Below are 112,948 nucleotides of genomic sequence, written 5' to 3'. Positions count from 1 at the left end.
TTCTAATTCATTTCGGTTAAATAAATGCAACATCTACATGTAACATCCCAACCTTGCACTATGAGTTGCAGCAGATTAACTTCACGCCGTAAGTTATCCAAAACGAGTTATTAAGAGAAATATAGCATACAAAATGAACACATCGACGGCCTTAATTAGAGCCAAATTAAAACAGCACGTCAGTGCATACTGAACCAGCAACAGAGAGACACAAATCAAATAAACTGTATGATGCTATAATTAAATAAAAGCGTATCCAATTTGGGCTTTTGTAAGTGTTGCAAGTTAAAGTTCCAATAAATAATTAACAATCAGATGCTATAATTAATGTAGAATGTTTTTAACAAAACCTATGATTTGGGACCAAAAAAATATGTCATAAGATCAAAACAAAGACACATACATTATTTATTTATTGAGAATATCAAAATTCAAAATTTTGTTAAATGTGCTTAGCAATCAGATAAAAAGCAAATGCAACAAAGACCATTAAAGCTTACTTGTACCACCTGCACAAAAAAAAAACAAAGAATTTAGATTTTAGTACAAAGCGATCCGGACTAAAATGTGCCTAATCAAACCAGATTCAACCAGTCAAATTGATTTCTTCGGTTCAGTTAACAGATTCAACCGGTTTTATTCGATTAAGGTCGGTTCAGTTATCTGAATTAGCAAGTTCGGTTCAGCCTTTTCCGGATATGGATGCAGTTAAGTTATTCGACTTTTCGGGTTTTTTGATCATGTTTATCTAAATGTGTGGGTTGTCATTGGGTTAAACGGGCTGACGGGTTGGACTTAAAAAGTAGGTTAGGTTGTTTTGTGTCAAGAATTACCACACTTAATGTGCATCATGAAGAAACAAACTAAGTACATGACAAACAGTAACTAACCTGATCCATATAAGAAAAATAAAAGGTTCCAGTGTCATCTTTAATAGCTTGCATTTAAAAGGAATACTAAAAATGAGGTTTTAACGGGACAAAGATCAACCTAAGTGTGTTTCGGTCCTTTTTTAAATCTTTAACAAGCCAAAGTTAACCCCGCCCTAAACAAATATGTCGAAAACTTGAACCCTAAGCAAAATCTATGTAACCCAATTATCTAAAATGAGTTTTAAACGCTTTAGTGGTTGGACAAGGATTGCTGAAATCAACTTTAACGTGACCCATTTACAAGCCACACCCAGTTAGTCCCAACTCTAACCCATTTATTTTGTTCAAATATTATTGAAATAAACCAATCAACTGTATAAAACCATCATACCTCACCAACAACGACTGACAGAGCGCCTGTTGGTAGAACCCGTTCAATTCGTTTGACAAGCATCTTAAGTCAGAACAATGGCAGTGCTGCAAATGCCATACTTAACAACATGAGTTAATTAACCTGTATAAATGTTAATTAACTGTAACATGTTAAAATATTTTCTTACTTAAACTTGTAACATTATAGGTAATTAGCATAAAAGTGAATGATATTGAAATTTGAAATTCTGATTAGAACTACTCTTCTTTAAGGAGTTTTGGATATTTCGTTGCTAGCTTTCTACTTTTTTTATTAGGGTGGTGAACTTGATAAACAAAATGAATGTGATCAACTCACTTTCTTTCCATCAGTAGTTTGGACATCAGTTTCCGTGCCACTCATTTTTGATACTTCTGCATCATCCAAGTTACTGATAAGTCTTCCACCCCTACGTGAGAAATACGTTTATTTTGCTCATAGTCTCCTGCATGCTGTTAAGAGAATTTTCAAAATCATATGACTTCTAAACTTAAAAAGTAGACACATGTATTAGAAAATAAATCATACTTTCAAAGTTAACCCACTAATGAAATCTAACATAAAATCATCCCAAATAGTCCATATCAACAAGTAAAGCATAACTTCAATGTTGTCTTATGAGAATCATCAATCATGTATGTACAATAATGAAAAATAAAACATGGAAAACGTAATATATAAGGTTTGGCATATGATCAAATTATTCGAATCCGGTATTCATGTCATAAGATAACATATAATAAAGTTCAAGCATATTGCTCACAAACACCATCAAAAGGACCATAACATTTGAAGCGAGTGTTGGAAGTTGAAGGGTTGCCTATATGTATTATAATGTAATATATATATTGTAGAAACCCCGATTGAAACCACTATTGATAGTGCGTGTTCGAGTGTGGTGTGTAAGTGTGTAATGATATGAGATTTTCCTTTGGAATCTCAGTGAGATGGCCATGAACAATATGGAGTAAAAGAGAGTTCTTTTATTATTTTTATCAGCCCTATTACAAAGATAACATGCACATATATAATGTCCTGGGGGAATCTTCCCTCAAGACTGTTGCTCCCTTGGGTCCTCTCTATTAACCACTGGTCCCTCTGACCCGGGCAGGAAGCTAGCTATTATCTATTGGACACTCTTTTCCCTCCAAGATTATGTCAACCTCCCTTCTGAGATGCTCTGATCAACAAGGACAGGTCAGTTGTTGACCTTGGACCTTGTTTGGAGTACTTGGGCTGCTGGTGGGCTGGACATCTTGGGCTCTGTTTGGGCTATTCGACCTAGTCTCTTCAAGTCCCCCAATCTATTATCGTTGTTATTTATGACAACGGTAATAGACTTGTTTCATGTCCCAACTTCCTTCTCATTCCTCAAGTCTTCTGGCCTGGGGCTGACGGTTTTTTGGGCTCCTTCATATGCCAGGCCCACTGAGTCCCGGAGGAATCTTTTCTAGGACCAATACCCTAGGGTCTCGCCTATTATCCACTGGTTATTTCCCTCCCTCTTTGACTTCCACGGGAGGCTTGCTTTTGTCCGCCGGGTATGTCCTTTGCTCCAGGAATACGTAAGCTCCAGCTCTGTCGGGTGCCAGACCAACATCGACTGGTCCCTCGTTGACCTCAGCCTTTGTCTTGGTGTGCATTGGGTATCCATGGGCTGGGCCTTTTATCTTGGGCTCGTCTGTCTTGATGGTGCCTTTTGGGCTTTATTGGGCCAACTCCGGGGTAGTCTCTTCAAGTCCCCAGTCTATTATTCTTGTTATTTATGACAAGGATAATGAACTTAGTCCAAGTCCGTCTTTCACTTCCTCTCCCGTACTCCCGTACTCCCTTATCTGCTGGATATTGTCTCGCCTCCTGGAGTATGCGTGCCTTGGGACCTCCCCCAAGTCAGGTGCACCGTAACTTTTGGCCCCTTTAACTTGGTCTTTTATCTTATTATACCCTTTGTCCTTGGGTCTCTTTTCTTGGGCTAGGTATCATGTTCCTCACTTAATGGGTTGTGACCCAGCTCACAGAGCCCAATTCCCAGGTAGGCTCTTTAAGTCTCTCCAGTCCATTGAGCTCGTTATTTATGACGAGTATAATGGACTCAAAACAAGTCTATATTCGACCTCTTGTAGGATCCCCACCTTAAACTTCGATTGCCTAGATGGTTGTGAGTATTTATTCTTTCATGTTGGAATGGGTGAGTACGAATGGAAGATCCCCACTTTTTATATAGCCCTGGGGCATCTTTGATATGAAAGGAATATCCATAGAACTATTACATGATGGTTATTGTCCTAGGAGCTTTCTCATGGGCATTGTTTTCTTTGACTTAAGCTTCATCCCTTCCAACAACATGGCATGTCACATGTGTTGTTCTAACCCTTCTTTTGGGCTGATTCAACTAATTTGTTCAGATCGATATGATAAGTCCTTAACCCCCTAGATCCTTTTATTTCGTTTATTTTCTTTGGAAGGTCTTTTAGATATTCTCTTTTAGACTTCCTTACTTTAGTGACCCTTAATTTGAGCTCGTGTTTGATACTGGACCTATTCATCTTATAATTTGGGGAACCCCTTTCAAGGGTGACTTCTTCAAGTCTTCTTCATCTACTATCCTTATAACTCATGATAAAGGTAATGGACTAAACTCCGCCCCGGCTCATCCTTACCTTTCTTTGTTTTATATTATCCAATCTCATTTCATCTTTTTAGCCCATTACTGGCCTACACTTGAACCGACAACATTTCTAAAAATGCCTCGCCTGCTTCCCGCAAGATGTCATGATACCTTCCGAGTCGTCTTCTTTTTTCTTAACTATTGCCTTCCTTTTCTCACTTTCAGATTTATATTTCCTAGCTTCTTCTTATCTGGTTGGTAGGATGTTTGGTTGGAGTATCTAATACTCTCCAAGTATCTTGGTTTCTCATGGGCTTTCCTGACTTGGTCTCTATCATGGGACGGAGACCCATTTTCATAGAATTCTCTTATCGCATACAGGATATGCTCATTCCTTTTACTCCTTTCAGACCCATTCCTTGGGCCTGTTTCGGTTGAGGTTTTTTTTTATATTTTTGTTGAGGTAGATGATATTTAGTTTCCAAAACTCTTCTTGACTTGATTCTCTTTACAATTTAAATCTACCACGATAGAGATATGCGGTCCTTTTTCTGCTTAAACTTATCAAATTTGGACCCAATAATGTTGAGATAGCTAAGTCATGGGATGAAATAAGGATCGAGCATATCTAAATTCATCACCATGTAATGGGCCTAGTCCTGGAACTATCTCTTCAAGTCCCCGAGTACCTTATGCCAATTATTTATGATTGGGATAAAGGACTTTAGGCCCCAGTTTCCTTAACATGACCAAGAAAAGGTTAACTTTTGTTTCTGGGGTAGCTATGTTGGTCGTACGTGATCTCTTTTTTCTTATTGAATAACCCTGCAAAGGTTGTCAGTAGCTAGTTAACAAGCTCTAACAATGATCATGTTGTTCTTGCTTTATTAGGATTGGACATAGAAACGATGATATAAACAATTTCAGCGTGATGATATCTGTTGTAAATAATCAAGTTGTCACACCACCATCTTAGGCCTAGGCGTGTGATCCAATAGTTGTTACCATAATTGTAAATAAATCAGAGTTGCGTTAGTTTGCGGAAGACTTATAAATCTTTAAGGATCAAAATGTAATATTCATATATTAAAAGACGGGATTATAAAATACCCGTTATAGTTGTTAACAAAACATTACTTGTTTTATATTTACAAACCACCACTTAGGTTTACAAAATAAATCCGAGCCATCGGATATCATAGTACTTCGTCATTTCCAAGCTCTAACATTGTTCACCTGCAAAATGTAATAAAATACGTCAGCAACGAATGCTGGTGAACACGCTGACGCAAAAATACTTTCTTTTACTTTATTACCCCTCGAGACTACGCCTGCCTCGGCCCAACGTGGCTTAGGAATAACAAAGTCAAATAACACATTATAAACACGAGCCTCTACTCTAGGTCACCTCAGCAAACACCGCAGCGTTCGACTTAGTTAAGTACCCATAAATATACACAACGGTCGTACTCCCTGCAGGAGAGCGTCCTACGACCAAGGGTGGTGCGATCATGCCCATTCATCGCATAGTACCACCTATGTAAGGATCCAGACATACGTATACCACAGCCTGAGGGCTAGGTTTATACCCTTATTCATAACGGTTTTAGGAACACATAGTTCCTTGTAAACAATTTCATATAACACATTGACTCATTTTAAAATAAGTTATAAAAATTTGTGGGCGTATTCACCTTTTCGCTTTAGGATCGGCTTCACTCACCGTCCAAGGGTCTTTCCCTACTTTATCTCGCACCTATAGTACGAGTATAAATATTTGTTAGTCGGATACATGATCCGGCTTAAGACCTTTAGTCTTATTTTATATCTCAACCTCGATGAACCTTTAGTTCATTTTCTTTTACTTGAAAACCTTTAGTTTAAAAGTAAATTATAAACCTTTAGTTTATATTAAAACTCGGCATTTCTTCTTCTCCAAGAAACGTATTCTTTTTCTTTTATTATTTAAGAATACTCATTATTCATTAAATAATATTTTCATAACAAAGACCATACATATATACTTACACACATATATACGTATCAATATTCAATATCTTTTCTTTCATTCATTTCTTTGTTATGTATATTTCTCTTTTATCGAGGTATCGAGTATAACCTCGACTTAAGGTTCAAGCCTATAATATAATATTATATTATATTCAATTGACATTACGCCTAACCTTATTAGCGTATTGGAAACCCTAGGTACTCGAGCATCATGATGTGCGAAACGCGGTCTATAAAAACTTAATCTAACCTAGACACTCTGGTTTTAAATTTATAAATCTAGACTATCCTAATGCTAGACCACTAGACATGCAAGTGTACCTATCAACTGTAGTAAAGCCTAATGAAGTCCGGATGTCGAACCCAAAGGACACTAGCGACACCTAAACTAGACTCTAACTTAACTAAACTTAATTAATTGATATTTATGTTTTTTTTATTAAATGTAAAATAAATAATACTTACTCTAAAACTAGACACGAACAAATTGGGGTAAAACTTAAATATGGGGAACAACTACCTAGGTAAAGAATCCTACTAGTTAACTCGTAAACTTTCGGAATTAGATTTATGATTGGTAACCGTATTCTAAAAAATGAAACTTAAGGAATAACTAATGTATGTTAGATCACCTCCCGGTCTCACCAACAATACCTAAGAACCCTAAATGTCATGTAAAGCTCCACGGTTTAATAGTTCGGATCACCTCCCGGTATCACCTTACCTAACTATGCTAAGGTACCCAAAGATTAAATTACCTCTCGGTCTCTCTAATCACAAAACACCCTAAGGCATAAAGGAGTATTTTTATTGAATTCGGTTATAATTCGGATCTGTAAGAATCTAAAGGAATCTAGGTAACTCACTCCCGTGCAATCACTACCCAAACCCGCAAAAGACCAAAACAGTCGACACTTAATTACCTCCCGGTCTCTCAAGTTACAGAACATAAGGTATCTCTAAACTCTCAATTATCGTTCCTATGGAATACGTTAACAATATACCATAAACTAGTTACAAACACACAGTAAGCAACCTAGTATGCATCCATACATGAAAGACATTCACAAAGACGCATATGGAACAAAAACTGATAATAAATTAATACCAAATACGCATATACATCACAACCAAATAAAATAAAAACTTTACCAAAGCATGAACCAATTAATATTAATCCAAGACCAAAAATAAAACTAGTCTAAAAAGTATTCATCCAAACCCAGACAGTATAAAAGTTTAGCTATTCATAATATTCGATGAAACAAATATATAATATATATTATAGTTCATCAAAAATAACAATAATAGATGAGCTACTAGCCTGGAAGCTTAAATTAATCCTCCCGTCTGTCTGCTTGCTTCTTTCTTTTTGGCCGTGGACTTTTTAAGATGCTAGGAAAGCTTGCTTCCCAACTAATTAACCAACCTTGTTGTTTTTAACTTTTCGTACTTCGAACAGTAGCTGACCAAAGGGGCGCCCCCCCCCCCCCCCCTCTTATTAGCCGACTCTCTTGTAAAAATCATATATAGACTGATTGTCCAAAAGCCATATCTTGCCTTTCAAGTTACAATTGCCAACTTCAATTTTCTTTGTGATCCAATGGGCCACCGTCAAACCCATCGGTGTAGAACCACCAAACAAAAATATTAATTATCATATGTTGTGCAACTCCATGTGCTCCTTAATTAACTTTGATGGCCCATCCATCAATTCCTCTTTGCATTCAACACAATTAATTATAACATAATCTGACTTCTTTTCCTGCGATGGAAATTCACAAACACACAAATAAAGCATTAAACTCATTATTTATGACTTTCCCATGTCTCATTTAATTTCTCTAACACATAAATATATTAGTTCATAACCAATTCATTAAACGAAACCAAATTATTTTGTGTGATCTAACTAGAATTCAGTTATTGTATTATTATTTACTCGTCGGCTCAAGTACCCTTAAAAACCCACATATGAAGCATTTATAATAATATTCAATGGAAACTTGGCTCAAATAAGTTAAAAGTGTATGAAATATTTATAATATTTGTATATAATTTAGCCCATATCACAGCACTCCAACGCCGCTTCACTTCTCGATCAACTTTGGTCGTCAAACGATAACGCCAAACTTCAATACTCGTCGACACACTTTGCGAGATTCATCGCCATGAAAACACCTTCTTGGTATGTGGGTGGAGGGTGGTACGTACTTCGAGGAAACGTCGACACGGAAATCGAGGGTCGGGATACGTTTTACGAGGAAATATATTGCACGCTTATCGAGGTGGATCGTTAATATGATTGTCGGGATTTTAGAGAGAGGTTAGAGAGAAGTAAGAGAGATGTTTGGGATGTGAAAATATGAAATCCCGGACCTGCTATTTATAGACATTTTCTGGGGTCTCATCTCGTACCGCGCCCGGTCCCTGGGCACCCGTCGCGTACCGCGACGTAGCCCAGGTGAGTCACCCAGTAGGTCTGCCACGTGTTGACACGTGGCATATGGTGTGCCACGTGTTAACACATGGCACACGTCATGCCACTTGTGGCCACGTGTCGGGACACGTGGCGACCGGTGTGCCACGTGTGGACATGTGGCATACCACGTGTCTCGCTGTCAGACACCCCAACGCGTACCGCGATGGGTTTTCCTTTTGACCCGGCGCGTACCGCTATGGGTCAAGAAAACAGAATTTTCATTTTTAAACCCTCAACTTTGGAATTTGGCCATTTTAGTCCCTATACTTTGGAAAGTTGATACTTTTAACTCGAAATTTTCACGTTGTTACACAAGTCCCCGACATTCACTTCTTTCTATATGTTTCTTCTGCAAGGTCTTGCCGGTTAACATAAGCGATTGAGTTAAAAATGTTGGGGGGGGGGGGGCGTATATGCATGGTGTCCCCTTTAGTGGGAAATATATAAGTCGTGAGCCCTCTATTAGGGGCCATATCCCACTCGAGGGAATGTAAATTCCGATTCTATTAGAATGAACCATTTTCCTCTGGGGAAATCATAAGGGTTGAGCCTCATGGATTGGGCTATTTTGTATATGGATCCAAGCCCCTCAGCCGGGCCTTCCTTTCACACCTGTGAAGGAGAATTAATGTCATTTTCCCATCTGGGGGAATTATAAATTCCGTGCCTCATAGAGAGGGCTTTATCCCACCTGAGGAAATATAAATGTTATGCCTCTTAAAGAGGGCTTTATCCCACCTGGGGAAATATAAGTGTTATGCCCCTTAAAGGGGGCTTTATCCCACATGGGGAAATATAAGTGTTATGCCCCTTAAAGGGGGCTTTATCCCATCTGGAGGCATTATAAGTATTGTGCCTCTTAGAGAGGGCTTTATCCCACCTGGGGAAATATAAGTGTTATGCCCCATAAAGGGGGCTTTATCCCATCTGGGGAAATATAAGTATTATGCCCCTTAAAGGGGGCTTTATCCCACACATGAAGGATGATGGAAAGAGCTAATGGAGGGGGTCCCTTCCCTTCTTATGAAAGAAAATACGGATATGTAAGTTTCTTCTTCATGGAAATTCTAGGAATGCAAAGTGTTGCTACATAAGGCTTTTTCCTTTCTTTATGGAATGGACCTTCTTAACCATCCTATCCCCGGGGAGGAGTTTCTTCTTCTTTGGATAAGCTCTTGCGATGTGATATTTGTGACCCTTGTTTCTTTAAAATCTCGCGGTTACGATACTAATAAAATAACACTTTTTGAAGTTGCTTTACATATCTGAAACCTTCTTCATTGTTCATGGGTCTTGTATTATGCCAAATAATTTTGTTCTTGTCCTGTTTACCCAAGTTGGTCGACGAAGAATAATGATGTGGCTTCCCTCTTTAGGGAATGGACTTTTCGTATCCATTGTCGTTTAGGTGGGGTTTATTCCCAACCCTAGGAGAAAAATCGTGGTCCCTCATGAGGATTCTTCTTTCTTGAAAAAATACATTCGCCTCTGTATAGGTTGTTTCTCAAATTCATATCAAGATTTCCTGCGCAACAAACTCAAGAATTGTCTCCCGTATGGGAAGGTTTGAGTATGCAATATAAGTCATATAACATGCAAAAGTTAGTACGACTTTATTTCATGACTTTCAAACAGAAAATGATTATTAATTCGACAACTGTTTCTAATCATTTCGTATCACTAGCTTGTATTATTTTAATATGTAAATGTATAATATTTTCCTTTAGCACCAACATTCTATTTATTTACCCTTTCTTTTAAGAAATTGCTATAAATCAAAAATGTTAAAGACTTGACATGTAAAGTGGGCATTAGGGGTTTGACCCTAGTTTTATTCCTATGGGTTATGTCACTTTCCTTATCATCTGGATACCCATGTGGTCATGCTTTTCAACCTTGTTATTATTATCATTTTTTTTTCTATTTTGCCATACATACTTTTAGAGTGCCACAATATATAACAAAGGAAATGACACTACCTCACATTGGGTTTATGTCACAAAAGCATGGTCCATACATGCTTTAAACACCCTTGACTTTCCAAACTTGTTAGGTGCATAAGGCATGTGACCACTTCATAAACATGTTTTTGTCTTTTATTAAGTGGAAACACTTTAATCCTACTTTTCAATTTTTCATTTCCTTTAACTTTTACTATTATTTTTAAAGGATCTAAATGGATATACTCCATTATTATTGTTATCACTTTTAAATGTCTAAATGGATCATTCAAAGAAATATGCTTTAGCATATTGTGATCGAGATATAGCTGTGAGATATGGAACCTGAACATGAGCAAATCTGGAAATCGGGTAGATTATATGAAGAAGACATATCCGGCTGCTTGTGTGAGGGAAGGAGAAATAACTGCACTCCTTGCTTGAAAGCTTGGGTTTCAAAAGAGAGTCGGTTTCACACGGTTGGTAGTTTTTCTTCTCACTCGTGTCCGGCATCTCCGGCGGGGTTTCTTCGACTTCAATATCATCTTATTCATCTTCATTCTTGATCAACACGAGTCCACTAATGTCTTTCATGCCTTCAGGGTAGGGATGTGTGCTTGTGGGCCTACCGGTCTTAGTGACGGTGCTAGTTCCGATGGAACATGGGCATGGTCACAATGGTGTTTGCGGTGGCGTGTCGCAGGAGTTTTTGAAATTAATAAAAGTAGGCGAGCATGTGTTTTACTGGTTGACAGCATTCGTCATGTATGACTTTTCAAGACTCGCCGGAGAATATTTCAAGGTTCTTGGCTTCATGAAGTATTCTGAAGAGTCAGAAAAAGATCCCGGTGACGGAAGAGTCAGAAAAAGAATATTTCAAGGTTCTTGGCTTCATGACGGAGAATATCTCAAGGTTCTTGGCTTCATGAAGTATTCTCAAGGTTCTTGGCTTCATGAAGTATTCAGAAAAAGTATTCTGAAGAGTCAGAAAAAGATCCCGGTGACGGAAAGGATGCCTGCGAACCTGAACCGGGTTGGAGCTTATTTATCGTAATAGTGGGTGAACAGCTCAAAGAACCTTTTGCCTCAAGGCACTGGTGGCGGCGGTGTTTTTGATGGTGGTCATCGAGTATTCTTTAGAGGTTGTGGGTGGAACCCTTTGTGCCGGAGCACAAGGTATCACGGATGGCGCCAATGTAGAAACCCTGATGAAACCACTATTGATAGTGCGTGTTCGAGTGTGGTGTGTAAGTGTGTGATGGTATGAGATTTTCCTTTGGAATCTCAGTTAGATGGCCATGAACAATATGGAGTAAAAGAGAGTTCTTTTATTATTTTTATCATGCCCTATTACAAAGATAACATGCACATATATAATGTCCTTGGGGAATCTTCCCTCTAGACTGTTGCTCCCTTGGGTCCTCTCTATTAACCACTAGTCCCTCTGACCCGGGCAGGAAGCTAGCTATTATCTATTGGACACTCTTTTCCCTCCAAGATTATGTCAACCTCCCTTCTGTGATGCTCTCATCAACAAAGACATGTCAGTTGTTGACATTGGACCTTGTTTGGAGTACTTGGGTTGCTGGTGGGCTGGACTTCTTGGGCTCTATTTGGGCTATTCGACCTAGTCTCTTTAGATATATATATATATATATATCAATGTTGTAAAAGTAGGTCTACAACGTATTGTGCCGAGGGGATTTCTTTAACTTCGTCTAGTTACTAAAATTGTTCATAGGTGATCAACATTAGCCAAAAATACATCTAGTTGATTAACTTGGGCCTATTTTGACTTAAATATACAACATAATTCGTATTTCTATAGTATTAAAGAACGAATATCATTTTTTTGAATTAATGATTAACAATTTGAAGAATAATTTAGTATTTAAAAATTTATTTCTCTTATTTATATTGATATTCACTTATTTTGTTATAAATACTAGTAAACTTATGATATTTGAAATATATATATATTACCCAAAAATTAATTTTCTTTATATTTATCATGTCCGAGTATTCTCCGAGTACTCCCCGAGTACTCCGAGTACTCCCTCCAAGGGGGTCGGCCGCCTAGGGACCGCCTAGCGACTTTTGCAACAATGATATGTTATAAAAATAAATAAAATTAAGTAAATAATATATATTATTTTATACAAAAATTTATAATCGAAAAAATATATGAAATTAATTATATTATTTAATAAATAACTTATAAAAGCTAAACGAGCCGAGCTCGAGCCTGATCGGGCTCGGCTCAGCTCAGCTCGTTTGCACCCTAATGTTAATTTGTAAGTCGTAACTAAATAAAAAGTTGTAGGTGCATATACAACGGATGGAGTCATCATATAAGCATCCTGGCATGTTAAAACTGATAGCAAACTTATACCTCGCCTGCAACATATATATTTAATTTAATTTAATTCACCGTTCACAAACATTAACGTACGGTGTGGTATTTTGATTCACCCAACGTAATATCCAAAATCAAACTTTGGAGCTCTGATTCTTCACCTGTGTTGGAATTCAAATGGCGTTCTCGCATCAACGATGACCAGTCACATGATTCCGGCTTGACGATGAAGAAGCTTCTAATCATCAGGTTCCTCACACACCCTATTTCTCTTAAAACCCTAATAAACCCTAATCCCCAAATCGCCTATTCTTCCTCAATTAAACCCCCAATTCACACATTTCGATCGTTCTCCATTAACCCCCAAATTAACCCACCAATTCCAACCCAATATGTTGTTTCCCCCAAATTAGTCTCTCAAATACTCAGTTTAATCAGACACACCAACGGCAACTGCCGATCTGAATTACATTCAGTTGACCCACGTCTCTCAAAGATCTCAATTTGTCAAATTATTCGGGCCTTGAGCTGCGAGAAGATACTCGCACTGCACTTTTTCGACTGGGTTCGCGATTGTAACCCGAGTGTTTACCGAAACGGCGACGTGTGCAGCTTAATGATCGATAACTGCGGTTGGGTAAACGATTACAACACCATGCGGGTCCTGTTACAGCGGTTTAAACATGAGGAGATTTGTTTGAACGATAACGCGTTTGGGTTCTTGCCGGTTCTTGGTTCGGGTAAAGCTCGGGCGATGGAGTCGATTTCGTCGGTGGTTAATGTTTTGGGTGAGGTTGGGGGTTCGGTTCGTAGCTCGGGTGTTCACGCGTTGATTAGTATGTTATGTGGTAGTGATTGTTTTGAATTAGCTAATTATGTGATTGAAATTACTGAAAAGAAGACTGGTTATTACGTGATTTTAGTTCGGGAAAAATTGAAGCGCGGGTGTATAGAGCAAGCGTGTGATGTAATCAAGCGTATGCGCGTGCAAGGATGTGAGCCCGATACGAAGATATACAACTACGTATTAGGTAGTTTATGCAAAAACAATAAGCTTAACGAGGCGTTGACGTTACTCGAAGAGATGAAACGAACCAACGTTGAACTGGATGAGATAACGTTTGAAATATTTATATCGAGCTCGTGTAGGCTCGGTAAGATGGAGGTTGCGAAAGAGAGTTTTGAACAGTTGGTCAACACGGGTCGGGTTCCTAGGCTTTCGACATATACTGCTATGGTACGAGGTTATTTTAATAGTGGAAGGTATGAGGAGGCATATGCGTTTGTGCGCAACGTTGAAGTGAAAAGGATGCCGCAAGTGCATAAGATGTTTGGTTTGCTTGCGAGGTTGCATCTGGTGAACGATAACGTTGATGTGGCGGCGAGGATTATTGGTGAGATGATGGAGAAGGGGTTGAAGCCCGAGTTTAAGAGCTATATGGAGACGGTTAAGGCGTTGGGGATTACTGGGAGTAAGGATTTAGCGAGTGATTTGAAAGCGAAATTTGCTAAATTTAGAGTTGAATGATTTTTTGTTCCTGCTGTAATATGATTTTGTTTATTTATCTGTTGTAGGACTTTTGATACTGCAACTGACAAAAAATCTTTTGCACTACTATTTACTTGATTGTTTTTCTTTTACATATTAGTATGTTTATTTCTTGGTCTAAAAAATAAAAGGCACGCGACTGCTGAGGAAAATGCATCAGAGACAAAAGGGGTGCCGCGCCTCTGGAAAAGATTATGAAATGTTTACTTGTTAGATAGTTTTAGGTTGTTATAAACAAAAGCATAGACAGCTGCTGCCGTACGTGATGCACGACTCGGGCTCTGCTTTTGGGAGCAAAACACTTCGGTTCCAGTTTCCATTTCAGTTTGGAAGGACCAAGTTGTTCTGAATATGTGAATGAATGTATTTGATATTATGGATACCCGATGCCAATTGGGATGCAAATATCTCCCGATTTCCAAGTGATGAGAAGGTACATATTTCACCAGTTAGACCATTCGTAGTGGGGCATCCCCCCCCCCCCCCTCAAAACTCCTCTGAAACGCCTGGAACACCGTCTCCGGGGGCGTTTTGGCGTTCAAAAACTCTCCAACGTTTGTACACAACGTAGGATGAAGAAATTGATGGGACCAAGGAGAAGAACTAGCCAATGGAGATGGGAGGTGGGGTCATTTTGACGTCCAAGACCCTTTTTTCATGTCCTAAGCCCTGGATTTTTTTTAAAGGTTTCCATAGCATTATTGTAAAACGTGACTTTTAAGTTTGTATAAAGAGGTAAAAATAAATAAGGAAAATTGTTTTTTATTGGTGTCAATTATTGCATTTTGGTCTTTGTCGGTTCTAACTAACGAATTGGTCATTGATGGTCCAAACTTTTAATGTATTTGTTCCTAACGGTCCACGGCTAACAGAATCCTAACGCCGTTAGTTTCAGGTCACCAGAAAAACGTTTTTGGCCGGGAAAGTCAGTTTTTTTTGTCGGAAAACACCACCTGAACACCGCCACCACCACCAATTGACTGACCGCCAACCAACCACCATCAACTGATTCCGACGATAGTTCTAGGGTTTCGGCGACCTCAATAATTTGGGGCTTTTACTAGAAAAAAGGTTCTTAGAGGTACGATACAAAGTTATCATGATGTCTGGGACAAAATTGTTGAGTTTTCGGCGAAAAATGTGTGTTTTCCGGCGACCTGAAACTAACGATGTTAGAATTCTGTTAGTCGCAGACCGTTAGAAACAAATACGATAAAAGTTGGGACCGTCACCAACCAATTCGTTAGTTGGGACCGACAGTGACAAAAAACGATAATTGAGACCAATCATTTTTCAATAAATAACAATAATAATTTTAATCAGACAAAAGAGGATGTATATGTATAAAACTAGGTTAGCGACCCGTGTATAACACGGGTTTAACAAATTTAATTTTATAAGTTCAATTATTTGAAATATCAATAATAAAAATTCATGATAAGAAAATTTGGGTATTAAATATAAAAAGTAGAAACATGCATTACTGTTACATAATATAATTTTTTTACTAATACATTGATCATAAGACAGGTAAACTATTATATTATCGAAGAACATATATAATATATAATACAAATTATTCATGTCATGAGTTAAAATAAAGAAAAAATACGTGAACTTATAATTCAATTTGTCTAGTTGAACAGAATGTGTATAGTATTTAGGTGATCTTAAAATTGAAATTGTGATAAATAATATGTAAATCTTTATTAATTATAAATATCTTGTGTTCATGGATCTAAATTGGAATATATAATCCATCACATGTGGCCTAGTGATAAGAAGGTTTGGGTTTTTCAGTGAATAGTCAAGTTCTATCTTTACTTGTGTTACTTTGGGTGGATATTGGCAATGAAGGATTTGAGGTAGGCCTTGTGAGATTGTCTGTTTGGATCCCAAGCCCACTCGGATTTTCGTCTCATCATGGGTTACGTTAGAGAGTTCTGCTCTTATGACGACACAACGACTGTCAAGTGGCATCTGATGGTATGATTTCCCGGGGGAATGCCCAAACCAAACTCTGAAGTCATCATAGACCCGGTTAAGACAACATAGTTTGTGAGAAGTGGGGCAATGGGGCTCTTCAAATTAGAGAGCACAATGACTTAAACACAAAAGTGAAAGTCACCGTTCAAAAAAATCCGAAAAATAATTATAGTATGTTTATATACTAATCCAAAATTTAAGGATTCTAAAGTTAAAATTTTTAATATATATTTGAATAACGCTCCTTTATTATTCACAATCCATAAATGTGTGTATGCATAAAAATTTTGTAAAGAAACATAATATAATATGAGCAAACAGTGAAAAATGATAATAAAAAAAGAAATTGTTTGTATAGATTAAAAACTTATATTTGGAATCAACCATTTGTTAATCCAGGTTGAATCGAACACATCCTTTGAGTGAATCTTCGTTTATTAAGTTGACGATAGAGCAAATGAGTCGTCAATGTTGAATACATCTTCAAAGTTATGCTTCATATCAACATTGATGCGTTCTAACAGTAATGTATGCTTCAATTAAATACGCTACATTGTATGTTTAAATTAGTTGACTATAACTAAGGTGTAGAATGATAAGATACTAAAAATAGTCAACATGATGATTAAGTGATTTTCAGAAGTGGTGAAAGTCATAGTAAGGTATCCACCGGATCACTATCTATCCTCTCTTTTTATTTTTATCTCCAAGTGTTGGAGATCATATAATGGTAATACCAATCTCTCCATGTATAAATTAGATATAATCAATTCCTGGTTCATGATCACCCAAATTAGTTGTAATAAATATGCATTTATTGATTTAAGAGTGATTTTTATCATTCATGTTGATAATAAAAATACTATGTGATAATTGTTCACATAAAAGTATAGATTTAAATAGGTGAAGTTAGATACCATATCTTTAACTATACATATTTTTACATTTAATTAGAAATTAGTTCAATTTACACTACCTGCTACTACCATATTCTATGACATAAAATAATAATAATAATAATAAACGATTTAAGTTACACTACATGCTCCTACTAATTACATATGACAATTAACAACTGTATTTAATATGTAACCAATTTTTAAATTTATAACTTATTTTAATTATTTTTACATTTTATTTCATTAATACATCTATCAATAATCAACAATTATAATAATTGGGTTCAAATTCGAATCCAAAATATACCATTTATAAATAGATATTTCCTTACGGGGTTTGTAAAAAGAATGCGGTGGGAGGCGGGAATTTAAGAGGAATGATGGGCTTAAAAGATAACATGTGGCGTAAGTAAACCTTTATTTATTAATTAGTATAGCATTTGCTACGCTAATTCGCTATCCTCCTCGTCATCTCACTTAGAGGTGGTCAAAAAAACCGGTTACGGAACCGGTTTGGCCGGTTTAACCGAAAACCGGTTTTTTAAAAACCGGTTTTTTTAAAAACCGGTTTGACCGGTTTACGTAACCGGTTTACGTATCGGTTATAAGTTTTGGACCCAAAACCGGTTTTATAACCGGTTATAAAAAAAACCGGTTTTTTTTAATAACCGGTTATTAAAAAACCGGTTAACCGGTTTTTAAAATAACCGGTTATTACCGTTATAAAAAAAACCGGTTAACCGGTTTTTTAATAACCGGTTAACCGGTTTAACCGGTTTTCGAACGTTACCAAACGGCCTTATAGCCGTTTTTTTGTGTTTTTGACCGTTTTTTAGCCGTTTTTTTTTGGTTTTTTTACCATTTTACCCCCACAAACATCTATATATAGTTTAGGTTGGGTATTGGTTAGATCACACTTGATTATACAACTCCAAAAGCTCTAAACGTTTATTTCATACGCGATTATACAACTCCAAACGCTCTTCTTTCGTAGTCGTTTATTTCATACTCGAGTATACCACTCTTAATTCGTAGTCGATTATCATGGCCTCCCAAAGTGCTGCTTCATCGGTCAACATGGGTGCCTCGAACACGGGAGAAACCGTCGTTCGGGTCATCCCCACGAAACGAAACCAAGATATTTGGCAACATTTCGACCTATGCGAAATGTCTAACGGAACCCAAAAAGCTAGATGCAAACATTGTTTGAAGTTTTATAACAAAGAAGCAAACTCCAGTTTAAGAGCTCATGTAGAAAAGCCCTCTTGCAAGGTCTTGAAGGACGAATCCGGAAGTAGTTCGCAGCCGGAGATGACGAATCAAGGAACGGTGTTTACGTACGACCTTGAAGCGGTACGTCAACAGTTTGGCAACTTTGTGATTCAACAATCACTTCCTTTCAACCACTTCGACAACCCTCAATTCACGCAGATGATGCAAACGTATGTTCAACCACGCTACCAACACGTAAGTCGTTCGACCCTTAGAAGAGATATGCTTAAAGCATGGAAAAACGCTAAATCCGAACTAATTTCATACTTTTCAAACTTACAAACTGGTGTGAACTTAACCACGGATGTGTGGTCGGTACCTAATGGTTCGCCCGACTCATACATTTGTGTGACGGCTCATTGGGTTGACCCCCGGTCGTGGCAAATGATGAAACGAACCGTTGCGTTTCAATTGTTTGATTACCCGCACACGGGTAGAAATATTTTTAAACTCTTGGATAAAGTCATTCGACAATACAAGATTGAAGATAAAATCTTTTCAATATCGTTTGATAACGCGTCCAACAATACGGCCGCGGTTGGCCATTTAAAATTAAAGTATAAACCTATCTGTGATGGAGCGTTTTTTCATAGCCGATGCATTGCACATATTATCAACTTGGCCGTGCAAGATGGGTTAAACGTGATCGAAACGCAAAGAAACAATTTTAAAAGAATGTTACGAGATGTTTTTAGCAACAATTCAACATTTTCAAGATACAAAAAATTTTGTGAAGAAGCTAACTGTCAATGGTTGGGGCCTAATTGGGATTGTCCAACAAGATGGAACTCGACTTGTGAAATGTTTGAGAAAGCCATCCAACAAAAACAATCGTTAATTGCGTTTCATCAAATTTTGTCAAATAGGGGTAAATGTGCACCGTACGATCCTAGAAACTGGTTATTGATTGAGATCGTTACGGAGGTTCTTCAAATTTTTAAATCTTGCACAAGTAGTTTATCCGGGGTTTACTATCCAACAAGCCCCATTGCTTTACCAAAAATTGCTGTCATGTGCACAAAGTTGAGTGACCTTCATTGTAGGGGTGCACCTTATTTTGATATGGGTGTAAAAATGAAAGAAAAATTTAAAAAATATTTTCAAGAACTACCCGCTGTTTTGACCTGTGCTGCTGCGTTAAACCCTTGCATCAATGTTGGTGGTGTTGAAGCTTTAATAGAAAAAATTTGTGATGAGCTAGGGTTAAACGACGATCAAAACCCCTATTATAGCCAAACTTTAAAGAATGATTTCAACACCACCTTGGCAAACATGTATGATGTTTACCTTACAAGATACGGGTCGTCTTCCCAAATTCATGACTCGTTAAGAGCTGTTGCCCAATCCCAATCCCAAACCGACCTTGAAATGGGGATGTACTACATGATTTGGGAAGACGCCGGTAAACGTCAAAGGGTAAACACCCCAAGCAGTGAACTTGGAAGGTATGGTGGTACCAACTTTGTGAAACACATGACTCCGGATGAATTTAGAAGTCTTGATTTGCTGGCTTGGTGGAGAGGTAAGGAGGATGAGTTTCCGATCCTCGCCGCCATGGCCAAAGATTTACTAACGGTCCAAGCTTCCACGGTAGCTTCGGAGTCTGCTTTTTCTGTTTCTGGCAGGGTTATATCGATTAGGAGGACTCGACTCACTCCACCAGCTGTAGAGATGTCGATTTGCTACAAGGATTACTTGGACTCTTTAGACAGGGCACAACATCAACGCTCACTCGAGGGGGAAATGGACTATGAGGCGGCCTTGTATGAAGACGAGGTCAATCAAGGACACACTCAACCAATGACCGATGAAGAAGCCGCGTACGACGATTACCTAAGGAATAGCTCGGGATCGGGTAGCGAAGAAAATGAGTAACAAACATCAACTTGTTAATGTAATCGTGTCTAAGCATTCTTTAATGTTTGTATTTTTGAGTTACGAATATGCGATAACGATTTAATGTTTGTATTTTTAATGTAAAAGCTATAAATGAAAGTTATGTGTTTTTAATCTTCCAAGCAAAGAATGCTAACAACGAAACCCTAAACCCTAAAGCAAAAAAAAAAAAAAAAAAAAAAAAAAAAAAAAAAAAAACCGGTTAACCGGTTAGACCGGTTTTTAAAAACCGGTTATAAAAAAACCGGTTTAATAACCGGTTCTAACCGGTTTCTAAACCGGTCCAAACCGGTTTGGCCGGTTTGAGTTTTCAGCAATAATAACCGGTTAATAACCGGTCCGGTTATTAACCGAACCGGTTTTTTTCTGGATAAAAAAAACCGGTCCGGTTAAAAACCGAACCGGTTTTTTCAAAAAAACCGATTTGTGCACCTCTATTCCTTCATTCTCATTATCTTCTTCATTACCAAACCAACCAACGACCAAACTGAAAATGTGAATAAAAATCCAGTGAAGTAAAAAATGGCGGCAACGATGATAATATCCTTCCTTACTACAACTACAAAAACCCCAATTCCTTCATTCTCATTATCTTCTTCATCATCTCCCTCTTTCAATCAATTGATAATCAGCAGCAGGAGAATCGATCAATTTCCACTGCGAAGTACCCCGACAGACAACAACAACCGCGTACTCTCATCGTCAAATATCTCACAAGACCAAGAGTTTGGTTCGTTGGATTCAGCTTCTGATGTTGTTAGAAGGTTCTACCAAGGAATAAACTCCCGCAACCTCTCCACGGTCGTTGATCTCATTGCCCACGACTGCGTTTATGAGGACCTTGTTTTCCCACAACCCGTTGTCGCTCGCAAGGTATATTTCATCTTTCAGTTTTGCAATGGATTTGGTTTTTTATAGCAAATTGATTGATATCATTTAGGCCTCAAATATCTTATAACATTATTAACCCCAAAAATTTCTATACCTAGCACGGGTTCACATAGTACGGCCCGAATGATGTCAAATCACGTCTGCACACAATACGGGCGTATGATAGGACGAGAAATGGCCATACAGACTGTATGACTTTGTCAGCATCGGTCACTTATGTCCGTCAAGCGGGTCGTATGGTTTGGCAAACACCACCTTAAACAACTCATATGCCCATTTATGAGAATTTTTTTGCGTGTCATGCGGCCATATAAACATATGGCAAGTATGGTTGTGTATGGATAGTGAGTCATTGGTGTATCTTTAGCCAAAGCCTAAATATGACAAACATATGTATCTTAATGAAGCAAGCAGTACCATTCATTAGGGGTGTAAACGAACAGAGCCCGAACTCGACTAGGCTCGAGCTTTGCTCTGTTTGATCTCTTTTTCTAAAGCTCGAGATTAACTCTTGAGTCATTTTTCCAAGATCGAGCTCGGCTCGTTTATTATTTATCAATTAATTTGTATACACTTTTAATTATTTTTATATGCTTTTTAGTTGTAGTTTTTATATATGACGTAATATAAATATTATTCAGTTATTTTTTATGCATAATAAATATTATTATATGAATATATTTAATACATTAAATAAAAATTACATACAATAGGCTCGTTTAGGTTTGCGAGCCAGGTTGAGCTTGATAAGTGAAGTTTAGGCTCGAGCTCATTTAATAAGCAATCTCATTTTATGGCTCGGGCTCGTTTAAACTCAGCTTGATTCAAGTTTTTAACGTGCCAATCTAGAGTAGCTCACAAGCTGGCTTGGCTCGTTTACACCACTGAGTACCATGTTGTTTCTTCAGAAGCCACACCCTAATGTAAAATGGCATTATATCTTTTTAAGTACACATAATGGAGTTTTCTTGTTTGGGATGTTGCAGTCTATACTGGAATTTTTTGAAAAATTCATATATACAATCAGCCAAGATCTACAGTTTGTTATTGATGATATATCTGGTGAAGATACATCAGCTGTTGGAGTCACGTGGCACTTAGGTATATTCATTCTTCCTGTAAAAGGTGTTTTGTTTGAATTTGACGGTTTAAATTACTGCAGAATGGAAAGGAAAACCATTTCCGTTTAGCAAAGGATGCAGTTTTTATCGGTTAAAAGTGGTGGATGGGCGTCGCCAAATAATGTACGTGCAAGTGTATTATTGCATGCTTTAATCGACAAGTTTTTTAATGTTTCTTGTACAAAAGATACTAAATTTTGGTTGTTGGATATGTTTATGAGCTGATGCCGTTTTTGTCTTTTTGAAATCAGTTACGGTAGAGACATCGTGGAGCCTGCAGTGAAGCCCGGAGACTTTGCATTGGTTTGTATTTTGTAATAATATATATTCATAAAGTTATATATGTTTATTTCATATCATGTGAAAACTTTTTAATAAGGATAAAAACATTTTTTTATTGACCCTTACAACTAATTAACTGTGGTAGTGCTATAGATAAATCAGTGATGCTATATCGACACCAGGTGACGTCATCATACGGGGTCGTATGACAAGGCGAAAAATGGTATACGGGCCCGTATGACTTTTTGAGGTTCACGCTACTTCACTTCTGTGTCAGAATACAAAATCAGATATGCCAAAAGATAGGGCGAAAAAGGTCATGAGGCCGTATGACTTTGGCACGAGTAATATCGTTGTCAGTCAGACACATCATACGGGCCATAAATGACCATTTTCGCGTTGTCAATTTGTCATGCAGCCCTATGAAACGTCAATGGTGCCTAAATAGCATGTAGTGGTGTTTGTTTAGCTCTATCCATTATTTACTATCAAAATAATAATCCTCTTTTATGAATAAACTTTAGGCGAGTTTTCGATTAAGTTTTACCCTTTTTACTTGTTCTTGATTTTTACTTTTTCTTGATTTGTGTCACTCTATGTGGTCATATTTTGACGTTAAGTTAATAATATGCATATCGTGCAGGTTGCCATTAGAGGTGTGACATGGCTGCTACAACAGTTTCCACAGCTAGCAGAGCGCTTCTAAGTTTCTACTGCTCGTGGCATACATGTAATTAAATTGGTAGTGAAAATTATGAATTGTTGATAAATGATATCACAAACGAACCACTTAAATAAATAAATTTTTGTTTGAATGTATGTGTTGTTCATTATATTATAGGGTAAACAAGTATAAAAGAAGTCGAGGTAAAAACATTAGACAATAGACTAATATGAAAGGCATCGATTTTAAAAATAAACAGATAAATAAGTTAAGGTAGCCTATGGTTTCTTATTACTAGCAAACATTGCTATCTTTCTTTTCTTTTTCTTTTTTTTAACCCTAATTAAACACCTATTTTATTTTTACCTCCTTTATTATTAGAAACCAATAATCTTTAAGAGTTGATCATTGTTGGCTAATAATGAAGATAAAATAGGCCAACCGAGCATTCGGGTATTAAAGAAACGATATCATATTGTTGCCCAAACGACACCTATACTACAAAAGAATAAAACAAAAAATTATATATATTTGCATGATATTACCTAATATGATATTAGTGGACTTGGGCAAATCTATTTGCCAAGATCGGTACAATGATGTCCAACTTTCGATCGTGCAACTAAACGCCGATGAAAAACCAGCTATTTTAATGAAGATATGATAACAGGACGAATGTTAAATCTTCAAACGGATTTGATAAAACATCTATGGTTGAATCGCGAGTCCAATGACGACGACTACTATAATTATTATAATTCTTTTTAGTATTTTGCCTTAATTTATTTAATAATAAATAATTATATATAAATTAAATTCGGAGATAATTAAAATTTACATCCTTCATTTGTGTCCTAATGGTAGGAAATTTTGGTTCTTCAGTAGAGATTCAAGTTTGATTCTCACTGGTGTCAATTTGGATGGATATTAGCAATGAATGATTTGAGTTAGGCTTTGTGAGGTTGTCGGTTTGGTTCCCGAGCTCACCCAGGTTTTCATCCCATCGTGTGTTACGTTAGAGACTGTCAAGTGGCAGCAGATGGTATAGTTTCCCGGGGAACACCTAAGCCAAACTATGAAGTCAGCTGACCTAGATAAAACAAAAGGAAAATTACCTAAATAACCATTTTGAAGAGAGAGAAACACAAAAATAGCCCGTAAGATTTCGTTTTCCAAAAATAGCCCTCGAAATCCAACTTTCATGTGACATTGGGATTTTCCCCGTCAGTTTTCGTGGACCAATCAAAATCTGCCATATGTCTAGCATTCTCACCTACCACACAAGTTTTCATCCCAAATCCGTCTTAAACGTTACTTTTCACATCAAATCTAACCTGATGAAAACCAACTTTAGCGTGATATTTCAAGCTGGTTCCGTCTCCAACGTTAGTTTTCAATATATATATATATATATTTGAGTTTTTTTGAAATTCATCTACAAAGATGAATTTAAAATGCATTTCAACTCCGGAGACAAATTTTGATTACAAGTCAACTGCCAAGATGAATTTCATTGGAATTTAAACTTATTTTATCATCTTCTCTTACTTTCTCACAATCTTACCAAAAACCATGTTTATGTTCTCCCACTTTTGATGGATGGTTTGTCTCTAGTTGATAAGGGACTTGATGATGATTCATTAAATTTGGGATAAACATATGTAGGGTTAGGTAAAGGCGAAAAATTTAGATTGATAACAAAGAATTCAAATTTTTTTAACTTTTACATGTTTTCTGGTAGGATTCCGGCGAGCTTGTTGCCGGAAAGTGTAACATCTTTAAGATTCGTTAATAAACAAACCCACTTGAGATTTCACCAGAAACATTACTTCCGGTGATCACCAACCGAATGGTATCACTCTCACAACCACCACCATTCGGTTTCGAGCATGGATTTAAGGGTGGTGAGAGAAGCGTAAGTGGTGGTGTCATGTGTGAGGTCTTGGTGGTGGTGGGTGGTTGTGGTGGGTGATCATGATGGGGTTTCATCATCGCCGTCCATCCAGACGGTGGTGGTGGTGGTGGTGTCCGGTAACATTAGGTGGTGGAGGAAATGGTGGAAGTTGGATGAAGAAGATGATGAAGATGATTGTAGATGAAATTCATTTGAAATTCACTTTGGAGATGAATTTCAAAAAAACTCAAAAATCATCTTTTTTGAAAACTCACGTTGGAGACAGAAACAACTTGAAACATCACGTTAAAGTTAGTTTTCATCAGGTTAGATTTGATGTGAAAAGTAAAGTTTAAGAGGGATTTGGGATGAAAACTTGCGTGGTAGGTGAGAATGTTTGACACATGGCAAATTTTGATTGGTCCACGAAACTCATGGGGAAAATCCCAATATCACGTGAAAGTTGGATTTCGAGGGCTATTTTTGAAAGACGAAATCTCACGGGCTATTTGTGTGCTTCTTTTTCTTCAAAGGGGCTATTTAAGTAATTTTCCCTAAAACAAAATAGTATGGGCAAGAGTAGGATAATTGGAGAGGGACGACTGACGACATGACTTAAAAAAAACAAAAACATAAAAAAACAGTTTTAAAAAAAAACATAGTGGAGTGTAGTCCTCCAACCCCTCTCTTTCAGTAATTCAAAAAAAGGTTGGAAATAGTTGTGCTGTTGCCTCCTTGGATCGGCGTTTATTGCCGGAATTGTTCAACGGCAAGCTTCCATCCACCTCGTCGTCACCGCCCAGTCACTTCCATTTGATAATAGGGTTAGTGTGTTTGCCCTAATTTATTCAATTGATACTACATACATACATACATTGATGAATAATCTCTCTCTGTTACGGTTTAATTGATTAGTTAATAATAATAATAATAATCTCTGTGTGTGTGTGTCTGTTGTTATATGCAGGTAGGCATAAAATGGTTTGTAAAAGGAGGAAACACACTCTCAGAAAACCACCAAATCCCAACATTTTCCAAAACCTAATCTCAGCCCTTGAATCTCAACCGGTACGTACGCTTTTCTTATTCTCTACTTATAACATCATTACTAATTCCTATGCGTGTTCGTTTGTTAAGAAAATGAATGTGTTCGTGTTCGTTCGGTAACAGTATAAGCGAGCAATGTGTTGGGCCTAACAGGTTATTAAAGGTGATTAAATTGTAATGGGCCTAAAAAGTTTAAAAATATATTAACGAGTGTAAGCGAACGAACTTGAACAAACGTAAACTAACAATGTAAAACACGAATGCTAACAAAAGTTTACGATCATAATTGCTTGAACGAGGTTTGTGTTTATGATCGTTCTATTTAACTAAACTGACAAAAACTTGTGGTCATGTTCATTCGTTTATCATTTATCAAATATCTACACATAAACTTACTTCCCGCCAAACTTTTCGCTGAACGTTCGGTTCGGTTCGATTCATTTACAGACCTAACACTATTATGAAACTGATTCCATCTTAACTTTCTATTTCTTTTATAACATTTGGTTCGTTTTCAGGATACCAGGACTCACCTTTTGAAAAATGTGTATTATTTACTCGTTAAGTTATCTTCAAAGAAACCAATTTGTACAAGTAAAGGATCTTAGTGTAACAGATTTGTCATTGAAACTACCGAAGGTGAAGTTAACGTGAGTTTAAGAGACGTATACACACTCTCGCGCACGCTTTTTAAAAATCTTAAAAATCAGTTGAAGCAGTTGCACTCTTCAAAACATGATGTCACTGCCACTCGTACTCTTGAATTGGAAGAATTGAATCTGTTGTTAAGATGTTGTATGGTAACATTGACATGCCATGTGCCACAAGAACATCTTTTGGAAAGTGGAAGATTTCTTCTTTTATTGTTCAAAATGCTGAGTTTACTTCAAGTAGCGGGTTTTAAGAAGTCGGGTTCCTGTCAATGTATGTGTAGTGGTGAAATAACCTCTGATTACTCTGCGGAGGTGGCATCGTTATCGTCTTTAGAGCTCTTTGACACCTGCCTTCCTTCTATCACAACATTACTTGAGGTAATTTAGATTAGGGGTGTAAACGAACAGAGCCTGGGCACAAGCTCGTCTAGGCTCCATCTCGGTTCGGATGGTTTATTGTTTATTAATTAATTTATGCATTTTAGTTGTTTTTGGATATACTCTAGTTATAATTTTAAATACAACATAATATTTATTGTTTACTTATTATTATCATAAATTTTTATAATAATAAAATATATAATAAATAAACTAGATAAAAGTTTTATACATAATAGGCTCGTTTAGGGTCACGCGCTAGCTTTTGCTTGATAAGTGAAGCTTGGGCTTGGGCTCGACTTGTTTTTCATTTATTAGTTAATTTATGTACATTTATATACACTTTTATAGACATTTAAAGTTTAATTATGATTTTTATATATAACATAATATGCATTATTTTGTTATTTCTATCACAAGCTTATAGGGCTGTAAACGAACCGAACGAACACGAACAAGGCCTTGTTCGTGTTTATTCGTTAAGGAAATAATGTGTTCACGAACACTTACCGAACGAGATTTTATGTTCGTGTTCGTTCATTAAGGAAATTAATGTGTTCATGAACGATTCACGAACACAAACGAACACAAATAAAATCGGCAGAGCCTAGAGATTAAGAACGATGTATTCATCAATGTGAATAATGAAAGCATGTAAACGAATTGAACGAACACGAACAAGGGCATATTCGTGTTCGTTCATTTAACTTTAAAGGAACACGAACACTTAATCGAACAAATATTTATGTTCATGTTCGTTTATTTAAAAAATGAAGATATGTGTTCGTTTCTAAATTAAAATATAACTGAACAAAGATAAATGAACATATATGAACACACACAAACATAAATGAAACACTTAAATGAACACAAATTAACAATTATAAAACTTTTAAGTATATGACTCATCCAAATAATATTTAATTATTTTTTATTAACACATAAACAAACACAAATAACCCGACAGAAACGAACATAAACGAACGCTCATGAACATAAATGAACGAACAGAACATGTGTTCATGTTCGTTCGTTTATTAAATAAACGAACTTCCCGTCGAACAATTCACGAACAGTTCACCAAACTTTCGGTTCGTTTACAGGCCTACAAGCTTATATATAATAATAATAGTTACTATAAAAGTATATATTAAGTATAATAAATAAAAGTTATATAAGAAAATGCTCGTTTAAGCTCGGTTGATTTGAGCTGTTAGCAAGCAGATATCGAGTAGCTCACAAATGACTTGGCTCGTTTAAATCCCTATTTCAGCTTTATATATTTTTAATCATGAAAATCGGAATATATGATGATAATTTATGTACAAATTTAAACAGGTGATCATGGATGAGCTTTTGGTACAGGGTCAGTTAAGAAAGTATCTGCAAATAATTGACTCCTATTCTCCTACAAACGAATGTTTATTTAACGTTAATGCCGATAGCGTTGACTTTGGATTAATAATGGACATCATATGCTCTCATTTTTCACTCTCAATCTCCGATGACATGGCGCTTAACGAATTTCTCAACCGGTTTACGTGGGCCCGTTCCAGTAATACCAAACCATCTTCACTCGGAATCATTTCCGCCAAAACATTGCTTCAAAACCCAATTTTCCTTTCTTCACCCAAATTATTGCAAGCTCGTATCGTATCGTTGGTTGCCGATGTCATCACTTTTGGCACAGAACATGAAACTTACACGCCAGATTGTTACCTCTCGGTATTTGAAAGCTCAGTTATACTCTACACACAACACATGTCCGTTTTGAAAACCGAGAGCAGTACAACCGATGATAGGGGTAACTTGATCGATAAAAGTCAGCACCCGTCGTTTGAATCGTGTATCAATCCAGACAAATTTGAGAAACTCTGTCAAATGATAACAAAATTGAATGATTCATGGAACTCAAATATGAGGGTGAAGCTTTTTGAGATAAAATCCGACCTTATATCCTCCTCGATGGATTACATACAACAGAATATATGCAACGTTGATGTTAAATATCAAGATATTATTTCATCCTTCTTAAAACACATGATATTAAAAGCTGCTGATGTTGTTAATGACATCGAACTCCCTCTTGGTTGTGAAGCTAGACTTCAAGATATAAGTCTTCTAGCATCATTGTTAATGCTAATGAGTAACTCACTCATTCAAGCTACAAAGGGGATGTCATCACGCAACAAGCATGATGCCATCACGAGAATCATAACTTGTTTCAAGGAGTTTAGTATTCGTCTTCCTATTCAAAAATCAATCCATGGCTTGTTGGAACAGAATCTGATAAGTTGTAACGAATCAAAACTGATGTTTTTGCATTTTCTTGGGTTGTTATCGTTGAGTTTTGATAGTGGGGTCGGGTTTTTGGTGAAGAGTTGTCTTTCGGTTATAATGGGTTTGTGTAATCTGATTGCTTTTGAAGAGGGTAATGTGGATGTTTTGAGGTTGTTAGTTGAAGGTGAGTGTGAATCGTTATTATCTGAAGGGTCGGTTACTGTTTATAAAGAGGTGAGTCTTTTGTTTGTTTTGTGTGTTTATTTTTTTAACGGATTTTTAATATTATTCTAATTTTGTTAACGAATGGTGTAGAGTTTTGTGGGCAAATATCGTAGTGTTGGAGTGGCTGCGAAGTTTCAGAAGACGAGGGCATCATATTTGAGGTAACAAACAATCAAACATACCGTATGATTTCATTCAATAGAGCGATGGGTGTAAATAGCCGAGCCCGAGCTCACCTAAGTTCGAGCTCAAGCTTGGCTAGGTTCAAACTTTATTTCAAATGCTCGAGCTTGGCTCATGAGTAGTTTTTTCAAGATCGAGCTCGGATTGGGCTCAGATCTTTATAGGGGTGTTCATTGGTTTGGATATCGGTTTATTTGGTTTTAATTTTTTCTTTTTGGCCCTGACCGAAACCGAACCAATCCGAATTAGAAATGTGTCTAACCACATTAAAATTATTCAATCAATCATACCCAGTGAAGTCCCACCAACAGCAAAGCTATAGGTACGGTCTGGGGAGGGTGGGATGTAGGCACACCGTACCTCTATCCAAAGGGATAAAGAGGTGGCTTCCAGAGAGACCCTCAGCTCTAAAATACATATGTATGAAGCAATACAAAGGAAATCAAAGTTAAACGGTAATATAATAATAATAATATATTGAAATAATATACTATTATGGTGTGTGACCTAAATAAGGTAAATAGAAGCCCTAAGGTATTCTTTTCTCCCTAAAAATCCTTAACTCTAATTCTACTTCTCCACGAATTCCTATCCTCAACCATGTCCTCAGAGAGGTTTAGGTCTATCAAATCATGCTTAATCCTCTCATCCCACGTCAATTTAGGCACTAAAATAGTTGGTTACCTTAAACAAGAGTTTGACCTTTTTTTACATATCTTTGACTTGACACTTGTTTTGTTACCTAGAAATGCTTGTGGTGCGAAGGAAGATATGACATCATCATCAAGAGAAACTTGTAATGGGGAGGTGTACCTGAAGACCCGAAATGTGTGTGGTGATGTCGATGATCTAGTCGACTTTATAGAGTGCCAAAATGACAAGGACTATGCGGATTGGTTAAAAGGTCGTGATAAGTTTCGAGGGTGGAAATCAGAAAAACGGGTTAAACAGAGGCAGGAGAAGAGGAAGCAAGCATGGAGGAGATCCATGATAGGGAAAACATAGATCATCAGATATTGGTTAGTAGGTATTATATGTAAAACTGTGAAAGTAATGTTGCCTGTTTTGTTAACATGGCTGGCTAGCTTAATTGTAGAGGTAAAGTCAAATATTATTCTTGGGGATGGGTAGATGGTTTTTGTTTGTTCATGAGTGACATTAATGAGCAAAGGACTATTAACGTGTGAAGTGTACCAAGGTACGTGGGAGATGCATAATTTCTTATGTGCTATAGTTACGCAACTAGACACGATAACAAATAATTGCGCACCGTACACAAGTAATTACGCATAATAATTGCACAACATAAATAATATACTACTGAAGAGGTAAAACCTGGAGTGATTTATAAATGATTAGATTCATTGATTTGATCTTTTGTAGTTTACAAGTATTTGGTCTGAAGCTCCCAAAGTTATTCACCAGATTACACCATGCATATATATATATGTCATAATATAGATACATGCCCAATAAGTTAATTACTTCCCTTTGGCAAGGAGGCCAATGGTGTAGGACACATGAACACCAAGTGCAACAATCACTAGAACACTCACACCCACATTCACTAGCGCCTTTCTATCCTCATCCACCTTATTATTATTCTTGGCTACTCCTGTGTTACTCGTTGCGGGTTTTAACGGCTTTTGTTTGATTGGCGTGGATGAAGAAGCTGGTTTTAACGGTTCTTGTTTGGTTTTAACGGTTTATTTGTTGTGGGTTTTAACGGTTCTTGTTTGGCCGGTAATATTTCTTCCTGCTTTGTTCTTCTAAAGGGCTGTTCATTTATTTTAGGTGGAAGTTGGGCATTGATGGTGTCCGTTGACCGTGGTAATGGTGATGGTGGTGGTGGTGGCGGTGGTGGAGGTGGAGGAGGTGGTGGTGGTGGAGGTGGAGGTGGTGGTGGTGGTGGAGGCGGTGGTGGAGGAGGTGGTGGTGGTGGCGGCGGCGGCGGCGGCGGTGGTGGTGGTAGGGTGCTGATCTTCCTAGGCATTGTAATTGTTAGTATGCCACCATCAAGTTTTGCACGAATACGGTTCATTTCACAGTTTTCAGGAACTCGATAATCTTCTTGAAACCGACTCCATTTGTTTTCTGCAATCAAACGCTCCCCGCGAACTCTAAGGGTATTCAAATCCTCAGTTGACACCTTAAGGTATTCTTTTTGGAAACCTTCAAAGATTATAATTTAGTTCAACATCATTCACACAAATGGGTTTGTTTCTTTGTACATGGCTAACAATTTTCTATTTCTTCTATGTTTCAATATAAGTTTTATTATAAACCGAGTTTTATTCAGTGTAACGTGTTTTTAATATTACGAGTCCAAAAGTATGTTATTTAAATAAAACTCGATTTCTAATAAAATATTATAGCAGAACATACAAAAAAAAAAAAAATGTATGTCTAGATTTTTAAAAGCCATTAGGTATTCCATGTTATTAAAGAAAAACTAAGATTAAATATGAAAATAAACTGAATTTTTTTTTAAATAAAATTGACAAATTTACCAGGAATATATAAAAGAAGAGTGTCATAACCATCTTCTTGTCTCCATTCAGACATGGGTTTAAAGTCTTCATAAACTCGACCGGTGATCAACTGTGGCGGACGGCTTGGATTAACCCTACCACCCCTTCCTCTCATTGCCATTATTGTTGTAAATCAAATTGTTGGTTTGAGTTTAATGGTTTTTTTTTTACAAAAGGAAAATGGGTTGTGTATATTATACGTGTCAACATGCATGCATGTGTATATATATATATGGTGTTAGTTGGCATATGAAAGATATTTTGTTGGTTAGGGTTTGAAGAGGTAGGTCCCAGCAGAGCCCAGTTGGACCCGCAAGACTCACCTTCAACAGGGACACCTTAAACAGGGACGTCTGCGCAGTTGGACCCGCAAGACTCACCTCGAAGAGGGACGTCTGCGCAGTTGAACTCGCAAGACTCCTTAAAAGAGACGTCTGCGCAAAGACCAACTGGATCCGCAGGACCAGCCATGCTCAGAGACGCGACGTCCTTACGCGCAGTACGCAAGCTGCTCCCGCAGGAAACGCCTCCCAATGGTCGACGTACTCCGCCTGTTCCCGCAGCTACGGATACTAGCCATCAGGGAAGGCTACCCGCACAGCAAGGCTACACGCACAAGGCACTAACTCTCAAATAATTCAGTAATGTCACCTGAAGAGGAAATGAGCAAGCCGGGAATACTCCCGCCCAAATGAGCCAGTCCGTACATTACTGGAGGATCTTTTGTACTGTACCTGCCAAGGTATGGACAAAAGATCTGACCAAAGCTGCGACAGCTCACTGTGATAAAGGAATAGTACACAGCCGGCCTGGTCACTATCAGCCGCTGCCTACTCACCAACCCCTGTCACTATCAGCCGCTGCCTACTCACCAACCCCTGTCGTAGCACGTGCATAGCCTGCAGTTGGTGGGAAAGGAATAGTACACAGCCGGCCTGGTCACTATCAGCCGCTGCCTACCCACCAACCACCAGCATCGCACGTGCGTAGCACACAGTTGGTAGAACAGGAATACTATTCAGCCGGCTGTACCTGCTTGGAAACCTACCTTCGGCTATAAATACTCCAACACCTTGGAACGGTATCATCTTATCTTATGATCTCATTTCATACCATCATATCTGCTCTAGTCATTTCTCTTAATATACACTTATATTCAAGAGCAATATAGTCTGATTCTCACGTCGGAGGGTGGTCACAAGGAGGTACCCCCCTTCTCAGTGACGAGTTCACGGTGTCTGTTTTGCAGGTCATCTGAAGAACAACCATCTTTGCCGGACCTAACCCCTCGTGGGAAACATCTATTTAACCCCCAGATTATCCGTAATCTGCCCGGGGTCCCTTAGTGTTTCTTCAGGGTTTATGTTTGCTTGTGGGTGAAGGTGTTCCAAAATGTTTGCTTGATGTTGGGGGAATGCATTCTTGCTTGGGAGTTTAATTAAATGCTTGTTGGTTCATATTTCCTACATGATTTCTTCATGGTTTATTGAAATGCATAAAGAATAAAAATTTGTACGACTCTTACAAATTGTGCAATCGAAAATAATAATCTACTAAAATAATTACTTTCACCAATGGTTACATATGTCGGTAAAAGTACATTGGAATCAGGTCATGAGCAATTTGATTTCCCGTAGATTACCGACAAACAACTGAAAAATTGATTGAGTATTTTATTTGTAATCTTATCCTTATGTTAGTGACGATATCAATGGGCATTACACCGACAGTAAGTTCCCATGGAAACCGACCAGCTTGACTACTTGTGTCGAGTGTCCATTAGTGATTGTGGGTTACCTGGAGTTATTCTATCCAGTGGTAATCATTGATGGATTGCCCGGTGGTCTTTTTAAATTATTATTTTTTTTTGTCATATTGGATTCTATCAATAATCACATACGGAAACAATACGTCAGTGATGTTTAGCTAGAACCTTTTATAGATCAAGCACCCCATGTGTGTCCCAACTTGTACAAACTCTGGGTATAAGACTATAAAAATGGGGTGTGAATATATAGTGATTAGTATTTAAAACAAAATTAAATTATTATGTTTGTAAAACTATAGATATAATCAATTCTATAAAGAAAATTAAAAGGCGAGTGACATTTTTGTAAAATGTTCTTCTTTGTTCCATTATCAAATAATAATGGGCAGACTGGAGCCTGCCACATCACCCAGTCCACCAATATATAGCCCAATCCAGCAACTTTTAACGACTAAACATTTATATTTTAATCATCTATTTTAAAAGTTAAATTGGGTCATACATAATCAACTTAGTTTTGTATTTATAACATACAATCTGTTAACAACTAGGTGATAAAAGTTGAAAATATAAAGTGGCCCCATAATCAAATTGTTATATGACTTAATTGCATACTTGTAAAAATAAAGAATTACAAGTAATTTCATATTTTAGAAATAGTACATCAATTTAACCAACAACAAATGGTTTTCAAACATACATACTTTGCTTATTTTGCAAATTATGAATTGTATATTTTTCTCAAACCATTTAATATTTGTAACATTAAGCATTTGAATTTAAAACTTATAACATGCAATCTTTTAACTCGACATATAAAAAGTACATTTATACTACAAAGTTTGTTTTTATGTTCAAATTCGTGAATTGTAGCTCCTTAATGAATTAGTCAAAATGATAGGTAGCAAGACCAATGATTTGGGTGATCTTGTGAGACGGGCCCTCAAAGTAGATTGGACTTTGGGATTGTCGACGTTGAGTTTCTACTTTATAAATATACATATGCATAGATGATATAAGAATCAAATAATGAAAAAAATACGAAAAGGGCTCAATTTTATTATAAAAGGGTTCAAAAAGTTTGAGCCACCTTACTTTAAAAGAAGATAAATACATGTAGCATGCGCTACGCATGACTTTAAATGATTAATATGTAGATCATCATCATCATTCATCAACGTACTCGGTAAATCTCCCCAATAGTAAAGTTATGGTAGGGTCTGAGTATGATAAGATGTAGACAACCTTAACTCTACCCCGTAGGAATAGAGAGATTGTTTCCAGTTAGAACCCCCCCCCACCCAGCTCAATAGTAGTTTTGCATAAAGCCTTGGACATAAGATACATAACACTCAACCATTTGAACATCCGCTGATTAGTGCATGTACCTTTATCTTTCGGCCATCAACGCCACCACATGATGCATAATTAACCTTCCGCCACTTTTACCGTTATTTTCACGAAATTAGTAAAATAACGTCAAAGTTAGTGCAATTTCACCTTTGCCCATCCGAGAGCCCACATATATTTACATTAGTAAAATAACGTCAAGTTAGTAAAATATGTAGATCAATTTTTGTAGTTATAACATGACTATCTAGTTGCAACTAGATTGCATATAAGGAAAGTGGACAAAGGTATAAAGCTCATGATAGATAATGGAAGTTAATGATAAGCCCAAAACAGGCAAACTTGACATCACTTCAATAAAGTACCCACAACGTTCCATGTGGTATGACTCATTCTAATGTAAGAAGTTTACACCCATGTTTATGCTTAAAATTGACCTTTGAACCACCTTGAATTTTGATTTTCTTAAAATCCAAATTACTTTATGAGCATTAAAGTAGTTAAATAACATTATATGTGTTATATATGAAAATTCAGCATTGTAAAGTAACTTATTATATTAATTACAATAAAAATATGAATATATAAATTCAAATGTTCATGTAAGACTGTTTAAAGATCAAACAACCATGAAATACTAGAAAGAAAACATGTTTGATAGAGGACTTGGTTGTAGATCGACTTTAGATTTTGATTGGCTCAACGAAAAACAAAGCCAAAAGCGTAAAGTTCAAGAAAAGAGAAGACACACTCGATGAGCGTATAGCTTGACTGTAGATCGATAATGTTAGAAGTTGATGATATTTGAAGAATCACTAACATAAACACCAAAGGTTGATGGAAAAAACTAATCTTACGTTTCTAGAGAAATTAACCAAGTTGAACTTTGATTTCACAAATAAACAATGAGCTTTTTATTTTATATAATTTTTTTAATTGTACATCATATATTTCTTTTCCTCATTTTACGTGAAATTGCCTTTAAATTAATTTATCGTATACTTTTTCTTTTTTTGTTCTTTTGTGTTTCTTCTTCCTTCTTTTTCCCACTTACTTTTCATTTAACCCCCCACACACGTTTATTCTTTTGACCAGAATTTTAGTATTGAATAAGTTTTCACTTTGTTCACCATCCTAAAATGTCAAACTTTATATGATAACTATTTTAATTTGATTTGAAACAGGTCTAGAGAAAAGTGTGACGAATAATGTAACTATTTAGTAAACCCTATATAAGGTTAAATAACAACCCTCTTATATATTCTAACATACATAAATGCAGAAGTAACAAAGATTATGTAATTTATTATCCTTTTACTTTATGCTTTATGACCTTTGATACATCATATGTCTTTTTAGAGATCAACATATCAAATGGTATGTTTGGTAAAATTGCTCTATTAGTGAAAAAGACGTTTAAATGTATATAATAAAATTGCCTAATCTTAATCACTTTATGTTTGGTTGGCCTATATACACCTATGTATATGTATATATGTATATGAATAAAATATAATAGGCCAGACATAGCAAAGTTCAAAACGAAAGGCTTTCTGTTGGCAAATGACATCTAGAACCAAAATGTATAGGTAACCATCTTGCGCAATTTATTTGACCACATATGAAAATTATTAATAGAAAATATAAACGGAGTAGCTTCCAAAGTAGAGGTGCACAAATCGGTTTTTTTAAAAAAACCGGTTCGGTTATTAACCGGACCGGTTTTTTTTGGACCGGAAAAAAACCGAACCGGTTAATAACCGGACCGGTTAATAACCGGTTTTTTCATCTCAAAACCCTAACCGGTCTAACCGGTTAGGACCGGTTTAGAAACCGGTTAGAACCGGTTAATAAACCGGTTTTTTTATTAACCGGTTTTTTAAAAACCGGTTTTTAACCGGTTAACCGGTTTTTTTTTTTTTTTTTTTTTTAATAACCATAAAAAACGGTCAAAAAACCAAAAAAACGGCTATATGCCCGTTATACAACGGTCAAAACCGGTTTAACCGGTTAACCGGTTATAAAAAAACCGGTTTATAAAAAAACCGGTTAACCGGTTTTTTTATAACCGGTTATTAAAAAAAACCGGTTTTTTTTATAACCGGTTTCAAAACCGGTTTTGGCTCTAAAACTTAAAACCGATATACAAACCGGCGGTTTGTAAACCGGTCAAACCGGTTTTTAAAAAACCGGTTTTTTTTAAAACCGGTTTCCGGTTTAAACCGCCAAACCGGTTCGGGAACCGGTTTTTTTGTGCACCTCTATTCCAAAGTAATGAAATAACATAGGTATTCTTTGTCACTAGGTGAATCAGCTGGTGATGAAATGATAAAGGAAAGACTTGATGTTTCATGTGACCTAGGTTTAATTAGGTACCGAGTGATGATGAGAGATTAGACGAGTAGGTGTCGCTCACCAGTTAGATCCTAGAATTGGACATATTTGATCTTACCGCAATGTCGTGCAATCATAGCGAGTGTTCACGAGCATTGACCTTAAGTGAAGGTTTTCCGCGGATAGAAATGCGAGTGTATCCTGATGTAATGAATTTAGCTAGCCTATTTGAATGATTTTTTGGCCATTCAAAACAATGAGAATACTAAAATTATATACATAGGGAAAAATTAAAATGCAAAGGGAGACAATGAAAAGTGTGAGAAAATTTATTTATTTTTTTATTATTATTTACTTTTTGAGAACGAGGAAGACAACTTTTTTTGTTCATGTTCATGTTCATGTTCATGTTCGCTCATTTAATTAAACGAACACAAATGTTTTGTTCATGTTCGTTTGTTTATTAAATAAGTGAACATAAATGAACATTTTGTCAAACGGTTCACGAACAATTCATCGAACGTTCGGTTCATTCACATGCATAAATCATTCTCATCTTTTAATCTTTGTCGCAATTTATAAAATAACCCGACCCTATATACATGTATCTTTTAACTTTGATAAAAGTGAGGTGTAAAAAAAGAAAAGTGAAATAAACTAGAGGGGGTGCAAAATGCAACTTAGATAAAACCATCCATCGTCATCGTGTTACAGAATCCAATAAAAATCGGATACCAATAATATCTTTCACATTCACATGCTGTAGTGCTCTACAGCTGCAGTAAGCAGTAACCAGCAGCAGCTATAAGTTAAAAAGCTTCTACTGCACCGGCAACTACAACTATATCACTCTCTCCATCTACAACTACGGGTATGTATGTGATCAATATTCTTCTTCATTTCAAATTCCTCTTTATTATTTATTGTCAATTAAGTTCGTTCTAGGGTTTATAATAATAATAATAATGTTTGTTTAATTTGTTGCAGTGTTTAATATGGTTAGGTCAATGTCGATGTGTTATTTGGGGATGAAATTATTGTTATTATGGTTGTTGGTTGTTGCAACGGATGCAGAGGACGACAATGTTGTTAAGTATAAAGACCCGAAGCAGCCGGTTGCTGCACGGGTCAAAGATCTCTTGGGGAGAATGACTCTGGACGAGAAAATTGGTCAAATGGTTCAAATTGAAAGGATTTCAGCTACTCCTCATAATATCACCCGCTACTTCATTGGTATATCTATATTATTATTATTATATAAACAGTTATTAACATTTGTTATTAAATTGTCACAGACTCGAAGCTAATGATAATGATAATAAGAAGACATATAGAGAAGAGTTCCTAAATGAAAACTAATAAATTTTTCAATGTTCAAAACAATAATTTCGCAGCTTTGCCAAGTTTTTGAAATTTACAAATAAGCTCTTAAATACTGAAATTACGACTAAAAATAAGCACGTATTGAAACACATTTGAAGATTGCGAAATTGGGGGAAAATCTTTATAAGTGAAACCGGAACCTTTAATGGTGAGTTTTGGGTCTGACGACGTTGCTTCATGGTCCGGCTTGTCAAGAGTCAAGACCTTTATGTCAACTGATAATGGGCTCTGTAATTCCGCTCATAGCCCAGGTTATGCCTTTCTTAAATTTGGGCCTTTTCTGCCTAGTTTTCCCTGCATGCTGGTCCACGTAACAGTCTGCTAACTATTGAATCAGCTTCTCATCAAATCTTGTCATTCTACATATTAGCAGACAACGCAATCGTCTTTTTCTTTCTTTTGCCTATAATTGGCACACACTAGAATAAGTTAGTGAAGAATTTGGTCTTGAAACGATTGTGGCACACACTAGAATAAGTTAGATGATCATGTGTTTAATTAATTGCAGGAAGCTTACTAAGTGGAGGAGGGAGTGTTCCAAATCCACATGCAACTGTCGTTGACTGGATTAATATGGTAAATGAGTTCCAAAACAGGTCACTTTCCACTCGTTTAGGAATTCCGATGATTTATGGAATTGATGCCGTTCATGGTCACAATAATGTTATTAATGCTACCATATTTCCACATAACATTGGCCTTGGAGCCACCAGGCAAGTGAAAACTTGTAAAACATACATGTTACTTTAACGTTGTATATATATACTTTTAGTTTTGACACAAAATATTTTCATAAATGTTAATTTCAGAGACACCGATCTTGTGAAGAGAATTGGCGCTGCAACTGCTACTGAAGTTAGAGCAACTGGAATTCCATATGCTTTTGCTCCTTGTATTGCTGTAAGTACACTAAGAAATCTTATGTATTGTTTCTAATAGGCTTGTAAATGGACACGAACGGAGCAAGTTTATGTTTGTTTATTTAACTTTAATCGAACAAACAATTGGCCACAAATAATTAAACAGACGAGTTTTCTTTTTTCTTTCATGAAGAAAATGAACATGTTCGTGTTTGTTTATCTTCATTCCATAACAGTATTAATGAACAGTTCACGAATGAACATAACTAAACATAGATGAACGAACATAACTGAGCTAAAACCAATTAAAACTAATTGTGAAGTTGTGAACAACAATGTGTTGGGCAATAGTTAATTAAACTTGACTAACAGTATAATGAGCCTATAAAATTTAAATGAATATATTAATGAACATAGACAAACGAACTTAAACCAATGTAAACTAACGAACATAAATCAATTATCGAGACATCTGCTCATGTTCGTTTGTTTAACTAAATTAACAATTAATTTATTCATGTTCGTTCGTTTATTAAATAAACAAACATAAACGAACTTCCTGCTAAACGGTTCACTGAATGTTTTACTCACTTATTGCAAATTTTTTTATAGGTTTGCAGAGATCCAAGATGGGGTCGATGTTATGAGAGTTACAGTGAGGATACCAAACTTGTTCAAAACATGACCGACATTATTTTAGGGTTACAGGGTGAAATTCCTAATGGATCGCGTCTCGGTGTTCCATATGTTGCTGGAAAGTATGTACCTACCTTCTGATTAATGTTTTCAGTTTTACTTTAATTTTTCTTATTTTAAATAGAGGTGCACACGGCTTCGAAACCCTAAACCAGTTCGGGTTGGAACCGAACAGGTTTCTGGTCAAAGCAGTCAAAACCGGTTTGTGATTGCAACTGGTTCGGTTTGGAACCGGTTTTCGAAGTGTAAAAACCTAAACCGATTGAACTGGTTAGGTTCGGTTCTGGACAAGTTTGTGTAGGAACCAGTTTAGGATGCATCAACACCAACGGATGATTGTGATTTCCCACTTTCGGTTGGCATAGTGGATAAAATCTTTGAGAGCGTATGTAAACAAGAGCATTTTTTGCGTATTTGAGTGTGTTTTTTGCGTTTTTGTGAGTGTTTTTGCATTTTTGAGTGTTGTGACTAACCAACACATTCAGTGGAATTAGTGCCTATTTATTTCGGTACTTATTTATACTAACATATGGGAAAAAACGGTCCAAAAAAGGTCCCAAAACTGGTAATGGTCATAAAATGGCTAGAAATCTGTTACCCAATGGTTAGTAATTTCAAATGGTCTGATTTGGTTTGTAAACCGGTTGCAAAATCGCCGGTTCCAGACCGGATTCTGTTCAAATCATAGAAACCTGTCCCAAACCGCTGGTTATTTTTGGTTCCAAAGTGGTTTGGTTTCAGTTCAGGCATTCGGTTAACCGGTTTCATATGCACATCTAATATTAAAATTACCAACTTGCCCACCATCAGGGACAAGGTAGCTGCATGTGCGAAGCATTTTGTGGGAGATGGTGGGACGACTCGTGGAATAGATGAAAATAACACTGTGGTGAATCGACATGAATTATTAAGTATCCACATGCCCCCTTATTATGACTCTATAATAAAGGGTGTATCTACTGTCATGGTTTCTTATTCTAGCTGGAATGGTATACGAATGCATGCCAATCGTGATCTTATAACTGGATACCTTAAAGACAAGCTTAATTTCAAGGTATGTAGTTATAACCAATATTTTTTTATTTCTTTAAACAAACATACCCAGTAATAGGGATGTGCATGTGTTGGTAATCGGTTTAGGTTGGTTTTGTACTCAACCGAGAATTCGGTTTTTGAAAACCGTTCGGTTTTGATTATTTTCGGTTTTTACAAATGTTTTGGGTTTTTCATTAGAGCTTGAAATTTTTTGGCCAAAAAAGATGGACAAAACTTTTTGGGCTTAAAACTTTGGGTCAATTATGTTTTGTCAATTAATAATTAGTTGACTTTTACACTTTTTGGCCTAATAATTTTGGGCTTAAAAATTTGTAATCCATAAAATCAATAGAAAAGGTTTTTTTTTTGATTTTTACAGGTTCGGTTTTTCCGATTTTCGGTACCCGCAGAAACAAACCGAATTTTCGGTTTTTGAAAAAATCTGAAAACAAACCCTCGGTTTTAGATTGGGTTTGATTATTTCAGCTCGGTTATTTCTGTTACAGTTTGGTATATTTCAGTTTTAAAATAAATTCTTATTATATTTTGAACAACAATAATTTTATTTTTCGTGTTTTGTGATTTCACATATTATCAGGGTTTTGTTATATCAGATTGGGAGGGAATTGATCGAATAACTTCCCCGCCTCACTCCAACTACACTTACTCTGTTTTGACTAGTATTACAGCGGGCATTGACATGGTTTGTAACTTTGTATTCTCACATTGTTGTATAAATGAAATTGTTTCATGAAACATGAATTTAAGTTTAAATTAACTTCTTAAAACAGGTTATGGTCCCAAATAATTATATTGAGTTCATTAACAACCTTAAATATTTGGTCAAAAACAAATTTATCTCAATGGACCGTATTGACGATGCTGTGAGCAGAATTTTACGAGTCAAATTTACCATGGGTTTGTTTGAGAACCCGATTGCTGATTTCAGTAAGGTTAACGAGGTTGGAAGCCAGGTCAGTTAATTGTTATTTGCTTTTTATAGGATTCGTTAATTTTTTATTTAATTATTTTTTTGTTGTTGGAAAATATAGGCACACAGAGATATAGCAAGGGAGGCAGTCAGGAAATCGTTAGTGTTGTTGAAAAACGGGAAACGGGCAGAAGAACCGATGCTGCCCCTGCCCAAAACGGCATCCAAGGTCTTGGTTGCAGGCAGTCATGCGGATAATTTGGGGTATCAATGTGGCGGGTGGACGATTGGATGGCAAGGGTTTAGTGGGAATGAAAATACAACTGGTATGTCCATCTTGTGGGCCCCACTCATGTGTTATGTATCTATATATAATTATTATTATTATTATTTCAATATAAATTTAGCATATTAATGAAAAATATACATAGCATGTTCAGTCGCTCACGAGCCTACTGTAGCTCAACAAGTAAAGCTCTGGCTCATTCAGTAAACAAGCTTTTATAGGCTCGAGCTCATTTAAGCTCGATTCAATGCGAGCTTTTAACAAGCTGAGCTCGATTAGCTCACGAGTAGCTTGGCTTGTATTGGAAAATAACATAATTAATAATTTATTGACAGATTCATACTTGAAGTTAAATAGCAGCAAACAAGTTATAATTCATGTTAGAATATAAACAATTTTGCTGCAAAATAAAGTTCCAAATTCATGTTTTGCATGGTAAATAATTGGTGATATTTTAATACCTACTCAAAAGTCAATGTAATTAAACAAAAACCAAAGAGCAACAATCCGTATCTTACATGTAAAAAACACATGTTCTTATTAAATTCATCGGTATTGGTACAAAAGTCCTATGATTTATATTTTTGCTTCAATATATACAGGAACGACTATTCTCACCGGAATCAAATCAGCAGTTGACCGAAACACAGAAATAACCTACATGGAGAATCCAAATACCGATTTCATTAAATCCAACAACTTCTCATATGCAATAGTTGTGGTTGGTGAGCATCCTTACACCGAGATGTTTGGTGATACTTCAAACCTCACCATTGCAGACCCGGGCCCAAGCATCATAAAAAATGTTTGTGGGAATGTGAAGTGTGTTGTGGTTGTTGTATCGGGTCGGCCTGTTGTGATTGAACCGTATTTGTCGGTTATTGATGCTCTGGTTGCAGCCTGGTTACCGGGTACTGAAGGTCAAGGCGTGGCGGATGTTTTGTTTGGTGATTTTGAGTTTAGTGGTAAACTTTCAAGAACTTGGTTTAAAAGTGTTGATCAACTTCCGATGAATATTGGTGATTCGCATTATGATCCACTCTTTCCTTATGGGTTTGGACTCACAACGAAAGCGGTTATAGAAAGGTACATAAACACTCGTTAATAAATATGTAATAGGCTAGATATATACAAACACTAATTACTTACACACTCTCCAGACACCACCGACATAAAATAGTTATACGGGTCATATGAGGGGTAAGCACACTACTCGTATGAAGTATTAATTGACAAACAAATTGGCCAATGTGACCATTAACAAAGTATACTGCCCGAATGACCATTTTGGTGTGTATGGGTTGGTTTTTTATTCATACCGAACCAAAAACCAAAAGTTTAGTTTTTGAGTTTTTGAAAACTATTCGATTTCGGTTTTGCCATATGGGCTTGAAATTGGGCCGAATAAGGTTGGCCCGAGTTAATGAATTTGGGTCTAGATCTTAATTGTAAGTTAATAATTAAATATTTAGCTATATTACATGTGTTACACTATTTATTAAATTCTTATGAGAGATTAATGATTCAAAATTAAAAATTGAAATACATGAATTTTGTTTGGTTCGATTTTTTTGGATTTAGTTACACGGAAAACTGAAACTGAACCAAACCAAAAGTTAAACTTTATGAAAACAAAAAACCAAACCGTCGGTTTTTGTTTGGGTTCGGTTATCTTGGATTCGGGTCGGTTTTTTCGGTTTCATTGTGTAGTACACTGGTGCACGCTTTTGGGCGTGGTGTTTATATGTCATAACCCTTCGTAATATTTATAATTATGATTATTATAATTTACAGGTCAAAGTCCGGTGGCATGGCTAGAAGGCCGTTTGTGGTCGGGATTTTGGTTTCATTGTTGATCAGTTTGAGTTTATTGCAAGTATCGATCATTTTTTAGAGTTTAGGGAAATTCTGTGAGATTTATGCATAGACTTTCTAGTTAAATTAGATTAAGGTAGTGCTAGTTATGTTAATGAGTCCAATAAGTTGACACGAGTTCAGACCATTCGATAGATCCTCTTATCATTTAAGCTTCTTGGTTTTGTTTTAATTTGCTCGTCGTAGCAATCTATTTTATGTATAGTTTAAAAGTAGTGATTCTTTTATGTATGATTCTTGTATTTATTTTAAAAAATGGTGTAGTATAACAACTCAAGGAGATTTGAAGTTGATGTTTGTGTTAGTATACGTGTGAGCGGTGACTCACTCGGTATTCGGGGTCGTTCCGAATGATAATAAAAAAAGGATTGTTTTTATTTCCGTGAGGATTTGTTTTCATAAGTTACCAATTATTTCCAATCCATCCATTATCACTTTCTAATTCTCTAATAATTTTTATTTGATCTCTCTAATCTTGAGCTAAAAAATCGGTTAACCGGTTCGGTCTAAACGGTTACTACCCGACCCGAAAAACCAATCTAACCAGTTAATTCCCGCCAAAAGAAAAAAAAACCGGTTAGCATATTTACTGGTTAATGGTTAATCGGTTAACCGATTTGTGCACCTCTAGGCTCTACCCAAATATGTTAACTTGAATGAGAGAGAAGAAACAAAAATAACCAAAAATACATCTTACATATAAATAAGTTTATTTGAGTTGGAGTCGCTAGTTGTTTATATTGTTTTGGTGTCGTCAAACGTTTTTCATTTTCGTATATGAATATCAAACAGGTTGATTCAAATATGACACCATTTTTAAGTGTATATGGACTAGAGATTTACCAAGAACATGTCGTTTATCATTTACAGCAGCTAGATGTTGAAGATCTCACTTAAAACCTTAGAACAACGTTCATTCTTCTTTATCAAAATGCAACCGGTTAGTTAACCCAACAAGGGGTAGCGGCGCAACTTGTTGTCTGCTTGCCTTCTATTTCGATGTAATCACTGCCTTGCTTATTTATAATTTATTGAAATATCATATTATTTCACCCAACAACTTTCGTGTCCGCTAGCCAAGCCCAACAACAGCTTCCTCCAGTGCATCAAACATTAGCCAACTTTTGTTTCTGCTCTAGCAGTATCCCCTGACTTTCTTTATGGAAGGTTGACAGTTTGAGTCTCGTTCGTGGGAAGATGTCATTCGTGGGCCAGGATTTAACCATGGTGGGCTTTCGGACAATGGGTTTCCTCTTAAATTGTTGTCTGTGATCGTGAGAGTGGGTGACCTTTTGGTGTACCTTGGTGGCTGGACTTTCTCGGTCGTTAAGAAGAAAATTAAACAAAGGTGAAACTAAATAACTATTCAACATTGAATTGTTTATTGATGCGTGCATTAAAATTTTAATGGAAAATGGTCCTAATGGGTATTAGATGTTGAATAGTAGTACTTTGGTTTTTGATGTCGACAATAAGCTACTGATAAAATCTTAGGACCGAGAGATTTGATTGTGGTCAGACAAAACAAAGAACATGGGACGAGAAATCCACAATAATATATAATATTAATACATTCTCGATCGATCTTGTTATTGGGCCCATTTTGACCACTTCTTAACTCTTTCAATTTGACCAAAATCAGCTCACAATATTAAATATTAAAAGTTGAATTAAACACATGTTGATATGTGTCATAAATTTTCAGGGGTATTTGTGTAACTTTTCTATAGTTACAAGTATTTGGGTATAATCTGTCAAGTATGAAAGACTTCAGGGACTAGTTTTGTTAATCAAGTGGGTTAGTTTGTTAATAGCCGTAGGGGTTAATAAAAGGGTTACTTTTCATTTTTCAATTCTTTCTTTGTAATCCATACAAGAGTCTGTAACCATCAATTCGTGTTAATAGTAATCGATTTCGTTTGTTCTTGATCTTGATTCTTGATCCAATTTCTCAACAATTGGTATCAGAGCCACGTTGGCTCGAATATGAAAAGAAATTGGTTTGATCTTTCCACCATTAATCAATCAAGATGGTATCAACGAAGTTCGAATTGGAGAAATTCGACGGTAAGAACGATTTCAGCCTCTGGAGAGTAAAGATGAGAGCTTTATTGGTTCATCAAGGCATATCATATGCCTTGCTGGGTGAACCAAATATGCCAGAGGGGTATACAGACAAAGAGAAGAAAGATATACTAGAGAAGGCTCATTCAGCAATCATTCTAAGTCTTGGTGATCGCGTGCTTCGTGAAGTCTCAAAAGAGATTACAGCAGCCGGTGTTTGGGCTAAACTTGAAACCCTGTACATGACCAAGTCATTGGCCAATCGTTTGTACTTGAAGAAAAGGCTATACACATTTCAAATGACCTCAGGTAAATCTTTAGAAAGTCATACTGATGAATTCAACAAGATAATTCTTGATTTGGAGAATATTGAAGTTGAATTAGAAGATGAAGATCAGGCAATAATATTTCTTTCATCTTTACCTTCGTCATATGAACATTTTATGGATACTCTCATGTATGGGAGGGATACATTATCCATGGAAGATGCTCTTGCTGCCCTAAATTCAAAAGAATTGAATAAAAGGGTAGATAATGAAGGGGATTTGGGTGATGGTTTGCTGGTAAGAGGGAGGTCAGATCAGAGGGGTCAAAGATCTAAAGGTTTGGGAAGATCTAAGTCTAAGTCTAAGAGAATTATGAGGTGTTATATCTGTAACTCAGATAAACACTTGAAAAAGGATTGTCCAGAGAGGATGAAGAAGAAAAAGGTAGAAAGTTTTTCTAAATTTCAAGGTAATAATTCTATAGATGATCCTTTAGATGGATATGATAGTGCTGATGTATGTGTAGTGTCAAAGGAAAGTACTAGTGGTAGTTGGATAATGGACTCTGGTTGTTCATATCACATGACTCCTAATAAGGAGTGTTTTAAAGAGTTGAAATTAGAGGATCTTGGTGTAGTGAAGCTAGGAGATGACAGACCATGCACCATTAAGGGACATGGTATAGTAGCTTTAAGTCTGGATAATGGGACAGAAGTTGAATTAACTAAGGCTAGGTTTATTCCATCACTAACCAAGAATCTAATATCTTTGGGAACACTTGAAAGAAAAGGATATGTGATTAGTTTGAAAAATGGTAAGGCCAAGGTTATTAAGGGTTCTATGGTTGTAATGTCAGGAACAAGGGGTGAAAATAACATCTATGTATTAGATGGAAATACAGTAGTTGGAACTGTTTCTGTGGCAAAGGGTAAAACAGTCAATACTGCAAAACTATGGCATACAAGACTAGGTCACATAAGTGAAGTGGGTTTAATGGAGTTAAAGAAGCAGGAGGTTATTAATGATCTTGTGAGTTGTGATGTAGGTTCTTGTGAGAATTGTATCTTAGGAAAGTCTAAGAAAGTCAGTTTTAAGAAGGGGGTGCATAAGTCTAAAGGAATTTTAGATTATGTACATGCTGATTGTTGGGGACCTACAAAACACAAGTCTTTAGGTGGAGCTTTATATTTTTTGTGCATTATAGATGATTTTTCTAGGAGAGTGTGGGTATACATTCTTAAGAATAAGTCTGATGCATTTAGTATGTTCAAAGATTGGGCAGTTCTAGTTGAAACTCAAACAGAGAAGAGAGTTAAGAAGCTAAGAACTGACAATGGTCTATTGCAGTGGGGAGTTTAATGACTATTGTAAGAAGAGAGGAATAGCTAGGCATTTAACCATTCCTGGAACCCCTCAACATAATGGTTTAGTAGAAAGAATGAACAGGACTTTACTAGAAAAGGTCAGGTGTATGTTGATTGCTGCACGTATGCCTAAGGGTTTTTGGGCAGAGGCAGTAAAGACTGCAGCATATCTGGTTAACAGATCACCATCTAGTGCTATATGTAACACCCCGACCAAAGGCGGATTATACATCGGGGCGCCACATATTGTTTCATTACTCGTGACACTATTGGGTGTCAATATTTAATAAATACATTCATTCGCGCACGCGCAGGGTAAACACAAGATAACATAAATCATCATAAATCAATATATTATAAATCATAATAATAAAACAGCAATAACTTGTCTTGATACATTTTAATCTAGGTCCAAAATAAAGAAAACTTCCTAGGTGTCCACAAGCTCCAAAACAGCTACTGCAAACCTGAACATGTGTTAAAATAAACGTCAAACACTTGCGTGTTGGTGAGAAATCAAGTTTAATACAATACATAGATAACCATAAATCTGCGCGCAACATGTGTATGTCTGGTTTTCAACAAGGGTGTAATCTGATCGGGACCAACTCTAAGATTCATAAGACTGCCAGTGCTCACAATTGAGCTCACAAACAAGACAAACTGTGCATGTGTAAACAAAAGAGAAAATCATAAACGATAGTTCTCCCGTGTTCATCTAATGGTACCATGAGAACTGCGGAATAGACCGACAAGACGGTTAATGATCCACACATACAAATAAACAGCCAAGTCTACGTCCTCAACACATGGGATACTGCGCGACTAAAGTTCATAAACAGTTTAAGACTCTAAGTTTGTATGAACACATGAACATCCCAAAACATTAAAAGCAAAAAGGGATTAGGTACGAGATTACTCACTTGATAAACGATGCGGTGTAAGATAAAGCAAGAACCAACTTTAAACAAGCACAAGTTAACCTATAAATAAGATTGTTGTTTTAATGATTTGTTTTAAGTCTTGATTATAAGTTAGCATAATTAATAAGTAAATTATTATATATAATATATATATATTACCGGAAAAGCAGAGCAGAACAGGGAGGAAGACGGAGGCAGAGAGGAAGACGGCAGAGAGAGCAAGGAGCAAGAGAACAGGAGAGATTAAGTGTTTTGTGTGTGTAGTGTTATGAAAATATTATTATTATTTATAGGAAAACCCTAGGAGACATAATCCCTAGAAAAGGGGAAAGGATCTTTAACAAGATCAAGCAAAAGATATCAAAAAGCATAAGAATCCAAAAGCAAAAGATATGGAAAGATATGGCAGCTGCAGAGGCAAGATAAAGCTGACAGGGAACAGTAAAAAAAGGCATGGGCGGTTCAGATAAAGGTACAGGTCAGGCATGGAAAAAGCAGATCTCCAAAGATAATGTCAGTCACTTTTTCTGCCAACCAATGGGGTTGGTGCGCATGCTGCGCCGAAAGTAACTTTTCAGACATAAAGCAGATTAGGTCAACAGCACAAAAGATAAGACAACACAAAAGCAAACGGCTAGATTAAACAGAAGAAAACTCAAAGAGTTTAGCGCGAGAAGGCTCGAGCGCGAAGGCAGACACAGAAGGTCAAGAGAGCGCGAGCGCGAAGGCAGACAGAACCAACCTTAACGCGTCGCGGAAAGAACTACATTTCTAAGCGCGCCGCGGGAAGAATCACATTTCTTAGCGCGCCGCGGGAAGAACTATAATTCTTCGCGCGTCGAGGGATGAACTACGATTCTTAGCGCGCTGCGAGAAGAACTACAAATCCTTAGCGCGCTGCGAGAAGAGTTCGTCTCGCGTAACGCTGAAACAGGTGGTCTTCACGCAGGATTCCTTGTAAGGGGTCTGGCGCGTGGAGCTGCGCAGACAACCTTAGGCGGGAAGGAACAAAGGACAAGCAAAGAGTTAGAAGAAAAAGAGGGAAACAAGGCTTAAGGGCGGGACGGCGACAAGAGGGAAAAGAAGGCGGAAAGAGAGAAGGAGAGGGACGGGACGGCGGAAAGAAAGAGAGAGAAAGAGGCGGGAAGGAAAAGTATATTATTATTATTAAAAGTAAAATATAAGTATAAATAAATATTAAATCATAAAAGAAAGAGATCGGGTCAGAGAAACGGGTACCTGGGTCAGGTCGGATCGGGGCAGATGTTACACTATATACGATGGTTCCTATGGAGAAATGGTCAGGTGTCAAAACTGATTATAGCAACTTGAAGACTTTTGGTTTCTTGGCTTAGTCACATATTAGCCAAGGAAAATTAGAACCAAGAGCAATTAAGTGTGTGATGATTGGCTATCCTGATGGGGTTAAAGGATATAAGCTATGGAGACTAGATGATGGAAAGCCTAAAGTAATAGTAAGTAGAAGTGTGGTGTTTCAAGAAGATGTTCTGTATAAAGATGTACTTAAAGGGTCAACCAGTGAAAAAGAAGTAGATCATGGGGTTCAAATTGAGGTGGAGCCTGTACAGAGTACTTATGAACATGGAAGTACCAGTGGTTCTTTAGAAAGTGAAGACAGGGGTAATTCTGGAAATAGTGAACATGAGGGATATAGTCTGGCCAGGAATAGACAAAGAAGGAATGTTGGTCCTCCTTTGAGATATAGGAAGGTTGATGATATATCAACATTTGTTCTAAATGTTGCAGAAGAAGAAAGCTCTTCTGAACCATTGTCTTATTTTGAAGCAATTAATTCAAAGGATAAAGACAAATGGGTTCAGGCCATGAATGAAGAAATGGATTCTTTGCATAAGAATGACACATGGCAGCTAGTGGAGAAACCTGAGAAGCAAAAGTTAGTAGCCTGCAACTGGATTTATAAAATCAAAGAAGGTATGCCAGGAGAAAAGTCTAGGTATAAGGCTAGATTGGTAGCTAAAGGGTTCACTCAGAAGGCTGGTGTTGACTATAATGAGATTTATTCTCCTGTTGTGAGACATATTTCTATTAGAATAATTTTGGCATTAACTGCTCAAGAAGATTATGAATTGAAACAGCTTGATGTAAAGACAACTTTCCTTCATGGGAATTTGGAAGAAAAGATTTATATGCATCAACCACAAGGTTTTGAGGTTGAAGGGCAAAATGGGAAGGTTTGTCTTCTGTTAAGATCTTTATATGGATTAAAGCAGTCACCTAGGCAATGGTATTTAAGGTTTGATCAATACATAGTATCTAATGGTTTTAATAGGAGTAAGTTTGATAGTTGTGTTTACTTCAAAGAGTATGAAAAAGGACAATATGTTTATCTGCTACTTTATGTAGATGACATGTTGGTTGCTTGTAAGAACAAACAAGTCATTCAAGATACTAAGGATTTGTTAATGAGGGAATTTGATATGAAGGAGCTTGGTGAGGCTAAAAGGATCTTAGGGGAAATTACCAGAGATAGAGGTCAAGGTTTGTTATACTTGACTCAGACTAGCTACACTAAGAAGATACTATCAAATTATGCTATGGAGAATTGTAAGGCAGTTACTACTCCATTAGCTATTCATTTTAAACTTTCTGATAAGGATTGTCCTGTATCAGAAGAAGTATCTTATATAAACAATGTGCCTTATGCTAATGTGGTGGGTAGCTTAATGTATCTAATGGTGTGTACTAGGCCTGACTTGGGGTATGCAGTTAGCTTAGTTAGTAGATACATTGCTAATCCTGGTAAGAATCATTGGGAGGCTGTCAAGTGGATACTGAGGTATTTGCAGGGTACCAAAGATGTTGGTTTGGTCTTTGGAAAAGGTTCAGTTGATAGAGAGGTTATTGGATATGCTGACTCAGATTTTGCAAAGGATTTAGACAATGGCAAGTCTTTGACCGGGTATGCATTTAAGGTTTGGGGATCTTTAGTTAGTTGGAAAGCATCCTTGCAGCATATTGTGACTCTATCTACAACTGAGGCAGAGTATGTGGCTCTTACAGAAGCAGTTAAAGGGGCATTATGGCTTAGAGGTTTTATTTATGAACTCAGGGGTAATTTGGTCCAACCTGTTGTTTTCTGTGATAATCAGGGTGCAGTACAGTTGACTAAGAATGCTGTTTATCATGAAAGGACCAAACATATCAATGTTAAATTTCATTTTATAAGAGATGTTGTTAAAGCAAAGGAAGTGATAGTTGAATCAGTTTATACAATGGAGAATGGAGCTGACATGTTTACAGAGGTGTTGCCAGGTTCCAAGTTTCAATACTGTTTAGAACTTCTAAACATAGCAGATCATTGATAAGGTGGAGATTGTTGATATGTGTCATAAATGTTCAGGGGGGTATTTGTGTAATTTTTCTATAGTTACAAGTATTTGGGTATAATCTGTCAAGTATGAAAGACTTCAGGGACTAGTTTTTTTAATCAAGTGGGTTAGTTTGTTAATAGCCGTTAGGGGTTAATAAAAGGGGGACAATCAGTTAGTTAGGGTTACTTTTCATTTTTCAATTCTTTCTTTGTAATCCATACAAGAGTCTGTAATCATCAATTCGTGTTAATAGTAATCGATTTCGTTTGTTCTTGATCTTGATTCTTGATCCAATTTCTCAACAACACATACCTTAAATTAGTTGGGTAAGTATTCTTTCATTTCATTTCATCCACTTGGTAGTCAAATTGTGGACATTAACGTATCTGCCATTTGAGACAAATTTATGAGAAAGTAAATTGGTAATTAGTACTTAAAAGCCCCTCTATTTTAACAAGTTTAACTCTTCTATAAATTTGAAATTCATTAATTTAAGCCTTCACAAACTACAATATAAGAAGTTAACTCTTCATATAAACTATAGAATTTGCAAAAACAATAATTAGGGTCGACATGTTTTCACATATATAATGAAACTATAAAATCACAATTTTATTTTATTTTTATTTTTAAGAAAGAATCCATATATCAAAATATCAAATAACACCCATAATGTTAGACACCCACAGATGAAAAATAAATGTAATCAATGAGTTGACATGTAATATATGTAACTATTATGCTATTTAATGTCTTAGATATGATAGGTGTTTATGGTCGGTCATGTTATCACCGAGGTTTTAGGAGAAAAAATTCATCATCTTTGAATATGCTATACCAACCAGTCATATTTAATTAATTTCTTTAATTTTCTAATACCTATAATATTATTAATTTGAACCAATACTTACCAAATATTGCTATAAGCTCTAATATTAATATTAATTAATAACAAAACTAAAAAAATATCACTTCGAATTACAAAAACATAAACGTAAAATGCAGAAAAGTTTAATATTTAAGTTTGTCGAAGTTCGTAGATATCTTCCACTAAATCAACTAAAATATTTATATTTCACATTCTTTGTAGAGAAGACGCCAAAAAAGTTATAGTTACGAAGGTAACTAGTCGTACAAGGAGATAACAGTGGAGCCAACGACCCACTAAGACTAACGTATCTACAACTACATCCCTTAGTGGCAGTCAAACGGAGACGTGAATGTGAGATTCTTTTTCCATTCCAAAAACTGTTAAAAACCAAGAATCAAAATCATCTTGCTGCTTTTGATCTTTATCGGAGAGTCATAGCTTAGATTTGTGCCAATGTACTAACTGGTCATATAAACGACCTATTCCCACAGATTTAGGTCATTCCATACAATTGCCACCATCATCAACCAAAACATATGAAAACAAGAGTCTATGATGTAAACATGTATATATATAATGGCTTCTTCATATACCGAAACATACTAGTTACGGTAAAAACAATATTCTAGGGATCACCATACATTGTGTTTGCCAATGTAGACGACGAACAGTGGGAAAATAGTTGACTAAAAACTCAAAGATAATCATCTACAGAAATATCCAATGCAACATTGTTCTGGTTCTGTGTAGTTCCTTGAGTTGCAATAAACCGTGCGTCTATGGCCATGCCAGCATCGGACGCTGCCTTCTGGATGGACCTAGGCGATAGGTCTGTTCGTGCGGTAGGAGGTATCATAGACGGAAAGTTAAGCTTATGCAAACATGTGTTCCCCCTCAAACAATAAGAGGCTACATCATGAGCCACAGCCGCACCCTCGGGTGTAGAGTATGTGCCTAGCCAGAGCCGCTCTTTACTTCCTGGAACTCGAATCTCAGACACCCATTTGCCCCATCGTCGGCACCGTATGCCTTTGTATGTCTTTGATCCGTTGCTGCTTCTAACTTCATCTGAGCTGGTACTCATGTTTATGTTCAATTCAAAAGTGGATGATGCATGAAGTAGGTGTTTGCATGGTTTATATATATAGGTTGAATAATGAAAATGTCAAAAGGCTGACCATTATCCTTTGAAATCAAATATATATTGGTCAAGCTCAACGAATTGAACAAAAAAGTAATAAAATATCGTTTTGTGTGTGACGGTGGATCTGGTATTAAATATAACGTGCAGTACCATTTATGAAAGTCCACCGACAATTGCAAGTTGTAATGTTTTACTATATTATTTTATTCCACAAATACAATGGCCACTTGGATACCACAAACACATGTGTCTTGACTTGGTCTCGTTTGAAAAAATATGTCGAAAGGTAAGGTCCAATAATCAATATCATTAAATTCAACTAATACCCTATTGTTTAAATTAGTGGTGCCTGTGTTATGTGTATGTTTCCATCAATAACATTAAATTCAACATTTTTATGTGTCATTTTTCCTTTTGTCTAGTTAAACGGTGTGTCATTTTTCCTTATATTCTTTGATTAAAAATGTATTATTGTAGCACAATTAGTAATGCCTAATTAGTTGTATATCAATAGATAGAGAATATACGAGAGATTTTTCACATCCTAAAATTCGGGTATGTGACTTTGTTGAAATTACACAAATAACATCATTCAATCACCATAACATATCTAAAACCGAACAGGCGAACAAACCTTTTTTAGAAAACCAACACCATAAGTTATTATAATAATCTAAACGTCTATAACCCGTGAGTTCATGATAACATTGTCTTATGTAAAATTCCGGGCCACCGTCATTAACGCTCCATGTGTCTAGGTCACACATTACCATTAGAGCATTTCCATCTCATTCACATCTCTATAATTTAACTAAAAAACACGTGTTTCTCAAATTTTGATGTTCTTATAAAAACCTCTCACAACCCATTAACCATCTCTATCTTTATACTCTTTTTATATTAATTCTTACTCTTTCTTTCATTTACAATCTTAACCACCATCTATTTTGTCTTATTACCATCTTATAAAATTTATCTATTAATAAACTTTTATAATAAGTTTGAATATCTAATTATTTTTGGGTTTTGGGCTAATCAGAATGGTTTTATCAAGTCGGCTTTTGGTTGGTCAGGTACTTACATGTCTTTGTAATAACGGTAGATACATGACACTTTGACTTTTGGTAATTACATGTGTTTGTTGTAACAATATTGATTTTATGAGTGCATTGCTAACTAGGGTACGCATTTTTAGCATGAACTAAATCAATAATCAATTTTTGTGTTTATTCTGAACCTTTTTCTTAAATGAGCCATTGTCTAATACTAATCAATCATTTATTCGTTATGCTACGACAAGAAAAAGGTACTTAATATGATCCTCGTCTATTATTTTTTTTACTTAGTTGTACGCTTCATTAAAAAATGTCAATATGAAGATATATCTATGGTTTATTTAGGCAATATAAATCATGAATAGTTAGTTAATGTTCAAATACATGAAATCTGAAATGTTCTCCACCAAAGACTTTGCTTACTTTAGTCTGACTAGTTTAGGATAATTTGTAAAACGTATTTTAAACAAGTGTTGAACAACCCACTAACAATAAGAAGTGTTAACTATAATTATGAAATCCAAAAAGACCAAATGTGTAACAAAGTTTTTATGTCGGCCAACTTTTGCATCACACACAGAATTCATGTGTTTTAGTTGACTGGTATATAACTTTTATTAAGAAAATGCTACACATTATGTTCACATTAGAAGCAACTTTTTGCATTAATGATTTGATAGGCACCAGAAAAGGGTAATGACGAACTCAGTACTGCAGTTTTTCAAAATCAGTTGAATTTGAAACCGACTTAAATGAACCGGTTCAGTTATGGTTTGAAAAATCGGGTTTCATGGTTTGATAATGGTAGAGCAACCGATTAGAATGTTTAAAAAGTAATTAAAATAATTAATTTCTTATGTTTAGCGTCGCGGGTTCGAATCTAGCTCATGTGTTATATTCTTAGGTTTAAGCCTGGATAAGCCACACTAGATGAATTAAACCTCACGACTTCAAACTCCGTGAGAGTTTTCTAGATATTTTATTTGTGTTCATTGTTAAAGAAAAAAAAACTATAAAATACTTTTAGTTTAGCACTTATTTATTAAGAATTTAACTTTACGTGCAATAATATAAAATAAAAATCAATGAAAAAAATTACAAAATTGATATAAAAAAAACTAAAAAAAGAACAATAAAATGAACTTTATGTTATAAGCTCTGTTTAAATGATGCATATAAAAGATGATGGGAATGTTGTTATTTAGGACGCTCCTAATTTTTACTCAAATTATTCAAAACATCACCTAATTATGTAGTGTTACCTTATTTTTACCAAAAAGTATCTAGTACTATCCAAAAGGAAGACGACACCATTTTGTTGCCCAAGACTACCCAATAGCAATATAGCATCCTTCACCTTCCGCAACGTTCAAATGTTCAGTTTCAGGCCAAATGTAATAGGGCGAGAAAGAGAAGGAACATCGCCCCCTGGGCGATATCCGGGCGAAATGGGGCGTTGGCGAGGAAAGTTTGTCGCCGGGGAGAAGAAAATAATATTATTATTATATTACATGTTGTGTGTGTATATATGTATATGTATATATGTTGTGTGTGTGATATATATATATATATATATATATATATATATATATATATATATGGTGGCGTGGCAAATTTGTAGCTCTCTCCATCATTACACCCCAAAAACAAAAACTAACCCTTTGCTGACTGGGCGCCACATGACGCAAAACGCCCCATTTCGTAGCCCCTCCACTACACATAGCCTTATCATCGAGTTCACGAACCCGAATCCCAATCCAATTGACGAATACACGTCGCTTTTGGCTGTGTTCCCAAATGAGCTTGAGCTACTACCCGAGGACGATCACTCCACAATTATATACTCATTATTCTTTTTAAAGATTATCATAAAATAAAAAAAGTTTTTACTTAATTTGATAATAGTTAGCTTTATAATTTAAAAACACTAAGCTTTTAGAAAAAAAGTGTATGTAAAATCTTGATTATAATACATTAATACACATATAGTTCATTCTTCATTCTTTGGCAGCACAACCACATCGTTATCTCCCCCATCATCAATTTAGCCTCTGTTATACAAAATGAAAAATGGCTTATTAATTTGCAATATAAAAAAACTATAATATAAAAATGGGTATTTTAAAATTAGAGTAAGGCAAATTTTAGAGTGGCATCTAATTCTTAATGAAATCGTGGATACTTTCAAATGTTATAATGGTAAATTATCTTTATTGAAGTTGGATTTGGTAAAGGCTTATGGTTAACTTAATCTAGATTATCTCTATTATATCACGTCGTTTCTTCGGTTTGAAAATAAATGGTTGATGTGGATTTACGCATGCTTATCTTCTGATAGGACGTCTAGTTTGATAAACGGAGGTCCCTTGGACGAATTTTAAGTTGAAAGGGGTATTTGTCTAGGAGATCTTCTTTCGTCTTTTTTGTTTATTAGAGCAATGATGGGGATTCATGTGGTGATAGAAGATACTGTTCGAGCAGGTTTTTTATACGAGCCACAATCTGAGGAGGTAATTTATCTATATCAGGCCTCTTTAATGCCGATGATAATGTTTTTATTTAACTTCGAGTCTGAAATTAAATTTACATAAATCTAGCATTTTTGGAGTGGGGGTGGATCAAAGAGAGGTAGTTTCGTTTGCAAAATGTGTTAACTGTAAACTAGACAAACTTCTTTTTATGTACTTGATTGCGAATATGAGAAATATCATGATTTGGGCTCCTTGAAAAAGTAAGGAAGTAGTTGTCTAACTATAAAGCTCACCTGTTGTCTATTTGCGGAGAGATCGACACTTATTTATTCCGTGCTTGGTTCGATGGGGATATACATTGTTTGTCATTCTTCTCTATACCTGTGAGAGTGAGAGGAAAAAAAGTTAGAATATCTTCGGGCAAAGTTTTTTAGGGTGGCGGAGGAGGATGATAACCGAAAAATGTTATGGGTGAGGTGAGAGACCATTCTAGCTAACAAAGTAAGAGTATGTTTGGTTGGAGGTAACGGAATGAAGGGGGGAATGGAATGAACAATGGAATGAAATGTATCATTACCATTCATTTATCTTGTTTGGTTAACATATGGGAATGAAATGAATCATTAGTTAATGTTATTTGGTATAAAAAAAATTATATGAATGAAATATAAATAATAAAAACACTTTTTCTCAGAGTAAGTTATTTTACAAAAAAAAAAATGGTGGTGGCGACAATAGTGGTAGTGGCGGTCAGGCGTCAAGGGCGGTGGTTATGGTGGTGGTGGTGGGAGGGGTGGCGGTGGTCAAGCGATGGTAGCATTGGTAGTGATGGCGATGGCAGGTTGGTGGCGACGGTGGTTGAGGTCAGGTGGTGGTGGCGGTGGCGGTGATAGTCAGGCGGCGATGTGGTGGTGGTTGATGTTGTTAGGTGGTGATGTTGTTAAGAAAGTATGGTGAATGAGAATGGAATGAAAAAGGGGGGTGGGAAGGAATGGTTTTGATGGAATGAGATTCTATGTGTAATGGATGATTCGATTCCATTCCATTGAACAACCAAACACCATATTTTTCATTCCCAATCAATGAATCATTCAATTCCTTCTATGATTACTGCATACCAAACGCTATCTAAAGGAGTTTGTGTATAGAGAATTGATGCATAAAAAATGACGCACAAGATGAGGGCACCTCTCACGACGCAAAGGGAAATTTGTCTTACCGCTAACATAACACATGGTCTAAATGTATCACGTCTAATCTATTATAGCATTATCTCTAACAATATATATAATAGTAAGTCCACTTTTTCAAGTTTCAACTTCTTAAGTATATATATATTTATTGAATTAGGTTTGTAACTTTCATGCACAACCCAAAAACTGACGTGAGAAATTGGTAACTCGAACTGGAATCGTTTTAATTTGGTTCGACTACCAGTTACTCGTTTTTGGGTTTCAGGTCATCCCGAAAATCCGAAATACCCATTATGCTTAGGGATGGCAGTGAAACCCGAACCCGATGGGAATACCCGATACCCGACATAATTGGGACGAGTCTTACCCGTCCCATTAGGGTATGGGACGGGTCTGGGTTTTTTTTTTAATCTTTCGCGGGTCTGGGACAGGTCTGGGATTTCTAGTATACCTGATTACCCGACCCGATTACCCGATAATATGGAACCGTTTACCTGATTATATACCCGACATAATTATATATATATATATATATGTATGTATGTATACACACACATAGTAACAATAAAAAAATTGTATTTGCGTCCAATTGTCCTTTGTGTGTCCTCCATGAATATTAAAATTATATATATATATTGTATTACATCCCGCCACTCACTCATCCTCTATAAACTACTTAGATCTTTTTTATATATTTTTTGTATATTTTTTTCTTTTTGTTGAATTAAGTGTATCATGAAACTAGAAAAATAATTTTTTTTGTATTTTCAAAAGCCGATGGGATTTGAGGCGGACATACCCGACGAGTATTTTTAATAAATTAACGGGTATACCCGAAACCCGCGGGTATACCCGATACCCCGATGGGTATTTACCCGATAAATATCAGACGGGCCTGGGACGGGGTTTTATAATCGGGTCCGGGTCTGGAAATACCTAGACCCTTCCCGAACCCGACCCATTGCCATCCCTAATTATGCTTTTTTTTGGTTGAACGAAGACAACGGACGAACGTTTTAGTTTTTTTTTTTTTTTACTTTTTTTTGTTTTATATTTTGAGTTGTATTTTTTGAGGGTTTTTATTAAGATAAAAAACCCATCAAAAAAAATCAAGAAAAATAATAAAAAAATAATAACTCAAAACACAAATAAAAAACGAAAAAAGTAAAAAAAACTAAAATGTTTCATCTGTTGTCCTTGTTCTTAAAAAACAATACCCAAAACCTGAGAAATTAACCGAAACTGAAAATTCGATGAAAACGAAACAAAAAAACCAAAACTAAATTGAATTATCGAAACCGAAAAAGATCAAAACGACACTAAAAAACTTAAACCGAACATAAATGAAACTGAAAAAACCCGAGCAAAACGAAACAAAAAACCGAAAATGAATCCGAAAACGTCCCGTCCAACGTGAAAACTCGAAAGAAACTGAAACCCAACCCGTCTAGTGCGAAAACTCGTGCCGACACGAAACCTCATACGAGCCAAAACCTAAACCGATTTCATTCCAATCCAAAACCCGTTTCATCCCGAACCTGCCACTTTTCCTAAAGACACTAACCCACATCGACCCATATCTTTAAATTTGTCGACCCATTTTGACCCGAAAATAAGAATGTAGAATTTCAAATGACCATTTAGTTAAAACCTATTACACAAACCAACCAATATAATTTTTAAAACAACCCAAGTTGACCCATTTGAAATGGTTTATATCAAGATTGCTACCCCTAGTTTTATTCGATCGTTTTTTTCAATGCTCTCGTTTTTTGTTCGATCTATCCATCTCTATTCTCAATACTCGATTAAATATTTATTTTTCATTTACCTTTTTTAGTTGTCTAGATCAAATACTCAAGACCCGATTAAACCAACCCAATAAACCCGAACCCCAAAACCCCCGAAAAAAACAAAATAGGTCTTGGTTCTAGATTTAAAACTGTGAACGCGAGTAACCCGAAAATACAACCCGAAATTAATAAAAGTGGAACAGAAGAAAAAACCCTAATTCTAATTCTATTTCTATTTCTATTTCTGTGAGACATAACAAACTCTCAATACATCAACGGTGACGCTGAAACAAACAAACTAGGGCTTTTTTTCTCTTCTTCTCAATTCGCCCAAATTGAATCTACCAATCCTGATAATTGAAGTGGCATTTGCTCTTATCTTCCTGATAATTGAAAGCTGCTGGTAGGTATTAATTTATATGGAAGTGGGATGAATAGCGTCTTCAATGAACAGATACTTGCAGACAGGCTATCCAACCTCAACACCACTCAACAGTCTATTGAAAGTATCCTTTTTTCTTTTATATCTTAGCTTTATATGTAATACAGATGAAGCTGCAGCTTCTGGTTGTAAATAAAGCTTATATTTGTTGTGTTTCTTGACTCTGTGTTATAGCACTGTCTCATTGGTGTATATTTCACCGAAGCAAAGCTCAAGTGGTTGTTACCACATGGGAAAAACAGTTCCATTGCGCCGAGGTCGCTCAAAAGGTTCCTCTTTTATACCTTGCAAATGATATTCTTCAAAACAGCAAGCGTAAAGGAAATGAATTTGTCACCGAGTTTTGGAAGGTTCTACCGGGAGCCGTTAAAGATCTTACGGAAAAAGGCAATGATCATGGCAAAAATGTTGTCACCCGACTCGTATGCATCCTTAAACTCGCCGCCTTATATGTCTGTTTATTTGTCTTTGTTTATGTCGGTGTAGAATCAAACCTTAAGCTATAGCTGGTTACTTCAATATAATATAGCCATATAGGCCTGGCAAACTAGGCAAGTTCAGGTTACGAGCCAAGTAGTTAATGCGGAAAAATATCGGATATCGGTTGAGGATCGATATTTGAGATATCGGTAATCACGGTGAGATATCGGTGGGTTATTGGTAACTTTAATATCATGCATAATTTATATATATAGCACTTTAACGCTAACAATTCAGTATACTCTCCTACCATTAACAAATTATCCTTTTGCTACTTGCAAAACACTAACAACTATAGCAAGTAGGAACTGATTAAGACTCAAAACACCAATATTAAACACTAGAAGTTGAAAATTAAGACTTAAAACACTGATATTGGGAATATCGGTCAATATCGCCGATATTATTGGTACCGATATTATGACCGATATTTCACATGAGGACCGATAACCGAGATACCACCGAGATTGAATGCATAGGTTACGGGTCAGAATGGATTCTAAGCAAAATTAGTTCGGGTCAAAACACGTTCTGAGCAAAATGAGTTCAGGTCCAATCAGGTTCTAAGCAGAATGAGTTCAGGTCCAATCAGGTTCTAAGCAGAATGGATTCTGACTAAAATGGAATTGGATTAAACTTAGTCATATTACAAAAAATGATATCCACTTCACCCCACACGCGACACACACCCTTCCGTGAGTTAAGATGAGTTGTTTTACTTCTACAAAAAAAGTTCCTGGCTGCACCCACCCCACCCTACCTCAGGTTAACGTGATTCGTTTTAGAAAACAAGTATCAATCCCGCCTCACCCCACCCCACCCCACTTCAGGGTAAGATGAAATGATTTTGAAAAACAGGTGCTCTACCCAGTCACCCAACCCCCTACGTCGGCGATGGTGGTGGTTGAATGTCAATGGTGGTGGGGGTGGAGTGCTGGTGTTAGTGAAGACAAAAATGATAATGGGTAGTACTAACGCATTTGGATCTTTTTTTAAATTTATAACAGTTACCCGGTTTGATCTATTGATTAATTAAAGATAACCCAATTTTGACCAGTTGACTAGTTTAAGGTGACCATAATGAACCCATATACAATTATGTTTTGCTCATATTAACCCATTAGTTGAACAATGGGTCATGATTGCCACTAGAGGTGGCAATGGGAGTGGGTTGGGTTGGATTTGGGTGATGGGTCAGGATGGGTATGGGTTAGGATGGATATGGGGTCAGGATGGATATTTAAAATAGAGGGTTAGGATGGATATGGGTCAAGATGGGTAAAACTAACCCATCTTGACCCAAATGAAGGTTGACATACAAAGGATTTTAAAAACCCCTCAAAAAAATATTCAAAAAAACTATTAAAAAAATAATAACTCAAAATATAAATAAAAAACGCAAAATGTAAAATAACTAAAATGTTTCCCCCATCATCCTCGTTCATTAAAAACAAATAAAAAAAAACAAAAAAACAAAAAACTGTTTCGTACCTGTTCAGGTTCAAGTTTTTCGGGGGTTTTTTCGGTTTGGTTTTGTTTTTTTCATTTCGGTCGGTTTCGGTATCTATTCGGTTTCAATGATTTCGGTTTCGATTTCTCGGTTTTTCGGTTTCAGTGTTGTTTTCTTTTAGTCAGTTTTTTCGGTTTCATTTCGTTTTTCTTGTTTCGTTTCGATTCATTTGTTTTATTTTGGTCGGCTAAGTTTCAGTTTTTTGTTTCGTTTTGGTAAGCTTTTTGATTGCATTTTGCTTTTTTTGTTTCGTTTTGGTCAGTTTTTCTATTTCGGTTCAGTTTCGTTTCAGTTTTTTTGTTTCGTTTGGTCGGTTCGGTGTTTTTGATTCGTTTTGGTCCGGTTTTTAAACTGCATTTAGTTTTTTTAAGTTTACTTTTGGTCAGTTTTTCAGTTTCAATTCGGTTTTTGTGTTTCGTTTCGGTCATTTTTCTATTTCGGTTCAGTTTCGTTTTTGTTTTTTTGTTTCGCTTTGGTTGGTTCATTGTTTTTGTTTTGTTTTGGTCAGCTTTTCAGTTACATTTCGCTTTTTTTGTTTCGTTTTGGTCGTTTTTCTATTTCGGTTAAGTTTCGTTTTGTTTTTTTTTTGTTTTGTTTCGGTCGATTCGGTGTTTTTGTTTTGTATTGATTTAAGCTTTTCAGTTGCATTTCGCTTTTTTTTGTTTCGTTTTGGTCAGCTTTTCGGTTTCATATCGGTTTTTTTGTTTCGTTTTGGTCGTTTCTCTATTTCAATTCAGTTTCATTTCGGTTTTTTTGTTTCGTTTTGGTCGGTTCGATGTTTTTGTTTTGTTTTGGTCCGCTTTTCAGTTGCATTTCACTTTTTTTTTGTTTCGTTTTGGTCAACTTTTCGGTTTCATATCGGTTTTTTTGTTTCGTTTTGGTCGTTTTTCTATTTCGATTCAGTTTTGTTTCGGTTTGGTCGATTCGGTGTTTTTGTTTAGTTTTGGTTAGCTTTTCGGTTGCATTTCGCTTTTTTTTTGTTTCGTTTTGGTCAGTTTTTCGGTTTCAATCCCGTCTTTTTGTTTCGTTTTGGTCGTTTTTCTATTTTGGTTCAGTTTCGTTTTTGTTTCGTTTTAGTCGGTTCGGGGTTTTTGTTTCTTTTTTTATCGTTTTTTGGGTCTCGGATGAGTTTTGTTTCGCACGTGATAGTTTGGGTATTTTGAAATAGATAAATTTTGGATAACTTGGATATTTTGTTTTGATCCATTTTAACCTATAAATGAAACTCACTTGTATATTTCCAACCCATCCTGACCCACTTGAAGAATTTTTATGATCCATCCTAACCCATTTTACTTTTAAAGTTTATTCATCTTGACCCAAAACAATACATTTGGGTTGGGTTTGCCACCCTTAATTGCCACCTACAATTGGTCTGTTTTTAACTGAATTGATCATTGATGTGAATTGCAGGTTAATATTTGGGAAGAAAGAAGAGTGTTTGGATCCAAAGCAAAGAACATTAAAGCTGTGTTGCTTGGAGAAGAATCACCTCAACCGCTTGAGTTCTCAAAAAAACGTCCTCATTCTGTGAAAATTGTTAAGAGAGATTCACGTTCCATAAGAACGGTCAGTAATAGTCAGATTTTTATTGAAATAGTATAATAGTCGACTTACAAACTGCTTATAAAAATAATTTTCTTGGGAGTGTAAACGAGTCAAACCGGCTTGTGAGCTACTTGAGATTGGCTTGCTAAAAGGTCGAATTGAGCCGGCTTCTGAGCTACTTAGAATTGGGTCGTTAAGTTTGAATCGAGCCGGCTCGTGAGTCGTGATCTACTGAAGATAGGCTTGGTAAAACCCTGAATTGAGTAGAGCGTAAACCAACACGAGCCTGAGCTCAAGCCTTGAAATAAGCTTGGTTAATAGACGAGTCTGAGCCCAAGCTAGCTCATGAGTCTATTATTATAAGTTATTTCATGTCATCATCATCATCATCATCATCGTACTCAGTATATCCCACCAATAGCAATGCTATGGTAGGGTCTGAGGAGGGTAAGATGTAGACAACCTTACCTCTACCCCATAGGGATAGAGAGGCTGCTTCCGATGAGACCCCCGGCTCGATAGTAGTTTTGCATCAAGCCTTGGACATAAGGCACATAGCACTCAATCATCGGGACACCGGCTGATTGATGCATGTGCCCTTGTCTTTCGGCTATCAACGCCACCACATGATGCCTGATTAACCTTCCCCCACTTTTAACGTTATTTTCACGAGATTAGTAAAATAACGTCAAAATTAGTGCAATTTTACTTTTGCCCACCCGAGAGTTCACACATATATACATTATATGCGTGCACCGCCAGAGGGCATATTATAAGTTATTTCATGTATTAAATATAATTCTAATAATGATAAAAATACTTAATAATATATGTTATGTTATATTGTTATATATAAAAACTGTAATTAATAAAATATATTAAATTAATCAAATAGTATATAAATTAATTAATAAATAGTAAACAAGCTGAGCTTTGAGCATTAAAAAACTAATCACGAGCCAATCTCGAGCTTTTGAAAAAGAGCTCGAAACAAGCTGACCTCGAGCCGAGTCAAACTTGGGCTCGGCCATTTAGCCAACCTTATTGGACCTCTATCCAAAGTTTACCTAATTTTGCTGGTTCCCTGCACATTTTGCTATCTATTATATATTTACGATTGTGGTCATGTGACTTCTTTTTATTACTTTTCTTTTTTACTCAGAAACTTAGTATCGGAAGTACAGCCGAGAGAATTGTGTCAGCTTTTCACTTAGTCGTGAGTGAACACCACGGTGAAGATGAAGAGATGGATAAATGCAAATCTGCGGTTCAGCGCGTTAAAAAAATGGAGAAAGATATTGATTTGGCATTAAAAAATGGTAGGTTTATTTCCATACGTACATAGTTTAAAGTATTATTATACGGTCCAAGATATGTGTTGACCAAAACTTGATGAATGCAGGTAAAGATCCCAAAAGGAAGAGTTTGTCTAAAGAACTCGAGGAAGAAGAAAATCTGTTGAAGCAGTGTATAGAGAAACTTAAAGTTGTTGAAGCGAATAGATTGGCCCTTGTGTCTCAGCTGTGTGACGCGTTGAATGACCAGGTATTATTATTACATTTGTTTTTGTTGTTATTAGTATTTATTATTGTATTATACTTTACAAATTAAATGTTATGAGAAGTGATATTTTGTTTTTTGCTTAATTGTATTTTCAGGAATCCGAGTTAGAGAATGTTCGCACCCAAATGCAGGTATGCTTGTATACTCGTTTACTTTTGTTTTAAACGTGCTCTGAGGCGTTTTGATCCCACAATGCAATGTGCGAGGCGCGCGTCATGTATGCGAGGCGTTACTTGATAAAAAGTACTGATTGTTTTTATATATTATATTTTAAATTGTTAAGTTCTAAACATTAAAAAAATTAAATAAATATAGTCATAATCTTAATAATACTAGTAAGAGTAAATTACACGGATGGTGCCTCTGGTTTGGTCCAAATTTTTGATATTGTTCTCAAAGTTTAAAAGTTATGGATTTAGTCCCCAAACACCTATATTGCTTTTATAAATCGTTCCTTGGTTAGGTAAAATTATACCATCCGTTGAACAAATCTAACCACTGATTCGGCAAGTGTTTTCGAGTATTTGAAAAATCAGACCATCGATTGAACAATTTTAACCGCAGATGAAGAGAATATCTTTTATATTATTGATTAAACGTTAACAAATAAAATATTATTCACAAAGAATTATTTAATACTTTGTAATTGCGAGGCGTATGTGACGTGCGCCCACGGATTTTGGGATCAAAACGCATCAGAGTGGCAAACACTTTATAAAACCAAGATAGCAATAATAGCAATAATAACAATACTAATAATGATTTGTAAACGTTTTCAGGTGGCGCAAGCGCAGAGAGAGGAAGCCAAAAACACGCGCAAACGTCTCGACGACGAAAACTACATAACAGACACAAAAGCAACATCTGTTGATGCTCCTAAAAAGTTAGCTTCTAACATAGCAGCACAAGTTGCAGATAGACTAACAGCTTCAACCTCTTCTCAATACATCATGTCATCTGTTCTCTCGTCACTTGCAGCCGAACAAGGCCTGACGAAAACCACCCCTCTTTCCGTCTCTTACCAACCGATTTTACCAAACTCCCAACAACCTCAATTTATGCAACCGCCTTCACACCAATATTTGCAACCACCTGCCACCACATTTCCGTATGGCGGTGTCAGTACACCGCCAATGCCAATGCCTATGCCTCCGCCACCGTCTTATATGATGGTTCCTGTGACTCATCAAGGGTCGTCTATGGCCCCTGCCCCCACCCCACCACCTTTACAGCCGCCTGGGATGATGTTTTATGCCCACCCTCATCAGTCGCAGTGAGGGGCGCGATTTTGATATTTATTTGTGGTTAATTTATAAAAAAAGGAAAAATTGTCATAACGTGTTGTTTTATTGTTTTGTTTTCAAGGATAGTTATAGTGTACATTAGTGGGCTTAAAGGGGGTGTGAGTGACAAGTTTGTATTCAGATATTTGCATGCTTTATTGTGAATGTCAAATCTGCATACCTGCCTTGCACGAGAGCATGTTAGAAGGATTAGTTACAACTTTCTTATCTATGTTGGTTTTCACATTCATAAGATGAAAACGAACTTAAACCTTGAAACTACAGGTGTGCATGAGCCAGCCCGAGCTCGACTAGGCTCGAGCCAAGCTTGTTGAACTTATAAAGAGCTTGAGCCCGAGCCCGAGCCCAAGCCCAAGCCCAGCTGGTTTTGAGCATTATTTCTATAGCTCATGCTCAACTCACGAGTACTTTTTTAAGTTCAAGCTAGTCACAAAGCTCGTTTATTAGTTATTTATTAGTTTCTAGCATCTAAAATTATTCTTATACAATAATTCAGTTATAGTTTTATATTAACATAATATATATTATTAAGTTGTTTTATCATAAATTGTATATAATTATAAATTTTAAATGAACGTATGAAATATACTAAATCAAAGTACATAAACAATAAGTTCGTTTAGGCTTGCAAGCTGCCAAGCTGGCCCAAGCTTGATAAATGAAGTTTGGGCTCGTGATAATTTATTAAACAATATCATATTTAGGCTCGAGCTTGTTTAAGCTTGGTTTAATTTGAGCTTTTTGTGTGCCGACTTAGATTAGCTCATAAGTAGCTTCGTTTGTTTACAATCATGCTTGAAGCCTAAAACATTTAAGGCGGGTACACGATTGGTATTCAATTATGGGATCAATTTTAAAATAATAAATTGGGATGAGATGAACATGGTATTAGATAATACTTGATTCGATTACAAGTTTTTTTTAATTTTATTCTATATTTCTAATTTTTTAGATGGTGAGACTAAACAAAAGTTAAAAAAGTAAGGAATGTATTTGAAAATCCCAAGTAACAAACTAACGAGATATCGTTATTATGTGGCAGACAACTGGCATGTATAAAACATGATGCTATCACAATACTTGTCCCTTTGATAGCTAAAAACTTAACTACGATGCATTTTCTCTAGTATTTCGTGTAAAGCATGAACCCACCACCGATCACCAACAAATGAAGTGGACGGGATAAAACGAGCTTGTAATAGAACTGACCACTTTAATCTAGGTTAGGTAAACATGAGTTCAACGAATTAGAGTATTTTATTACTTTTAAAAACCCTAACTTTAGTTGGAGTTGAAGGAATGACATGACATTTAACAATATTTATGCAACATTGGAAGAAACTAAAGTGGTTATCGGTATAAATCGAAAATATTGAATACTAATTTTGACAAAAGTGAGTAATGAATACCGTATCATATTTATTGGTTTAGTATAGATAGGGGTACGATATCGGTACCACACACAAATGGTTCATGTGATTTCATCTTGTTCACACTTACATTATAGGGTTTAAATTTATAAAGTTGTAATAAAGTTGCAATAGTTAGTAGTTATATAGTTTTTATTTTGTAACAAAGTCTTGTTTCTAAAACCAAATTCGGGGCGAATAAATCTTTACAACTATTCTCAATCATATACTAGAGGTATTTGGAAATTTAAGTTACCCAAAGCCAAAATCAAATCGTGGCCTTACACACACTGTTACCGATCTTTGTTGGATCTCCTCCTTGCTACATGAGCTATATTCCACTTGATGTGATAACATTGAAGTACCATATTTAGTAGCTAACCCGGTGTTGCATCAAAGTTCCAAACCTTTGGAGTTTGATATGTTCGCATCGGCTCTTCAAATTGCTATTCTACTGACGAAAGGACCAAATGTATATGTTGAAATCTTCGGTTTGATCGGGTCAAAAGGTCACCTAGTGACATCAGTGCTTGTAGAAAAGAAAAGTCTTCCCGTAAGGTGGTTGAGTGTTTAGGTTTCATGGTAAACAAATATATAGATTTAGGAGTGGGAATAAAGGGAAACATGCTAGCCATCTACCTACACGAATAAAAGAAAATAATCTAGACACATGACATTCTGAGGTTAATTCTCACTAATCAAATTCCCGTCAAAATCACTTCTCTTTATTGATGGAAAAGAAAAAAAAATTTGGTTCTAAATATAGTATTGATTATAAATTCAACATACTGTATTAATTGATCAATCTCTATTGATTGAGTTATTAATTCATAAATTATATTCTAAACATACTTTATATAAAAAAAATAATAATATAATAATTACGTGTCATAAATATATTTTCTTTAAAATTGAAATGTATATATAAAAGAGTTTATGTTTAAATAATACATTAAAATTCAATTTTTTAAGACATCTTTATATTGAAGAAAACTATAATATTTTTAATTTTTTTTTATAAATAGTCAGTCTTAAAAATCATAGACAAATTTTCCATTTTTTATAATTATTATAAGAATATTGTGACAGTTGAACAACAATGTGTTTATAAGGACAACATGAAAGTTGTTCAAAAAGAAAAATTTGTTGTCTTTTTTGTCTATGGCCGGGTATAGAATGTATAACATTTTTGTGAAAGACTTTAGCTACATATTTCACATCGAAATGACTCATTGTTTTAAATTATGCTTTAAGTGACATTGCTTCATTATTGTATTCGATGGTAGAACAACTCATTCTCGATTTAAAATTCAAATATATTTGATGATATAAAGGGTGCTGCTAAACATACCCCCCTTACTTCATTTTTACTAAATATACCCCCTGAACTTATTACATAAATTATAATTAGCTCTTGACATTATTTATATACATATTAGTCCCTTCAACATTACTTTCATTTGATAACCTCCACTACATATATCAATTAAAAACTATCAAGTATTATCATTAATTTATTTTTTTAATATTAATATTTTTAATATTACTATTATAAATATTTATAATATCTTTTTTTAATTTTAATAGTATATATATTTATAATATCCTTATTTTACCACTTTATCTTTTACAAAATAAACCAAAAACCCAAAACCCAAAACCCGAAACCCTAAACCCAAAACCCAAAACCCGAAACCCTAAACCCGAAACCCGAAACCGAACCCTAAACCCTAAAACCGAAACCCGAAACCGAACCCTAAACCCGAACCCTAAACCCTAAAACCGAAACCCAAAACCCTAAACTCGAAATCATAAAAAGAAAACGCAACTTGTAAAAAATAATAATATTATATCCTTACTTTTGTGCTAATTTGGTAATTATATGATTTCAAGTGTTAATATGAAAGTTAGTTTTTCTAATGGGGGGTATGACAAGCAACCAAGGGGATTACATTTAGCCTAAGCCTGATATAAAACGACTATATTTGTAATACATTTTTTACATAATATAAATAGACTTAATTATTTTTTTTATTTGTAGTAAATTATTTATTGTAATTTATATATTTATTTATCCCATGTAATATACGGATTTTTAAAGCTAGTTTTAATAAAAAAAAATAAAAACGTGTATAAAGGAGATAAATTTGTTAATAGGAGAGCGAGCATGAACTAATTTGACAGACATTAGTTAGTATTTTACAGTTAATTTAGTTTGTAGTATTAAAAAAAAAGTTAATAGTTCATAAAATGAGTTTGTTATACTATTATTTTAGTTATCTTTATTAATTTTCCATGTACAAAGGATATTTGGAAATGTTTATTCAAGTCAAACTAAGTGGAATAAACATAAGCGAGGAGTGTTTTATTATTTGATATTCATCAACTCCTACTAGAACCACACAGTGGTGTTTATTTATTTTTATTAGTATCCTATTATGTTTTTGATATTTATATCTGCCACCATGCAAGCCACCCGAACCTAGATCAACCACCTTTAAAATTGATTAATACTATAACTAAAGTATGCAAGTGGTTCAACTGATTTACCAAAACTCATTTTATAAATTATTTATGATATATATAAACTATGAATATGTGGGTGGAAATTGCTCACTTTACTTGCACATACATATTAGGCTTCTTAAGCGGTTTGAAACTATTCTTTTGGAGAGGAGGGGAAGAGTCATACCCAAACTAGTTTAGAATGAACGAATTGGAATTGCACCTCTCGGAGGATATGATCGATGAACACATTGTTACAATTTTAACCCCCCTCTCCTACATATATATTCCTTAGATTATGCGAACTCAAGGAACACATTGTCATAATGTTAAAAGTAATCTTATGTGTCAAGTTAATTATTTAAATTATCACTAAATTAAATAAAAGTATTTTTTTGTGGCCACTATTTCAATGTAATACTTTAATTATTACTTACGCATAAGTTATAGTTATCAATCATAATGGGTATGATCTTCATCATCCACCAGAGGGTTTTGACAACCATAATGGCCTTTCTTTTGGACCTAATTACTAATTAGTGGATAAGTTATTATAAAACCACATAGGCGAGAAAGCTCTTATTGTATTCAATTCGTTAATCCATATTGCTCAATTCATTAATCCATATGCTCACTTTGTAGGTGGCTATATAAAGAAAATGTTTTAATATCGACTTATGGGTTGTTTGACAATCTTGTGCTGAATTATTAAGAGGTCTGATTAATTAATTTATGAGGTAGTATGTGAATGTATTAGCATGTTTTTAAAACTTACTTATTAAAAGATGTCTTAACTCTTAAGTAAACCAAACTACTCTACCTCCGACCAGTTTAGAGATAGTGTTTTAACAGAATCATGATTAAAAGGCTACCAAACGGCCTTTAACCAAAAATATAGAAATTACATTATAAAAGTATTGGAAAATAGAAAAGAAGTTCATACACATATGTTTGTTCTTAATCATCAAAGAACGAAGGAAAGTTGCACAACGTGATCTCTTAACCGTGATCTATTAATGTTAAATTTATTTAGGTAACATTTCATCGTTGCCTAATGTTGGTTTATCACACCCTAGACCTAGAGAATGGGGTGAGACGATTGAAAATCAAACAAAGCAGCGGAAATATAGTAAAATAACACATACGATTTACTAAATCTTTGATTTATGGTTCTACATCCGATCACAAAGACACAAGCTCCAAAAGCACAAGAACATAAGTCTAAACATCCACATCCATCACAGCAAATGCCCTAAAACAACCAAACAAGAAACCAAGGCATCATCTATAGTCTTCGATCTAAAACACACGGCATCTTAGAAAGCCCTAGCCCACAGCCCCACACACACTTAAAAGAACTATAAACCATCACGCCCAGTTATTACCTGAAAAACATGCTAAAAAAGAAAGGGTGCGCCAACTTAAAAGTGGACGAGTTCGTGGTTTATACGACTCAATAAATCAGACAAGTTTACATAATAACATGAAACATTTAAATAATGCAATATTGACAAGCCACAACAAAACCTACTTCTACTTTCTTGATGTCCAACTAAAGGCGTTAATGCTTAACTTATACCTTGCGAAAGGCATATATAGTATGCTAACATCCAGTATGTGTTGTGGTGATCTTGCTCAAGTCAGTGTACAACCACTGTGTTAGTGTCTCAGCTTATTGTCCGTATGACTTCCATTTCAATGTAAATATATATGATAAACTTTTAGTTTTGCATATTTCATAACTATCTTTTTAATATAATAAGTACAATTTTTATAAATAGTGTAATTTGTAAAATTACATCAAAACAATCACGTGATATATATTCAACTATGAGTTCAAATATTTATAGAAGAAAGAAAAGAAGCAAAAACATACAGAAAGAAAGAAATGATCACTTAACAAACCAAAGCAGAAAAAGGAAAAAAGCTACCAACAGGTTAGCCTCAAAATAGTTTAATTAAGTGCTCACCAAGCAATAGCCAACTATGCATAACCTCCTTTAAAAACACTTTTAATGTGATAAGTATAAACTATACACAGATTCATGGCTCTAATATTATAAGAACCACAAAGACCCAAAGGTGCTTAAGCCACCAACTTAACCACATGATGTTTTCAAGTGCTAGTTAGTGGTTTAAATGTTCAATGGGTCTAAAAGACAACATTTCCCCTATAAATACCAAGGCAACAACAACACTCTCTTCATCTCACCATCTTCAAAAACCACACTAGTTAAGTACATCTATATAACTTTTAAGTTTAGCAACAATGTCGTCCATTGGTTTCAATTTTGCACACATTAACGCTCAACAAGAGCGTATTAGGGAGAAAAATAAACAAAGGGAGGAGAAAAAGAATCAAGATTGTGAGAAAAGAAAGGTCAGGGTTAAAACTGGTGGGAACAAGAAAGTTCAACCTGGGGGTTCGCCCTCGACGGATATTGCTTGAAGCACGAAAACTAATTTGTCATTGTTGAAATTATGAATATTAATGTGTAGATTAAAGCGGTGTTTGAAAAGCATGTGTATTCTAGTTTTGTGCTTAAACGAAATTAGAGTTTGTAGGGTGGTCTCTCCGTTTTTTTTTCATGTTTATGGTATATTTGTGTTTCTTTTTAGTTAATCCTCACTCTTGTTCAATCCTGGTTTTTTAATCGTATGGATATTGATTTCACTTAGTTCCACTACACATATCTTACTTGTCATTTATGCTTTTATATAATACAAAATACTTGATTGGATGAAAACTATAAAATACATCAAATGCAAAATATAATATTGAATAATCAGCATGATATTGTTTTTTAATCATGGTGTTGGGTGTTTGGTGGCAAATAGTACGAGGTCAGGTAAGTCCATTTCATACATTCAAATTTCAATATATAGATTATTCTTGAAGGGACTTTGACCTAACGTTACCAAGATATAGATACATAAATAAAAGAATATATTACTGAGTTAAAACATTCATCAACACAACATAATGTACACGGCATTTGTTCATATTCGTTCAATTAATCGAATTTAATCCCTATGTCATGTGCATTCATTTATTAAACGAACGAAATGGAATTCCCGTAACATTTCATGAACGGTTTGCTGAACTTTCATTCACTTACAACCCTAATATGGATTATTTAGTATAAAACGAAAGAGTTTTTTTACAACGGGTATGGCAAAATTGGAGTTTTCTTTTGATCTTGGCATTATGTACATCCTTTATATGATACAAAAGATTTTGTTGGTTGAAAACTATGAATAGTTGATATATATGCTAAGTACCAGATGCAAGGTGAAAGTAATATACATATACGCGGTTCAATATGCATGATTGAACAAAATGACAACCTTTTCATTTTTACCTTAAATTTCATTTTTCACAATCTTGAATGCTTTTCTTTGCTTATTTTTCTCCGTAATACGCTCTTCTTGAGCATCAAAGTGGGCTAGGTATATACCGATGGATGACATTGTTGCTAAACTAAAAATGTTTAATTGTATTAATGGGTTTTGATGATGATGATAGTAGGACTATAGTTGTTTTCTTTGGTATTCAATTGTAATTAAAATGTTTGCTTTTTGACAATTAAACCACTAGCCAGCACTTGAAAACACTCTTGGTTCACTTGGTGGCTTAAACGCTTTGAGTTTTCTTGGCCGAGCTTATAAAATTAGAACGTGGCCGGGCTTTTAAAAATATATATATGTTAGGACAAAGCATTAGAGCCATGAATGTGTAAGTGTATAGATACCTCATCACATAAAAAATGCTTAGTGAAAATAGTTATGCACAGTTGGCCATAATTTGTTTGGTGGTCACCTAATTATTAGATTATTTTAAGGCTAATCTATATCTACTAGTTATAGTTTTAGACCAATCAAATGATCATTTGCATTATGTAAAAGATAAATAACATGTAAGTTGTTGACAGAAAATAGTTTTGCAGTTTACACTATATTTTAAAGATTAATCTACTCATCTTGAAATAAATATAATTTATATGTTTATTTATATGGGTATCATTAATTATCACTTATATTATCATAAGATCAAAATAATTAAATTATACCTTATAATATATTAGCTTGATAATTGTTAATAGAGCATATTACACATACTTGCTAATCAAGGATTTCCCCTTGAATGTGTGTTTTTGTCTCTCTCTCTCTCTCTAATATTTTCGGTATTCAACAAAACTCTAATCCCCGTCATTAGCATAAATCTCAAAGGGAAACTCGACCAAGCTGACAGTCATGTCTTCAGGATCATACTCATCTGACGTGGATACTCTCTCTATGTAACAAGTACATTTTAGTTATAGGTTTATCACGTCATTAATGTTTTTCCATTACTAACATGACGAACTGATCAACATCGTAAGGATGTCGAGCTATACGATTTCAACTAGTATACCATAAAACAAAATAATAAACAATATTCTCAAAACTCTCACCACTTCTAACCGCTAAAAACCATCTTGTTTTTGAAATTCCAAATAATCCACCAGCTTATAAGGCAAACCACTTCAATTAACACATTTTGTTTCGAATTAATACGCGCTTCGTCCAATAATATAATCACGGTCTTCGAATTCGCCGGACCAAAAGTTTGTCTCTATCCAAATTGCCACCAGCCTCAAGGTCTTCTCTGCAACGTGGCAATGACCAAGAATATGATTATTAGTTTCCATTTGTGACAGACAAATTGGATACAAAATGGAAGGGACATTGAGCCCTAATTGACCTAGGTTATCACACGTTGGTAATTTTTTCAGAAGAACACGCCAAGTGAAAGGATACCTATGTTTTTAGGTTTAATTAGTTTGTGTGTAAATGACAACCCTCATCTCTCATTGTGGGAGAGTATGCATATATAATAATTGAGATTACAAGAAATATAAACTATATCATTTAGAAAACTAAGTTTATTTTTCTCTTACGAAGTTAAAGAAAACAAAAGAGAAAACATTAAGAAAGAAGTGATCATAACTGAACAACCTAATATAACACCAAGCTACAAGCATGTGAGCCTTTAAAATTAAATAGTATATATGAGTGATCAACAAACAAATGTCCAACTATGCATAGCCATCTTTAGTTAATTAATAATGTGAGCTATACACTATTACACCTATACACACATTCATGACTCTAATGTTTCGTCCTAATTTAAAAGCTGCCATTCTAAATTTATAAGCACCAACAAATGCTCATAGTGCTTAAACCACCAAATTATAACCACAAAGTATCTTCAAGTGCTAGCTAGTGGTTTAATGGCTCCAAAAGGGAGCAATTTTGGCTATAAATACCAAGGCAACAACTACACTCTTCATCTCATCATCAAAACCACATTAAATACAAATACATCATATTTCGTTTAGCGACAAATGTCATCCATTGGTTTCAACTTTGCCCACATCAACGCTCAACAAGAGCGTATCAGGGAGAAAAATAAAGGAAAGGGGGATCAAGATTGTGAGAAAAGGAACATTGGGGTTAAATATGGTGGGAACAAGAAAGTTCACCCTGGGGGTTCGTCCTCAATGGATATGAATGGAAACTCGAAAAATAGTTGAACATTGTTGAAATTATTATGAATTTTAATGTGTTGTTTAAGACATCTTTGGTACACATGTGTATTCTAGTTGAAGTGGTTTGTAGGGTATTCTTCTCGTTTTCATCTTGTTTATGATATTGTTGTTTTATGATATTGTATGTCTTTCTTTCTTCAATCTTCAATGTCATTAAAGCATGTCTTTTAAATAGTATGTATTGCTTTCACTTAGTATTCACTACACACAACTTGTTGTTTGTCCTTTATATAATACAAAATATTTGATTGGTAGAAAACTGATATTGATGACAAAACATTGCCTCCGCTAAGACCTTCCCCAATGAAGTTCGAACTAGACAATAAAGCCAATTATTATGTACACACTTAGCAAAATGATTTTTAGACATTTGACATGTCAACGTAAGCTAGGAGCGTTTGGTTCGTTGAAAACCCAATACAAAGCAACCATATAGAGCTAGAGTACGCATAATAAAATTAAAATCCATTATAATGATAGCAATCATGAGTAAATGTCTCAAAAACCATATTAAGATTGAAAATGTGTTTCGCTCTATAATGAAAACGATAGATCGATCAAACGCAAAAAGTTCAACTATTGATAAAGATTAACATGGTAAGCAGAACATGTCAAGATGAAGTAGGTTGATTATGATTTAACCGATTGCCTTCTTATTCCAAACGATTTAGAAAATTGCTTATATCGAATCATGTTGATTTCTCAGATTAAGCAAATAACAAAACAAAATTTCAAAAGAGATATCAATCCATGAATTTAATGTTCTAGCTGATCGAAATTGCTCTCCATGGTGCAATTTTAGGGTTTGAAACAAAAGACTATATAAATTTAGTCAAGCGGGGAATAACGATGAATGCAGAATTAGGGTTTGAGGGCAAAACGCGGGTCATAATTCCGATTTCTAGGATGCATATGCTTAACCATCTCGACCCATAGGTGTAGACGAGAAAACAAAGGTAAGAAGCCATCAGAGAATGCCATAGATCATTGAGATATAATTTATAATAACCTTTTTTACAATTGTAATATGTTTTTCTTTTTTTGTTTTTCATTGATGGCAAACCTGTTATGTCTAATGGTGATTGATGTCATATCCGGAGGAATTTGTCATCTTTCCTCTTTTGTTCGAGTTTTCTTTCTTTTTAATCACTTCAGCTAATTAATCTTTAAAATACATTATCTATTTTCAAAATAGAAAATACATGTTTTTGTCACCAAGTGGTTCTCTTTATTAGCATCCACTAAAACAACAATTTATTTGCTATTTATCTTTACAAGCGACTTGATTGGTCGAAAACTAAATAGTAGATATAGTATAGATGACACAACATCGCATGAAGTTGGCAAACAAAAAATTGATGAAAACTATATTATATGTAATCCAAAATTTAATATTGATTAAGGGGCATAGTTTTCTTTATACTCATGGTATTTGGTGTTTGGGCGGCAAAGATAATGGAGTCGAGTCTATTATTCCATACGTTCATATTAGTCGACTAAGCAATAGTCTCGTAGAAGTAGTGGCCATGAATACTTTTATAATGATGATAACATCAAAGTCAAGTTCGTTTTTTTTTCCTTTTTCCCTTACGACAATTGGTTGAGGTAGTATATTTTCAGTAGACTATTTAAACAATAGGTAAGGGTTCTTCGATGGATTGGATGGTTTAATCCATTAATTTAATATATTTAATAGTCTTTTAAATTAATGAAAAACGTATTAGCTTCTAAATAAAACACTAAATGCGTCTAAATAATCACTAGATTAGCGTGACGGGAAAAGGCAATCACTATATAGAGGTAGGATACCAAAAAGACCCAAATACCCTTAAATAATGCCCGCGGGTCAATCAGAAGTCCCTCATAAGGCACCCGCGGGACATATAAACTATCCGCATAATCAGTTGAGGAAGAAAGACTCTCATAGCACATGCGGAAGCGTCATAGCACCCTCAGAAGTCATCCGCAAGAAGGAATAACCTTCCGCGTAAATGGCCACGAGGTAATGCTCCGGGACAGTTGTCACCCTCTAGAAGATTTATCAAGATGCTTTCTTGGGTAATACGTGATCTTTGGGCCAATTAACCAATGACACCTGGCAAGGTCGTTATAACCGTGCACATGGCCAATATTCCCCCGATAACAGATAAAGAGACACGTGTCCAGGTTGTTATACATGCACATGCAACGTATAGGTCGAACCTATCACATAGAGACACGTGTCCAGACGGTTATGCAGGCATATTCTTAAGGACAGCTGGCCCAATCACCTTCCCACACCCTTCGGCTATAAATACCCTCTCGATCATCATGAGGTATTCATTCACTGCCATTGTACTCTCTCAATTCACTTAAGTACTTTATCTTCTCATCAGGACTGTACTTATTCTCACGCCGGAGGGTGGTTACGGGAAGACCCCCCACCTCATCCTTCCCGTAACGAGCTCACGGTGTTCTGTTTTACAGGATTCACGTCACTGGACTTTAGGAATTGTATTCATATCGTATTGGCAGCAACCGTATCCTACCTTGTAGACTCATCTGATCTAAGGCCCACTTGTGAGGAGTAGATCCGTGTTTCTTCAACTACTTTCTTAATGATCATTATAACAGTTATCTGTACTAGCTTAATGAGAAGATTATCCTGAAAACGAACTCAAATGCAGAATGAGGAGCGCACATGTGTTGGACTTGTCAACCTTTATCGAAACCACTATACAACTAGTAATCTCTTTCCTTAATTTTCTATATACTTGCAAATTACGTATTTTTTATAGGAAAATTGGTTTTTGTTTGTCCCAAGTATTTCATTTTTGTCGGCGTTGGTCCAAACTATCATTTTGGCTGGCAACGGTTCCATCTTTCACATACGTTGATTCTACCAGTCCGTGACTAACAGAGTACTAACTCCGTTAGGTGTATGCTGATGTGTCCGTCCTAGTTGTCAAAATCATGTGACATGGCTGTCTACTTGGATTTTAGCTTATACTTAACATAATTACATGGAATCCATGTAGGCAGACATGGGAAATATTCACATCTCCTTCATCGCCAGTTGTAGATGCCGGAGGTTGTACCAGTTCTTCAGAAATAGCTTATAGTCGACTCGCCCACAACCTTAGTAACCACCTTTGATCACTTGACTCCCCTGCATCTCAATCATCAACGCCATCGCCATAGTTATCATGTCGGAAACCTAAATCACGTCGGCTGCTACAGCCTTCTGATATCTCCGTGTACCGCTACCACCGCCCTCTTATTCTGCCCAACCATCTTCGTGTGCCGCTACCACCGTCAAAATCCACCGTTGCCGCTGCTTCTGGCGTATGGTAGCAACTATCGGCTCCTTCTTTCCCCAAAAAAATCGTCCACCATTGTATAAGAATATAGGGTTCTTTAGATTATGATGAACTCTTATGAGCAGAGTGTTATTAAGGTTTGAGAGTGAAATCGATTCATTGATTCAATTAGGGCTTGAGAGATAATATATTTGAGTATTTTGAAGAGTAATTGAACATTGGTATAGATTAGGGTTTAAGTATAAGTATAATACACATATAGGTCCACGTAGGCAGCCATGTCACATGATTTTGACAACTAGAACGAACACATCAACATTTACCTAACGGAGTTAGTACTCCGTTAGTCGTGGAATGGTGGAATCAACGTATAAGAAAGTTGGGACCAGCGCCGGAAAAAATGAAATACTTGGGACCAATATAAACCAATTTTCCTTTTTTATATAATAAAAATTGACAGTTTTTACAAACTATAATTAATTTAAAAAGTAGTCTATTGACCACGTAAATTTCTTATACTATCCATAAGGCTATGCGTAGTGGAGAGACTACAAAATGAGGCATTTTCCGCCATGTGGCGCCCAGTCAGAAAAAGATGGGTTTTTGTTTTTGGGGTGTAATGGTGGAGGGGGCTACAAATTTGCCACGTCACCATATATATATATATATGTATGTATATCACACACAACATATACATATATATACACACGTACACAACAAGTAATATAATAGTAATATTATTTTCTCCTCCCCGGCGACAAACTTTCCTTGCCACCGCCCCGTTTCGCCCGTATATCGCCCAGGGGGCGGTGTTCCTCCTCTTTCTCGCCCCAAATCGCCCCATTTCTCGCCCCATTATACTTGGCCTAAGCGTGTTTATGATCATGGGAGATATAGTGATCGTGAGACTTTCCCAAGTCAAGTTCACTGTGGTGTCTACTCCGAAACTAAGAAGTAGAACTATTCAGACTAACTAGCTTTCTTTATTTACACACGAGTTTCTACTTTGTAGATATAAGTATATAACTAGAACTCAAGTTTGAAAACAAAGGTTTTACGTACTAGAAGAACATATATCATCAATGCAAGAACTGAGTAAGATTAAGTTAAATAAATTCAAGTATTGGATATCTAGTAGATAATTAAATTAATATTTAAAGCACATTTGAACCGGTGATACAAAGATGTTAGATAAAACCTTTTCTTTTTATTTGTTTTTTTCCGACTATTTTAAGACCTTGTGGCTTGTTTTAACTTTTTTGGAAATCAATTGTGAGACTAGTCTTGTGACTAAATCTAGTTTCTATTATTGTATTTCTTTTAAATTGTGAGTGTTTTTGCGGTTGGAATTTATTTATTGTTTCATTATTATACTTTGTGACTGTTTTAGCCATGGGCGGATCTACCTTGGAGGTAGGGGGTGCACGGGAACCACCCGAGTTTCATAATAATAGCGTAATGCTATATATAAAATCTTGAGTGCACCCCTTTATAAAATTGGAGTGCATTGCTTAATGAAACTAGAAAAGTGGTGGAGTGGCTTAGGCGTTGGTTGCTAAGATGAATGTTGGGGGTTCGATTCTAGAAGTTGGCCATTTGTTTAATTTTTTTTTACTAATTCTGAAATGCACATATCTATCTTCATACAAATAGTTATTTTGAACATCTTATTTTCTTATGTTTGGACAACTTGCAGGTAGCTTTTTTATATGATATTTTATACATTTTATACAAATGTGAAAAAAAATCTAATCCATGAAACCAAATTGTTAGTAATGGTTCGGTTTTACATTTTGACGTTTCGGTTTTCTATAATAAAAAACCATTATTAACGACTTGCCTCACGGTTTGACATAATAACCGTCAAAAGCGGACCATGAACAATCCTACTTGGATGACTACAAAAACATAATGAATTTTCACAAGTAGATTATAGTATAGATGTCACAAATTTGATTGTTGAAGGCTTGCATTTAGTAAATATCCAACCGACCCGTCGAAACGACCCAAAAATTTTTTACATCTGACCCTATAAAGCTGAAACATATAAAAACAGTGCACCACCTGAAAAATATTCCTGGATCCGCCACTGATTTTAGCGACCGGTCTAAATAATTTTCAATTTTAATCTTTTTTAGAATTTCGATTAAAAATACCACCAAAACATTTTCAGTTGCTATATTTGTATCCGTTTGCAACAGACTTAAATTGTTTTTATATTTTTATTTTTTTTTTTTTTTTTTTTTTTTTTTTTTTTTTTTTTTATAAAGATTTTATTTCTACTGATGAAACATAGATATTACATCAATATAGCAGGTAGGCGGGCAACAAGCTGCGCCGCCACCCCTTTCTGAATTGCAAACCCTAACCTGCTAAAGACATACCCCTGCCCCTTTGGAGTCGACACATTGCTATGCACAACCTTTTGGACCCTGGTTAGAAAACGGATAGCTTCTGGTTATATTTACTTTCAATTTTATTTAAAAAAAAATAGTGACTGTATTTGCGACCAAAACCATTTCATTTACTATATTAATTTGTGTCTATTGCAATACTTTTAATTTTATTTAATTTCAAATTTATTTTTGAAACTAGCAACTATATTTGCAGCCAAAACAATTTCCATAATTTTATTTCCCATTTTTGCTTCTGACAACTTCAATTTTTGTCTATTTTAAAAATTGGCGACTGTATTTGTAACCAAATAAATCCGGTCGGTATATTTGTGATCAAAATGAGATCTATTATATATATATGTTTGTTTTTTTAAAACTAGCGACTATGTTTGCAACCAAAACAACTTTGGTCGCTATATTTCCAATTAACGATCAAAAAGATTTGGTCTCATTTCTTGCGTCGGATTTTGCTTTGGGCGCTAATTTTGTGACCATTTTGGTTGGTCACATGCTTTGGTCGCCTTTGCCTATTTGTATAGCAGTGGAGAGAAAACAACTTGAATACCATGGAGCACTATTACATTGGTTTCAGCTCCCTTAGTTGTAGATTATGCTCTTTAGGAATTGTCGATCTTCTGCAAACATAAAAAAAATGTCTTCACGAGGAGACATCCCAGCTAAATGACATTAGTTAACAGATAGATTAGGCCCGGTTAAAAAAAAGTAATTAAACCAGATGATAAAATTAAGAGCAACAAAGGCTCTAAAATATGACTAGTTAACTGTCACATCATAAAACACTTTTCTTTAAAATTATATAAAACCCACTAAATAAGAAATCTTATAACACCCAGAAACATTGTTACAACATATATGCCATCTTTTACATTTCCCACTTATGTAACAAATACAAAAATACTAATTTTTTTATTCAAGACCCAACCCCACCCTACTTGGCCCCACCATCTCCAAAGGGTAGCGTTTTTGTATTTCCTTGTCAAAAAACAACTTGGAAAAAATGCATGATAAAAACTATGCATACAATAGAAGAAAAAAAAAATCCCAAACACCCCTTAAAAATGCATTATTGTGAATGTTCTAACTCTACTTCACTGTTATGATGACAAAAGTTGACATCCTCCCAATAATTGAAGTATGACACCTACACCAATTGTTCCATATATTTCAACTTGCTTTCTAAAAAAAACTAGTAATTATGGATGAGCAATTTCAATACAGGTATTGAATTCGACACCGATTTGGTAACGTTGGCACCGAATTGGTACAAAGTTTTGAGTTTTCGGTAAGGTATCGGTATTTCTCTAATTTTGCATGAAATACCGATACCGGTATCGAACCTAATATTTTGGTACCGGTACCGATACCAATTATTGGGATTTTCGTGATCAAGATTTTAAGGGTCGATATCGGTCGGTACCGGTACCATTCGAGCTCATCCCTACTAGTAATTATGCACGCTCCACATATACACATTTGAATCGCCAACATTTATGTTCAGTGTAAATTTACTCGTAATTTCATCCGAAAGTTTTGATCTCCTCAAACGTTTTCGTTCAAGCTTCGCCACCAACTACCGTTCTTGTAATGTTTCTCTTTCAAAGAACAACCACCTCTCTCTCTCTCTCTCTCTCTCATTTTCGAAAAAAGATGTTTAGTCTTTATGGAACAATAAATTGAACTTTTTTAAAATCAAACTCATGTGTTTTTGAACTTGGTAGACCAAGATATAACCTTCTCTCTTTAAAAGAGACTAACGCCATGTGGAAAAATCGTGAGAAAGAGAAATCATCTTTGTCACAGTTAAGCGTTCATGGTGACACATGACATAGCTATACACATTTGAATTGCCAACCTTTAACTATTTTGTAAATGCCTTGCAAGTTTTTACAGACTATGTCACACAGTTGACAATACTTGCAATGAATAATTAATTTATGTATAAACAAACAGTTATACAATTACATTTTTTTTGAAAGGCAGACTTATAAATAAAACCACTCTGGTTAGAAATTTCTAACTAGAAACAAGACAAATTACATACTAAGTAACGTGTTTTTAAGCCACATCACCCAGTTCATACGGTGTTTAAAGTTACGAGACGAATACCACAAGAAAGAAACCGAAACAATGGAATCAAAGAGGCTTTCTCTATACTTGATACTCGAACCAAAAGTCATTTCGTTCCGGGCACTCCAAATAATCCACCAAGCTGTAAATATAATCGTTTCGACGACATCTTTTCTCTTTTTCACCCAAGTATTAGAATCCAACCAATCAATAATACTTTTAGGGCCTTTATTAATCGGAAATCCAAATCCAACCACCGAGCAAAATAATTACAAATTTTTGATGCTATAACACAACCTCCAAAGACATGAGCCAACACTTCCACCGAATTCGAACACATCGGGCAATAAACAGAAGGGTTATCTAAACCTTTCAAGCTTAAATTATACCTCGTTGGCAAACAATCCAATAGCAATCTCCAAACCAAAATTTTGGCCTTTCTAGAAGTACACTTGTTCCATCTCGTTGTAGAATAACCACTCGGAGCCTCCCACCAATCAAGATACGATCTAATTCCTTTTACCGAGAAAAGATCATCCGATTAAATGATTAAGTTATACAATTACATTATATACTATATTTCATGTAATTTCTTAAAATGTTTAAACATATTAAATGATTCATTTTATATAATTATTTACTCAATAATAATATTCCTGAATAATCCGAGTGCATCCTTAAAGATGACATGCAACACAGGGTGTGCATGCCATATACGACATGTGGCCATTGCATGCCCCACATGCTACGTTGTGGCATCGATCCCCACCCTTGGGGTGCTGCGCTTAGCTACGTGCAGGTGCAGTCAAATTTAGTATTTTTCTTCTCACACAATATTTGTTTAATATGTATAATGTGGATTGCATGTGAAAATGATGTGTTTAATAGGGTTGGGGTAAAATGAGCATGTGAGAAAGATGAGTGGAAATTTAATGTGACATGCTGAGTTGGCATGAATATGGGAATTATGGGTCTTGGCGATGAAGACGGTCTTAGAATCATACATCAATGGTAACTATGCCATATGTTGTTTTTGTGCATATATGTCCAACAATCGTTGGCTCCCACTTGCTCATGGCGTTTCATATCTATGAACGATGTGTGAAGACCGTCATTCTTCAAAAACCGTCACAATGATGAGGAACAACAAAAACAGGCTGAGGTGACGTTCTTGAGTGGCTAAGAACAACCTATTATACATTTCCTTAGAACTTTACGACTATTATTATTTAGGAACATGAAACGAGATTTTTCTGAAGCTTCAGTGCTTTGCAATTAAGTTGGATGGAATTGGAATATGAGGATAAGGTGGAAGGGATAGATTGAGTATCAAAATTGGACCCTCTTTTATGTCATATCAGTTATCATGGATATTATTATAAGTAGATAATTATCACTTTAACAAAATAATAACATGGACTACATGATTCATTGACTTGGATTCATGGATTCTCTTATGCTTCACTCTTTTGTTTATTTTAAATAATAAATTAATCCTAATATAAAACTTTAATTACATGGCTTTAGTCACACACTCACATGTTTAAGGTTTAAATTTGTTTCAGAAGTTGTATGCTTTGAACTTTTGATACATGGTTTTCATATTATAACAAGTTTTGTTTCTAACACTAAATTTTTATTAAAAAAAATCAGTTATAAGATTAGTTATTCCATTTTGTCTCCAATTTGATGCACAAATATGACACCAACACCCGCAATTCACTTTCACCACTTCCACTATCATACCCACCATCCTATCCACGATTCCAACAATTTTCAAATCTACTTCAACAATTCCAGCCATTCGTGAATAATACATCACCATGTGTTCCGTTCACCCTTGTGGCTATCGGCAAAGAACCATGTCGACAAAATCCGTGACATCCCTAGGTGATTTAGTTTGCTCTTCGATTAAGTAAATGGCAGTACACCTGCCTACCAAAACCTATAAATTAAAGCCAACCCACGTTTATTCAAATCTTTATTCAAACCTATAAAATGGACCTACTTTGAAAAAAATTCCATTGTTATCTACCAAACTTTAAAATTCCAAAAATGTCCTTCTTTAACAGTTTAACTCATCTTTAGAGGGGGCATTTTTGAAATTATAAAGTTTGGGTGACAAAAATAGAATTTTAATTTTAAATATGTTCATTTTGAGAATTTTCCCATTAAACAATCATATTACGTTGTTATCTATATTGCTTTAGTGACAAGTTCTATCTTTCTATTGTAAAGGTGAGACCAAACCTACCATTTATATGTGAAATTAATACTCTATGAATTAAAGTAGAAAGATAATATAACTATTCGTATCTGTATATTATTTGGTCAAATAATATTGTGCATGCCCAATATATACACAGAAGTTACACAATGGAATAGGAATTACAATAATCAAGCCTACAATTAAGCCACTAATAAGAATAATAACTAATTTAATATGGGAAATGCATACATTAAAATCATAGGAGAGGTATACATATCATCAATTTTTTTTAGATGAAATTACAATTCTTATTAGTTTCTTATTTGTTTTGTTTGTATTTTTATTGAGCATCATATTCGTTGTTGATTTCTTGCAACCCTCTTTCTTGGTCATGCCAGTCGTGTTAAGGTTATTGTAATTTTATTTACTTAGTTTTTATATAAAAAGGCATTATTGTAATTTCATAAAAAGCTAGCATAAGTTTTATGCTATAAATACAATCACATACTTAGACTCCAATTGACATATACAAAACCACAAGAACTATTTATTTAGTTAACTAGTTAACTCTACATTTTATAAAACGGTCAGTTTAACCTTTTATTTATTCTTGTGAACTATGCTTTTATCAATATACAATTTTTAACATAACAATATTAATGTCATATGATTAATTTTATATATAAGGTATCACAGTTTTTTTTGTTAAATAAATATTATACAATATTGAAAATGAAAGGTAATATATGAAAAAGTAGGCGCATTTATAATCCATATCTACATGAAATCAATCAAGCATCTCCCCATGTGTAGGTTGACTCCACCTATCGAATGCCCTACCACAAAGAAAAAAAAGACACTTTATGAAGCTTGTAATGCCCAAAAGGCAAAATTAGTGGAATTCGCCTTTTCACCTATAGAATATAGTTGACTGTTGAAGAAACAAATCACTTATATCGTTAAGTGTTGTGGTGCGGTCATGGTAAGGGATGGGGAAAGAGAGCGGCTTAGGTGACGTGGCGTTGAAGAGGGTGAGGTGGCAGAGAGACGAAGGCGTGGGGTTATAAATCGGGAGGGTGGTACTAGCATAGAAGAAAGAAAGCCGGGTAGTAAGAAGAGGTATTGTAAGAAGAGGCAACAATACGGTTACTACATGGAGCGGGTCACTCTCTAAACCCGTGTCGTGTCAACTTTCCACACCCTAAAATAAAGGGGTGGCCGGGTGAACTTAAATAATATAATTAAACATTCATAAGTTATTTTTTTTAACAATGTATATAATTTATCTATACTAATAAAATGAAAATAATTTTTGTCATATGGCATTTTGAGATTAATTCTCATTATCAAATTTTTTTCAAAATCATTTCTCTTATATTGATGGAAAGAGAAAAAAAAAAATCTTAGTTATAATCTTCCATTCTCTTCTATTGATGGAAAGAGAAAAAAAAATCTTTATTATAAATATAGTATTATTTATAAATTCAATATAATCAATTAACAACAGTCTCTTGGTAACATTTTGAAAAATAACTTATTGTGTGATACAGATCTCAAACCCACGACCTAATGTTAGAAACTAAAGATGTTTTCCAACTCCAATCAAGTAGTAATTGTGTAATGTTCCTTGATTTAACATATATAAATATCATTTATCTTCGAGCATAAAACCAAAATTAGATTAAATCTTTTACAATTTCTTCGAAGAGTTAGGCAATAGATATCAAGTAGGTTTTAAGGTGAAAATAGGCATGGGTGGAAATTGCATACCTATCAAAGCCTATAAAAAGTGACTCGCTCGGTCAAAGGTTGATTTTTAAGAATATCTTGTATCCGGTAAGCTATGCTTGATACAAGAATCTTAATGCCATTACCGTATAGTGCGGGTAGGACAAAAGGGGTGTCAAAATGATTACTATAAATATATTTTAGTCTATCCAAATTCCAAAATTTCGTCAATGTTAGAAATATTTAACAAGGTATGCAAGTTTATGCATTTACTTATGGATTTTTAACGCAAGCATCTTAGAATTTGCATTTCTATTGTTTATGGGATAACAAAAGAGTTTGGCTTATCAACGAATGAAGCTGATTTGCATGTTTACATTAAGGTTATTGTTATTATTAATGCAGATTTTAAATTAAAATATACATAAATACTGGAAATGCTTAATGCATTCAATATTATATTAAAATTAAGGATTTCACATACAAAAAATTAAGTGTATTTTTGTTTTCTCAAGTATAAAATATAAAAATAAAATCAAAAATTAAATTGTGGATTTCAGTATTAATGTGAAAGATTGGAATTAATATATAAATACAAGTCATGAAAAATATATACGACATTTAAATAAAAAGTTCATTAATGATATATTTTATTGAAATGTTCAGTATAAATTAAAAGTCACGAGAAAGTATTCACTCTTCTTGTAACAGACGATCTTATTTTAAGTTATCAACTCTAAAAGTTTATCCATATTACGTGTATGTCAAAAACTTGTAAGATTTATATATGTATATATATATTTTTTTGAGAATCAAGTTTATAGTGCCTTCGAATTTTTGTTCGACTTTAAGCCACCCAAAACATATTACAAAAATAAGTAAATATATGCGTTGCCTACAAACACCGGGGCATTCTCCATGTCACATAGACACAATAACAAGGGCTACACATGGGGTGATAACACAATTATTAGATTGTGGGCTATTGAGATGGCATGGGGCACCTTCAAGCAATCAAACTTTTTTTTTATTTTTTGTTTCTTTATTTTCTTTGCTAGTTAATCCTTATCGCCAAATTTAATGAGTGAGGCTTAGGAATTTTCTCGGCTGAGGATGTCTCCGTATATGCCTTTGTGGCTTCCAGGTCTTAGTCGTGGAAATTGCAGGACCACATCTTGCGAAACGTTGGTGTTATGAGGGTAGATCCTGACTACTCTTTTGCACTTGGTAATATTGGAACAACTCTCCCGGATCTTGATCTAGGCGGTTTTACTGATAAGGAGACCGCCCCCAAGAAACCTCAACAAACCTTGGCGAGTGCTCTTTATGGTAAACACGTACATGATTTGGAGGAGCGATTCGATATGAGCCCAAGACAAAAGGCAGTTTTAGCTTGACTCAAGGGGGTTCATGCTCAGGATTTTTTGACTGTTGTGCCCATTGAAGGTCTTGGGCAACGGATGTCGGCAGTTGAATACAGAGCCATCCTTATATACCGCTTATGATTCCTCTTTTCCCTCGAGATGAATCATGCCCCATTTGTAAAAAAACTTGTTTGGACAGATTTGGTGAGCATGCCCTCCACTGTAAGGAATTGCCAGGATTCAAGTATCGCCATGACTGGGTTAGAGATGTCTTATGGGATTTGCTTAGGCGTGCCGGGATCTCAGCCAAGAAAGAGGCACCTGTTAACTTTTTGACTGATCCACGAGAGGGAAGATCTACCCTGCGTCCTGCGGACGTTCTTGTGTTTGGCTGGGCAGGTGGTAAGCATGCGTGTGTCGACCTCACTGGGGTATCCCCGTTGGTAGGGTTAAGAGACAGTGGCTACGCACCGGGACAAGCGGTTTTGAGAGCAGAATCTAGGAAGGTTGCTAAGCATGAGGCAGCGTGTTTGGAGAATCAGCACGTGTTCATTTCATTTGCATTCGACACATTTGGATCCCTAGCTCCTGAGGCGGTTCGCCTCTTGGAGCGGATGCAGAAGGTAGTCCACAGTGACTCGCAAAGCCCGAGGAACCAAGGATTTATATTTAGTAAAATAGGTTTTGCGATTCAAAAGGGATAGCGGCGCAGCTTGTTGCTCGCTTACCCATTATTCAGATGTAGCTCGGTTTATGTTATATTTAATAGTAAATAAAAAAAATGAGAAGGAGAAGACAAACATTCTCATTATGATAAAAAAATGAGTGAGGTAATTAAAACTCTACTGCTTATGTGACGTTTTAACAAGCAAGCACGTATTAGTTAACCTATACCCATTTCCCTTTTTGGTAGAGAATCCAAATTTGTCTCTTCTAAATCCCAAAAACAAAAATTTAATGTTTTTAAAATCAAATTATATATAAAAAACTAATTAGTAGGGATGACTTTTTTGGCTTCAAATTTGGTCTCCACGTTTATTATAGTGATAGGACGGACCTTTTTTTGGCATGAATATGGACTTAGTTTAGTGATACGGATGACTTTTTGGCTTTGAATCACGTCTCTGCGAGTGGTTTGTTAAAATAATCTAGTCATGAGTAAATTAGGAAGAAATAGCTAGCTAGATTGAAGTAGACCGAACAATATAACAATAAAGTTGATTCTTCTCTTTTCAAAAAAAAACATTTTTAAAATTTTCCATTAATATACGGTCTCGTACTCTCGTTTGCCACTGATAACTAAAACATTTGTGAAACTTAAAAGAAATAGAGAATAAATGAAAATATAAAAGACATTTTTGCTTTATTGATTGATATTTAATTAATATTTATCATCGACTTATTTAAAAAAATAATAACTATAACTATTGTCGGCCCATGGATTTCCTTTTTTGACAGATTCATGATTCATCAAGAGGCGCCCATTTTTCACTATAAAACACCATCCACAATATTCCCATACACACCCATCCACTTTTCTTTTCCTCTAACAAACTATTATTATCATTATTAAAAAAAAAAAAAACAATGTCGTCTATTGGCTTCGGTTATGCTCAAGTCAACCTCCAGCAACAACGCCTCAAGAAGAAAATGATGAACAAAGACTCACCACCGCCGGCCACTCAAACTTCCGACCAGAAAAAGAAGCTGCCGGACAGAAAAGTTCATCCCGCCGGCAACTTTTCATCAGCTAAGGTTTCAGACCAACCAATTTGGTAACGGTATTGTCGGAGAATATTGGCCATGGGTACTTTTTTTTTGTGAGGTTTTTTTTTCATGTGGAAATGAACCCAGAATCCAATTGAAGTGAAAATATATGTATTCTGGAATCTGTGGTCTTGTTGAATATGTAAAGTAATATATACTAGTGTATTTTTGTTGGATTTCAGTATTTTAACCAAGATTGTTGTCTTTTATTTATATCGGGACAGTTAACTCACACTCTTTAATTTATTTTACATCTAGTGAAGAGGTAGGTCCCAGCAGAGACCAGTTGGTCCCGCAAGACTCACCTGGAACAGGGTTGTCTGCGCAAAGGCCATCTGCTCCCGCAGGACCCACCATGCTCATAGAATCTTACGCGCAGTACGCAAGCTGTACACGCAGGGAAAGCCTCTCAATGGTGAAGTACCCCGCCTGTTCCCGCAGTTGCGGATACAAGCCATCAGGGAAGGCTACCCGCAGACAGCAAGGCTACACGTACAAGATTAGCTACTTCAGCAGTCACGTGAAGGCATGAGCAAGGCGGGAACAATCCCGCCCAAATGAGCCAGTCTGATTCTGAAAGATCTTTTGTACCATACCTACCAAGGTATGGATAGGACAGACGATCTGACCAGAACAGCCCATGAGCCAATCACAGGGTGACAGCTCACCGACAACAGTGCGAGGAGGAGCACCCTCTAGTACTGTTTGTCACTATTAGCCGCTGCCTACTCACCAACTCTCACTGTGGAGCAGGCGCAGCCTACAGTTGGTGGAATAGTATTACTATTGGCCGTAACCTATTCACCAACCAGCATGGCCTGCGTACAATCCACAGTCAGTAGGACGTGCATGGTCTACAGTTGGTGGAATAGTGCAGCCGACTTTATTACTGTTGGCTGTAACCTACCCACCAACCAGTATGGCCTGTGCGTAATCCACTGTTGGTTGAACAGGAATACTATTCAGCCGGCTGTACCTTCTAGAAAACCTACCTTCGGCTATAAATACTCCAATATCTTGGAATGGTAAGATCATCTACTATCTCGTATAACTTACTTGATAACTGCTCTAATAGTATTCACATACTTTTATATTCAAAGAGCAATATAGACTGATTCTCACGCCGGAGGGTGGTCACAAGGAGGAACCCCCCCTTCTCAGTGACGAGCTTACGGTGTCTGTTTTGCAGGTTATCAGAAGAACTATCTTCCAAGGGTCTAACCCCTCGTGGGAAACAGCTATCCAACCCCCAGGTTACCAGTAACCTGTCTGGGGTCCGGTTAGTGTTTCTTCATTGGCGCCATCCGTGCATAAAGCTAGAACTACATCTTTCTCCAGTTTTTCAAAACTTCCAAGATGACTAGAGAAATTCCGGTAACCACAACCCCAGCCACTGGGGTTAACACCGGCAACACAATGTTTACAAACACTACCCCAGCCACCCAAGCTGGGGCAAGTGAAATACATTTTACGAACACTACCCCAGTCACTCATGTAGGGGCAAGTGGAGTAAATATTCCACTGGGATTCACTGATGCCCAGCTGGAAAAACGACCTCGAGCCCCTCGCCAAACACTTGATCAAGTGAAGGCATGGGCCGAGGCACGTCAAAGAGAATTTCAGGCTGAGTTGGACGAACGCTTGCGTTCAGTCCAACAAGCTGAGGAATTCGGTAGTACTCGCCAGCACCTCAACATGAGTAGTGAGTACGAGTACTCAGACGGCGAGGGGGAAGACTCCGACACCGACGCGAACCCTCGCCATAGGGCGAAAGGGAAGCGTAAGGAAACGGATCCCCAGCCAAAAAGGAACTTTGGGGAAGCATTCCAACCAGTCACGGAAAAAAGCTCTCGCGACTTCTCCAAGGCCTTTAGACCTACTGCTACAAACGCAGGAAGGTCAAAATTTGCAAGGGACATTGCAGAAGCAATCGCCCCGAGGAGTGCCAAACAAATGTCCAACGTTGGCACATACGATGGTCTATCCGACCCAGATGACCATCTGAACAGGTTCATTGCGGGGGCAACCGTCAGTAACTGGACGGAACCCACGTGGTGCTACATGTTCCAGATGACTCTGGTAGGAGCAGCCAGAGCATGGTTCGACCGTTTACCGGTCCACCACATTTATGACTGGGCAGACTTCCAGAACAAGTTCAGTCAACAGTTTAGTCAACAGAGGAAACACACTGAGGAGCAGTGGACGATCCTCAACTGTGTCAGAGAAGAGGATGAATCCTTACTAGACTTCATCACCCGCTTCAACTCCAAGAAGGTGAGTCTGGGCAACATCAGTGAAGACCTCGTTCGCGCCGCTTTCATTCAGGGCGCTGAATACCCAGAACTCATCCGCACTCTGACGGGTAAAGACGGCATGCCATCCACGTGGGATGCCATAATGACGGCAGCCAAGCGCTTTGCCGAAACAGAGAAACAGCTGGGAAGAGATCTCCCCCACAATACAAACCTCTACACGCAGAGGACAAGGGAGAACAATGTGAGAACCGCCCGGCTAAACAAAAAGAGGCGGCAAGGTATTTGGCAGTCAAGGATAAACTTTGACACCCCCTCAAGCTCTCACCCTCTGGTTGGCGGAAGGGACAAAACGCACCCTTCGAACCGGAAAAACCGTTGGACGCCACTCACCAAGAGCGTCACGGAGATATTTGCCACGGAAAAACTGCCATGGCCAAAAGCCCCAGTGATCCGACAGAAACCCAATGCGGATCAAAGCAAGTCTTGTGACTTCCATGGGACAAAGGGCCATAGCACTGAGGAGTGCACATCCTTGAGGGACATCGTCGAGACATTCGTCAAGGATGGGAGGCTCGCACACCTCGTGGCATCTATCAAGAAGGGAGGAAGGAACGACAACAGGTACAGGGGTAACGGACGGAAGCCCGTCGACATTAGCATCAACATGGTCCATGGTAAGGTCAGAGGAAGAAAGAGACCAATGACCGAACCATGCGCATGGAAGGAAGCAGAAGTGCGCTTCCCGCGAGTGCCGGGAGGCCCAAACAAAGAAGGCCCCATTGTCATTAAAAGCCAGCTGGGGCACTACATCACCTCCCGCACCCTCGTTGACAATGGCGCATCGTCGACAGTGATGTACAGGCAGTTCTTCGACAAGCTCGATGATGAAGACAAAGAACGCCTGGAGACGGTCTATGCTTCAATGGAAGGGTTTGACGGCAGCATGAACACTCCCTTGGGCATCCTATCTTTCCCCGTCACTCTCACCGATGGGAATTATTCACGCACGGAGGATGTGGATTTTGTTGTGATGAAAAAACCACATCATACGTATGACATCCTATTCGGGAGAGACGGGATGGCAAGATTCAACGCTGTGGTATCCTCAGTCCACGGCATGATGGGATGGCCAACAACTGAAGGCGTAGCGATGATCACGGGCATTCCCCAGGTATGCATCGCATCTGTCTCCTCTAAACCCAAACCGAAGATGGCCAAACAAACCATCACTGAGCCTGAACAGTGGGCATTCAACGGGAAATATCCCGATCAGGCCGTTACCATTGGCCCGACAATTGTTGATCCAACACGCACCTTACTCAAGCGCTTACTGCAGCGAAACGCAGACATCTTCGCGTGGACACCAGCCGACATGACTGGTGTACCCCGGGGAAAGGCAGAGCATAAGCTCAAATGCGATCCGGCCGTAACGCCGATCGTACAAAAGCGCAGAGTAATGGGGCCCGAGCAAACCAACGCGTGCAGAACCCAAGTCAAGGAACTCCTTGATGCGGGCATCGTGCGCGTTAGCAAATATCAAACATGGGTTGCAAATCCCGTAATGGTACCGAAGAATAACAAACAATGGCGCATGTGCATAGATTTCAAAGATTTGAATAAAGCATGCCCCAAAGATTGTTATCCGTTGCCAGAAATTGATCTCAAGGTGGATTCGGTGGCACCATTTCGCCTTAAATGCTTCTTGGATGCGTATAAGGGGTACCATCAAATCCACATGGCTGTGGATGACCAGGACAAAACCGCCTTTCGGACGCCCGATGGCACATTTTGTTATAAAATGATGCCATTCGGACTTAAGAACGCGGGGTCCACGTACCAACGACTAATGGACAAAGAGTTTCACGCCCAAATTGGGAGAAACTTGGAAGTCTATATGGATGATTTGGTCATCAAAAGCCCCGAGCCAGAGACGATGTTGAAAGACATTGAGGAAACTTTCAACACGCTCAGAAAGATAAACATGAAGCTCAACCCGAGCAAGTGTTCATTTGGGGTGGAAGAAGGGAAGTTCTTAGGGGTCATTATTACTAAAGATGGCTTCAGAGCGAACCCTGAAAAGGTCGAAGCCATTGTCAAAATGGAATCACCTACCACCATAAAACAGGCTCAAACACTTAATGGACGACTAGTCGCGCTTAACCGCTTTTTGGCAAACCATGCGGATAGGTCGTTCCCTTTTGTGTCAACACTAAGAAATTGTTTAAAGAAAACGCACTTCCGCTGGACACCAGAAGCGGAAGCAGCTTTCCAGGAGATTCGATCACGCCTGATCGAACTCCCAACACTCACAGCACCACAAGCGGGAGAGGAGTTAATCCTATACCTCTCCGCAACAGATAGAGCAACCGGGGCAGTCCTGCTTGTAGAACGAAAAGGCATCCAGATGCCAATCTATTATGTTAGCCGCGTGCTGGCAGACGCGGAAACCCGGTACTCTACCCTGGAAAAACTGGTCTTGGCACTTATACACGCTTCACGCAGGTTGAGACGATATTTCCAGGGTCACCCAATCACTATTCTCACCAACTTCAAACTCTCAAATGTTCTAGGCAAACCCGAGTTATCGGGACGCCTAGCCAAATGGGCAATTGAATTGGGAGAATATGCGATTCAATACAAGCCGAGACCAGCCATTAAAGGCCAGGTCCTGGCTGATTTTATTGCCGAAGTCCCCGCTGCGCGGGAGAAAGAGTGCCAGGAGGAGGTTCAACCCTCCCCAGCACACGAAATCGATGAGGTCTGGCGACTCTATACTGATGGAGCAGCTAGTAACGAGGGTTCAGGCGCAGGGTTAAAATTAACAAACCCAGCAGGCCAGGAATATACTTATGCTATTCGGCTGGATTTCCCAAGTACGAATAACGAAGCTGAGTATGAAGCATTCCTGGCCGGATTGAGGATTGCGCGAAAGATGGGTATCAAAAATTTGGAAGCCCACGTTGATTCCATGCTAGTGGCAAACCAAATAAACGGGACGTACACGGCTGTGAACCACACAATGGCCCTGTACCTTGCCCAAGCCAAAGCCATCATGCGCGATTTTAATGATTGTAAAGTGATACACGTCAAGCGCAGCGAAAACAAATCTGCGGATGCGTTAAGCAAGCTTGCATCACTGGCCTTCACCCACTTGGGAAAGGACATCCGCGTGGAACTCCTCGAAACACCATCAGTCCCGCACAAGGAAATTTGTGTCATCCAAACCGGTACAGAAACATGGATGACCCCAATAATAAAATACCTTGAAGCAGGAACGTTACCAGAGTCGAAGTCACAGGCAAGAAAACTACGCTGTAAAGCACTAAATTATCAGCTGGTCAATGACACCCTTTACAGACGTAACTTTCTTGGCCCGTTGTTAAGATGCGTGGACAACCAAGATGCTGACTACCTCCTGAGGGAGGTTCACGAAGGCATCTGTGGAGTACACGCAGGCCCCCGCGCTGTGGTAGCCAAGCTAAACAACGCGGGATACTTCTGGCCGGGGATGCATATGGACGCGTTGGCATACATCAGAAAATGCAGATCTTGCCAGCTTTACGCACCCAACACGCATCGCCCGAAAAATGATCTTGTTCCTGTCACTTCCTCGTGGCCATTTCAGAAGTGGGCCATCGACGTGACAGGCCCATTTCCAACAGCAGCTGGGAATGTTCAGTTCCTAGTGGTAGCCATTGACTACTTCACCAAATGGATAGAAGCGAAACCTTTAGCCCAAACAACCGCAAAGCATATCAAAAAATTTATTTGGGAATTTATTATTTGTCGTTTTGGACTTCCACAGAATTTGGTAAGCGACAATGGCACCAACTTTGCTGACAAGAAGCTGCAGCAGTGGCTGAAAGAACTTCAAATCACCCACACCTTTACCTCAGTGGCACACCCGCAAGGTAACGGTGAGGTGGAAAGAGCAAATAAGAGCATCGTCGAAGGCATAAAGAAAAGACTCTTGGAACATAGATCCGGTTGGGTGGACGAACTTCCACACGTCCTTTGGGCAAACAGAACGCTGAAGAAGACCAGTACGGGAGAAACCCCGTTCAGTCTCACTTATGGCACTGAAGCCATGATCCCAGTCGAAATCGGTTTACCCTCACCAAGGGTCTTAATCCAACCAGAAGACAATGATGCGGAAAGACGGTTAGACCTTATGCTAACCGAAGAGCGCAGAGACTTAGCCGCCGTGCGTGAAGAAAACTACAAACGACAAATGCAAAAGTACTACAACACGCGGGTAAAACTCTGCAACTTCAAGGAAGGAGACTACATACTGCGTAACAACGAGGCTTCGAACCAACAACGCCCAGGAAAGTTGGCCCCGATTTGGGAAGGGCCATACATCATCAAAGAAGTTCTGGGAAAGGGCGCGTACCGGCTCGAAAGGCTCGATGGCACTCCCATCCCTAGAACATGGAATGGAGCTCAATTACGCAAATGTTATATGTAGATCAATTCCAACTTGTAAAGAAAAGGCCTAGAGCCACTTCTAATGGAAATGATTCTCCTTTCACGATGTATTGATAGCTTGTAACCTATGAACTTCCCTTACGGGAAGAAGTAGTTGCGTGTGGAAGGCGGCAATACCCGCATAAACACAACGCCAAAATGTTAAAAAAGTTCCTAAGGAAAACCTACACGCAGGTCAGATGTAGGTAAAGTTTAGCCATCCTTGGAAGTGCAAGTGACGGTCTTACCCGCACAATCACATTCAAGGAAGCCAAACTTAACTTACCGTCTACCACGTTAAAAGGTTAACTTATGAACACTTAAAAAAGGATAAGAAAAACCTACACGCAGGTCAGATATAGGTCTAAAGTTAAAGCCATCCTAGTAAGTGCAAGTGACGGTTACACCCGCACAATCACGAAAGAGGGAGCGAAAACTTTAGTCCATTATCAACCACGTTCAAAGGTTTAACCTAATGCCTTAGAAATTTTGAAAAACCTACACGCAGGTCAGATAAAGGGTAAAGATTAGCCATCCTACCAAGTGCAAGTGACGGTTTTACCCGCACAATCACGAAGGAGGAGGCGAAACCTTAACCCATTATCAACCACGTTCAAAGGTTCTTATTCTAAGCACTTGGGAAATTGCTAATTTAAACTAAGTATGCAAGTCATAAGTTTATAAAGCAAAGAACCCAAGGAAATAACAATCTTATACGCAAAGAGATTAATATTTCACAATCAATTACAAGAAGGGCTGGGTAACTACCCGCCTAAAAGAAATCTATACAAAGCTAAGTCTATCCTAGCAGCGGGAAGGGATCTTCAGGATCAGGCTTCAGGGCCACCTCCGCTTGGGCCAGCACCATCAGAGCGCGGCTGCCCAAGGAAAGCCTTAAGGATGTTTAGCCCATCATCAGCAGCAGCGACTTCATTCACCTTCTCCACCACTGGATGCGGGAAGGCAGCATACTGATTCACAGCTTGGTCATAAGCAGCTTCAGTATTAACGTTGAATAAAGGGAAGTTGGAGGGCGGAAAGCCTCTCTCAGCAAACCCTAGACCAAGCAGGAAGCCAGTCTTCTGCCCATCCTCATGAGAAGCGTTGAGGGCTGCGCTCATTGCATCGTCGTAAGAGGTCTCTGAGAGGACCTGACGCACAACCTACAAAAGAATACTTAGAACATTTTCTAATTACGAGCAGAAAGCGTAAAGAAAAAGAGGATACCTGAGGCAACGCTTCTCGAAGCAACCATTGGAGGGTAGCTTGACTTTCTTTACAAGCACGTTCGGCTCCGCTTTTATCAAGGTTGGCAAGTTGAACTTCCTTGGCGGCAGCTTCTTCGACGCTTTTGAGTTTCCTTTCAGTACGGTCAAGCACCCCCCTCTGGTCAAGGATCTCCTGCAGCTTCTTGGCATCTTCCATTGCCAAGGCGTCATGAGCATGCTGAAGAGCCTTTAATTTGCATTTAAGCTGCTCATTCTCTTCGCGAAGTGGCTCAGCAACAGCTTCAGCCTTGGCAGCCCTCTCAGTTGAGTTTCGCGCAGTCTCCTTGGCCAGCCGAAGCTGTTCATTCACAGCTTGGGCAGCCTTGGAGCGGGCCTCGAGTCGCGCCTGGACTTCAACCTCAAGGGCCTTGAATGCCTTCTCCTTCTCGGCTGCGGCAGCGGCCAACTGCCGGTTCTCCTCCCGAAGAGCCCGCGCTTCAGATATATCTTTGGCGCGAGCTGCTTTTAACTTGTCGTTTTCACGACAAAGCAGCTCGACGCGGGGCTGCGTTCGGGCCTGGAGAACCCGAAGCTCATTGGTTAGCCTACCCTCTTGGTAGCTAGCCATGGCTTCCCCCAACGCACCATGAGGAGCAGCGTGGCGAGCCCAGTCCACGCACTCCACAGGGGTGCGAAGGGTTGTTCCTCGGCGTATGTTCCATCTTGGAACATACACTTCATTGGAATCCGACACTGCAAAAGAAACAAAGGCAGTTAGGAAAAGATGATAAAAATATGTAAAGGAAAAAGAACCCTACGTACCTGTAGGGTCAATAACAGGCCGATAGCCGCCAAACCCATCACCTGAACCTAAAGGAAATCCATCCAACAGGTCAGGCAGACGGGAAGGTGGCATAGATCGGCGGGAAGCCTGGCGCATACCTGAAGGTCCGGCCGTCGGTGCCGGTGGCGCAGGTATAGTGGCAGCCGCTGTGGTAGCCATGGTTGGCGCCACCTCCTCAGCAACAGTAACCGCCGGCTCCGTGAAAGATGCTGTAAAAATTGCACTCACGGCCGGCGGAGACACCTTCTCAGCTGGAACAGCCTCAGGAAAGCTGGAACCAGCGGAAGCAGGCGTAGACGCCTGGGTCGATGCCTCGGGAAGGCTGACCGAGCCTACCGTCATTGGCGGGGGAATACTTGCTCCAACTCCACCCTGGAATGCGTCAACATCCACACCTACACAAGCAAAAGTGTTAGAAAAATTTATTTTAAACAACAAATCTAGACAAGAATTATGGGGGTACTTACGGGGTTTCTTGAGCTTGAACGCACGGACGAGCGGGGGCGAACCCGATGGAGCCGGCCTCTTGCCACCGGTAACCGTCGTTGCCGCTGCCTCCTCGGAGGTGACACCTGTAGCCTCCGGAGCGGTGGTCTTTTCACCACCGGGCTTCCCCGCCACCTCTGCATTATCTGACTCCGAGTCAGATAGGACTACCGGGTCGGCCGTAGAGGCCACCTTCTCCTTGCCCTTCGCGACGGCAGCCTTTCTCTTCCGCACCAGTGGAGGACCTTCTGCGGATTCCTCAGAAGAAGAAATGTCATGAACTCCAGCAGCAGGCACAGCTTTGAGAGGTTCAGGGTAGAAGATAGGCTTACCTGGCCGACGGTGGCTCAGGATCTCTTGGCCTGGCGGGTAAACCTCCACAAACCGACCCGCAGTCTGCTCGAGGATGGGCAACTCGTTCTCGTCCAGAGCACGAGTACCCATCCGCGCAGGACCATCTTCCTCCCGCGGATTCAGGAGCGACTGAAGATCGTTACCCTCTGAAATCAACAAGAAAGAAAAAATCGTAGTCAGCAAAAAAGAAACAAGACATACCATAAGGGGTAGAGTTCGAACCATATTCAAGGACGATCGGAACCTTATCCGCATTCGCCGCCTTCCACACCCGGCTCATCCCCAGCATCACCATCGCCGACTCCGGAAAACGGAAAACCGGGGACTGGACCCGGGATATCTTCGAAAACCATTCCGCCTCCTCGTAGTTAAGGGCGGGAAGGTTCGGAAGCGCCTGGCCATTCTTAAACTTCATGGCGATGGGGACGGCGCGAGCGGATATGAAGAAGAACTCTCTTCTCCATGAGCGAAGACTCCGCTCGGTGGTACAAATCTTTAAACCCTTTATACGGGTTGTAAGAGTGTACCACCCCTGGATGCACCTCCAAGTGTAGAAGGTCATCAGACGGTCAACAAAGGGCTCAAGGCCCAGTATCCGGCACACCCACTCAAAGTGCCGGACCTTGGCAATGGCCATGGGGTGCACCTCTGTCAGGTGCACACCGTGCCTCTCCAGGACACGGTACACAAACTTTGTCAACGGAAACCTAAGGTTTCCGTAGACAAAGAATGCAGCATAAACCCCGATCTTGCCACTAGGGGCATCGTACACAGTATGGTGGGGTTCAGGAAACTCAGGCTCGAGAGACTCGAGCATGAACTTCCTGACGATATACTGGTACAGATCGACAGGAAGAGAACACTGGCACTCGCCAGCAGTCTTCTGATCATCAGTATCATGAGAAGACATGGTGGAAAGAAGAAAGTGATTTCGGGAAAATGCTTGCCTGAAAAGGGGAGTATTTGCCGGAAATCACTAAGAAGAAGAAGAAAGGTGAAAGTGTGAATTACAGATAACTCTCTCCCCCTTTATATAGTAATCGCAATTAATGCGGTGAATTTAATGCGGAGGAGAGAGAAATCAAAGGTGCAATGAAACTATGACACGTGGCAAAAAGCAGGCTGGCAACAGCTGTTGAAAGGACGTGTGCCAGTAATTTCGCGGCCACGCGCCTGAAAAATCACGTCCACGCGCCTGAAAAAACGACTGGAATGACCATGTTCTGTCACGTCACCATAACTTCCTGCACGTCCTGACACAGTCAGAAGAAACTGTCGCACGACGTTTCAGAGGTTTGGACTGTTCTTATCTTTTCACCAATTCTTCGAATTTCAAAATTCAAAATTCGAAAATATTAAAAAGTAAGCGGGAAAATATCCCTTACCCCTTGGCAAACAAGTAACCGTAAGACGGCTGCGGGTACAGTGTTAAGGAAAAACCCTTCACATACCTAGCACCCGCAGGGAATTGAAGCCAAGAAAACCTTGGTAAACAAGTAACCGTAAGACGGCTGCGGGTACAGTGTTAAGGCAGAACCCTTCACATACCTAGCACCCGCAGGGAATTGAAGCCAAGTACCCCGGCAACCAAGTAACTATAAGACGGGTGCGGGTACAGTGTAAAGGCAAAACCCTTCACATACCTAGCACCCGCAGGGAATTGACGCCAGGAATACCTTGGAAGTAAAGTAACCGTAAGACGAGCGCAGGTACAGTGTTAAGGCAAAACCCTTCACATACCTAGCGCTCCGCTGGGAATTGAAACCAAGAAGGATCTTCTGGGCAATGCTTGCGGAAACGGAAGTAACATCCCCGCATAGCGGGAACGTCGAGAACTACGTTGTTTGAAGCTCTAAGATGGAATTGGTGGTCTTAACATAATTGATCACTATGTTCAAAACTACCAAAACCTCATGGAAAATACATACAACTGGGACTCAACGCTCCTGACTTGCGAGGAGGTTACAGACCTACCCGCATCATACCCAGAGACCAAGCAGGAAACTCGGGCATTTCTGCAAGTGACAAGGACTTCCCATGGAAAACCTTACAAAACCCTTTTCAAAACCCTTTGCTTAAGTCCAAAAGTTCACCTCACTTTATTAAACACGCATGAGAAGAACATTGGACTGGGGGGACTTGAAGAGGTAGGTCCCAGCAGAGACCAGTTGGTCCCGCAAGACTCACCTGGAACAGGGTTGTCTGCGCAAAGGCCATCTGCTCCCGCAGGACCCACCATGCTCATAGAATCTTACGCGCAGTACGCAAGCTGTACACGCAGGGAAAGCCTCTCAATGGTGAAGTACCCCGCCTGTTCCCGCAGTTGCGGATACAAGCCATCAGGGAAGGCTACCCGCAGACAGCAAGGCTACACGTACAAGATTAGCTACTTCAGCAGTCACGTGAAGGCATGAGCAAGGCGGGAACAATCCCGCCCAAATGAGCCAGTCTGATTCTGAAAGATCTTTTGTACCATACCTACCAAGGTATGGATAGGACAGACGATCTGACCAGAACAGCCCATGAGCCAATCACAGGGTGACAGCTCACCGACAACAGTGCGAGGAGGAGCACCCTCTAGTACTGTTTGTCACTATTAGCCGCTGCCTACTCACCAACTCTCACTGTGGAGCAGGCGCAGCCTACAGTTGGTGGAATAGTATTACTATTGGCCGTAACCTATTCACCAACCAGCATGGCCTGCGTACAATCCACAGTCAGTAGGACGTGCATGGTCTACAGTTGGTGGAATAGTGCAGCCGACTTTATTACTGTTGGCTGTAACCTACCCACCAACCAGTATGGCCTGTGCGTAATCCACTGTTGGTTGAACAGGAATACTATTCAGCCGGCTGTACCTTCTAGAAAACCTACCTTCGGCTATAAATACTCCAATATCTTGGAATGGTAAGATCATCTACTATCTCGTATAACTTACTTGATAACTGCTCTAATAGTATTCACATACTTTTATATTCAAAGAGCAATATAGACTGATTCTCACGCCGGAGGGTGGTCACAAGGAGGAACCCCCCCTTCTCAGTGACGAGCTTACGGTGTCTGTTTTGCAGGTTATCAGAAGAACTATCTTCCAAGGGTCTAACCCCTCGTGGGAAACAGCTATCCAACCCCCAGGTTACCAGTAACCTGTCTGGGGTCCGGTTAGTGTTTCTTCATCTAGATACGGGAATTTAACAGCTATTTCTCGAATTAAATGTGATGATAAAACAAGATCTTGAGTAAGTTTAACCGTTTCGGCTTGAAATCTATGGTTGGACCGAATGTGACTAAAAGAAAATGATATGCACATGTGCACATGCACTTTAGAGCGTAGATAATACTGCAAGTATTGAAAGACTACCTTTAAAGAAAAGTAATAAAAACTATGGCTTATCTTTCCAAAATCCAACACAACCTTTTATTTAGGGGTGTTAGAGATGACTTATTTTTATTAATTTATAACTTATTAAATTTTTTAATTAAAAATAAGGTATCTGGTATTGTTTTTATTATTTTTTTTAATTAAAAATAAGGTTTCCGGTATTGTTTTCGACGTGAGAGGGAAAAGTTATTTTTTTTAAATTAAAAATAAGGTATCTGATATTGTTTTTAATGTGAGAGGAAAAAGTTAATAAATTACACTTATATAACTTATTAGTTTGAGTGTAACTTGTTTAAATGTTATAAGGTGTTTGCATAACGAAACCAAACATCCTTTTAGAGTGGGAAACTTGACATCGTTAAACTCCCTTTTTACTTTTATTAAATTAAATACTTGCCGGCATCTTAATTTTTTATTATATATTATTTTAGATAAAAAGTGTTAGAAGACTTTAATTACTAAAGAATTTTCTACACTAAAATCATGACCAACTCTCGTACAATCCTTTCTCTCAATCCATTGTCTACCAACTTCTAGACAAACATCTAAAAATTGCAAAGAAATAAAGAGAGGTCACGAAGAAGCCAATTACTTTGATATGTACTTTTAGACGTTGGTTTCGTATGCATCATGCATAGTTCGTTAGATAATTCCTTAGAATTTATCCATACTTTTAACAATGAGTCGATGCTATAGGTAGATAAAGTCTTTCACCCATGTAAATATGCACATGAACCATCCGCCAGTTAAGAGTGCGACATGCCAATTGACCAAACGGATGAATACATACAGATCGGTGAAAGTGCACCTATCTAGACTGATAAAACATTTAGAGGGATAGTTATCGAACTATATTATAAAGCATAATAGACAATATAACAAAAGTGACATCCAATGATTACTGGAGACACATTTAACGCATCACGGGTTTTCCGAAATGCTGGAAAGTATTGATTGTATTCGTTTGGCATGGAAAACTGCCATGTTTCATGAAAAGCACAATATTTAAAAGGTGACCAAGGTCGTCCCACCATAATGGTTTGAGGTGGTTGCTTCGCATGACCAGTGGATTTGGTATACCTATTTTGGAGTCGCATAATCGAACAACATCATTGTCCCAAAACAATTATCAATTTTCAACGAAGTGTTAGACGGTAGTGCACCACCATGTAATTTTATAGTGAATGACAAGTTACACGACAGATGATACTATCTAGCATATGGAAACTATCCTGGATGAGCCACGCTTATAAAAAATTTCTTGTATCCCAAAGACCCCCAAGAAGAAGATAAGGGTTAATTTGAGAAAAATATGGAATCCGATGACAATGTTGCACTAATGTGGCGGTTTGTGGACGTCCAACGTTATTGGTGCTCTTCTAGAAAAATAAAAGGTTTTTTAAAGATATTTTAAATATGATTTAACATGCTATTGTAGAGTTTTGTGAGTTTATACGTTATGGATGCTATAAGGGATGCTATAAGTCTAAGCTGTAGTTCAGTAGTTGTGATTTTTAAAATGTATTTTATCATTAAAACGTTGGTTAATTTTCAAAGGCATCAAAAACTTACTTTATACTTAAGTATACCAAAGCTTTAAATATGTAAAACACACCAACTAAATATCATTAGTAGCACTTAAGCTTTTAACCGTAAACATATTGAAAAATAGTATTAAGTATTCGTAAATAATAAGGTTCATCGAATATCCGGAGCACGGGTGGATTGACTTAAAAGGAGTTTAGTGGAGGAATGATCCCACACCGACTTGAAAACCATTGGTGTTAAATAAGAGAAAATTGTCATTTGCCTTCTTGGAAAATATCGTCGCGAGACCTTCGACCACTGAAAATTATTTTGCGAAGGTTGTGCCCTTGTATATCTCGGGCGGGGTTTTTTTCCTCCTATTAGTCACACTACCGTTGAGCCGTTAAAATTTGACGAATTTACTATATTAACCTTGTATCATTGTTATAACCAACCCTCTTTCCCCGTATTATTCCATCGCATCGATTGTATATCTCCGGCGATCGTCTTCTTCATCCATCGAATAGCAACGTTCTCACAACAATCATTGATTAACATCGGATGTCTCAATCCAAGTCTAGTTAATTCTCCTCGGGGTCACCTTCCAAGCCTTCCCGTGCAGACGACTCTTATGTGATATGCCCATGTGGTGCAGGGACATGTTACCGGATATCCAGGACCGATGCAAACCCGGGTTGTCGATTCTTGTGTTGTGTAAGTGTTTAATTACTCACGAATTAGGGTTCTTGTATGTTAATCGATGTTGATTCCTTTAATTTGGCTTAGGTCAATTTTAGGGGTAATTGATTATGTGAAATGTGATATTGATGTTATAGTTGGTTAGGTTGTTGATATATTAAGTCCATTACAGAAGGGGAGTTGTGGGTGGCTAAATGGGCTGATGATCCCACATGCTCTAGTTGTGAAAAGGTAATCCAAGCAATGGTGAAGATGATGAACAAAAAAGATGAGTATGCAAGAATGAATAATAAATAACAAGCTTGAAGATGTTGCTATGAATTAGTTGGTTGTTGTTCTTTGTGTATGTTTGTCTTTATTGATTAGTTGTTCATATTGTATTTGTAGTATGGGATAATGTAATCTTTGTTGTTATTCTAGTCAATGTTAAATGTTTAGAGTTTCTTGTTTCATCTATTTACTTTAAATTTTTGTTTCACATTATCAGTCATGTTGCAGCCATGATGAAACTGAGAATGAGGAAATTAAGAATGTTGAATTTGGGAAGGATGTAATGCAGTTTGATAATGAAGCAAGTCAATTGGAAGACAATGAGTGTCAATTGGGAGAAGATGAGTTGATGGCTTATTTGTTGCAAGAGATGAATTATTTAGACCGAGTGCAGAACATGAAATGGATCCCGGTGATGATTATGACCCTGAGGTTGTGAAAGCAGCTTTCGACTACACCAGTGAGCCGGAGGAAGATTACTATCATGATCCATATGAAAACGATCCAGTGTGGGACTCTGATTGGTCAATTGATGATTGTCATTGGAAGTAGCATTGTACTTAGTTTCTAGTACTGTTTGCATTTGAATTGTAATGTAATGTGTTACTTTAATTTAACATGATTAAATGTATTGTAATGTTTGCATTTCAAGACTACATCCTACAAGTTTAAAATGCCTTAAACACAAACTGTAAAAATACCATACGAACCATCATATCCCAAATAACAACCAACATAGAAGCAACATTCGTTCAGCCAGTTAACAACATAACATACAAACCATCATATCCCAAAATACCATACAAATTATCACCTATAACAACCAACATTCGTTCATCCCGTTAACAACATGGAAGCATAAACCAAAACAGAGTAAACGGTAAAACCTTACCATACAAGTCGTGTGGGTCACAATACTCATTTTCGGGCCTAATAGAATACAAGCTGACCGCCATTGTAAGTTCCAATCACTTTCACGACAATGACCTTGTAGTCCGATCGGAAAAATTACGAGGGTGCAAGGGTATATTTTGGGTGAGAATTGGAATTTTGATGCCCAAAATAACCTAATTTGAGGGTTATAATCGATCAGGGAGGTTTAACGTGTACAATGACAACTTTAACCCTCACCATTAGTAGTCAACAGTAGTTTGACTAACGGAAGGAGGAAACGGTTCCCACCCGAGATATACAAGGGTACAACCTTCGCAAAATAATTTTCAGTGGTCGAAGGGTCTCGTGACGATATTTTTCAGGGAGGCAAATGACAGTTTTCTTGTTAAATAATATCATTTTACTAAGATGAGGTGTTTGCAATTGGACATCTTGTATAATGATATGGAAGTGATGGTTAAGATTTAAGAATTTTATGATCTTAAAATTTAAATGGGTTTGCATACATTGGTGGGTTTTTTCTCTCTTGGTGTTTCTGGATGAGTTATGTCTTTAATGTCAAATCTAGACATTTAATATAGACGATTGAAATCTCAATTAATGAAGACACATATAAATATTGGAGGTAGTTTCAAACGATGTTAAAATAATTAGACCTTGTATATATTTCATACAGGGTCCTTGAAAAGTTGAAGCTCCAGTGTAAGTCAAACATAATTATATAAAATTCCAATCTTCAATTTGCTTTTGCAATTCTAACCTTTACTAGATTCTGGCTTCTATACTAGTTGTTCTTTGGCTTCCGATGTACTTGAATGGTTATTTACATTTTTGGCCAAGCATTTAATTTATTGAGATGCATTATATTATGGATTTTGAGCCACTAAAGTAATAGACAAGCTCTTATAAAAATACAAAATTAATTTTAAAATGTAGAAACCAATATAAAAACATTCCATTAATTAAAAAAATATACATAAGATTTAAGATTGGACCTTTATGTTGGGAATGGATACATTGTAAAGATTGAGTTAAATTTTGAGGGAGATAACTTGAGAGTTTTATGGAAAAACATAATGGATATGGTATTTATAGATTGTTTTTAAGTAAATAATATTTTTTTTATTATATAAATGGTCAAATTCAAATCGACCATTTGGTCCTTGGAGGCTAAGGATGATCTGGACTAACTTGTCGAATGATTTGATTTTTCATGAGTACTGTTAGGGGGTGGTGTTCCGTTTGGTACTGGGTGTCATGCAAGGTATCATGATGCATCTTACTTTCACTCAGTGTACACCAGTGGTATATAAGTTAATAATTCGATAAATAAGTTAATGGCAGTTTTATGTATAATATCCAAATTATAGTTTGTTAATTTTTTAAATATCATAAATCTCATACTTTCTAATTTTATTAAACTATAGCTTTTGTAATGTCAACTATGGATTATAGATCTATATTCTCAAGATACAACAATATAACAACGTTAACATATGATCGATTTCATAAAGTTACACTAAGCAATAAACCCAAGTATGTGTTTATACTAGGTTTTAACTTTTAGCTTTTAACATTTACAACTTATTTACATTAGTGTCAAGTATATTATCAATAAGTTAAATAATAGTAGAAAATTAATCATAACATAGTTATCATATATTATGGGGTTAAAAGAAATATAATATATGTATACAAAAGTATAAATGTTTATTCATGTACTTAGGCTGAAAATGTAAGTTTTTTTAACATTTATTTTATGAAATCTTGTTGTTAAAATAACGAATGTAATTCTAATTAGTTTAAAAAACTTATAAAATTCATAAAATATGTAATCTTTTCAAAGTGACTTCAAAGGTAATCAAAATCTTTGTAATTAATGAACCACAACCACATACGTTACCATAATTACTAAAGGAAAAAGAGCAACAGAGTTAAAAGAGGATTTTTTTTTAAAGAGTATTGATGGTAAAAATATTTATCAAATTGGTGTTAGTTAAAAGGTATTTACTAAAATAAGGTTTTAATCATTTGGAAGTTTCTCACGCCTAATCAGTTTAATTTGTTATACAATAAAAAATAAACTATTGTTCACGTACAACAATAGGTATCAGACGAGCGTTCAGGCGGTGCATAATGAAGTTTTCTTAGGGTAGGAAATGTAAGATACCTACGTTTTATGTGGAGAGGGGGGGATCAGTTGACTCGATCCAAATTACTTCAAAAAACGACTGCTTAGATGGTACGAATAAAGGAACAATTGAAGATTACTCAAGACAAACATAATAGTTATGGGGATAGAAGGAGGAAACCGCTAGAATTCTATGTCACGGACGAGATAATGCTAAAGGTTTCTCCTCGGAAGGTAGCTGTGAGGTTCATTGGTGAACCACATATATGTTGGACCTTTTGAGATAGTTGTAAAGATTGGAGCAAATAGCTTACAACAAGTCATTTGCTGGAGTTCATGACATGTTATTCAACATGTCTAACTTGAGGCAAATGTTTGATTGATCTAAAGCAAGTCATACCATTAAAAGACCTTAAGATAAAAGACAAGCTAGGAACTAAACGGTATCAAACCATGTCGATCATGATTATGGATAAACGGAAATCTTGATAAAGGAAACGAACCATATTCATGGTCCCGTCCCCATCACAAAGGTAGAGGGGTCATCATTTGACCCTAGAATTGGCTAAAGAAATGACGGACAAAAAGCCCCGTGTTTATCTCATACGTAAAAGAATTTTGTAAAGGGTGAAATTATAACACCTGGAAATAAATTGGGAAATTTAAATGAGTTGAATGAAAAAATATCTAAGATATCCCCCCCCCCCCCCCCCCCCCCCCCCCCTTTTCTTAATTGGTATATCATATTTATCTAAGTGTATGGGGAGAAAGGGAGCAAACCAAGTTTTAATTATCGCCAAAAGGTATGATCACCCATTTTGTTTATTTTGTATTTGTTAATATATGATGTTGTTGAGGAATCGTTTTTTTTTTTTGAGAGAGAGTATGTGTCGATTGACCACGATGGGAAAGGGAGTCGTTTGGCGAGCGGTCAACCCAACTTAAACGCGTAGTTCAATTTATTGCCAGTGTAATATATGTCAATGGTAATAATGTTGCTATATATTTGTGTCTTGAGCAAGGATATCACTTTGACTAAGGGGTTTTTGATGGACCTGTTCGTCACAAAGCCCCCTGCTTTGCAGTGGCAGAGATATACATACCCGTCACCAGGGAAACACACAGGTGGTTAAGTGGTGTATCATGTCCGTAGCCAAGAGGTTATGGGTTCTAACATTGTAAAAGGAAAGTATGGTGATTTTAAGAGTAGAGTAAGAGAAAGTGCTTGTGGGCAAAATTAAAGAGAGAAATACAATTATAAGAAGTTATAAAAAAAACAAATTTTACCATAGATATTCAACCAGGTAAATTAGCCAATTAGATGGTTTGCACTTAATCATACGGTAAGATATAAATTTACAAGTGAAAACGAAATATGATATTTGTAGATATTTCATATTTGACGAGTTCTTGAATTCCCAAAGATGACCATGGACCCCACTAACATGTATCTTCAGATTCGATTTTGCCGGTAAATATCTTAATACACATGGATTTTATTTGTTTTTTTAAAGGGAGAAGATAATAGATAATTGTCATACCCTTACTTGGACAAAAGGAAGAAGAATGAGACTTGTAACGACCGGGAACTTAATTATATTTCAAGACAAGGAGAGGTTGGGATCATTTGACAAGTGGTTAGGATCGGATAAGACCAGACAAGACGACACTATCACGCATGGTGCTTTCTAGTTGATGTTTGAATTTAAAGCATTTGTAACGAGGATAAGAAAAGTAAACATTGTTACGGAAAGCAAATGCTACATAAATTGACATGTGACT

The 112,948-nt window shown here is 36.9% G+C and overlaps 4 protein-coding genes and 1 pseudogene across 5 annotated transcripts; 4 read left to right on the top strand and 1 right to left on the bottom strand.

Moving 5' to 3' along the window:
• Positions 1-20,804: 20,804 nt before the first annotated feature.
• On the top strand, positions 20,805-23,385 carry LOC143532135 (uncharacterized). Its single transcript, XM_077027267.1, has 5 exons — positions 20,805-21,155; positions 22,160-22,274; positions 22,336-22,417; positions 22,546-22,597; positions 23,220-23,385. The coding sequence occupies exons 1-5, from the start codon at positions 20,805-20,807 to the stop codon at positions 23,280-23,282; spliced, it is 663 nt and encodes a 220-aa protein (XP_076883382.1). The 3' UTR covers positions 23,283-23,385.
• A 2,714-nt stretch (positions 23,386-26,099) lies between these two features.
• On the top strand, positions 26,100-31,052 carry LOC143532131 (uncharacterized). The gene is made up of 5 exons (XM_077027262.1): positions 26,100-26,202; positions 26,700-27,212; positions 28,551-29,726; positions 29,808-29,878; positions 30,647-31,052. Exons 2-5 carry the CDS (start codon positions 26,979-26,981, stop codon positions 30,903-30,905), a joined length of 1,740 nt encoding a protein of 579 aa, XP_076883377.1. The 5' UTR covers positions 26,100-26,202; positions 26,700-26,978; the 3' UTR covers positions 30,906-31,052.
• A 328-nt stretch (positions 31,053-31,380) lies between these two features.
• On the bottom strand, positions 31,381-32,586 carry LOC143532130 (uncharacterized; annotated as a pseudogene). Its single transcript, XR_013135126.1, has 2 exons — positions 32,411-32,586; positions 31,381-32,072 (listed from the first exon to the last, which is right to left on the bottom strand). The product of XR_013135126.1 is annotated as an uncharacterized LOC143532130 (transcript).
• Positions 32,587-38,625: 6,039 nt separating this feature from the next.
• LOC143532147 (uncharacterized) lies at positions 38,626-45,104 on the top strand. Its single transcript, XM_077027278.1, has 11 exons — positions 38,626-38,754; positions 38,871-39,116; positions 39,775-39,979; positions 40,076-40,166; positions 40,739-40,884; positions 41,633-41,876; positions 42,456-42,560; positions 42,649-42,831; positions 42,910-43,114; positions 43,677-44,160; positions 44,869-45,104. Exons 2-11 carry the CDS (start codon positions 38,879-38,881, stop codon positions 44,966-44,968), a joined length of 2,001 nt encoding a protein of 666 aa, XP_076883393.1. The 5' UTR covers positions 38,626-38,754; positions 38,871-38,878; the 3' UTR covers positions 44,969-45,104.
• A 16,688-nt stretch (positions 45,105-61,792) lies between these two features.
• Positions 61,793-68,523, top strand: LOC143532129 (uncharacterized). Its single transcript, XM_077027261.1, has 7 exons — positions 61,793-61,952; positions 62,063-62,310; positions 65,292-65,447; positions 66,589-66,745; positions 66,829-66,971; positions 67,085-67,120; positions 67,769-68,523. The coding sequence occupies exons 1-7, from the start codon at positions 61,877-61,879 to the stop codon at positions 68,264-68,266; spliced, it is 1,314 nt and encodes a 437-aa protein (XP_076883376.1). The 5' UTR covers positions 61,793-61,876; the 3' UTR covers positions 68,267-68,523.
• The last annotated feature ends 44,425 nt before the right edge of the window (positions 68,524-112,948 follow it).

Source organism: Bidens hawaiensis, unplaced genomic scaffold (assembly GCF_021521415.1).
Source record: "Bidens hawaiensis isolate Kalapana, Puna unplaced genomic scaffold, B.hawaiensis_p1.1 tig00009361_1, whole genome shotgun sequence".
NCBI classification, from domain to species: Eukaryota; Viridiplantae; Streptophyta; class Magnoliopsida; order Asterales; family Asteraceae; genus Bidens; species Bidens hawaiensis.
Note: the sequence above shows the minus strand (reverse complement) of the source record. Positions and strands in the feature narration are given on the sequence as shown.

Excerpts from the sequence above, each read along its gene's own strand:
- LOC143532135 (XM_077027267.1), top strand. The coding sequence starts at position 20,805 with ATGGCGGCAACGATGATAATATCCTTCCTTACTACAACTACAAAAACC. Across the intron at positions 21,156-22,159 it reads AACCCGTTGTCGCTCGCAAG|TCTATACTGGAATTTTTTGA; the intron begins GTATATTTCATC and ends GGGATGTTGCAG. Across the intron at positions 22,275-22,335 it reads TGGAGTCACGTGGCACTTAG|AATGGAAAGGAAAACCATTT; the intron begins GTATATTCATTC and ends AAATTACTGCAG.
- LOC143532131 (XM_077027262.1), top strand. The coding sequence starts at position 26,979 with ATGGTAACATTGACATGCCATGTGCCACAAGAACATCTTTTGGAAAGT. Across the intron at positions 29,727-29,807 it reads CGGTTACTGTTTATAAAGAG|AGTTTTGTGGGCAAATATCG; the intron begins GTGAGTCTTTTG and ends CGAATGGTGTAG. Across the intron at positions 29,879-30,646 it reads ACGAGGGCATCATATTTGAG|AAATGCTTGTGGTGCGAAGG; the intron begins GTAACAAACAAT and ends TTTGTTACCTAG.
- LOC143532147 (XM_077027278.1), top strand. The coding sequence starts at position 38,879 with ATGGTTAGGTCAATGTCGATGTGTTATTTGGGGATGAAATTATTGTTA. Across the intron at positions 42,832-42,909 it reads TTAACGAGGTTGGAAGCCAG|GCACACAGAGATATAGCAAG; the intron begins GTCAGTTAATTG and ends TGGAAAATATAG. Across the intron at positions 43,115-43,676 it reads TGGGAATGAAAATACAACTG|GAACGACTATTCTCACCGGA; the intron begins GTATGTCCATCT and ends CAATATATACAG.
- LOC143532129 (XM_077027261.1), top strand. The coding sequence starts at position 61,877 with ATGAATAGCGTCTTCAATGAACAGATACTTGCAGACAGGCTATCCAAC. Across the intron at positions 62,311-65,291 it reads AAAATGTTGTCACCCGACTC|GTTAATATTTGGGAAGAAAG; the intron begins GTATGCATCCTT and ends TGTGAATTGCAG. Across the intron at positions 67,121-67,768 it reads ATGTTCGCACCCAAATGCAG|GTGGCGCAAGCGCAGAGAGA; the intron begins GTATGCTTGTAT and ends AAACGTTTTCAG.